At 38.7% G+C, this 134,340-nt stretch overlaps 5 protein-coding genes across 13 annotated transcripts; 3 read left to right on the top strand and 2 right to left on the bottom strand.

Moving 5' to 3' along the window:
• Positions 1 to 14,128: 14,128 nt before the first annotated feature.
• On the bottom strand, positions 14,129 to 15,779 carry cxcr4a (chemokine (C-X-C motif) receptor 4a). The gene is made up of 2 exons (XM_056750477.1): positions 15,686 to 15,779; positions 14,129 to 15,579 (listed from the first exon to the last, which is right to left on the bottom strand). Exons 1-2 carry the CDS (start codon positions 15,698 to 15,700, stop codon positions 14,512 to 14,514), a joined length of 1,083 nt encoding a protein of 360 aa, XP_056606455.1. The 5' UTR covers positions 15,701 to 15,779; the 3' UTR covers positions 14,129 to 14,511.
• An 8,688-nt stretch (positions 15,780 to 24,467) lies between these two features.
• On the top strand, positions 24,468 to 34,964 carry ical1 (islet cell autoantigen 1-like). 4 transcript variants are annotated; one of them, XM_056751266.1, is made up of 17 exons: positions 24,469 to 24,533; positions 25,369 to 25,410; positions 25,497 to 25,533; positions 25,614 to 25,785; positions 28,602 to 28,674; positions 28,935 to 29,058; positions 29,697 to 29,895; positions 30,270 to 30,395; positions 30,491 to 30,589; positions 30,668 to 30,753; positions 31,325 to 31,371; positions 31,475 to 31,543; positions 31,926 to 32,117; positions 32,486 to 32,752; positions 32,861 to 32,962; positions 33,454 to 33,570; positions 33,724 to 34,964. In XM_056751266.1, the coding sequence occupies exons 3-16, from the start codon at positions 25,520 to 25,522 to the stop codon at positions 33,567 to 33,569; spliced, it is 1,686 nt and encodes a 561-aa protein (XP_056607244.1). In that variant the 5' UTR covers positions 24,469 to 24,533; positions 25,369 to 25,410; positions 25,497 to 25,519; the 3' UTR covers position 33,570; positions 33,724 to 34,964. The 4 variants fall into 4 exon arrangements, with proteins under 4 accessions (XP_056607247.1, XP_056607244.1, XP_056607246.1 ...); XM_056751268.1 differs by lacking the exon at positions 24,469 to 24,533 and adding an exon at positions 24,544 to 24,957; XM_056751267.1 differs by lacking the exon at positions 24,469 to 24,533 and adding an exon at positions 24,964 to 25,101.
• Positions 34,965 to 35,081: 117 nt separating this feature from the next.
• On the bottom strand, positions 35,082 to 43,417 carry fam117ba (family with sequence similarity 117 member Ba). The gene is made up of 9 exons (XM_056751270.1): positions 43,285 to 43,417; positions 41,340 to 41,380; positions 40,155 to 40,302; positions 39,450 to 39,533; positions 39,194 to 39,304; positions 38,135 to 38,278; positions 37,813 to 38,044; positions 37,609 to 37,729; positions 35,082 to 36,634 (listed from the first exon to the last, which is right to left on the bottom strand). Exons 3-9 carry the CDS (start codon positions 40,173 to 40,175, stop codon positions 36,346 to 36,348), a joined length of 1,002 nt encoding a protein of 333 aa, XP_056607248.1. The 5' UTR covers positions 40,176 to 40,302; positions 41,340 to 41,380; positions 43,285 to 43,417; the 3' UTR covers positions 35,082 to 36,345.
• On the top strand, positions 42,784 to 57,710 carry bmpr2a (bone morphogenetic protein receptor, type II a (serine/threonine kinase)). Of its 2 annotated transcripts, none has more exons than XM_056751265.1 (13): positions 42,784 to 43,213; positions 47,950 to 48,150; positions 48,233 to 48,403; positions 48,742 to 48,834; positions 48,942 to 49,042; positions 49,842 to 50,069; positions 50,996 to 51,110; positions 53,036 to 53,193; positions 53,290 to 53,437; positions 53,520 to 53,656; positions 53,740 to 53,909; positions 54,150 to 55,267; positions 55,344 to 57,710. In XM_056751265.1, the coding sequence occupies exons 1-13, from the start codon at positions 43,138 to 43,140 to the stop codon at positions 55,598 to 55,600; spliced, it is 2,973 nt and encodes a 990-aa protein (XP_056607243.1). In that variant the 5' UTR covers positions 42,784 to 43,137; the 3' UTR covers positions 55,601 to 57,710. The 2 variants fall into 2 exon arrangements, with proteins under 2 accessions (XP_056607243.1, XP_056607242.1); XM_056751264.1 differs by having other exon boundaries at positions 53,033 to 53,193.
• Positions 57,711 to 58,115: 405 nt separating this feature from the next.
• dock9b (dedicator of cytokinesis 9b) lies at positions 58,116 to 133,163 on the top strand. 5 transcript variants are annotated; one of them, XM_056750437.1, is made up of 53 exons: positions 58,116 to 58,513; positions 86,448 to 86,564; positions 87,974 to 88,063; positions 90,468 to 90,550; positions 98,173 to 98,242; positions 100,068 to 100,163; positions 100,590 to 100,724; positions 104,329 to 104,503; positions 105,314 to 105,369; positions 106,121 to 106,195; positions 106,306 to 106,446; positions 106,648 to 106,854; positions 107,596 to 107,718; positions 108,013 to 108,095; positions 108,190 to 108,312; positions 108,552 to 108,631; positions 108,818 to 109,008; positions 109,200 to 109,265; positions 109,356 to 109,448; positions 109,575 to 109,686; positions 110,718 to 110,836; positions 111,612 to 111,698; positions 111,838 to 111,930; positions 112,049 to 112,164; positions 113,273 to 113,342; positions 113,434 to 113,559; positions 113,761 to 113,832; positions 113,922 to 114,068; positions 114,179 to 114,262; positions 114,407 to 114,518; positions 115,788 to 115,966; positions 116,078 to 116,185; positions 116,822 to 116,927; positions 117,011 to 117,141; positions 117,793 to 117,907; positions 119,406 to 119,472; positions 119,572 to 119,619; positions 122,464 to 122,531; positions 122,903 to 123,009; positions 123,086 to 123,223; positions 123,380 to 123,562; positions 123,635 to 123,748; positions 123,826 to 124,041; positions 124,714 to 124,771; positions 125,254 to 125,360; positions 126,700 to 126,822; positions 126,958 to 127,071; positions 129,001 to 129,147; positions 129,433 to 129,643; positions 130,880 to 131,070; positions 131,689 to 131,789; positions 131,883 to 132,021; positions 132,278 to 133,163. In XM_056750437.1, exons 1-53 carry the CDS (start codon positions 58,397 to 58,399, stop codon positions 132,401 to 132,403), a joined length of 6,156 nt encoding a protein of 2,051 aa, XP_056606415.1. In that variant the 5' UTR covers positions 58,116 to 58,396; the 3' UTR covers positions 132,404 to 133,163. The 5 variants fall into 5 exon arrangements, with proteins under 5 accessions (XP_056606415.1, XP_056606412.1, XP_056606411.1 ...); XM_056750434.1 differs by having other exon boundaries at positions 122,395 to 122,531; XM_056750433.1 differs by lacking the exon at positions 58,116 to 58,513 and adding an exon at positions 72,735 to 73,324.
• Positions 133,164 to 134,340: the final 1,177 nt, after the last annotated feature.

Genomic DNA, 134,340 nt, shown 5'->3' with positions numbered 1-134,340 from the left:
ATTAAATAAAAGCCCAACATAGAAACTCATTCAGGATTTTTGCAAATACTATGAAATGGGTAAATATGCTAGTTTTTAATGTAATTTATTTAATTTCGAATGAACTTTTATAGTAATAAAGTTTATATTTATGAAACATTTTTTAGTCACGTAATATTTTTAGTCATGTAAGATAAATTCCATAGTTATTCTAATACTTATAATAGTTTCGATTAGTGGACCAAAAACAATAAGTTATTTGTAAAACTTAAACCTCTGAACTTTTGCACATAAAATATTTATATATATTCTATAATGGCATTGATTATTACTGTGTCAAATGCAGATTTGTACATTTAACACCAGATGGCACTATTTGTATTTTGCATGTAAAGCGAGAGCTCTTTATGTGGACTGCAGATGGCGCCAGTGAGCGCAATAATATCACAACATGCGAGTGATAGCCTATACAAAATTAGCCAGCAACCATTTCTAACACTTGATCTCTGCACCAAAGTACTATCTTAAAGTCTGGCATATGGGATTTTTTTTTTTGATTACAAAACATCTCCCAGGATCTGGTTAAATCTACCTTTACTTTATCAAATCTAGCTGTGTCATAAGCAGTGTTGGGTAAGTTACTCTGAAAAAGTAATTAATTACTAGTTACTCATTACATATTCAATAGTGCAATTAGATTACTGTCCAAATTACTCTGTCCAAAAAGTATTTAGTTACTCATTACTAATTACTTTCTATATCCTACATCAACCTTGATTAGTTAAGTGATTCAAGGATAGACATGAAACGGCTTATTTAATTCATTCAAATAAATAATATTGTTAACCAAAGTATTACAAATGTGAGAATTATACATTAAAGCACAGATTTTCGAGTAAGACTTTTTTATGTCAATTACACTATTGCACATGCATATATTTCACAAAGTATTTAGTTTAATTACATCAAAAGTAACTGTAATTAAATTACAGAAAACATTTGAGTAATCCCTTACTTAATTAAATTACAGTAACTAATTACTTAGTAACTAGTTACACCCAACACTGGTCATAAGTAATCAATTGACCAATAACAAACACATTGTTGCATTATGCAGAGTAGTTTGAGTGTGTTTCCATGTAAATGTATCTGGAAATATAAATCAAGATTAACAATGAACGAACACTCGGTTTAGTCTTCAGTGCTATTAATAAAATCTATTAAAGGAAATTTGCTGTTGTTGTGATTCTGTCACTCTTTTTTTTATTAATACATTTTTTACCTCATGTAGCAGAATGGTTGAGTATTTGTACCTGGTCAAAGTCAAAAGGATGTTGGTTAGAAGAAAAACCACACTTGCCGAATGTCTAGTGCGAGTATAGTGTATGTAGGGCGTATGCTGAGTTGTGGTCTCAGTAAGAAGACGTCTTGTTTTGTGGTTCCCCTCATGGCGGTTGATTTCACTCAGTGGCGGCATTATTAAATGTTGAACTCACACTTTGATTGGTAAGTAGTTTGCAGACGTGCAGCTATACAAGAACATGACTTTCTAACTAAGAAAGATCTTAATCTACACTGTTTGATGTTTTTAAAACAGTGCACTTCTAAACAAACTGTTCACCCTGTGTTTGTGTGGGTGCACGTTGATTTCTATGGAAAGTGTGTTTGAAACCCAAACATGAGTTTGGAAATCTCTTCAAATCACTTGTGTTACTATGTTAAAGTAATAAACACACTGGTGCAGTGCCTCAAACCCTGCACACACCTGAGCCAGGTAGGTTGTTGTGGCAAACAGCACCGTCTAGACAGCTTTGTCTGCAGGGCGTCATCAAATCATCATGTTTTGTAACATTTGGCATGTACCAGTGCCTTCTTGCATATTTACGGTGAACAGTATGTACAGAAGATATTGCGTTAGTCAGTAGATTTATGTCTTTCACAATCACCCCCCCACGACGCCCTCGCACGACTTCATAGCTGCCAAAAAACTGATACTGTCTTTCTGGAGTAAACATGCTGATTGCAAGGTTTTTAAAGACCTGACCGATATAATTCTGAATGTCAAAGCAGAAGAGAATGTCTTAAAGTTTAAGAATCATGTGAGGATGTTGTTGAGAGTTGGTACAGCCTTAATCCGGTGTCGCCACCTCCTTATGACGTTAGCTACACAAAAGTTGCTTGTTTTCTAGGGTCACTATAGCGCTCTTGTGACTGCGTCTTAGAATTCAGTGTCTGTATCATCATAATGTTATTTATGATAGATGTCTCGTAGGCAAATTATTGAGTTATTACACCTCATCCTCACACAAAACAGTTAAAAGTGTAAATTAAATTAATCAAATTAAAATTCTGTCATGATTTATTCACCCTCATGTTGTTCAAAACCTGAATGTGACTCTCGAGGATATTTTGAGCAATGTCACAAAATGTGGTTTTGCGTCTAAACCATGGAACTCAAAGGGGTGTGATGTTGTTTAGTGACCAGCATTCTTCATAATATCTCCTTTTGTGTTCTGCTGGTACAAGAAAGTCATTCAGTGTTAAAACGACATGAGAATGTCATATTTTTGGGTGAACTATCCCTTGAACCTCATTAGAGTTAAATAAAAAACATTGTTAAATCGGGAATTACAGTATCAGTCAACCACAATTCAGTTTTATATGTTTACACAAAAGTTGTCAAACAAGTCGGTCCCCAGAAGTGTAGCTAAACTTGTAGACTGACACGACACAGCCTTAAGCTCCCTTCACCCAAAGAGAGAGAGAGAGAGTGAAAGAGCGCAGAAAAAGAGCGGGGTACAGATGTCAGAGGTGAAAGGTCAGCAAGGGAAGGTCACAGGAGCACTAAGAGCTCCTAAAGCCGTCAGAGGTCACACTAAACCTTTCGGTTAGAGTTTCCAAATCCATTGAGGATTTAATGGCGTTGGTTGCAAAAGTGAAAATCCCCTAAATCCAGATTTTCAGGTGTGTTTTTTAACAGGCTCCCATAATTACACCCACTATAAATACAAGTAGGGACCTGTGTGCAGCTAAAAACGTTTGCCATGCATGTTGGTGCAAAAGCGCACATTATTCGCACTTTAATCGAGGGAATATGTGTTTTTAAGCCTAGGCCTAAAATTACATCTGTTTGTGTCTGCATCTGTATGTCTCTCTCTCTCTTTCCCACCCCCTCCCCTTTGAATGGTTTGTGTTTGTTTAGAGCTGATTGTGGGAATCTTTGAGCGAGCTGCTCTCTTATTAGCACACAGTGAGAAAAAGAGTGTGGAGGAAGATCATTGTGTCTAACAGCAGGTGTGTGTTTGGATGAGCATTTCACACAACGTGGGATGATTCGGGCAATGTCGGTGCAGGCAGGGAGCCCAATTACTATCAACTCATGCTGTTCTCTGTTTCTCTCAGAGACAAGCACATGTATGTTCTTTAATCTTAACTAAGTCGGAATATTTTAGTAAAACTCCATCATAGCAGATAGTGACCCAACAATCTGCCTGGAAAAGCTTAAACATAACACAGTACACATATCTGTAGGTCCCAAAACTATTGAATATAAACGCTGTCTTCAGGTCTTATGATGGCGAAGGACCCTTTATAGTCCACCTATTAGGTCTCATACAGGTTTTGTCTTAAAACTCCCATGTGTTCAAAGGCATAGTTCACTCAAAAATGAAAATTCGGTCATGAATTACTCTCTAGTTGTTTCAAACAAAACAGTTCTTGGACCCCATTGACAACCATAGAAATATTACAATGATACTCAAAAGTGCAGAATAGTCTGCTGTCCTACATTCTTTAAAATATCTGCTTTTGTATTCAACAAAATAAAAAAGCAAGTCATTTTTCCTACTATGGTAGTCAATGAGGTCCAAGAACTGTTCATCAAAACAAAGAAATTTAGACCGACTAGAAACAAGTCGAAGGTGAGTAAACAATGACAGAATTTTCATTTTTGGGTGAACTATCCTTTTAAGATTCTGAACTTTCACATAACTTGTTCACCGTTTCGTTTTTGTTAACATGCATCTGATTTATTTCTGTTAAATTTATTGGTCCTTCTCAGGTGCATCGGGTGCACACGGACGTGTGATAATAGGTCCAGACTATGAAGGACTCTTTTTCCCACCATTGTTACACTTGACTCACAGGAAAGCTGGTTCTTCACAGCTAGGAAGTGTCAAGTCTTGCTCACGTAGCATTGAGCTTGACCATGAGACCGGCTGAAAGTGCATCATTCATAAATCATAAAACAAACCTTATATCACAATTGTCCGGCGTTCATAACATTTGGCTTTTAAAATCATCCTTCAAAGATATAAAACACTTGACTGAATGTATAACAGGAGAAAGACAAACAGAGCGATAAAGAGAATGTTTTCAATAAAACAAATCCTTTGAAAGTCTTTGAAAATCAAAGTGCTTGCTCCCTCATGTTAAAATCACAGAAGCGCACACGCTTTTCTCTCAGCTGTCTATCAGGATGTTGTTGGACTTTTGAGGACATCCTCCACACAGCTGAGATCGTGAGAAAATGAGCGATTGAATGAATGAACGGAGCCTTTGCTACAGTAGATCAGGGGCCGAATGCAAAAAGATGAGAGGACTTGACCTGGAAGGAAGCTATTATACAGAATAATCATATTGTGACTGACCTATTGTTAGATATTTCGCATCCTGCAAACAAGTAGCATGTGCGTGAGGTATTGTGTGTCTTCTGGCTTCCAAAACCGACTTGCATGGCACAGATGTGTGAGCATGTATTTGTTGATGTTGGTTTGTGTGCGTCAGTGTGTTTTGAAGTGTGTCAAGTGCTGTATCACAACAACATGTGTGTTGTCTGTAAGACGTCGCAACGTTCCTGAAACGAAGCGGAAAAGGTCGTTCCTGTTTTGTTGCAGAAGGAATTACAGTATAGTGTTTTATAAATAGAGAATGTTGTTTGTACTGTATCTGTATGGATATGGTCATTCTGTAAATCCTGGATGATACGTATTTGAATATGGGTCTATCTGAATATTCATTTGGGTATTGTATTAAGATGTTACACATTGCAACAGAGCCAGAATGCATTGCAATGAATAAAACCAACTCGTACCAGAAAACTTTATTTGTTTTGACTATATGTGCGGCGTCTATGTCGGCGCCTGTAGAACATCTTTGTTCCTCCAAGCGTTGTGTAATTTGCTGACAGAGGTGTCAGACAAGAGAGATAAATGCATAACATCATTTGATCTCTGGGACTCGATGACCTTTTGACACCTCACCTGTCCTCAGGTAAAGGAGGGAAAAATGCATCAAAGATCTCACCTGCACACACTGTGACATGCTTACGGCCACCTACACACACTTTGAACAGGATTCCATTGACACAAGCTGTAAAAAGTGTCCTGACAGGTCTCTCCCAGTCAGTACAGGTGTGATGGAATGCACTTAGAATTTGACTGTTGGATGAGATATGATGCGTGTGTGTGTGTGTTTACATCATCTCTTACAGAATTCTTTTGACTATCGGTGGAGCTAAGAGATGCAGTCAGACAGACAGACGGCGACATAAGGAGACGTGTCATGGAGCAAATACCAACACGTAAAGAATCTTCAATCTCTTCATAAAGGCATGTTGCATGAAACATAAACAACATTCTCACACCATCTATGCTGATTCGTTGTACGTGATTCCTTGATATTTAAATGAGATGATGTGCGACAGCCGACCACAGATCAAGTTACTGAACTTCATTGTGATTCATGGTATGTGATTAATTGGTCATGATTTATTGATATTATATAACATGTTTGTGTATGATTTTTATTCATTTATTATATGCTATGTAGATAACATTAATGAAACATATCGTAATCCCTGATGTTTTGGAACATATTTTATCCAAAATTTAGCAGGTAGATAAACAGATAGATTACCTGTTTGACAACACCATCTCTACAGTTAGGTGACAAGATCTGTTTAGATCGTTCTTTCCAAACTGTCTGTACACTTCAGTAACAAGTGCGTAAATTTATCAAGTCATTGATCTCTGTAGCTGACGCCTTAAGATTGTTTATAAGGAAATGAAAAAAAAAACTTGTTCAGCAGTGTTTTGATCCTGTGGAGGATTAGATACAGTACAATGCGTCATTCTCTTTGATATGATGAAAATTCTGCTGGCATGATTTCTGCACATGAAATGAGATTGAGAATTGTTTTCTCTGTGAATGGAATGGAAAAATACGGCACTTTAGTTTTTCAATATGTACAAAAAACAGGGCTGAGTACAGGAATACCATCAAATATTCTCCAGATATTTAAACTTGTATAGAATTTTACAGTTTTGTTTTTCAGAGTTTTCTCATATTTTTGAAATGGGGGAAAAAAAAATGCAATTCTGCAAAGTTGATCATGAAAAACATGTGATTTTATTTGATTAAAATGTTTACGTGTTTTTTGGCGCTCCCTCTGCCAAAATATTACTAAACCGTTTTTACGGGTAGTGCATATAATTTCATACTTCGTATTTTTATCTTATTTTCCAGAACAAATCTACAAATACCTAAATCAAGATACATTAACTTACACTTTTTGCTTAAAACAAGCGGAAAAATCTTCTATCGGGATAATACAAATAAACTTGAATAAACTTTATTAAAATACATTTTAAATTATGCTTTTCTTCTCACTCATTTGGCAGATATTTAGTTAATATTCCTTCAAATAAATGATTGACATATTTTGACTTTTGTACTGGAAAACAAGAACTTTTTATTTATATTTTACAGTGTAGTATTTGTGTTCATTTTAAGGACACCAGTAGCTCAACTGATAGATGGTGGTTGCAATGCCATGCATTCGAATCCCAGAGATTGCACGGGCTTATAAAATGTATACATTAAATGTAAATATGCACTCATAATGGTTAAAAAAATCGTAGTACTGGAGAAAATATTGCCTTATAATAAATAAGTTCAATTCTGACACTTGCAGCTATAGTGCTTGTTGCGTGCCTGGAAACCTGTAAACACAATGCCTCACTGATATCCCTTTCTGTAGAATAGGCCTTTGTTTGAGCGACGCAAACCAAACCGTAAACACAGGAATTACGAAACAATAAGCATCCTCTAACTGTAACCTCCTTCTGCCTGCTTGACGTGCCACCTTTCCATTTAGACAGCTGGCTTGAGGAGCTGAGAAGGGGGAGACCTCCATCTTTCAACCCTCTCCTCCGTTTACCATAGCACTATCCTTCCTTCTTCTCTTTCTTCTGCTAAGCCCTTTCTTCCACGACTACTCACGCGCTCAGCCTGTTTCGAGGGTGGACCGAAACAGGAAGCCTGAAAAAAAAACAAGGCGGAAAAAAAATCTCTGAGTAAACTTCCAGGTTCTATTTCTCCTTCTTCCTGGTGGGAAGTCTTTTCTGAAGCAGTGGGAAAATGCTTTTTAAACCTTCACTCAGCATCTCAATGCACCAATTCCTCTCAAGCTCTGCCCGCAAAACCATTGTGTTACACAGACGAAAGGGGAAATCGGGGGATGCATCTAAATACGATTTTCCTTTACTTTTCGATTCACTTTTGTGCTACGGTTGTGCACACACGTTTATCTTTGTAAACTGGGGTGGTTAGGAGTCAGAGGTGCAGAGATGATGTATTCTCCATGGTTGAATGACCTCGTAGGTTTATCATTTTGTTGTCATGGCATGCATACGTTTTGTGTGCGAGCTCCAGGCCTTTCTCAAAGGGAAGGTCAGATTTACAGCACAAATTGGATTTATGAGTGTTACAAGTTGAAGGCACTCCAACACGTCAGGCTAATTTGACACAGCGTCTTAGATAAGAGCTGCGGTGGACAGCACAGATGTCAAGAGGTTAATGACCTTCGTGTGAAAGCTCGCCAAAAGAAGTGTTTGCTTTGTCCATCTGCGCTATTAAAGTTTTATACATGTTTTGGTTGCTTCGATGTTAGATCTTCCAGACATGTTTCGATTCGGTCCAGTGAACTTTGAACCTCTGATGAGTCAAAGTGTGTTTTGTTAGTGAGGTTTGTGGTTATATATTAATGTTATCATCTAAATATGTTTCTGATTCAATCTAAAAATGTTGGACAAACCCAACCGATTTAATTTATACCGTTATAAATGAACCTGGGTTGTTTCAACCCACGGATGAGTCAAATATGGATATTTTTTATTTAATCCACTGTTGGGTTAAAAAGGGACAAACCCAACCGTAGTTTAAAAACAATCCAGCATTTTTTAGATTGCTGGTTAGTCAAGCTTATCAAACAGTAGCTGTGTTTCCAATAGCCGTCATTGCTCAAATTAAAAATGTGTCAAATTGAAACTACTACTTACTTCGCAAAAACTTCCATGAATCACAAAAACGTTTATAAACTCACAGGTGTATTTTCAGGCTATTTGATGATGGAGTATTTTGCAAATCTGCAATGGAAACAGTTTTGATGTATTTAGAGGTCACATGGTACAAAAGTCACATTATCGTTTCTAAAGATGGCGTGTAATTGTTGGACTAGATTTCTCTTTACATCTATGTTTCTCTTCATCGCAGTAGGTTGCAGTTAAACACCTCTAAAGTTGGTTCGCAACCGGCGATAAAACTTAAAGAAGAAGTATGGACAGAATGACCAAAGCCCTATAAAAAATAAAGCCTGCAGCCATTAGACAAAAAAGCGTAATGGCTAATGCTAACGCCCTGGCTTCAGCAGAACGCAGGAAGGGAGTCCGGATGCTAGTTTTTTTAATGGATGTCAATTGGTTTTGTTAGCCGTTACGGGTTCTCCAATTGGAAGTATTACGGACCCTCCCATCTCTATAATAAGAATATCTCTGGAATGAATTAACACAAGTAGAAAAAAAACCCTTTCAGTCATGTAACACTTTTTAAGAAAATACCATTACTTTGCAATATTTTTTAATCGGCGTTTAGAAACAAATCACATACGTTTTGCACAAATATGTAGTGAAAACTCGGCTAAGGTTTGAGAAAAACAGTCCGATCTCACGGTATGAGGTGGCTAATTCATATAAATACGTATCGTGTGAATCGTACAAAAACATTCAATTTAGAGATGCACTGATACTAAATGATATCTGCAGATGCAAGTTCTGAAGGTTAAACGAATATTTCTTAACTTTCTGAATGTTATTAATTAATATAATGACTATTAATATTGAACATCAAACTGGCAATGTTTCTTAAATGTTCTATATACAGAGCACAAATTCATTGCATTTGTGTCCATAGGATATATTTTCCCTGATCATTGGGTGTTTTTAAACTATCGCCTGTTAGCCGATAACGTAAAAAAATAGCTTTTATTGACCGATACCGATTATTGGCCGATATATCGGTGCATCTCTAATTCAACTGAGCAATAAATTGAACAAAAGCAGATCACATATGCGAATGAGAGCGTACAAATCCACATAAATAAGCCAGCTCGTAAAACATTCACGAATTGCTATGATCCTGTTGAGAAAACATATGAGACCTTAAAATTAAGCAGGGGTTGTATGCACATTGTTTCATAGCCAATGATATCATACTATTAAATCAAACTTGTTTATAGCCATTTCTCTCGGTTCATAACAGTGACAATAAATCAACTTTGCTTTGACAGATGTGTGATCTGACTAAAGGGGGTGGTTAAATTAAGTAGCCAATAACATTAGATGTGTGTAGACCCATAAGAGGAAGTGCGTATGTATGCGTGTTTTTGGCTATTCGCACAGGAGATGCCTATAATGTTAGAGAGACTGCAGGTGGAGGAAGCGACGAATGTAAGCGAGCCCGATGTTGTGGCAACAGGTGCCCAAGCACCTGCCCGTCTGTCATTACAGCGAGTGTGTGCACGTGTACGTATGTGTGTGTGTGTTCACTTGTGTGAATACAAGAGTGTAAGCCCTCTCACTTTATACAAGTTTCCCCTTATCAGCTTGACCGAAATTCTCTTCAGATCCTCTTTAAAAGCGTATAATATTTAATAATACAATACGATGTGAGACCATGAGAATAAAGATTAGATAACCACAGTGTTACACTTTAATTATTTATGAAGGAATTAATTGGTGCTCTAATGGTATAAGTGGAAGTCACTTTTCAAGGTCGGGTTAACATGTTATATGGAATAAGTCACGGGTTAAACTTGAACGCAAACAAACATGCGTGCACATCCATGTTCACCAGGTCTAATCCCATCATTCATCCACAGCCTTTTATAGGGGCAGCTGCCCTCCTTCAAAACTCACCCCCCCAAGATCATATTTCCAGAGAGTCTTGGGGCTCATGTTCATCTAGGAGTAAAGATTTGGATGCATAAGGACATAGTTTGGTCCTGCAAAAATACTACAGATGCTTTCAAAGAACAAGGCTAACGTTCTGCTTTTTTAATATTTGACAAAAACAAGAGTTAATCAAACCCAATCAGGATTCCAGTGTAAAGAAAAGGAAATTTGCCTAGTGATCTTGCGCCAACACAAATAGGGTGGGTGTGACGGCCTTTTAAAAAGATAACACTGATTGTCTCTATTGGCCACTGAAAACATTATTACGGTAAAAGCGTTTTTTTACCCTAAGAGTTGTTGTTTGTGACTGACTCGCCTTCAAGATGAAAACAGCATGATCGTTCAACAACAAACATCTATCTGTTTGCCATAGTAAAAGATATATCAAAATAAAGTGTACTCAAATTCACCATCAAAAGTAAACACAAGGAAAGAAAATATGAAAATCTGTTACATATTTAGTTATCTAGACAGTTTCATTGGGCTCATGCCCTTGACCCAAAGTTAATTTACGGTATGTGTTTCTTTATAATCCAACAATTGATTTACTATTTAATGTATTTTAATATTATTTCACATGAATATTCGATTGTTTTAAATTAAATTGAAACTACTCAACAGTTATTGATTGTTTGGGAAAGTCTACCGGAAGTTAAGTTTGGGTCACATAACATTAGTTTATGTTGTCGCCGCTGAAACCATAGGTACTTAAATGTATTTTTATTTATTAAATGGATAGTTAACCCTAAAAAAATCGTACATTTATTCATCCTCATGTGATTCAAACCTGTATATGAAACGTTTATACGGAACACAAAAGAAGATATTTTGAGAAATGTCTATGTTATTTAGAGTCCATTGGGGTCAATGTTGTTCGATTACCAACCTTCTTCAAAATACCTTTTTTCTGATATTCCGAAGAAAGACACTCATGCAGGTTTGGAATTGACATAAGAATGAGTAAATAATGAAGTGATTAAGAATTTTGAGTTTTTGGCGAACTTATGCAAAGAATGACCACCAAATATATCTTCACATTATCCATACATTTTATATAGGTTATGCTCAATGTGGAAAAGTGAACGATGCTGTTGCCAATCATCTATTGTCTGTATGTGTGGCATTGTTGTTATAGAGTGAAAAATGTGAAATGGGTTGAAGTCAGTCTCCACTAAGTATTTTCACAGCGGGGCTGGTGTCCCTGTGGGTTTGCAGCAGGAAACTGCCTTCCAAACAGCCACTTCCCCTAAAATAACACACACATTTATCCGTTTATCACACAACAGACTCTTGGGTGGTGAAGTGGGAAAGTATTGCAATATTCGCGAGTGTGTATTGGTATGGTAGAAGGTTTATATGTGTAATTCGAGAATATAATATCATAAATGTGTGTGATGACATTGTGTCCATGTGTGAGAATTAGCCGTATGAAATGTACTGTCCAACATGTGTTAAACCACTTACAGATACAGTAGCATTTGTTTGCTCACTGTCCAGGCCCCAGGAACTGTGATTCATTTGTAAATGATCTTGGTTTTACTGACCTCCGTGGCTCCAGTCCTTTTGGGTAAACATGCTAAGGTTTTGGGGGTCACCGGGGTTGTAAAGTGTCTATTTGCCCCGCTCGGGTCAATCCGGCAGGACCCGTGAGTGGCCGCTAATAGTCTCAGACATGATCTCCTTCCTGCGCTATGGATGTCAATAGCTTTACCCTCTAACCCTCGCCCTGCTCATAAGTGGAAAAACACATGCAGAGCTCTGAAACCTGGCCCTTGAATTTTGGGGACATTTTTTACTCTCTCAAAATTTGGGATTTAGGGAGCAAGGTAAATAAATATGCAGTTTTATCTCCACCCACATCTATACACAGAAATATAAATTGACTGCCAGTAGAGTGGGTTTAAAAGCAAAAAATGACCAGCTCTTAAGGAATGTTCACTGACCACTTACCTTTCTTGCGGCCCCCCGGGGAACAGATGCCTGATGGGACACTTAACGCTCTCAGACATGCAAATCTTTCACACTCAACATTAGAGCCCAATGCTGGTGCTCAACGGGCTCACCGGTCCCCGGTGTTAGTCCTTATTGTCCTTACGCGTGGATTTTGGTCTTCAATGGGTCGACCCTCACGCATTTCCACCTCTTAACGTGGGGGCCTGGGTAGCAGCTTTTGCAATGCAGAGGTCACGGACTCTTGTTTCCTATAGCTCTGCGCTGCTGTGCATTGCTGTAGTTCATTCTCTCTTCCTTGTAAAGACCTCCCGTGGTGTTCTTATGGCTCATCTTCATCCCATTTGAACTAAATGCTACTATCTTGCATAACAAGTGAGGTATGGATGTGTAAACATTGAAACGCAGAAGGGTTTAGAAGTAATCTAGTATCAAGCATGATTTGGGTTAGTGTAGAAAGGGGTATTGTATGTTTGCCTGTGTATTGTATGGCAATACAATCTATACAGTATGTAATTCAATGCACAATACATATAAGGCCAGTTGCTTTTTTTAGCTGCATAGTTTGATTTTTGTTCACTCTGTGTGAAATGTTCACACAAATGGGGGACTGACCTACCAAATACTGCTATTTACCATTAACTTTACACACACGTTTACTTGCTTATCTATCAAATAAGGACATTCTATGGATATATGGATTGTTTTTTACACAGCTAATTATAAACATTATACCCTAACCCATACTTTCACATCAAACAACTGTATTCCATTTTTCAATATTTTCGAACATTACAGAAAATATAAATGTGTATATACAGTATTAAGATATGTATATTACACACACATTTGCATTTTCTGTTATGTTGCATTACTGTGTTGTTAGTTTCACTGAAAGTGAAATTATCAGGTGTCTCACATTTTCTACTGAACTGCGTTTTACTGAAAATTTTACATGTATCCTCTCAACTCGAACATTAGGATTTTACCTAGACTTCCTTAGAGATAATTCACCCAAATTGTTTTTACTCGCCCTCATGTTATTCCAAACGTGTATGACTTTATTTTTTCTGCAGAACACCAAAGAAGACTTTTTGAAGAATGCTGGCAACCAAACGTTAAACCCAATTGACTTACTTTGTATAAACAAACCACTGAAACATTTCTCAAAATATCTTACTTTATGCTTGATAAAAGAAAGTCATAAACAGGATTTGAACGAAATGCGATTGAATAAATGATGACATTGTTTTATTATTGGTTATACTATCCCTTTAAGATGTCGCACTAAATCAATTTTCATGGTTTTATTCGTGTCATGCATAATGAGGTTGTATGACTCATACGGGGTATGTTTGTGACTGTTAACCCATGACATACACATGGCGACATTGTTATGGAACCACCTGAATAAACACAATCCCTTTGAATTGAATGGACATTTGTGGAAAAAATAACAAAACACCAAAGAAAGAGAGAGAGATCATAGAAAGATATGAAAGTTGAATGAAAACAAGACTTGATCATTCCCTACTGCAAAGTTTTGTTCATGGCTGAATGGATTCAGCAGCCTATTTCAGATTCTGCCGTGTGTTTTTGTGTGCATGATCGAACTGAGAATGTTTACATCTCAGGGAATCCCCATGTTAACTGTGTATGTGTCAGACGTGATATCCACATGGGGACCACATAATCGCGGTTCTATTTTACACTTCACATGCTTGGATAGGTTTTGATAAGCCTGCTTTACTACTCTAGTGGTTTCCCTGGAGTAAACGTGCTTTCCTTTTTGTCATATGTGCAGAGTGAAAGAATACAACTTTAATATTGGTTATTTGGAAACCCCATTGTGAAAAAAAAAAATTAAGAGAGGGTATGTGACAGACATGCATGCAAACAACCAAACAACGTAAAATCTTGAGTATTTATTGCAAAGACTTCACATAGCAAAAGCAGCTTTTCGGACTGAAATGGACTCAAATAAGCAGTAATTCAGGTGTCTGTCCTATCATGTAATAAATAATTGCAATGGTCTACATAAGTGCAGAAAAGAATCAGTAAAAAAGTTATATACATGCTATATACAGTGTACGTTTTGGACATTTCATGTTCTCCTCTTCTCCCTATGAAGAGATTTTACAGTAATACTGGAAGCAAAATTCATTATGTGATCCAAACTGCCAAACATATTTACATTCGAGCAATGTAGAATTTAGGCTCTGCCTAAAGCACACATGCGTTTTCATATCAACATCATAAAAAGTTCACTATCCAAGGCTTGCGAGCCCATGTGTTAACTAGATTGAAAGCTGGAAGATTCGGACTCTGTTGATACAGATGACATACCGCCTCTCTTCTTTGGCAGAATCTTCAGACTGGACCCCCGGCTTGGGGAGAGCGCGCTGCGGGCGCTTTTCTTGAACTTCACTCCGAGAAACGCGTACAGGATCGGGTTGAGACAGCAGTGAAAGTACGCCAGAGCCTCCGTCACGAAGATCCACTTCTGCAGCCCCTGCTCCAGCTCGCAGCTGTGAGGAATCACCTCCAACATCATCAAAGTGTCCAGCAGGATCCCTCCACAATACGGCAACCAGCAGATGAAAAAGCACAAGATCAGAACCACGGTGGTCTTGAGCGCTTTGCGCTTCTGCGTTCCCTTGGAGCCGCGCGACAGCTTGGAGATGATGATGCAGTAGCAGATGAGAATCACGAGCCCGGGCAGCACGAAGCCCACCAGGATGTGCTGAAAGCGGAAAATCGCCACCCATGTTTTGTAAGAGTCCTGCGGGTAGATTCGCTCGCAAAAGGTTTGGATGGAGCTCGACTCCGCCTTTGCGAACACCAGGTCGGGTACCGTGAGGAGCGCCGCGGGGAGCCACACGCCCACGTAAATGATGCGATTGGCCAGAAGTTTCCTCGGACCTTGGCTGTTCGTGGCCCGCACCACGGCGAGGTACCGGTCCAAACTGATAAAGGCGAGGATCAGCACGCTGCTGTATAAATTGACCGTGTAAATCATGTGCACGGTCACGCACATAAAACCACCGAAGCACCAGTCTTTGGCCGCGTCTACGGCCCAGAACGGCAGGGTGAGCACGAACAGAAGGTCCGCCACGGAGAGATGCAGACGGTACTTGTCCGTCATGGTTCTGGATTTTCTCTGGCAGCCCATCACCAAAACCACGAATCCGTTTCCGATTAAGCCCAAAACAAATATGATCCCGTACACGGTGGGAAGAAAGATCCGCTGGAAGTCGTGACTGACTTCCACGTCGCATGGGGCATCGAGGTTGGCTCCGATGTCCCCGGAGCCGAAGTCCGAGCTGTTATCGGATGATAAATCATCGTCGAAATAGATATGCTGCAAGAGAAGTAAATAGACAACATTAGAGACTATCAAACACATTTCTTAAAGATCAGCAAATCTGCGTAAACTTCACAAACATTGTGCGTAAATGTCGACTTACTTCGTAATATGCCATCTTTAAAACACCAATTTAAAGGCTTTCAGTCACTTGCAACTCCACGCTGACTTTCTCAACTCTTCTGTTTAGTGCGCGCAGAGGTTTTTAAATACCCCACGGGAGCCCTCGAGCTCCGCCCCCAACAACACGCGCGCTCGAGCGTCCGCTGCTTTCGCGCTCTGAACAGGTAGCTGCAGCTGGTCGTCTTCCGCAAAACACTCTTTTCCTGTTTACGTGTTTCTGAAATTTGACACAATCTATGAAAACCAGGCACCTTAAGTCTCTAAATTTTTAGTTTGAGATAACACGCATCAAAGTTTGACGAAAAGTTGAACTATCCCACATGTGTTTTTTTTCTTGTAGTAAAACCAAAGTAACCACAAATGGATTATGGTCTGACCACAGTAACCATTGTTTTTGTAGTAATACAAATGGTAATCATTCGCCAAAAATACGGTTTTACTCTAATAAAACATGCATGGTTTACTTATAAAGAATCTCTAATGGACAACATTACCACTCACAACTTCACAACTTAAAGTAACCGTTCATTCAAAAAGAATAACCTTCCAGTCATTTCAAACCTGTCTGACTTTATTTCTTCTGCAGAACACAAAATAAGACATTTATAAGAATGTTGGTAAACAAACAACATTGGACCCTGTTGACACAAAACCCCGTTTCTCAAAATATCTTTGTGCTTTGTGAAAGAAAGTCCTACGGGTTTGGAATGACATTGTGACAGATTTGATTTATTTTGTGAGACTTGTTCCTTTAAATCCATTATGCATTTCTGTTTAGTTTTACAAAAGCAAGGGGACAAACTCTGTGTTTAGTGGACTTTTCTTGAATGTTCACAGTGATGTTAAATTCCCAACAAAGTGTCTCACTCAATACAACCCTCAAAGCACTCAAACATGTCATTCAACCAGAGGCTTCAGTTCAGATTTTAAGATTACACAAACACTCACACATTTTTGGAAGTGTTAATCATACTTTGAGGTTTGTAAGTGAATAATAAACTCTCTTTCTTTATCAAAAAGTTCAATTTAATTTAAAAATAAGGAACTGTTTTTTAAGGACTCACATGCACTACACTGTATGTTAATCTCTTAAAATGCTCTGAGCTGTTTGTACTTTGCATATGTTGAATACCTTATTTTCACACGTATAAGGTGTTAATGATCAGATAAAATCAGAGACAGTGATCACAGGCCGTTCAGTTTTCCCATTGTTAAACACACACCAAACCACTTAAACTGCATTATGTATGTATGTACAGTATGTATAGGTGTGTGTTAGGGAGATTATTCCCATCTAATTTCTCTCTCCTAATGGCTTCTGTCATATATGCTAGTTAGACACAGATCTGTAGCATGGTCGGGACACCTGGCTGAAATGAGAGGTCAGATTTATGGATGTAGGGAGGAAGGGCAGTTCTCAAAGGGACAAAAACCCTTTGGCGATGTGTGTGTGTGTGTATGTGCTCCTTCCTTTGGGAGAACATGTGTTCTCACCTGCCCCCAGCCAACAGAGATGGGTTCCTGAGCTCAGCTTCTCAAACTGGCAGCGTGGTAAGGTGATCCGCTTGTGTGTGTGCTTGTGTGCCTTTTAGATCGGATTCTTTCAAATGGTTTGTAACCACAAAATCTGTTGTCTAAATAACAGGCATGATACTCTAGAGTAATATAATTGTACAAACAAAGTTCACTCTAAATTAAAATTCCGTTATTATTAATTCACCCTCATTCAAAACCATTATTTGGATCTCTCTTCTGTGGAACAAAAAATAAATATTTTGAGAAATGGTTTGTGTCCATACAATGCAAGTCAACAGGGTCCAGTGTTGTTCGGTTACCAGCGTTCTTTAAAATATCTTTCTTTGTGTTCTGCGAAAGAAAGAAACTAACAGAATTTTCATTTTTATAAACCTTGACATCATTAATCTCTCAGTTAGTATATAAAACCTCAAATCTCAATTATCACAGTTCATCAGAACTACCCCTTTTTTTTCATTCTCAGTTTTTCCATGGGTACACTGGCACCCTTTGTTTGTGTGTGTGTTCATATGTGGTTGTGTGAAAGTGTGTGGGCTGATGAAAGTAAGCTAGTGCAGGAAGAGCCTCTCTTTTATGTCTGCAGAAGTGTATATGAGAAGAGTGTGAGGCATAAGTGCAGTCACCACACTTTTGTCAGTATAGCAAATGAAATGATCATCCATAAATGTTTGATTTTCTCTTCCTGTGTGGGGCAACACAGCTTTGAATGCAATCAAAAGGAAGTTGATCGTTTGTATGATGACAGAGATTTGGAGACAGATGTGATTGTATTGAAAAAGGGAAGGAAAACTTAGAAAAATATGTTTTTTGGTGGTTCATCTTAAAAATGGTTGCCTTAAAATTGTAAGTTATTTTAACTAAGTTTACTCAAGTAATTTCTCATTGAGGTGACTAAACTAGTTGGGTTGTCTAATATTTTTAAGTTTAATTAACTCAAAATACTAAGACAACCAGGAAACTTATTTTTTTAAATTGAACCAACATGGTTTATAAAGTGAAAGAATAAATCAACTGAAAACATATTCAGATAAAAAAACTGGGTACAGTTTGCACACTTGGCAGTGCATTTTTTGTTCAGTGGACAAAAAGTGAATAAAAGTGCCATGCCAAAAACATAAATATATATTTCAATAACCATCTTTGAATGCAAAAATTATTTATGATCTATTATCAGTTACTCAAAACGGTAATTTTTTGCTTGCTGAATGCTGGTTGTCAAGTTCAGACACAATTTGCGTGATTTATTTCAATAATATATAGCGCTACTGTCCCTGAAACGTCATATTTTTTTGCCTTAAATCATTATTATTAGTCACCCTTTATTTTCGTCACTGGGTTATGCAAATATCTAACCAATTAAACAGTTTAAACATGATTACAGAGCAGAAAAAGTGAGTTTTTTTCCATTTCCTGAAAATCACAGACATCCAAGGTTTTGGAAGTACAGCAGCGATAGGATGTTTGACATAAGAAGCTGCATGCTAAATTGTTTATTTTTTAGAAGAAAACATTGCAATTCATTATATTTATTGTATACTTTTTAAAAAAACAAACAAAACAAAGCAAATCTGAATGGTTAACGTACCAAATGAGCTAGGACTACCAACGGTTCTCAATTAAAATAATATACTCTTTGTTTCCACAAACTAGGATTTATGTTTATTATTTAGTCTTTGTTTCAAACATAAACTGCTGCAAAATTACAATAAGTTTATTCTTGTGTGTGAATCAGTTAACTGCATTCAATGTGTAACTGATAGTTTTTTCAACAACAAAAAATCACAGACACACAGACACTGAAATATCCCTGCGACACATGGTTTCCTCCCTTCTCCACAGAGCATGACAATAGCCCTCAGGACAGGGCAGAGAGATTCTGATAAGAATACAATAGGTCTGATGATTCCAGATAAGAATTCTGCCTTTTCTGAGAATCATTAGGCTCACTTATGCGTGTGCGTATGTTTCTTTCCATACACGTTAATAACGATTAAAACAAAGATTCATTTAGTGCTGAAGGACAAGAGCTTGCTGGAGCTGAGCTATTCTTTACAGAGAGATTGTGCTCTTTTTGCATAGCTACCATGTAGCGCTATTGACGACACAGTGGTGCCTTGAAGTCTATACGCTGGCCACTAAAGTTCCAGCCTTAAGGCGACAGAGAACAAATCACTGCTTGGCCATCCCATTCATTGAGGTGAGCATGGGCAGGGGGAGAGAGAAAAGGTAGTATTAGGGTAAGAGGAGACACCTGTTTGAGTAGCCGACTGTCCATGCTCCTCTGTCTTTCATCCAGCTCGTCTGGTCATGGAGACAGGTGAAAAATCTGTTATGAAAAGAAACGGAGGCGGTGACAGCCTCTTATTAATTAAAAAGCCATTTGAGATGAATCAAAGACTACTTCACGCTGTATTGATTTATATGGAGTTACAAATCCAATTCAGGCACTAGTTATCAGTGAATGAGAGAGAGATTAATAGCACACAAAAGAGACATTTTGGAATCTTTCTTTTCTCTTTAATGTAATTGAATTTAAGTTGTTGTATTGAACAGATTTTTGTAGTGACATTCTATGTTTGTCTTCCCTTTCTGGTGGCTAGAAATCTGACTCTGAAACTAAATGCTGGAATTGTGTTAAAGGTCTTTGAGAGGATTAGATGGGCTGATCTGAGCACTGATATGGAACCCTCCTGTCTGTCCATTTGCATCCTTTGTTAAATGACATTCACTGCTCTGTGTGTATATGTGTAACTCGAGGGGGGGATATTTCATGCTAAATCGCTAGCACACTTTAGGTGCATACATCAATGAGTGCACATTCAGTGTTATGTCCTGGTGGGCAGAGGATTGGAAATACTCAAGTATTTTACTCTAAAGCACATTTTTATTTGTCTTAAATATATGATCTTCTACCTGTGTTTTTACTTCAAAACTTACTTACATTCTACTTCACTATTTTTAAATACATGCCTTTTTTACATTTAAAGGGATAGTTCACACAAAAATGAAAATTCTGTCTTGAATTACTCAACTTTAAGTTGTTCCAAACCAGTATACATTTCTTTGTTCTGTTGGACACAGAGAAAGATAATTAGTAGAATGTAAGCACTGACATTACACTGGGGCACTATTGAGTACCATTTAAAATGATTGTCAAATGTGCCCAGATTTCTTTTTTTTGCTAAATTCCTCAAAATATATAATTTTGGGTTTAACACAACAAAAAAATACATCCACAATTTTTTCTACTATGGTAGTAAATGGTGTCCCAGAAATGTCAGATGCTAACATTCTTCTAAATATTTTTCTTTGTGTTCAGCCAGACAAAGAAATTCATACAGGTTTGGATCAATTTGAGGGTGAGTAATCCATGACAAAAGGTTCATTTTTGGTTGAACTATCTGTTAATCCTTAAGTAGGTCTACGTTAACATATTACTCAAAAATGTTACTTGAGTAACAGGAAGAAAGTTTATTTTTTAATGTGCTTAAGTATTAAAGAAAAGGGAATGCGTTATAATGTAGTCAACTTTTTCCTAAATTTATTTGAAAACTGTTATTGAGTAGAGGTGAGCTAATTTCCTTAACAGACATTTGACTCGTTTTTGCCACATACATGCGGTTTGTCGGTTGTATCGCAGGGTCTCCTCCTATCTTTTCAGACATGTGCTTGGGTTATAGATCGAGTGCCACTCCCAATGTGAGTGATATTGAAAGCACCTAGTACAGTGAAGCAGTTTTCACCAGCGTGTCTGGAAAAAAATATGATGTGCTTTCGAAAGTGAAAAGCTGTCATGATTTTGATTTACAGTTGAAAGAAAAAGTATGTGAACCCTTTGGGCTTACTTGGATTTCTTCATATATTGGTCATAAAATGTGTTCTGATCTTCATCTAAGTCACAACAATAGAGAATCACAGTCTGCTTAAACTAATACCGCACAAACATTATTACGTTTTTATTGAACACAACATGTAAACATTCATAGTGCAGGGTGGAAAAAGTATGTGAACCTTTGGGTTTAATAACTGGTTGACCCTCCTTTGGCAGCAATAACCTCAACCAAACGTTTCCTATTGTTGCAGATCAGACCTGCACAACGGTGTTCAGCAATATTCTTGGGATGTCTGGTGTGAATCGCTCTCCTGAGGTCATGCCACAGCATCTCAATCGGGTTGAGGTCAGGACTCTGACTGGGCCACTCCAGAAGGCGTATTTTCTTCTGTTGAAGCCATTCTGTTGTTGATTTACTTCTATGCTTTGGGTCGTTGTCCTGTTGCATCGTCCATCCTCTGTTAAGCTTCAGTTGGCGGACAGATGGTCTTAAGTCTTCCTGCAAAATGTCTTGATAATTTTGGAATTCATTTTTCCATCGATGACAGTAATCCGTCCAGGGCCTGAGGCAGCAAAGCAGCCCCAAACCATGATGCCCCCTCCACCATATTTCACAGTTGGGATGAGGTTTTGATGTTGGTGTGCTGTGCCTTTTGTTCTCCACACATAGCGTTGTGTGTTCTTTCCAAACAACTCAATTTTGGTTTCATCTGTCCACAGAATGTTTTGCCAGTAGTGCTGTGGAACATCCAGGTGCTCTTTTGCAAACTTCAAACGTGCTGCAATGTTTTTTTTGGACAGCAGTGGCTTCCTCCGTGGTGTCCTCCCATGAAGTCCATTCTTGTTTAATGTTTTCCTTATTGTAGATTTGTCAACAAAAATGTTAGCATGTGCCAGAGATTTCTGTAAGTGTTTAGCTGACACTCTAGGATTCTTCTTCACCTCATTGAGCATTCTGCGCTGTGCTCTTGCAGTCATCTTTACAGGATGACCACGCCTAGGGAGTGTAGCAACAGTGCTGAACTTTCTCCATTTGTAGACAATCTGTCTTACCGTGGACACATGGACATCAAGGCTTTTAGATATACTTTTGTAGCCATTTCCAGCTTTATGTAAGTCAACAATTCTTGATCTTAGGTCTTCTGAGAGCTCTTTTGTGCGAGGCATGGTTCACATCAGACAACGCTTCTTCAGAACAGCAAACTCAAAACTGGTGTGTGTTTTTTATTGGACAGGCCAGCTTTAATCAACACATCCAATCTCATCACATTGATTGGACCCCAGGTTGGCTGACTCCTGGCTCCAATTAGCTCTTGGAGAAGTCATTAGCCTAGGGTTTCACATACTTTTTCCACCCTGCACTATGAATGTTTACATGTTGTGTTCAATAAAAACATGAAAACGTATAATGTTTGTGCGGTATTAGTTTAAGCAGACTGTGTTTCTCTATTGTTGTGACTTAGATGAAGATCAGAACACATTTTATGACCAATTTATGAAGAAATCCAAGTAAGCCCGAAGGGTACACATTTTTTTTTCAACTGTATTTGCACGAGTATCATCATAACCTTCCCAACTGGAATTCAAGATTTATAACAAATTTATACGTGTGCCATACCCCCAAAGGAAAAATATACTTTTTTGTTTTGAAGTGCACGTCTCGAGTTCACATCGAACACAACTCAAGACTGGCCCCCTGAAACAAGCTGAAGCTCCTCGCCATCAGCATCATAAAATTAACTTGGACTGAAGAGGTTCAGCTGATTCATTTATTATCTCCCACCAGACAATCTAATAACAAGTGAATACAGTATGACATACAATGGTCTGGCTGTGTGATTATATCCCCAATGTTAACACCATTAGCTGTTGTTCACTGCTAGGATGAGGAGAGGACCAAGTTGTCCATTGTTCTCAACAAATAGAAGCTAATTGAGAGAAAATAAATTGATTGAATAGAATGGTCCATTATAGAGCACACACGCATATTTAAATTGAACACATTCAGCCCGTTTGTGCACTTACTAGGTCTATTTTTTGAGGGGGAAGGGGTAGCAGGGGTTGGGGCAGTGTGTCTGTCCTCAATCCTATGTGCAGGGTCTGTAAGACTATACTAAACAGACGTTTGTTTGCTGTCCAGATGTGCACAAGCTTGTTGTTCACCTAAGTCTGGAGTCTGAGAACTAAGAGTTTACTGTTTGATGATTTGACTTTAATCTTGTCAGAATCAGTCAGCCTGTCTATCTGCCTGTCGTTTTTTTGTGCAGATTTTGCAGACGTTAATGCCACAAAGCTGAAGACAAGTGTCTTGTTGTTAAAGATTTGTGGTTGGCAGGGGTGTGGAGTTGGCATATGCCTGTCTATATATGAGTATGTCTGCATCTACTGTGTGTCTGGGTGTGGATGTAGCTGCATATGTGTGAGAAGGCTATGCATAATAGCAAGAGTACGAGTTTTGTATCAGTTTTTTTCTCTTTGATTTTGTGCGAAAAGGTACCATGCGAAACCACAGCTTCCTGATTTTTTACACACTTGTTTGTGTCTTAAGCTTAAGCTGTTGTGGAAGTATTTGTCATGCAGAAAGTCTTATGCTTTATGCAAAATCTGCTAATTAACAATTCACATAAAATCTTTAAATATTAAAACGTATTATAAATATATACAGAATATAAACTTTTTCTCTGTCTTTCACAGTCAAGTTTTTAGTCATGATATGGTAGAAGTCACACACATAAATCTTCTTGTTCCTGTTGTATAGTGTGGAAATTTTATGTGCAGAATTGGAGTTAATAAACAAATAAATTAATAACTAGATCATTTAATTAAATTTCCAATTTCAGTCGAGGCGCATTTTCCATGTGGCCTTCACGCCATCTAGTGGACAAATGCTTTCATTACTTCCGTTATTGAGGCTATTCTTTCAGCATAACTTGGCCGTCGGTTGTCTTTTCAAGGCCAACTCAACACTTGTATTTTGGAACTGATGGAATAAATACAAATATAAAGAACTATATTTTTGTAACAGTTTAATTTATATTTTTGCTTTATTTTGTGTGTTTTTTTTCGCGTCAGAAGCATCTCAATTTCAGAAATTATACTATTACAAACTATGTGTATTTACACTATTGCATTGAAGTACATTTTTCTGTTGTCTATTGTCTAATCTTTAATTGCATTCATTTTTTAGGAAACAAATAATCGAAACAATCGCGTTGTGTTTACCCAATTAAGCAAGAAAAAAGTAAACTACAAATAAAAATATGAGCACAAAATATATAAAATCTAAAATATCCCTATCTATTAACACCTTTCTATATTTAAAATATCTGCATTATGTGGCAAATAAACTCAGATAAATGTATCAGTCAGGACTGTTTGGCGCATGCGCCGTCGCGCTTTCTCATGTCACGGGAATGACGTGCGTGAACGTTCCCAGGGCTGCTGAAGGCAACGTCAGCGGGTAAGGAAATGCGATGCCCTATAACATTTCAATAATCTACACATTGCTATTTGATTAATGCGTCTGGAAAACTATAAGCACCGGTATATTGTCAGTTTTCACTTATGAACTGAAGTCGTGATGTCATTGTTTGTAGCGCAAGTTAGCGTTTAATAAGGTATTAATAGGAAGACGCAGCCCGAACTCGATGACTCCTTATCTTGTTTGGGATCCGGTAGCTGCTTTTTGGGGATAATTATGCGTTTATTTTCCTACAAAATCATGTATTTAGTATGCATACACAGTGGAACCCGTTCATTGCTAGAAAGTATCACCGATGTACCAAACAAATGCGAGCAAATGTAAGAAAAGCGAGCAGACTGGTTGCAACATTGTAACCGGAGCCCATGATGAGCTGGATGGGAGGAAGGTGCGATCCGAGCAGGTCAGCTCTGAATGAAAAATGACTTGTAAACAGCTGCGTTTGTGTGCTAAAGAAATGTCATTTCCACTGTATTTAGTTGCGAGCGCAACACCTCTTTAAATCGCGTAACACAAGAGTCTTAAAGCGCAATAGACATCAGGACAGGTGTGTGTTACAACCTTATTGTTTTTCTTAAGAATCGACTGCATAAAACGTTTGTTTGCTTTATATAGCCTGATATGTGTCATTGGAAACGGAAATGATTACTGAGAGAGTCATGGCATACAGACATCGTTCAGTTAACAGCTGTTACTAATGGACAAAACATATGGAAAGAATACAGAACTCCAAAGCTCAAATTCATCAGCTGTAAATTGGCTTTGTCTGTGAATATTCTAGTAATTTCTAATATGTTTTAATCATATTTTCCAGTTACTTCAGTGTCTGCTGAATGCATTCGCTAAATTTAGAAAAGTGAGTATTCAAGTTTTTCCTTTTGAATGTGTGGTTATGATTCATGTCAGAATGTCAAATTTGATTTCTTTCATTTTGCTCTACAGTTCTAAACCGAGCTCACCAAAACATGGACAGCTATGGGTTTGTATATTGACTTTGTTTCCAATCCTTACATTAGATTAAATCTGTACATATCTATAGATCACCCTTTGATCTCTCAGGTTCTCCAGCGATATGTTCAGCGGCAGAGCTGTTCTGGGGGAGGACAGCTCCGTCATGGCTCGAATGCAGAAGAAGTTCTGGAAAACCAAGCAAGTTTTGATCAAGGCCACAGGGAAAAAGGAAGATGAGCATGTGGTGGCTTCTGACGCAGATCTGGATGCCAAATTAGAGGTAGGAGCATATTTCTAAATCTCAGCTCTCTGTTTGAAAGGCTGTGTGACTGAATGATTAAAAGCAATGAAAATGTCTTTTATAGAAGTCTGTGAGCCAGGGAAAGACTGAGGAACAAACGAATGAGAGGGAGGGAGGTTAATGGAACATGAACTCATGATGATAGAGATGAGAGATGATGTCTGAGCTCTAGATGATGATGTGCTTTGATCAACGGTGCTTGATGTTACACCATTTTGACGGTCAGTCAAAATGGCTATAAGCATATCTGGAACCCCTATCTCTGCGTCTTTTTTTGATTTTAATTTAAGTTTATTGGCAAGACAACATCAGCATTTTTGGATATTATCAAAGTATTTTCAGCGTAGCCGCATTCAAAGAAAACAATGCTTCTTTATTACTTTAATTTCGATCTCTATCTTAAACAGTCTGGTTGTGCATTTCCTACATATCAGCATGTATATTTTCTTAACTAAGTCCAAATCAAATTGAGCCTGGATTCACACATGTAGTTATAGGCCTAGGGGAGCTCTTGTTTTTCCTGTTTGCGTTTGCTGACATTGGATTGGCCAATCTCTCTTTGGAGGGTTGGGTTTTGGCCAATAAATTGTGCAAAATGGCTCTGATCATAGTCGTATACTCCACATACGGCATTTTTGATTATTTAACATAAATTTAGAAAACCCTGAACTTTATTTAATACACAACATGAAATGCACCGATGACACAGAAACTCTTTAGTGGAAGCACCGTGTTTGGCTATATGTGTGAGCAATGTACATTATTCAACAGCTGAGGTTTTTTTTATTATTTGAAATCAAGATCTTATAAAAGACTGTGTCGACCACTCATACTTTGAGGAAGTGTTTGTTTACGTGTGCTCGTCTAATCTAGCCCTGCCTCGGGCTGTTACACTTAAGCATATCCTGGTTAACAGGCCATTAGACCGTTTCCTGACGGTGTGTATGTGTTTGAGAGCAGAGAACAGTCCTCGAAAGCCCCCCAGCGTGCTTGTCTATTGAGCAGATGTCTGAATTAGAACTGCCCTAAGTAGGTTGTTTACTTAAAAAAGCTATGTTTCCTGGTAGAGTAATGTACACAGATACCTAAGTCAGAATTTGCAGGTAAATCTGAATAAGCATCGAAAAGAAAACGTGCATAGCTGCTGCCTAATGATGAAGGGTGTAACTGTTGAATGTGTGTCAGGCGTGTAGTCGGTTAAACAGTAACCTGAAGGTCTCTCCTGCGAGGGTTACACCTACCTGGTGTGTAGCTCTGAATCTTTCCAATATTTCTGGTGAACAGAAATGTAACGTTGATGTAAACCGTGTTGATGTAATTTCAGAACATAGATTGTCTTATTTAGGCTCATTATTAAATGATTCCTGTTGTTGTGTTTGTCTCTCTGAAACTCTCTTTGTGAGGGAACACTTTGAAACAATTGACACATTGTGGTTATGCATACAGAGTTTCTCTTTCCAGGTAGAACACATGTACACACTCTTCCATTCCTATCACTCTAAAAGTGATACTTCACCCAAAAATGAAAATTCTGTCATCCTTTACTCCCATTTGAGTTGTTTTTAAATGTGTGTACATTTCTTTGTTTTATTGAACACAAGAAAAATATTTGGAACTACCATAGATGGAAAAAAACAATGGTAGTCAAGAGTGCCCCAGAACTGTTTGCTGTCCTACATTCTTCAAAATGTCTTCTTTGTGTTCAACAGAACCCAAAAAATGATAACGTAATTTGTCCTACTATGGTAGTCAACGGGTGTTGAGATCTGTTTGGTTATAAGCATTATTCCCAATATCTTTCTCTGTGTTCATCAGAACAAAGAAATGTATACAGATTTGAAACAACTCGAAGGTGAGTAAATGATGACAGAATTTTCATCTTTGGGTGAAGTATCACTTTAACAGCCTCAGTTGCCGTGACAGCGAGGCTTGCTACCAGGCTATTTTATGTGTTCTGACGTGTTGTCTGGGTTTGGAGATACGAGATTTGTGTGTGACTGACCGACTGTATGAGTGTATAAATGCTGAAGGCCATGAAAGACTCTGAGATTTGATCTGGTGAGCACTGAATGCTTTACAAAGGATCAGCCAGGCCTGCATGCTAGATTTTAGTTTGAAGCTTTTAGTCACTTTTTGCAAGCTTTTGTAAGAGGTCAGGTTTGCTTGTGGTAAATATAGAAAAGCTTTTGAGCACCGCAACAAAAAATGCTGGTACATGCTGTTAAGGGGCGTGGTTAATAGATTTTTCTCATAGGCTGAATTCTGTGTCAGACATGGCATTGTGGCCAAATATCTCTAATTTACTGTAATATATACCAGGTCCTTAGTCGGGGGACTGCACCAAAATTAGTGAAAAATAAGTATACCTATGTTTACCGTTCAGAATTTCTACTTGTCCAGATTATGTTACATGAATCGAAGCAGAGTAAATGCTGGATTTATTGGTAAATGTTTATAAGCAGGTGTGTTTGGTGTGTCCAGCATTGCGCAGACAAAACATAATATGACATCAGAGTACGTTGAAAGCGATTAAAGAAGAAAACGTCCCATGTGGTTTTAAATTGCTTTAAATTGTCGAATTTCGATCGTCCTGTACAGAGCTGCATAAAGTTCAATTCCAGAGATCATCTTTCTTCAAAAGTGGCATCAAAACAGCCAATTACATGACAGTTTTAGTCAGTGTTTGTCATTTTTTTGTGTGGATCATGCATCAGAACATGTTGGTAAAACTCAGTGTTTGCAAAACGTTTGAATGTGTGACAAAAAGATCACATCAGCGTCTTTCTTCTCTGCAGTTTTTTCGTTCAGTCCAGATCACCTGCACAGAACTTCTGAAAATGATTGAGAAATACCAGCAAAGAATCACACGTAAGTGAGGAACACGCTCTTCTACCCTCTATGTCTGCTTAAACAATACAAAGACTCTTGTTCGGCTTGTTTTGAATGAGATGGCATACGATTTCTTGTAGTTTCCATGGGTACAGATAGTGTAAGTTCAGCAGTCACTTATAAAGTTAAATATTTATATGAAGGTGTTTTACTAATGATGGAAATGAATATGGCTTGTTAAGCCAATGTTATTTCTTATGTTAATGATGCTGTTCTTGCTTGTGATCTTGTCTTTTCAGACCTCTCTCAGGAGGAGAATGAACTTGGGCTGTTCCTGCGCTTTCAAGCAGAACATGATAAAACAAAAGCAGGCAGTATGATGGACGCCACCAGTAAGGCCCTCTGCTGCTCCGCCAAGAAAAGGTTAGCACAAACACACATTAAAATAAGTATATTTAAATGATTTATTGTGATTATTGTAATTTTAGTTGCAAAGGTTGGCCTTATATTTGTGTAAGGTAATGCTTTAACAGTAATAATTTTTTTACAGGCATCTTATGTTTTATTGTTAAATTATGTGTTTTTCTTGCTAATTTATTATATTATTTTTGGTCAATATATTTGTATTATTGTCATTCTGTGGCAGATGGATTTATTAAAATTTGGATTTTACTCTGGCAACCAGTTTCCTGCACTATTCTAGTTTCAAATCTCCAATAGAATGCTGAAGTCTCTATCTTCACCACAATAACGTACTTTCAATGCAAATAAAAATGTCATGCATACTTATTTATTTGGTTAGTAGCCAAGTACTAAACACAATAAAGCCTGCAAAAAAAGATCGTGGAATAAACCCAGACAAGGTGATCAGGACATGTGTATGGAATGGGCTGTACAATGGTTGTCCTTTACCATTTAATGCGGAATGTTCTTCTAATACTAAATACCTTGGATGGAATATGTTTATAATTGCATGCTACATTAATCCTGCGGTTATTAATAATGAAGCTATTAACACCAGTGTTTTGTCACCCTGTTGTCACCCTGCCTGTCAAATCCAGACTGGCTTTGTGTCCCCCTCTCTATCGGATGGAACAGGAAGTGGAGACGTTCCGGAGGAGAGCCATCGCCGACACTCTGTTGACAGTGAGCCGGATGGAGAAGGCTCGGACCGAGTACCGCGGAGCTTTGCTCTGGATGAAGGATGTCTCGCAAGAACTGGACCCAGACACTTACAAACAACTGGAGAAATTCCGTAAGGTAATGTAACCGAAATCTAATGGAGGAGGAAGGGCATCTTTATAGGTCAACCTTCCCATCAACATTTAAAGCTCAAATTCACATTAGTTTAAGATTACTTTAATCATAAGTCATTTTTACAGGTATAAAGGATGTCCTTGAGCTATCATTTTAAAATTAGCTGCAGTTCACTTTTGAAAGAAATGAACGGTAAAATAAGTTCTATTTACTTTTCAACTTTTTACTTGTGTCTTATCAACATGCATATTGACAATATAAACTCCCAAAATCAGAGACCCTAAGCTTTAAATCCAAGTAGTCATGAGAAACGCATTGGAGACACATCCTAGATCTTAATATCAGGTGTAAACGGGGACTCTGTGTGTTTTGAACAGGTTCAGGCTCAAGTAAGAGGAACAAAAGTGCATTTCGAAAAGCTGAAAAACGATGTGTGTCAGAAAGTGGACATGCTGGGAGCCAGTCGCTGCAACATGCTATCACATTCTTTATGCACATACCAGGTATAACATTAGCAGATAGAACCGATAATAACATACATTTAATATTAATGTTAATTCTCCTTTACACTTACCTTTTTTTGGTTTATTTTCTTCAGACGACCCTCCTACAGTACTGGGAGAAGACCGCACATGTGATGTCTGGCATCCATGAAGCCTTCAAAGGATATGTGCCCTACCAGTTCACCACCCTTAAAGTGTGTGTTTGTATATGCCTGTCAGAAGATAAACAGATGATATTATACACATTGTATGTAATGAATGTCCGATTGCAGGAACTTAGGGACCCATTGGATCAGATTGCATCCGGACAGCCAGCAGAGGAGAGCAAAGAGGAGGACAACAATAAACATGCAGACAAGTGAGGATTTCTTTCTTCTTGAGGCCGTCACGTTTGCTTTTTGCTTTAAGATTTCTCATTCAGCCATGTCTTTTATTCACTGCAACCCTTCACTTCTCCTATCTGCTATGTTCAGACAAAAGGTCTTTCTGAAGGCTCTTATTTCTGATCTGTGAGTTTATCGCTGTACTCTAGTTCTATTACAAACTCCCCTTGTAAACAGGAAAGACCGCTTTGAGTTCCACTGTCATTTCCTGTTTGGGTACTAGTGCGAGATTAGACGTATTTTGTTTCTCCAATACCCTGTAATAAGGCCCACACCCTTTCCCTCAAAAACATCTCTTAAAGTCCCAGTGAAATAAAAAATTACAATGAAATATTGCAGCGTTTATTGTAAATCGTTTATCAATGTGGGTCATTCAATCGCAACTTCTGGTTCACGGGGACTTTAAGTGACATACCCTTTTGAGATTTTATTGAATGTGTTTTGTAATGCTAATCTGATACTGTGCGTGTCTAGGAAACATGCTTACGAAAGATTGCATGCATATAACTGTCAAATTAATTTGCTGTTTGTGTTTCTGGGTTGCAGTCTGGTGTCACTTGAAGATGAACAATTCGGTGAATCATCTGAGACCGGTATGTTAGGGAACACACCCACTGGAACAACGGGATTGTTGTTAGCCTCATTATTATTAAAATGCTAGTTATGAGAACATGTTTTGATCATTGTTGTTCACAGTTTCCACCCGTGCTTTGGATGGACAAAGCAGAGAGTCTGATAGTTCTTTGTGTGCCAGTCTGGACTCTGGTAAGATAGGTTTTATATATGTGTGTGTGTGCCCTAGGGCTTGTATCTGTGTTGCCGTCCAGAATAGTCAACAATGTAGAACTATAAATAACGAAGAAATATCTTCATTTTTAGTGCTTGTTTAGTCTTATTTGTAAGACAAATTATTCTTAAGACCCCAGTCGAAATTTTTTAAGCCCATTGATATATGACAGTAGTGGCCAAAGAAATGTTCCTCCTGGTGTCACAACTGAAGTTTTATGATGCTTAACTAGGTGCCACAGACCCAAAGAATCAAATAGAACTGTTTGACCAACCGTCTCTTTGTTTGCACCAATGTGTGTGACCGAATGTTTTTAAAACACCTGTTTGCATCTCTGATGTTGATCTCCATGTACTGCAGCTTTGAATGAACAGTTAGGCCCCATCAGTGAAGCTAGCGTGGACGATGAACTGCTACTCATGACCTCAGACCCTGCCCCCATAATGACCCTGACCCCTTCCCTCACTCCAACCCTGAACCCCGCCCTGCCTGCTCTCCAACCCCAAATACCTCAATGGGATTTAAACACTTCAGATGAGGGAAGGCAAGAAGGTTTGTCCAAAACACTACGACCTGGTATAAATTCCAAACCGGGCATCTCTTTAACGCCCACCGCTCCCTCCGTTCTTGCTCAAAATCAATCTGCTTTGGATGTGTTTAAACATCCTTTTCTGTCAGCCTTAACACAGCGGTGCAGTTTTTATGCTCATGATTCTGTCCAACTTCCAAATCTCCTCTGAACGTTAAACAATGTCTTCAAAATAAAGTGTGTATTCTTTATTCTTCATACTTGGTCTTTTTCAATCTTTTTGAGAGCCTTTGTTTGCTCGTTGTTTTATTCTCTCTGAAATACTGAATATTTATATTCTATTATTTGTGAAAACTTTTTTCCTTTTCCTTAACCTTTTTTGTGTTAACAGGCAGGGACCTGATGTCTGATGTTTTACACGCTGGAGAAGTGAAAGAAGAGGAAGGAGAGAGAGGCGATCTGTCATTCTTGCAGGATCTGCTCAGTCCTGGGGCTGCGGGGGGCGCTAGTGATTTCAGTAAGGCGTGGCAGGACGCTTTTGGCTGTTTCGAGGATCCTTCTGCTCCGGTCGCTGCCGCTTCACAGCAGACTGCAACAGCAAACACACACACTGGCTTCCTGCCATCTCATCTCCTGGACCACAGCCTCAGCACCACAGGTTTGCCAATTATTTTAGACCGCCCTCTAGTGGCAGGAGGAATAAAATGCAAAGCGTTGTTTCTCCTAATATGTGGCTCACTCTTACTAGTTTTTTACTGTTATTCAGGATGGGCAACACCCCCTATGTTTCAAGCCCCACCCCTTCAACCACCATCTAGTGGAGGACAAACTCATCCCACCCAGAATAGCCCAAACTCTTCTGTCAATGGTGCGAGTTTTAAGATTTTACTAAATGCCAGAGTTATTATAGTTTTGATTTTAGTTTTTATCAATATTTTAATTTAGCTTTTAGATTGTTTTCATGGTAATTCTAGCAACTTTGTTATATGCTTTATCAATCTTTTATTTAATTGTTTATTTTTGTATATAAGATTAATAATCAAAATAAAACATAAAATCATAATTTCAGTGCTTAAAACGTATTTCAGTTTATTTATTTGTTTATTTTTTCCCATTATTTTTTTTAGGTCAGTATTTGATTTGATTTAAAGAACAAAAATGCTTTTAAAGTTTAAATTTGAGTAAACTAAAATAACCTTGCTAATTACCTATAGACAAAGAATGTTGTTGTTGTAGATCAGTGTTGTTGTTGTAGTTGCTGTAACATTTGATATTCTGGTCTCAATTTGATAATTTCTGATGTCATAAATCCCTTGAACGTTTACTGTTTGTGTGTTGATTTGTGTAATGTGATGTCAGCCCCTAAGGGAAGCTCCAGGGATATGTCTGCGTGGTTCAACCTCTTCGCAGATCTAGACCCTCTGTCCAACCCCGACGCTATTGGACGCAGCGATGAGGAGCTTCTTAATGCCTGAGGTGTGTGTGACCTTTATTCCAAACGACAACATAGCACAGTCTCAAGTCAGACGTCAGGAATTATAACTGACAACTTTATTGTATAAGGCTCCCTTTTCTATGGAAGACCGTGTGAGCATCAACCATACTTTTTCCTGCTTTGATTTCCTTCAGTGAGCAAAGACGTGAAGTTGGAGCCCATCCAAAACAGTTCTGTGTCCATAAGAATGAAGGAAATGAGCGCATATCCCAAAACCTCTGTCTGGAGCTGGAACGCTACCTCTCCTAAACAAATCAACCTGAGCCAAGGACGGATCCAGAAATCTGAATCCAGTTATGGGAATATGTCTCTTCATTCTCGTTCTTACAGTGTGTGTGTGTTTTTTGTGTGAGTGACTCTACTGTATGTTTATTAATACACGGAAGGGAAAAACTTTGAAGACTTTACTATACATGTAAATCACTATATCTGAGTTTTGTTACATGGGAAAGTATCCTCATGAAGTGCATATCTGCAAAGGGAAATAAAGATTTGAAGGCTGTAAGTAGATCAAATGCGGGACCAAAAAAATAAAGTGTATACTTAATATCTCTCCTTTGTACAACAGGAAAGTTTTAAATGTCCAGATACAGGGTTACAGATTTATCACACGTTTTTTAATCATGAGATACCCAAAGTTCACATGCATCACAAATATTTATTTTTGGAGATACACTGGAGAGTTTAACTCTAATAATAAAACAGAATAAATTATTTATCACCATATCAAAAGTGTTACTATAAACTACATATGCAAGTTGTGCCATTAGTTAGGGAGGTGAAAAGGTGAGATTCTGAGATATGAGATTCTGTTTCACATCGAATTTTATCCTGATGTTCTCCACGATCACTGTGCTGAAACACTGGAGTGGATTTTGTGTGCCTGTGTTGTGTTTGTATCACATTTCTTTTTATTCCATTTTAGTGATCTAAAACTACGACAAATTTGGTCTTTTCTATTGCTTTGTATTAAAAACACAAATTGTCACTTGCACTAAATGGTCTCCGAGTAATATCTCGGATGGTTATAGAATGTATCTTGTCTTTTTGAATAGTAGACTTCAGAATCGAACACTGAAACATTTAGCAACATTTCATGTAGGAATATCACTCCGTATTCTATCTTTTATTATTCAATCTTTTCTTGTTTTAGGGACATTATTGTAACTCTGTTTTTGTACTTGTAAAAAAAAAAGAATGTACACTGCACCATTTAAAGCTGCTTTCTTCTGTTTATTTTATGCAAACGTTTTGTCTCTGTTAAATAAACAATGTACTTGTAAATTTTCATTGAAGGAAACTGGAAGTGGAAAGCCAGCGTCAGCAATGCTTTCGTACCCCATGAGTGGAAATAAATTTGAGTAAATTTCCGTAAGAGTTTGGGGTCTGTGTTGTTACTCCCATCATTTTTGCCACAAATCTGATTTAGGATACAGCTTAAAGGTTATTTCACAGAAAATAAAACAAATTATTAAACAGTCGAACTAAGATGTAAAACTGGTAGGCTAACAACTAAAAACAAATTTATTCAATTTTCTGTAAATGGTCTAATTTACACATTTTCAGTATTAAGGCAATAACATAGCCTACATTTTACGTTGGATTCCTTGTTTTCCTGGTTTCAAATGTGTTTTTACAGGAAGAAAGTTGGGTGACGTAACTGAATGACTAATATATCACAGTATAAAGATGCTACAGTTGAAATTCGTACATTTTCGGTCAAAGCCATGCTTATCTCTTATGTAGTTGCAATACAATCTCACGGGTATACGTAACTTTTTTACGAGGTTGCTAAATTCGTAAAATCTCGTTTGTACGCTTTAGTATGATTTGCTTTCGCAACCGTGACGTTAGGTTTAAGGGTGGAGCTAGGGGAGGGTCCCCAGTATTGATTTTTTCATAATAATCATATGTTTTTGTAAGATTAAGTTACCTCGTAAAATAGTCACGAATAAGCACCGTTTTTCTTTCCGCTTTTTGTTTTGCTTTTTTTAAGCATTTAAAACAAATATTTTGTTTACCAACACTTAGCTTTACCTCATTCTATTCAAATAACAGCATTGAGTCTTGAATAGAACCAATCGTATTGTAAGATTTTGTGTTACTGCATCATAGTATTCAGCAAAATTCCAAAATAACGTCTAAGTGCATGTCCAGTTTGTTCATGTAGGCTACCATCAAAATGTCCTGTTGCACCAGTAGATCACAGTAAGCACATATACAGGTTTATGTATATGGGGGGAGGGTTCTATACATTTAAGAGACGAACATAGACTTGGATGAAAAAGGACTTTAAGCAAATGGGATGGTGGGATTCAGGCACATTTGTTAGTCCTCCTCGAATTTGCTACAGCATCTCTGTACCTCCAGCACCATTCAAACTGAATGTTAACCATAAGCAAGCAAAAACTGCAATCTATATCCTTCATTTCACAACTAAATCAAATCGCATGTAGGTAAACAATGCATATGTACATAAGTAAATCCAAAAGGCTTCATGGTAAAATGTTATTAACTGCTGAGAAAGTAAAAAGCAGTGCAATGCGAAGATTTTTTGGCAATATACATTATACAACATCCTTAATCACATCCCTCCTAGAAGACGTAATCACCCTTGTTACCAAATGCGCTTCTTGTTCAAGTTTTAGATCGACATCTCTCTGAGTTGTTTGGATCACTGCATTTTTTAAAATGAAATCAACAAGACAGGAGTGGGAAATAAGTCCTTTCTGTTCACCATCTGGGATTTCAGGGCTTTAACCCTCTGGCTCCTCAAGGTGTCGGGGGAGACACGGCGACTGCCGTCCACGGGACAGGACGGTGCCCATGGAGGGGGACAGACTCCTGACCCCGACCCCACCTAGAGGCACCAATGAGGGGGAGATGCTACGATATCCCACTCCGCTACGGAAGTTCATCTCCTGGGTGGGCATCAGGGGCTTTAAGATGCTCACCAGGCAGAATGCGGAGCCGCTTTTGGGAATGAAGTTCACCTTGTTCCTGTCTGGGCAGAGATATTGAGGAATCTCGTGAAGAGGTCTTGGCCTAGAGGAGAAGAGGGAAACAGATAGATGATTAAAACTGGAAAAAGTGATGATAGATTTAAGCTGTGTCCTGGTTTACAACAGCTTGAGAAGTAGCTAGTTCACTACATTCCCAATTTATTTTTGCCTTTTTGTAACATTGACATAAACTGTAGAATGCTTGATTTTCTTTGACAAATATTTTTATTAAATATTATAAAAAATGAGTACATAAATACTCAGTGTGGAAAAGATCGTCTTAGCCCAATTGTTAAATATAAGACACAATTTGACAGGAAGCGGTTTTTATGTCATTTAACCATACCATGTGTAGGTAAGAACATAAATTAAATTTCCTCATTTATTTTTCTCTTGTAATGTTTCTTTATTTTTCTGGAATGATTAAAGGTATCTTGGTATAGCTATATATTGTTGTCATTGGTCATTTTATAATTCTTGTGGCAAATTTAATTTTCACAAACAAAGATTTCTTAAGAATAATTTTATATAATTATCATGTAAAGCAGAACATTTAATCAAATCACTAAGAAAAATTTACAATAAAAACAAAGATTTTTTCAAGAAATATGATGAGATCGTTCATGTTCTGTAAATTATATTGTTTTGTATCCTTTTTGTATCATTTTACTTTATTGTTCATTTTCACATAAATTACAACGTAATCTGCAATTTTATGCGATAGAGAGACAAAAGCTTTCAAATCTGTACATTTTCCCCCAATATGTTATTTTACATTATATAATATTTAAATTGTATTATTGTGTAAATTTGGTTTAAAAATGTATTATAACTGTACAAATCTGTATTATATGCAAACCATATTAAAAACAGATTAAAATGTTTACAAAGCTTTTAAAAGTTTCAGCATTTCTATTTGTCTGAAATATTTAAATCAAGCTCTATATTGTACTTTATTCATAGGAACTGTAGATTTTTATTGTTAATCCACAGAACATATACAGATTGTTTACTTACTGGTTTTCCTCAAAGGCTTTAATCCTCTCGCAACCCTCAGGAGGCTCCCGTTTGAACATGTAACTGTTATTGGGCTTTGGAGATGAAGCGTATTTGGGGAGAGGAGACCAAGGTCCGAAGTCTAAATCAGGAAGGAGGAGAATTTAGTAATGGGGGTAGCTGGATTGTGTGTTTTTCTGTGAAGATGATGTTTACGTGTCTCACCTCTTTCTCTGCTCTCATTGAGTGTGTCATCGTTTGGGAGCGGACTGTTTCCCACCGTGTCATTGAGGATGCTGAGGTACGATGGTGAGACGGAGTCAGCCCGGCTGCTGTTGTTGCTACGGTTACTGCCGAGCCCACCATTCGAGGGCGTCTGCGTGTCGATGCTGCGGGTGCTGCTGCTCCGCTGGGGGAGGGGAGGGGGGGCGCGGTGCCCATCTGGAACATCCTGTGGCTAAAACACACACACGCCGATGGTGAATCCATAAAACAAAGTATTTTCAATAGATCCCAATTAGAGACAATGTGGTTAATAAAGATTTACTATTATGATCTCATCCCGTTCCACAGTGTCCCGTATGATGATGCGTTCAATCTCCTGGTTGAGACCCTCTATGCTGTTTCGGAATCTGGGAGGTGTGGATTTGGAGATGGGGATTGGGATCAGGATGGTTTTGGGCATCTGAGACTGAGAGACCACCAGAGTAAAAACCAGAAGTTACAAAGCTGAATGTTTTCTAGTCCAATGCATATGTTTATGCCAATGCCGAATGAAACCAGATCTTGTAATCCTGTTAAAACATCTCCCACACACACACAGTAAACCCACACAAAACCCTTCATCGCCAGGAATCCAACATTCTGCCAGGATACGCTCCATCATTACACACAAATCAGAGAGCATTACTGTTAAGAACCCATTACTGCCAGGCTTGAGGGGACTTTTTGGAGATGGTGTATGATGTAAGTGCTCTTTCTCTTTTCTATTCTTCGTTTTGTTCTTATTGTCATCAGTCAAAACGAGTATGAGTTCCCTTAGCAAGTACAGAAAGAGAGTACTGACATTTAGCATGTGATGTGACCTCAAAAAATATTCATATAATTGTATGAATATAGTTGTTCTGCGAACACAATAAAAGATATTTGATTTTTTTTTCGAGTCGTTGGTTGCAAATTCGCGACCTCACCTATAAATAGCCTACCACAAAAATTTCCACGTTGCTCCTTTAATGTTAAAAACTACAACTTAATTTTCTCCAAAACAAGCCACGGACCTCAGGGACCGTCCTGTCCTACAATTTCATGTGTCAAAAAAGCCTCAAAATTGGGACAGACAGGAAAATGGGACGCTATTAAAATGCTCCAGATGTTCAGCCTACTTTAAAGGGATACTTCAACCAAAAATGAAAATTCTGTCATCATTTACTACCTACGAGTTTCTTCCGAATATATTTCATCAAAACAAAGACATTTATACAGATTTGGAACAACTGGAAGGTGAGTAAATGATGACAGCATTTTCATTTTGGGGTGAACTATCCCTATAATATTCACACAGGCACAATCGGCCTTCTGAAGCCTGCTGGGATGTGATGATGACTACCTGAGATTGGATGATGGCATGGTTGCCATTAAAGGGTGACTTGCGGTCTTTGTCACGGCGATGGCGGCTGCTGCGTTTGCTGCGCTGGAGCTGCTGCCGTAATTTGGCAATCTACAAGAAGCCAACAACGGTAAATAACATCAAAGGAAAAGAGAAAAACTCAACCAGAATCGATAAAGAGATGCTCTGTAGAACTTCTAGAATATGACGAGCCCGACCACTAAACCTTGTGCGAATGTTCTAAAACCTATCTCACCTCTTTAAGCTGGTCAGTGCTGCCGCATGAAGCCGATCGCTTATGAGAGCCTCTCCTCCGCTCATCTACCCAGGCCCTAGGGGTCTGATATTGAAAGAAAGAATAAGAAAGTGGAATTGTGTGTTTGAAATGAAAACGCTGATGAGAAACAACTTAAAATGATTTAAGATTTGTAATTTCTACACCACTAGAGTCACTAAAAACAAAATAAAATAATAAAAAATTATTTATAAATAATAATTGTTTTCAACAAGATTGCTCAAACAAACGCCCATTGCCAATGGTTGAGCAGAAGTTGTTGTGCCTGGCGAATCAGGTTGTGAGGTTTCTTCATTTCTTCATCAAAATTTTGAAATCTTTAGGTTAGTCTATGCTCACTCTATAAAACATAAAATCTATACTAGTATGCTTGTGTTCAATCAAAATGATTTCAAATTTAATTTGTAGGATTTTAAGTGTGTTTATCGTGAACTCGATAGAAATTGTTTTATTTTGTTTTATTATTTGAAATATGTGAAAAAAATGTCACATTACATAAATAGAGTGATATGTAAAATAACATGAAAACATGTAATTTACATTTTTTTTACAAAATAGTTATTTTATGGTAATTTTCTGGCTCCCCAGCTGACTTTCATATTTCTATTTTGAATAGTTTTTTTTACAGTGCACTTTTTGTAGTATAGATCAGCATATATTTCTCACCTGAGTTGCCTTGTCCCTCATTTAGAGGGTGTAGTGGGCGGAGCCGCCGTGCCGCTGCCAGGTCCTTGATAGGCCAGAACGTACAGGTGAGGTCAAGGGATGATCCCTTTGTTTCAGCTGGAGGAGGGGTTTTCGCAATGGAGAGTGACTAATGTAAAAAGAAACAGATAACAAAGTTGACAGATTACTGATCAATATTTTGATGATTAGATTGTATTATTTTAATCTTGTAGTATTTTTTCTTTCACTGCGAAAATGCTGACCAGCTGAGCCAGCATTTACGCCCCCCCCCCCCCCCGCTTTCTGTAAAATATTCATTATCTCCTGCCTCTCATCATAATCTCTTAATCCATGTGTGGCCTACGTTTTGTTTTAGCCTCTGTCCCATATTATCCATATCGTCCCCTCATCCTTCATTTTCACTGCTCTATTTTCACACGCATAAACAAACAAAAACTTAATTGTGGTCTCTGTGAAATGCAGTCTGCATTTTTTCAAATTTACACTATGTAAACATTTTGCATCTTCTTATTTATACATTCCATAATGCAAAAATGTTAATTCATATTAAGCCAAAGGCTACATCAAATGAATATTGTTCATAAAGCAATGTTGTTTACCCAATGCAGTGCCCCCTAAAGCCTGCTTTCAACCCTTGTGTTTGCCATGGCAACCAATCTTGAAAAGCCAAGATATTAATGCAATGCACAACACGCTGGCTTTCAGTCAAAACAATTGCGGTAATATTTTTTTATAAAATAATAATAATCACCAATGTGCTTACACACAGAATCACATTATCCAAAACAATATCACGTTTCTCGAATCAATAAAAACGGCCAAGCTTCATTTTGGTTCATATTTCCAATGCATAAATACTAATGTCACATATATGCCTCATAAATGCATTGCTCGATGACTGCAACAAATGCCCAGTCGCATTAAACGCTGGGCTCGGTGTGATATCTGCAGCACCGCACCCGCATGAAGGAATAACGAAAACAAGGCGACGACCATCATGCATCTCATCATGTGCTAATACACAGATCGCATCATCTACATTCTTCATAATCCACAACACATTCATCCATTCACTATATCTGATTGCAAAACAATATCCACAATAGAGCATAAAAAATGCATTGATAATAAACGCTAGTTAAATACATTCAGCTTGGTACCCACCGTTGACTGATGAGGGAAGGACGTCACACGCTTTCATGGTCCTATGAAATAAAAAGAAAAGGACAACAGTGCGTGATGAATCCAGCGCAATAACGTTAAGAAGGTCGTTTAAAAACCGGCTGGTTGTCGGTGGAGGGCGGCCGGTGTTGCTGGGTCAGAGAAACAGAATGAGGATGCGCAGAGGCGTTGCTATGGGCGTCGCTGAGCTGCTGGTGGTCGATGCGTAGCTGATCCTAGAGTTGCTGTAATACCGAGGCTTGCCAATGTATGAATAAATCCTTTGAAGGAGAAATGGTTCTATTCTGCTGGCAGATGGACGGAATATGGTCGGCACTGGTGTGGTTTTTGCGGGTGCACACGTGTCTTTGGGGAGGGGGTGATAAGGGTGCCCCTCGGTGGACAGCTGACGTTAGATGATGCGCGCTCCCTCTGCCAACCACTCTCAGTGGCTCAGTGACCGTGCTCGCGCACACCACACTACGTTACTGTTGCTGAGGCGCGTGGGGCTGTTTTTCCACCGCGTTTGCTGATGTGCTGCTCCACGACTACAGATAGGCGCTAAAACACTCAAATTAAAATTCAAAGGTAGGCTGTAAAGTAGGATGCTTCAAAGGAAATTGCTATATTTAATTTAGTTAAGTTAAATTCAAATTGATACCCAGCAGCGTAAGAAATCTGCGCTCTACGTGACACGTAAATCACAAAAGTGTAGCCTATTGGTTATAGGTTGAATTCCACACTAAATGTGATACTATAAAGATAAAATCATACGTTAAATAAAAAGTATTTAAACACACAATATTTGAGTTATTTTGTATAATGCATTTGTACTTTATTTATTTAGCAACATTGTAACAACACAGTGATGTTAACATTGGAACTTTGGAACATTCTTAAATAAATTCTACTTTTCAAGTTAATTGTTATTTAAAATAAATGTGATAAATGATCTGAATAGATCAAAAATTGATTGTATAGAAAACCAATAAAGAGTCTGTATTTATCATCCTGGTTCATCTCTAAAGCCTTTTTATATTGTAATTCTTCCAGTCTGCCGCGTGAGGGCGCTTCGTCTCTTTTCTCTTACAAATCAGCCCCCACATCGAACAATCGGATCGCCGAGACAATCTGACGACGAGGCGTGCCGCGTTTCCAGCCAGTGTCTGGTTCGCTGTAGCTTCCTCGACAGTCTTCGGCTTCCCGTCCCGGTGTTTGATGTGCGGTCGAAAAAACGCCGAAAAACGCAACACCACATTCCAGAAACGAAGATGAAAAGATAACGAACGCGAGGAAGAATATGACGACAAATAGACATTTTAACAGTCCGGAATCACGAAACGGATGTTTCCCTTTCCAGGATTTCGTGTTAACATCGAGGAGACGTGCCGTCTCGGGATGTCCGATCTAACTACGGGCGAAGTCGAATTTTCTGCGAATGTTTAAAGTGCGTCCTGAGGAACAAAGGAAAAGAGAACAAAGTTTGGTGTAGTCGTTAAATCTATTTATACAACAGCACACGTAGACTTTTCAGTCTTTCATGTGGATACAGTGGATGCTTTTGGGCGAAGAGCAAATGAATATTCACGCGAGGTCTTCACTATAGTTTTGGACTGTGATTTATACTGTCACTTAATCGCTTTAAAATGTTTAACAACTTGTTTAAGAGGCTTCTTTTCTAACATCGGTGTGATGCTCGATTCAAAACCAGTTTTTTTGCTCACTCACCACTAGACAATTATCAAATTTACACGTAAGAAACCTAATAATATAGACTTTGAAGAGGACACACTAAGTAAACATGGCAGATGAAGGCCGAATAACAATTCTCAACATTGGACTGTTTACCATGTTGGTCGTTCTTGGTCCAGTGGCTGGTAAGTAACAAAAACATAATTTTATTGAAACTTTAAAAACGACAGAATTGGTGTTAAATGTTGTTCCTCACCCCTTGTTACGGATAATTCATATCTTCTCAAATTGTAGGCGTGATTTAAAGCATTGTTTATGTGTCTCCCTGCCTCCCTCATCCATCAGGAACACTGTATTTCCTGTGAGTGTGTATGTGTGTGTACTGTGTTTGAGTGCGTGTGTACTCGGATTAGGAACACACTGGTGGGTGTATGTCAGCAGCAAGGGGTTAGACGTGACTATATCAAACAACGTTGCGTGTTTGTGAGCGTGTACAAACACATGTGTCTCCATATCTGTTTGTACCTCTGTGTCCATTATGTTTATGTGTGTGTGTTTGTTTGTGCTCTTGTTTGGCACCAGCCCCAGAGCTGCAGTGGAGCTACCGAGCATCACACAGATAAGATAAGATCCGACCCTGCTCGTGGTTCACGATCGGGTCAAATGAACAGCTAAACACCGATCTACTGTTAAGACGTGAAAATGAATTTCTCATTGTGTGGTTTGGAACATTAACGGACACATGGTGGCTCATAGATGGGCCTCCTCCACAGCTAACCCTGCAATATGACCATGAACCAGAGCCAAATCTCTGCTCAAATAGATATCTGAGCCTGAGGACAGTGCATTGCTCAACGGGGCTAAACACTCACATTGAATTCACTCTGTTTTTTTCTGCATTCTTGACTTGCAGAATTTTTACATCATAATCTGTGTGTGTGAACAGTTTCCTACACTATAATTCTATTGTGTGTTTCCTGAAATAGTCACCATTACATAGTGTGAAGCAGTCAGGATATCTGTGCAGGTTGTGCATCTGTACACAACCATACACTACACCCTGTATATTCCTAGCAGGACAGTCACATGTTGCCATAGAAACAGCCATGTTTCTTGACACAGTAAATTGTGAAGCATCAAAGAAGTTGTGTAGTTGTGATTTGATGAGTACTTTTTCTAGCATCAGATGTGTCACTGGATAACGGAGGAATTATCTTCATAGAGAAGGAAAGTTGCAATTCCTGCATTTAGAAGAACAAAAAAAAATTGATTGTAGACTATTATTTTCAAAAGTTTGGAAAATAGTCAAGGCACACAGTAAAAAAACAGCAATTTTACTGAATTTTACTGTCGTTTTTTAATAGATTTTCACGTACAATGTAAAAAAGGTAATTTTACAGAATTGTACTGTGATTCTTTACAGAGTTTTCACGTATAATGTAAAAAATCCTGTAATTTTACAAAATGTACATATTTTACATGTTTTTGAAGAACGACAGAAAAATACGAAATTTGCTAGAAAACTCAATTTGACAGTTTATGTTACAGTGTAGAAATCTTGGGTACTTCACCCAAAAATAAAAAATCATGACGTATCAACACAATGGAAGTCAATGGGGGCCAATGTTGGTTATCAACGTTTTTCAGAATATCTTTCATGTTCACCGAAGAAAGAAAGTCACACGGGCGGGTACTGTGCTGTGTTCCTTTTCTGGAAAATATGGGATGCTGGGTGACAAGTCGCCCCAAGCTACTGACTGTTATTCACCTCTGACTCATTCAACATCTGAACACGCATAAATATTTTTTAATTTTGTGCATGTTTTTAGTGTGCTCAAATAGTTAAGTATAGCATCTGAGTGAAAGAATGGATGTTGGACAGATTGTAATAAGGCTGGAAGCATTAGAGGGGAATCAGTATGTAGGTCGTGAGCCTGTTGCTGTGCTTCAGAAGTGGAGAATCATGAATTATACACTTCACTGAGTTGAATTTTGTTTGCTGTTGAGTTACTTATTTGCGTTTTTAATTTTATATAATTTTGGAGATTTATAATGAGGAGGGAGTATAAAGCTGGCATGGAGTTTAACAATACATCAATGCTCCATGGTTCTGCTGTGAACATTTTTAAGACGTTCTTTTCCCTTTTAGCAAGTTTTTCCCAGCTCATACTGTCAGAGACAGTCATCTTCAAAAACACATACACACATAGACACAAACACCCACACACAGTTTTCCTCCCCAAGGTGCTCTTCTCTTGCATACCAAGAAGGATGAATAGACCACATCCATTATCCCGATAAGTCAAGCTGCGTCTGAGGCTAAGCTTCCTATTGGCCGACTGCTCGTTAGGTTGATGTGTCCATTGTCAGAAACCACCATTGGCTGGTTCTGTACAGTTTATTCGATGTAGTTTTTGCTTCACTGAGCAGTGTGTATGCGTATTATTAATGTTTCTTAGTATGCTGTACATTAGGTAGTTCACTTGTTTTCTGATGTATTTAGGACGAGTGTGGGGAGTAACGCATTACATTACAACAGATCCTACAAAAGAATAGAAACAAAAAGAATGTAAGTAGAAAGAGGTTCTGCGTTTTACCCTGTCATTTGGCTATAAGTTGCATTACAGTGGTCTCTACCTCTACCATAATTCACCAGATGGCCGTTTGTCTACTTTTGCAATTCTGACAGCCATTGTTTGTTAAATTGTGCAATGAGCTTTCTCTGTGCCTCTTATATTTGGGCTCCATATATTTCACTTGTGTATTTAAAGTGATACTTCAACCAAAAATGAAAATTCTGTCATCATTAACTCTCCTTCGAGTTGTTCCAAATTTGTGTACATTTCTTTGTTCTGATGAACACAGGGAAATATATTTGGAGTAATGCTTATAACCAAACAGATCTCAACTCCCATTGACTGCCATTGTTGGGAAAATTACTTTATCGTTTTTTTTATTCTGTTGTTGAACACAAAAGAAGACATTTTTGAAGAATGTAGGACAGAAACAGTTCTGGGGCTCTTTTGACTACCATTGTTTTTTCCTACTATGCATACTAAAAATGCAATAGAACCATCACATAAATTCTACTGGATTTAATGGTTATGATTGGAATTTTATTGGTTGTAATAGAAACAAAAGCCTCTACTGGTAGGGTATGTGTTGGGTTCTGTTGACGAGACCAGTAGCCTGTTAACTGTCACCCGTTCCGTATACGGGACACCTAAGCTTGCGTCAATATTGTGCATATAATTTTTAATCGAATCATGACAAACTATATATCTTTGGAAAGGTCTAAGACTCTAGAATACAGATTTCTTTGGCGTTTTTTTAAATAATTTATGTAGGGAGAGTAATTGATTCTTTTTTATAAAGAGTGTGCTTAGATTTTTCGTTATCCTTTTGCGACCAGTATTTTTTTAATGTATTTTTTAATCAAAGAAATATAAAACTTTGTTTATTTATTTTTTACAATAAACCTAACAACATACCTTTAATTTTTTTGTCTGTGTGATTTTTTTTTGTGTAAAAATCAGCAACTTTCCTTTTTTCAAACGAGACCAACTGTAAGTCTGTATTCCAAAGAATTCACGAGTTACCGCCATTTAAGTTCCAACATGCTTTTTCATGTTAAGGCTCAAAAAGGGCTCCGACACTTAACAGGTGTCATACTCAAATAATGACCAAAATAGAAAAAGATATTTAATAAAACCTAATGGTTTTATTGGAAACCATTCGAATTTCTGTGGGGGGGGTTTCAGCAGAGTATTCATACCTTTGTGGTTATTTTGATAAAAGTTACTCAAAAGTAGAGTAACGCATTACAATTCAAAGACAGTAACCTTTTAACGTAACTAATTACTCTTAAATGACTGTCACTAGTAATTTATAATTTATTACATTTTTGAGGTAACTTCCCAACACTGTTTAGGACTTTTTGGGTGCCACTGTTTTAAATATTCCACCACCTGGTTAACTTTATGCCTTGACTGGTTCATTTCAATAATCCTTTACATTTTGTGAAGTACAAATATTCCTCGTAGTCCCACTATTAGTTGAAAGTTATAAAAAATGTGTGCACAATATGCATAAAATGTAATTACACATAAAATCTTAAAAATCTTTCTAGTTGTCATTCGAGTTCCTTATCGATAATTTGAAAAACATTATGATTATTAAAATATAAATATAACTTTTATATTTTAAAAATAAAATGTCTGAATACAGCAGTTACATTGCCATCTGCTTGTTTGCATACCTGTGTTGTTTACACATTGCAAAATGGTCTATAATGTGTTATCTTGTGGACGTGTATACAGTATATTCATACGGCCATATGTGTTTGCGTATGCAACTTTTTACATAAATCTGTTGGCAAAATGTAGGTTTACGGTAAAATGTGTCTTTCTAGTAACTGCTCGGTTTTGTCGCCATCTGAGAGTAGGCGGTACAATGTAAGAACACTGGTGGGAGACCAGTCTCTGTGGACATCACAGCAAAGAATGACCATGGACATAATCTTCTGAAGTAAAGCTCCCTCCTAAGATAAGCGATATCTGCATTCCTCTCAGAAACTATAAAGAACTGTTGAAAACATCACCTGCAGTTCTTGGCTGTCTGACCCTGCCTGTCAGTGAGATGCTTTGGGAATTTTGTTCTCACAAAACAACCGATGGTCACGTTGCAGTCACCACTCTCATAACTTCCTTGTTTTTCCTCCTGTGCTGTTGGACAGATCATGTCAAACACCGGTTGTATACATTGAGGATAGAGGGACAGGGATGAAGAACTGTGAATATTGTAAATATAGCTATTGCTAAAGGGCATTGAATTGAAAAGGATATTGTAATATGTAACACTGTCTGCTTTTGTGTAACTGTAGCTTTAATCCCCTTTTGTCTCTTGTAATCTTTCTCCGTAGCTGCTCAAATCGAGCGGAGGGAGTGCGCTTACACAAAAAATCAAGAGGCCCAGACAGAGCCATTTGGAGATAAATATGGAGACCTGGAGAAAGAATCCGAAGGAGGGACTATCTTTCATGAGAACGCTACGATCCGCTGTAATCACCAATGCTTTGGACTCTGGAAGGAAGAAAATAATGAATTCCAAATAGTGATGCAGGGTAATACACTCTAACACAAAAATAAAAACGCAAATAAATTACTAGTCTCTCACCATATCTCCGTGTCCTCAATTTAATACAGCTTGCTGGTCAGGAAGTGACAACCCCCCAGTGTGCGACAGCCGCTGCGTGGTGACTAACCAGCCACAAGTGGTCAACAATAAAACCTTTCGCTTCTGCTGTTGTAACAAAGATATGTGCAACATGAACTTCACCGATGACTTCCCGACACTCACCACCGCACAGCCTTCATGTGAGTGTCTGTGTAACAAAAAAACTTGACCATTCAATAATTTTATTTTTATTGTGTTGTCGCAATAAAACAATTTCAATGTTTTATGGGGATTTGAGATGTTTTTATACCGTACAAGCTGTGTTCAAACCTTTATGCATTTTGACATTTTCAAATCATCATTATTTGTTTGATTTAACAGCTGTTTTGACCAAAAATGTTTCAAAAGGTCACACTCACACAGTACATCCTTGTGGTCTTAACCCACTCTTGAAACTGATACTGTATATTTACATTATGAATATTTGTAAAAAGTTTACTTTCTGCACCACTCATGCAGTTTTTTTGACCCCTTCAAGATTCTCGCCGGCAGGTTGCAATAGTTGTCCCCTTAGCAACCGTCTTCATGTTTACCGTGCTTGTTGTTCTGCTTTTCTTCTACATCTTGAGAAGTGAGTTACCGTAGAGATTTTACATTACCTGCATAACATATTTATTATCTTGAGCACGTGTGGATTTATATGTCACTGTGTGTGTGTGTGTGTGTGTGCGCGCGCAGGGCCCGGTAAACACACTCTGCACAGTCTGGATGTGCTGGAGTCTGTGTTTTCCTCCCCATCTTTAGATCCTTTAGATCTGGACAACCTTAAATTTATGGAGGTACATGACACCAATCACAGCCTTTCTCTCTTATTTTCCTCATCTTATTTTTTGTAATGCAGACATTTCCTTTTTAAAGGCGCAGTTTGTAAAATCTGCCGCTAGAGGGCGCACCTTCAAAACAGAACAGGATGATGTAAAGTTATAATGTTTTACAAATGTTGCGTTTGACCACATCGTTTTATTTCATTATAATGAATTTGATGCATGAGATGTAATTCATCAAATTAATTTATTACTATTTTGTCAGATGATCTTATAACAATTACTGATTGTTGAGTAAATATACAAAAGACACTCTTGGTAAATAAAGGAAAAGACTTAACCTTTTACTGATCAATATAATAATCAATATTATGTCAGTAAAGGAATATAAACAGTTGCTCACCTGTCTAGTAAAACACATGCAAGATCAGCGTCTCTGTCTAGTTAAAATGTCTTTTTTACAACAGTACAGAATAATTGTGCTCCATAACGACTGCACAAAACAATATAGTTGAACAAAATATATAACACTGGCCTAGTGGCTTTTGGATATTTTTCAGAAAAAAGTTACAAACTGCACCTTTAAGTAAAAAATATATGGTATTACTGGGTTATATGAAATATGTCAGAATGTAGCAGAATATACAATACGCATCTAAATAATAACACAAGACAGATTGTTTCAGAAGTTCTCTTGATTCGTACATAGCAACAAAAAAATGCCTTACGTTGCATTCCCTTAACAAAAAAGAAATGCAAATAATGAAAAGCAATTGTGAAATATTACTGAATTCTATTTTGTTTTTCCTGACAGCTGATTGGCAGAGGTCGGTACGGCTCAGTGTATCGCGTTTTGCTGGATGAAAAATCGGTGGCGGTGAAAGTTTTCATCGCAGCTAACCGCCAGCAGTTTACCAACGAGAGGATGATTTATCACCAACTACTGAAGCACGAAAACGTAGCACGCTTCCTAGACAGCAAGGAACGCGTCAGCACAGAAGGGAGGAGGGAGTATCTTCTCCTGCTGGAGTTTTACCCTCACGTGAGTACCTCAAGAACACAAACCTTAAACGGCACAGGTGTATAACAATGTTAAATTTAGCTGGACAAAAGAAAATCCTACTCGATTCCGGTTTGCATTTGAAGAGTTAACTTGCCAAACAGATAAACAATTTTCTTTTCAAAAATCATGTTTTTATTGTAAAATTCAAGTTATATCAACTCCTCTTGGGTTGCTTTGATAATGTACTATTAACTCTAACAAATACAGCTAACTAACAGAGTAAAAACATGAGTTTTGAAAATGTAAGAAAACGGAATGATCTGTTTCTGCAAAGGAACTCTTTATTTATTTCTCACCTCTTGTTCCCGTTTTATTTCCCACAGTCGTTTTTCTCAACATCACACATTAGCTCCAAAAGTCTGTGCGCTGGCATTTATTTTGTGGTTATATTTAGAAATCTTAGAGATCTGCTCACAAGCGTGATTTGATCTCCAGATATTGAATAAACTCTCTCACTGTCTTCCTGTAATTGTCCTCTCCATTTTTTGTACCCTCTCCTCTTCTTTGCGTTTACGATCGGTGGCAGCTCAGCACAGTGTCCTCATTTAACCCTGCGTGTGTTTGGGCTCCCGTCGCATAAAGATTCACAAACAATTTTATGGAGGAAGAGAGATTATTGACTGAGCTGAGAATTATTTAATTATTCATAAACGTGGGCTTTCTGCCTGTACTTCCTGTGGACTAAACCCAGGTTGCCATGGCGACCGGTGGCATCCCCGTGGTAGTACTGTGGTAGGGCAGGAGTGTGCGATTTTTATCCTGTAACTCTGAGATACACAGCTTATATTTTTTTATTACTCTATGCTTTACCCCCTTTTACTCTATGTGTTTTTCTTTGGCGTTCCTCCCCGTATGTAGCAGTTGCTTTGCTCTGAAAGGAATACTCCCTCACTTGTTTTTCCCAGGGCTCTCTCTGCACGTATCTCAACGGGTGTACCGTGGACTGGCTGAGCTGCTGTCGATTGGCGCTTTCAGTCACCCGAGGCCTGGCGTACCTGCACACAGAGATAAGAAAAGGAGGTGAGACACGCATTTAATACACAAACGGTTCATCCACTCACATGAACATAAAGATGTTTTCTCTCTCGTGGCACACCAAACTAATATGATTTTCTTTCCATTATCTGTGGAACACAAAGGAAGATGTTTTAAAGAAGTGGTTCTCTTCCATGGAGAAAAAACATGAATGACTAGGGAACGTGTGACTAACTCGCTATTGAAAGTAATTAAAAGCATACATTTGTTTTTATCGACGTTTAAAAATTAGAATTAAGCATTTATGCTGATATTCGGGAAAAAGCTCTCCTGCTTGTGAGCTATTGCTTATATTTAAAAGAGTTAAAACCTAAACCCACATTACTTTAATTAAAACTCGTTCTAACTGGATTCTAATACACACAGTGGACGCGTGCACTCTCCAGGGTTGGTTTTGTTTAGTTTTGCATAGCAAGATCAACACATTTTTTACTTTAAATGGACTGGATTAATGAGTTGAATTGACAGACATGGTAAACAAATTTAGGTTAACTTACTAGTTTTTAATAACATTTAACATATTTAAACAATTTAACAATACCATTGTAACTGTGGGAATAACGTTGTGACTAAAAACATCCCCCCTAAAAAATGTACCCTTTGCCTAGAATTAGCAAAATTATAAACATAGCATTTTATCACCCAGTTTCTTGATATCTCGATCTATGAAGCTTTTTAAACAGTATTGAAATTATTTCAATCTATGCTGGACTACTATTTGCTGCTTTTGATTTATTATTTGGTCCAAATATTTTATTTAGTGCTGTAAAAACGATTAGTTGCGGTTGATCGTATGCAAAAAAAATGCTGTTTACATAATGTATGTGTACTGTCTATAATAATTATGTATTGATAAGTACACGCACATGCTTGTATAATTTTAAGAATAATTTATATATTTATGTATTAAATATTTATATATAATATAAATTATATATAACTAGAAAAATGTAATGTAAATATTTCTTCAATATGTATATGTGTGTATTTATATATACATAATTATATTATAATAATAATATTATGTAAACCAAGACTTTTATTTTGCATATGATTAGTCATTTGACAGTCCTATTTCAAAAATATATATTTTTGAAAAATAATAATTTAGTTTTCTAATGAAATAAATTAATATGGCACAATTATATTGTTTACAAAAGTCAATTCAAGCATTAAAATACCTTGAGACTTTTAAGATCATGAAATCATTTTTGTCAAGTGATCCTAAACTTTTGACCAGTAGTGTATAAAAATTTTACATTTGAGTTTAAATGCTTAATGGATCCCCGAGTCACACTATAGATGAAAATGTAGGTGTATTTTATATTTATATTCTGAGTTTGAGAAAACTATGTAGCAGACTCTTGAGGTTTAAATCTCACTAATTTTTATCTTTGTTTCCGTAAGAAAGGCACTGAAGCTGTTTGTTAGATGCTGTTAGTGTTGAAAAAAGTGCATGAAATTAAGAGAGCGCGAGAGAGAGAGAATCTTGCTAAAACTGGGTTTTGGAACAACACGGCTGGTTTCTAGCTGGTCATTAGCTGATTGGATGGTCCTTGTTCAAAACAACATGTGCGCAAGCCACGCCTGTGACCTTAACTGGGCTACGTGGCAGAAGAAATAATTATGAAGATTATTCATAATATGCTATTATATATTGAATATTGTTGTTTTTTATAATGTTGCTTTTATAAAAGCTGTAAAACACGGTTAATATGCTGGACAGCATATCATGTTGAGTTATTCTGTATTTTTGTTTCTTCCCTCACTAGTGTGTTCTAGCGCGCTCTAGTGGCTATTATAGTAATGGATATTATTCTGATTTTCTCTCTCCTCTGTTTATCTGTTTCTGTCATCTCCACCCTCCCTTCCATTTCCCTTACACTACCCCTTCCTCTAATTGTTAGAAGTTTATAAACCCGCCGTGTCCCACCGGGATCTTAACAGTAGGAATGTGCTAGTGAAGGCAGATGGTTCATGTGTGATCAGTGATTTCGGACTGGCCATGATTCTGACGGAAAAGAGACCGCCCGCTCAGGGAGACGTGGACAATTGCTCCATCAGTGAGGTCAGCAAACACAACTCACACAGGTCCAATTCAATGCATTCCAGCCCGGTGTTTCAGACGATGAGTTTCTTTTTAAATCTGTGATACGGTCTCTAGGCTGGTACGGTGCGCTACATGGCCCCAGAAGTGCTGGAAGGCTCTGTCAATCTGAGAGATTGCGAGACTGCATTGAAACAGGTGGACGTTTACACGCTGGGTCTGCTCTACTGGGAGACTTTTATGCGCTGCTCTGACCTCTTCCCAGGTTTGGGAAAACACGTACACATATGTACTGTACTTCCGTGTCTTAGCTGCCATTTTTTAAGTGCTTTCTCCTTTCACATCAGGTGAGACTGTGCCAGCGTTTCAGATGGCATTTCAGGCAGAAGCGGGAAACCACCCGACCATAGAGGACATGCAGGCGCTTGTGTCAAGAGAAAAAGAAAGACCCAAATTTCCAGAAGCCTGGAAAGAGAATAGCTTGGTTAGAAATGTGAACATAAACATACAGCTTATTAAACGGTAACGCATCTGTGATATATATGTGCGTTTGTGCTTGTAACGCAGACTGTCCGCTTACTGAAAGAGACGATGGAGGACTGCTGGGATCAGGATGCCGAAGCACGACTCACAGCTCAATGCGCGGAGCAGAGACTCTCCGAGCTGCTTTCTATTTGGGAACGAGAGAAATCGGCCAGCCCTGCTCTCAACCCAAACACTGCGCTATATAATCATAGGTAATATATAACCAATAAACACTACAGAGCTAAAGATAATTAATCCATTGTAATTAGATTGATTTCAACAATCCACAAATGAGAAAACAAACATTGAAATTGGGACCAACAAACATGCCTGAACACCACACATTTAAAACATTTAACATACAAAAAATATTCCGATTTTGTAACCAGAAGTTGTTGTGTATTTTTATGTATGTAACACTTGTTTGAATCTCATGAACTTTTATTTTCTAGAAACATCTCTACTGGACAGCAGACACCCGTGGGTTCCCACGCTGAATATTCATCCACACGCCCTGAAGACCATGACACCTTTGCCGACCCACCCTTAGTTGGAGGGTCTATTCCGGCAGAGAAGAACAGGAACTGCATCAACTACGAATGGCAGCAGGCCCAATTAAGGCATGCCGGAACGGAAACCTCCTCCGCCACTCCTGTTGCAGAGTCCTTCAATGCCAGTTATCCTCCACCAGGGGGCAGCATTGGTCCTCCCTGCATTCAGCTGACCCAGGAAGACCTAGAGATTCCCAAGCTGGACCCAAGCGAAGTCCAGAAGAACCTGCGGGAAAGCTCTGATGAGAGCCTGATGGAACATTCCCAGAAACAGTTCTGCTCTCCGGAAACGTTGACCTCACACAGCACGTTCTACCCCCTCATGAACATGGCTTCTGAAGTTTCAGGGTCGCAGGGTTCCAGCCGCAATGCCGACGGCCCTGAAACCATCTTACCCAAGCAGCAAAACGTCCCTAAGAGACCAAGTAGCCTGATCCTCCACTCGAAAACATCTTCGCTGCGGATGAAGTTTGGAAAACTTGGCAAATGCAATTTGAAGAAAGTCGAGATGGGCGTGGCCAAAGCCTGTGCGGTGAACCCGGCCAATGAGGCGCAGCCGATCCCGGTTGCCAACAATGATTCTGCAGCAAGGCCGAACAAAATTGTGTCCGGTTCGGCACCCGAGTCAACGTGTGAGGTGAGTTCAGATGACCTGACCTTCAGCCTCCTGACCACTAGCCCCGACGAACAAGAGCCTCTTCTGAGAAGAGAGGCGTGTCCCGACAACGCAAATAATAATAACAGCAATAACAACAATGGAGAGGGGGATGGAGATGCTGAGGATGAAGGGGAAGGAGGGGAGAGCAACGAGAATGTTGGTTCCACAGGTGTAGCTTCATCCGCATCTAACACGGAGGCTGTTGCACCAACTGATACCTGTCCTGCTTCGCCCACGGTTCCCCCACAGGCCCAGAGCCAACCCAAGATACACGGAGAGGCTCTGCTCAGACAGAACCGGGGGCGCAGACCCGAGAGGCCCAACTCGCTGGATCTGTCCTTCACCACACTGCCTTTACTGGGTGAGTATATAAAATATACTGTAAGTTATATCCATTAAACACAATTGAGCCTTAAAGAAAAGTTTGATTTTCCTAGGAGGCAGATCTGATGTGACGGAGGGATCGGCAGATAAAATCAAGAAGAGAGTGAAGACGCCTTACGCTCTCAAGAAGTGGCGTCCCAGCAGCTGGATTATCACCACGGAAACCCTGGATGCTGAAGTGAACAACAACAGTCGTCATGGAGGTCAGAATCAGGCCGGTACCAGCAGACCCAAATCAGCCTCAGATGTGTATTTAGGCGGTCGGGGAGGATCCCACTTTTCCACAGATCCCAATGATTGTGACTTTTGACCTCACTTTCATTTCATCAACATTGAGGATTTCTGAAGGCTGTGGAGAAGTATTTGCCCAGTCTTAAAGTTAGTCCCAGTAATAAGCACAGTATGAGTCTTTGTGGCTTTATAATGAAAAGAGCTATGCAGCCATCAGTGTCATGTTCGGTGATCTTTTGATGTGCATTTGTTTGTTTTTTGTTAATCACGTCTTTATTTTTTTGGTGCACTTTTTCTGAAAGAAAATTATAAATCAGATCCAAGATCAGATGGTTCATATGAGACCCTGTCTGGGAAAACCCAGCTCAAGTCATTTTTTTGTGAATTACGGTTTTCTACATAAAATCATTTTAAAAAATGTTAAAAGCACTCCGCAAAAATTTAACCTATATATCTTTATTATTGATTGAGGCAATTAAATCAATGTTAAGAAATCATACTCTGTACAAAATCATAAAATGTTTTGTAAATCTAATAATTAATTTCAGTAATATAATTTCAGTATTGTACATGAAAATGTAATGACTGTATATCAAATTCTATCATATTTTTTGATTTTATGAGACCTTGGATGTCCAAATTCACAATATTTCAGGAAATTGAAGAAAAAAACCCCACTGTGTTAAATAATGTGTTATCAAAGTTGACAAGAACTTTTAATCATTTTTATCGGTAAGATATTTGCAAAACCCAGTGACAAACATAAATAGTGGATAATAACAATTATCTATGGCAAAAACTTTAAATTACTGGTGTAATTTAAAAAATGTGGAGTAAACAAGAAACAAATATTACCCCTTTTCCTCATTTTATGACTATGACTCATAAAAACATATTTTTCAAAGACAGGGTCACATATGTAAAAATGGTGACTACTTTAATCTAAATGTAATAGAAAACTTCATCGGATTTCCAAAGTCATTGAAAAACTGGAAATATCAGGGAATTTTGAAATTGTGATTTCCGGGCCTGAAAAACATCGAGTAGATACAATACAATCTTTAAAAAGGAAATTCCCCAGTGATGCTCATTTCAAAATTATTGAATCTCCTAAAATTTGCTCCATGTTAGTACAATCTTTATAAAATACATTTAAAATTGATTGGAAGGTAATGTTAAGGATATAATGTTAAGAGAAGTGCAGTGTGGTATAACAAATCGGAATACATTTACTATCATCTTCCTATGAGCTTTTACATGTATGAAACCTTATTCACTGACGTTCCTGTGTGATTCTGCGGGCACAGCATCTAGTACTCAAATGCTATTGTGTGTGCGATAAACCATTTCATAAATACAGTAACATATTTCACTGTGGTGAAACAACATATCTCTCAGCATCAAATAAAAAAGAATAATAAGAAATGGTTTAACTCTACAAAGACCACTGACATAACCACAGACACTGAAGTCGCACTTTTCTGCTTTCTGTACAATTACAAGTTTACTCAGAGACAAAAGACAATGCTGCACTTGGTCTGGAACACTTGCTGTTCTGGATCACCCTGTTAATATGTCTGTATGACATGCTTTGGACCTGCTTGTTATTCACTTATTTTCTATGTTTCCGAATGATCTTGTGTTCCTCTGTCTTGTCTCAAGTTGTGTGAAAGGTTTTTGTGCTGCATGTCTGTTATGATTTTATGGGGATTGTCATGTGACCGTTTCAATCATTTGATGATAAAGCACAACACAAACGAGCTGCGTTTTACAAAGACATAGCAGCTTTGGTCTGACATCGAAAATTCTTGTATTTATGATCTGCTCTGACATGTAAGTAATAATTAAATGGACATTGTCATTTTAATCCTATAAGCAGTGTCCCGTATTATCCGCACGTGACTGCTGCATGTCTCGCATTCATCTTGTAGATCACAAGATATTTTCACCCGAGACCCTCTAATGTGTGCGTGTATATGCATTTGTATGTAAGTGAGTGTTATTGTGATGTTACTCTTCTGTGAACCCAATCATTGTAATCGTGTTGTGGTCAATCATTTTTTATCCCTTTGCTGAGACATTTTAAAAATTGTGATTTGTATAACAAGCTGCAGATTGTATTGTTATTTGCAAACTTGAATTAAATTATGCTTTGCATTTGCATAATTAAAAGATTTGACTATCATCAATTGGTGCAAACATTTGGAACTTCAATATGACTGTTTCACCACTAGACGGCGCACTGAAACTCGTTACACACGTCCATAAGAGGGCATGCTTTCTCATATATTTTATTCATATTATTTATGTCAAAATTATACCTGCTACATTATGATACGCTATCTATAAAGCGTACACAGTGTATGCTTCATAACTTTCAACACATGACAATGTTATGCTTTAAATACGCAGACACATACAACTATAAAGATTTCTAATGAAAAAAGGGCATGTTTTTAAAGTTCAGGACACCATGTGGTGCTTAACTGACCCTACCAGACCCTAAATATCTGCTGTTTAAACTGAAATGGGGTGTCGCTGTCTCAACGCGCACTCGCACTCGCACGCGCACGCAATCTGGCACGGAGCGGCTCGGGACTCCGGGGAACTGGCGCTCATGAACGTGAACGCGTTACCGTTACCAACCCTTTCTGTTTCGTGGAGCGGGAATCCGACGCTGCGAAAACAAACGCAGAAGTACGAAGTGCCGAAGATGATAGATGACCAATGTCACTGCATGATATTATATCACTGTGAGCACCGAGAATGCGTCGTCGCATCTTGTTGCGAAGAACAGGTCACAATTGAGGACTTCGTCGGAAGACTGCGCGTCACTATAGAAATGTGTCCGTAGACTTGGTTCAAATTCAACTCAATGGCGTTGTTAGCTCAGCCCGAGACGCGAAAGTTTACGCGCGGTCTGAGTAAACCCGGCACCGCGGCGGAGTTGCGCCAGAGCGTCTCTGAGGTGGTGCGCACTTCTGTATTAGTGGTGAGTGAGTGCATCTTTAAAGTTTGCTTGATTCAGGTGTGTCTTTTATCAGAGCTACCCACTTTGGTAATTGCTTTCAAATGTAATTTAACAGCATTATGACCTAAATAGTCAAATATAGGACAGGGTTAACTTATTAACGGGCTCAAAGGAGAGTTTCAAACTAAACCAGGGCATCACATATTTCACTTGACATCTCCTCATACATTTAGTGTCAGATTAAACAGCCTTACATAATATTATTCTGACAGATTCCTGCCACGTGTTATGCGTCCATCATTTCAGCCAAGCCTCTTTATGATGGATAGTTTTCCACCATTGGCGTGTCGATGATTTTGTGGTTGTTTTTGACCGTAGAAATGGGAAAAAAACTCTCTGCTGCTTAAATGACTATACCATCAGCGAACAGTTGAAATGTCACCTGCGTTACTTCATCTTTCAGAACAGAAGAAGGAGTCTCAGGAACTGTTAGAATGCTGCCTCTTCATTTGTTACCTTATATGAATGCAGAAAATTCTGGAACTAATGGGATGCTAAGATCCTTGACCTGTCTTATTCTCACATAATTCATTTGTTGCCTTACAAAGTAACACTTGGAAAGCACATAAAGTTTGCCATCCTCGCTGTGTGCAAAAAAAATGTCTCTTGTGCCAGAAACTCCATTTACGGGTCAAGGAATTCCATGATGGGTTATGCTATGTTGCTTTATATCTGGTTGTTCTTGGCTTCTTTTTGCACTTGGACGTATTGAAAGTGTTAAGAATTTGGGGCACCTTTAATGAAGAGTGCAGATTCATAGTAGGTTTATATTATGAATTTATTTCCATTGTGACTATATGCAAGCACTTAAGTGGGGTGTTCCATAAAACAAATGAACACTTTCTGCAGTTGTTACTCTCCAAGTCACAGCTATATGAGACTGTATTTAAATGCTGGTATATACATTTTCTACTGGAAGGAACTGCGGCAGTTTAGCAGATTTGTGGGTCAACCCACCAGGGCCCACTTTGTGGAGTGTTGGATCAGACAAGGATGTTTTTCAGTCCAGTGAGTATTACCATGGTTACTCACGGTTCAAGGATTAGACTTAAGCCTGGGGCATACTTCTTTTTTTACTTGCGAGCGCAGCCTTGACGCATGGGCATTACGGGAAATCGATGCTGCCAGGACACGGTTGCCACCTGCTGGTTAAACTAATTACTGCAAGAAATGGAATGCGCGTACGCAACTTGGGCATACTTTGTACACGAGGTAACAAAATGCCCTTTTGACTCATTTTGACTGTGAATTAGTGATGAAAACTTTAAGGACATGCTTTGATAATCAAATAAACAAATAAAATATACTCAGATGAAACAAATGATAGACAGTTCATATACTGTTTAGTAAACGTTTGATATGTTTGATACATACAGCACGTTTGACCTTGAGACATACTATCTCATACTATCATACCCATTATAATTTCAAATTTTGTCCACACTGGATGCGGTGTGACAAACTCATTAAGAACAAGCAGGTTGTCATGTTGCGTCTCGCCTGTCGCGTCCTGTGTAGACACGTTGGTAGCCTGTTTACTGTCACCCGTTCCGTATACGGGACACCTAAGTTTGCGTCAATATTTTGCATGTTATTTCTAATTGAATCATGACAAACTATATATCATTGGAAGATTTTTTTATTTTATTTATGTAGGGAGAGTAATTGATTATTTTTTATAAAGAGTGTGCTTAGATTTTTGTTATCCTTGTGCGACCCGTATTTTTTTATGTTTTTTTTTAATGTTTTTTTATTTATTTTTTACAATAGACCTTGAAACATACCTCGTGTGTGTCATTTTTTTTAGCAATAATAAGCTACTTTTCTTTTTTCAAACGAGTATTCCAAAGAATTCACGAGTTACCGCCATTTTAGTTCCAACATGCGTTTTTATGTGTAGGCTCAAAAAGGGCTCCGACATTTAACAGGTTAAGTTGTTCTAAAAATGTCAATTTCTTTTTGTTAATTTTGTTTTTGTTCAACCAGTTTTGTTCTGGGGCACTATTGACTGCAATAGTAGGAAAAAAAACAACTATGGTAGTTAAAAGTGCTCCAGAACTATTCGCCACATTCATCAAAATATCTTCTTGTAGGTTCATCAGAACATAGAAAAGATTAAGTTCTAAAACAAGCTGAGTGGAGTTAATGATGACAGAATATTTATTTTTGAGTGAACTATCCCTTTAAGTGAAATCTCATCTGAACATTATTCTTAATATATCACTTTAACAGAGTAAAGGGTTTTCAAGCTAATCTGCCCTTAAAACTAAATCCAAAGGATTTGTCTCTTCTGATGTTCACAGGTCGCTTGATCAAACAAATTTTCACATAAGGGGGCCGGCAGGGTCTTAATTTGAATTCTCAAAGAGCACACTTTTATATACACACCAATATGATCACTCTCGCGCAAACACATACTGCACAGATGAATGAGCAGACACACTACAAAAAATCTGAAAGTGATACACTTTCCCAGCTTCTCTTGTATGAACTGTTTAATAGACTACTTTCAGTTATTTGGCAGTACCTATTTTAGAAAAAACGACTTGTTAGCAAATATATAGTTAAAAGATCTGCACTGCAGTTTCTGATACACTGTGCGACAGGTTACTTGGTTAACACTATGGTTGTGGTGACATCAGCTCAGTGTGGAAGTGACCAGGGCCACGAATGTGCTTTTGGATCAATGTGAGTGTTACATTTCAATTAATGGCATAGCCCCCTCACCACCACATGCACACACACACACAAGCTACTGCGGGTCATTCATAGTGACAATTACACAGCGGTCCGTGTCTGTTTCCTTAATGACATCTCTGCACGTGTGTGTTTGTGTGTTGCGTAGCACATATCAAAGGCCCTGCCCAAGGTTTCTGTTACTCTCCCAGATGGGTTGCCGGTGTCCCAGCATACGTTAGATAGAACTCTCACTACAGCAGCTCATATTGCGTGGACTATAATCACATATAAGAAAGACAATTATTTTGTGTTTATGTGTATAATGTTTTATACTTTGGAAAATGTAGTACATTTATATCTTCGGTCATTTACCTAATACCACATAATCTTGGGCATACTATTTATTTCATGTTTTCTATTCAAAATTAAGTGTATTAACTGTATAACTGTCAATGTGTGTGTCATAATGTAGTTCACTGGCCTCATTGGTGTGGTTGCTTTAAATGAGTGTGTGTGTGTGTGTGTGTGTGTGTGAGGAGCAGGTGAGGCCTGCTGACTAGATATCTACAACCATTTATAATGGATGAGAGCAGCTTGGGTGTCTATTCTATTTTTAAACGCTCTTTGTCCTGTGGACTTGTTAAAGGACACTGAGAAGCTTCTGATCATGTGACCAACTCACTGCCAGAATGGTATAAACACTGAGGGCAGAGAGTTAGAGAGCGAGTTCTGATAAATGCAGTAACCAATGAACTTCTAGTGTTCTGACACAATATTGAGATCACCCAGCAATGCTTACATTTAAAGAATTGTTCAACCAAAATTCATAAATCTGTCAAGCTCCACAAAACTGCACTGAATAAAGCATGAAAATTAGGCTATTGTAAAAGTACAATCCAAGTTTTTCAAAGTACTCCAATACTATGTGAGGAGTATACGGACAGTGATAGGATATTATTACAAATATATTTGTTGGGGTTCACTTGTAAAACCTCATTGGATGTCAGGGATCTGTGTCTTGATCTTGTCATGTCTTTTGTTTTGAAGTTGTGTTTTGTAGTTCAGGTTACTGGTCTTTGTAGTCTTTTGTGTTACTAAGCCCTAATGTTCTGTGGCCTGGATCACGAAGGGAGGTGAAAAAACAGTGAGTTGCATTGTAAGTTTGAGAAAGATGCTACTGACTATATCAATACAGAATCAACTGAATTCAAATTATTATATAGGTTTACAATGAGACAATCATTACTTTAAAATGATTTATATATTAAAGTTTGTTTTTAAACAAAAATAGTTAATTAATTTAAATGCTTTGTTTAATATTAATGAATAGATATTCATTATCAACACATATAATAATTATATGAATGTGTTTTGAATTCTAATCAATAAATGTAAATATACAATACCAAAAACCCTCTAACGTCTTATCACTTAAAAAAAAATATTGAGAGATACGAGGGAGATGACTTGAAATACAGGTGAGGGGAGGTTATTTCTAAAGCACATGAGATCCCCAGATAATACTAATCTCGTGCGAATAGGGCTTTAGTTTCACTTACCGCATGCGGTTCGTGTGTGGTATCGTTTAGCGCTGGGACCGCTCCATCTATCAGTTTCAAACGATATCCAAATCCAGTATTATATCCACCATTAATACAACATCCATCACTGAATTGCCGTTTACAAAGAAACACACCTCGACTTCTTTCTCTAACGCAAGAGTAACGAGCAGCAGCTGCACACCCACAGCGCAACCAATCTTGACGCAGCGCAGCCAATCTTGATGGTAAGCTTGTCTTCCTCACTCGTCGGTTGACTCATGGATGGGCTATTTCTTTCTCCTTTTCCTGGAGAATTGAAGAAAAGTTGTTACGAAACAGATTTTCATGTAAGAAAAGAACTTTCTGGAACCTATACAAACACTGGGGGAGTGTATCCAGCACATGTCATATGTTCAACACGTTTTTTGACAAGTTGACCATGTTAAGCATGAGAAACATTGTAAATATGTCAGAATGCATGAAACACCATTTCATGGACCCTTTAAATCTCTGCCAAAAGACATGCAAATTACTTGATGTAATCTGTCATTGTGTTTGTCAATGCCACTGTTAGTTCCGCTGAGCTCTTAACTTGATTTACAGAGGAACCAGACTACCAACTATCAACCCATCAGGGAGAACATCAGCCCTGCCTTTCCGTTATTAAATCCTGCTACCGATGTAAGCAGCAGGCCAAGCTTGCTGTGTATTTTGCCTGTAGTGATATTGATGCTGTTTCCCTTGGCAGCAAAAGTAGGTCTCTGTTAAACTGTCTGGCTATTAAAAAGCTAAATAGATGCAGTTTTGCGATGGACTTATGTTCCAATGTTCCTTCAACTTTAAAATTGCCTTTGAATCAGAAGTGATATTGCAATAATAGGATGACAAGCTCCTTTTGGTTTGAGCTAGCAAACTTAAGGCTCGTTTCTATGGCAATGTGGCCATAATTTTAAAGTTGCAACCAATTACATCAATAACTACTCGGGAAGGAAACTCTGGAAAATGTCTCTTGCAGATACTTCAGCTAATGAATTTGCATTCTTCACGTCAAGAGATTAAAACCAAGCTTTTAAACCTTAAATAAACAGTTCTCTCAAATTTCTGTCATCATGTACTCAGACTTTCTTTCATGGAAGCCGCAAGGTGATATTTTTAAAATGAATATTGGTAAATCTGTTCAATTTAGTTTACCCGAAAATGAAAATTCATGAATTACTTGTTGTCTAAACTTGTATACATTTCTTTGTTCCGTTGAACACAAAGAAAGATATTTTAAAGAATAGCAACTGACAACTCTGAGGCACCATTGACCATAGTAGGATAAGTCGTCAATTTTTTTCATATCCGTTGAACACAAAAGAATATTCTTTTTAAGGAATTTAGGAAAGCAAACAGTTCTGGGGCATCTTTGACTACCACTAAAAATTGTTCTACTATGGTAGTCAATGGTTTCTCAGAATTGTCCGTTGCTAAGATTCTTGCAAATGTCTTTCTTTGTGTCCAACTAAACAAAGAAATTGATACAGGTTTGGAACATCTGGAAGGTGAGTAATTTATGACTGAATTTTCAATTTTGGGTAAACCGTCCCTTTAATAAAGGAAATCAGTCACGCTCCAATATAAAAAACTCCAAAAAGTTTCACGAAAGTGGTCCAAACAACCAATGTGTTAAATGATGACAGAACTTTTTTTAAACTTAATGTGAAATAATGGAGACATTCTCTTTCCAGAGAGAGACACATCCACACGCACACCACCACTGGAAAACCTATCAAGACCTTTTTTACTGTGGAAATTTGGACGTCCATGTTAAAAGTGAGGGAATGGAAATACTATTCAAAGATTCTCCATTTTTAGTTACTGCACTCATTTGTCCATTCTTTCTCTCAGTCTCTCTCTCATACACACTCTCACTAACCGATGTATATGAAGTGCTAATTAGATTTTCTTTTATGCTAAACTGGTAATAAAGGAAGAGGTATACAGTCATTTTGTGTAAAAACAAATATTTGTCTCTTAGTTCCACCTGCAGGCAGGGATGTGATACAATTTCATAGTTTCCTGGGACTCCACACCTTTGTGTTTTTGGATATCACCATATCACACTGGTTAATGTCCGACCATGATGCGAAGGTTGAAAACTTAAATTTGTTACAAATATGCAACAACCTGGTCTTTTAAATATCTTTCTGCAGAAAATCTACTCCATTGACTCATCATTGCAGAGGGCTCCTGGGCACAATATTTGCTGTAGCAGACATTACATAATACTCATCAATATTTCCGTCAAATGCCCTCAGGGACCATGTGTTAGATAGTAATGCTATGGAACTAATGGTAATATGTTGTACTCTAACATTACCATGGTTGTGCCATGGGACATATGCTGCACATGTCCAGAATAGCATGGCAAAACCATGGTACATTGTCCAAAACAGTGTAGTAATTTTAAGTCTTTTTCTTAAGGTCAAGTGTGTGAACCTTCAAAATGTAATACATTTTTCTGTTTTTCATGCCTTTGTTTCTGTTTCAAGATATAAAATTTGATTAACACACTGTATGCAGACTTGAATTTTGACGCTGACATGGAGAAATATAAAACATTGTGTCCCACAATTCTAGTCACCCGTCTAGATGATAAAAGGCAGCGCAGTTAGCTGCGAGGTGTCGGTTAGAATTTTTCCCTCTTGCAGTCTGTCCTCAGTCAGCTTTTTGAGAGAATAAAAGGCTTTGTTACATAAACCCAGCTGACTCATGACTGAGTGAGAAAGCAGACAGCTGAGAAAGAGATTTGATCTGAGACCTGTGAGCTTTGAAGCAGGTCTGTCTGACTCTGACCAGCAGGGCCATGTGTCTGGTTTGCATGAAGACTGTTTTTCTTCCAAAAAAAAATTGTGCTTCTTGAAATTATCATTTCTGCAGTAGCTTTACTTACCTCAACATCGATTAGCTGTAAATCATTTTAGCAGTTTTGCTTATAGGGGTCATATGGCGCAAATATGTGTTTTTCTGTATATGTATTAGACACTTAAAATTGCAAAAAATAACGTTTCGGAACAAAAGATGCATTCTTTCTAAAAGGGAATAATCACCAAACCTGCCTGAAACACTTTGTGTAACCCCACCCCCACAAATCAACGTCAGTTCGTGGTATGATTTGACCGCCCAAACGTTTATGCAAGTAAGGTGGACGTACCTGTCAGTAGAATTGGCTTGGAACCTTCGAAATATGGTGAGAGGCGTTACATTTCCGTCACACGCTTGCCGTATTCGACCAATCACTACGCACCGATTAACTGGCCAATCATAGAACATCTCGCTTTTCAGAGTGATGAGCTTTGTAAAAAATCTAAATGTTTCAGAGAGGCGGGGCAAAGAAGAGATACAAACATGCACGGTATGTGGACAATACAGCCTTTTTTAACCTTAAATCATGTATGCAGATTTCATTACATCTAAAACGAGCGATAATATTTGTTTTTTCCTTGTCATATGACCCCTTTAAATATTCTCATCTGGTCTGTTTATGCGACCAAATCTATAATGCTATACATGACTGTATCAGAAAGTCACATAGGTTTAAAATGACATGAGTGTGATGAATTTATGAAATCGTTTTCATTTTAGTGAACTATGTGGTGGTCGGGTGCTGTTTGGTTGGGTGGTCATCCAAATTATTAGTGTCTGGCATCCAATGCTTTTTATCAATTTCTTGGTTGAGTTGTTTGAATTAATTTTCCTGATATTGTGTTTCTATGGAATTGGGTTACTGTATCTTCAACGATTTTTGAGCAGAGAGCTTTTAAAGTTTAACGTCTAAACAGGAGTTTATGCAGGAGAGATCAAAGGGCAGTCCTGTTTCTACTGTTGTTTGGTTCCTCAGGGAGTTCAGTTTATTGTTATGGTATATGGTCTGTGTCTGGTGTTCTGTAAGTGATTGACTAATCTTTACTCTGGTGTATGCACACAATTATTTTCCAGTTTGAGAAGTGCTAGGTCAGCTTGCATCACAGGGAACTGCTTGTTCTGTGCCAGCACAGTCATTAAACCAGCCCTTGTTTTAATACTCCTTAAGTACTAAAAGTCAATCGTTTCTCATAATGCACTTTGTACTACACAGGACTGTAGAAACTGGAAATATCTAAGCCTGGCCCTATAGTGAGTTTTTGTGGTGAACTCAATTTACTATGTTTATTGTTTCTGTGTTGTCTCAATGTTTGCGATTGATCAATTGTTTGTCTTTTTAATGTTTTATAAAAAGCAACACTTGTTAAACAACTCTTTTAGCTGATTGTCCTAACCTTGTAAATCTCTTCTCATTTAATACTGTTGCTCCAGTATGTATTTTAAATTTTTCACAGTTCTAATGTACAGTTAGAAATTAAGGCCTGCATAGTTTTTTCTTTAATTTAATTTTATATTTATGCGGGTATAAAAATATCATTTCATTTACAGTTTCACTTTCATTTTTTTTAAAAGTGAGTTTTATTTAATTATGAATTTCATTTATGTTCATATTTTCCTTCACTACACAGTATATATTAGTCTAATTTTGCTGAAAATGGAAGGTTTGATACTCTCTTTCTGATGCAGTGCCCTGTTTCAGTGCTTGCCTGTTCTGAAGAGGATTTCCCATGATTAAAGGAGTGGATTATCTCTCAAACTGGCGCCCTATATTTCTATGCGCTTTGGGATTACAGTTAAATCAAGCAGCGGGTCATAGTTACACCAGCCATTGGGTCACCATTAAACCACCATTTGCTGAAGCTCTATAGTGTGTAACCTTTGGACCCTTTGCTATCCCATAATGCCATTGGAGCTGAGTGATCATCAGATGTGAAAAAAATGGCAGATAGTTAAGTGTAAGATTAAGATATGGGATGGCAGTGAAAGTCGTTCTTAAAAACATTACTGTAAATTGTGGGCTACTTGTTAAACAACAGCAAAGTAACGTTTTTTCACGAAGTCAAGTTATAAATTGTATGAAAAATTTACAGATTTAAATGAAAAGTTCCCCCAAAAAATACGCAGCCTCAAGTTGTTCCAAATCTGTATACATTTCTTTGTTCTGATGAGAAAGATATTTGGAAGAATGCTTGTAACTAAAGAGTTTTTGACCACCATTTACTACCGTAGATAGATTTCAATGTTCTGTTGTACACAAACAAAGATGTTTTGAAGAATGTTGGAACTTTTGACAGCCATTGTCATTTTCCTACTGTGGTTGTCAATGATGGCCAAGAACTGTTTGGTAACAAGCACATCTTTCTCTGTTTATACAGATTTGGAACAATTTGAGGGTGAGTCAATTTTTTGGGGGGTGAACTGTCCCTTTAAGACATTGTGTTGTTACGTTTAGCCTTGCCTTGCATATGAAGACATGAGAGTGTATTGATGTCAATACGTTCTGCATGTCCGCAATAAGAGATGAGGTTCTGAGAAATGAGCATCTGTGACTGATAAGCTTGAAGTGATTTTAGACTATCTTATAGAGATTGGAAATTGAATGGAAAATTATTCTTATTCTGATAATTGGAGAGTATTCTGAAATGCAAGATGACTTTGCAGCTCTCTCATGGTTAAGCGCTTAACTGACTAGCTCAGCCAAGCTTTGGTAAATGTGTGTTTGATTGACAGACATCATATGTGTGGATGTTTAGTGTGGAGTATATTTTTAATAAGTTTAATAGCATATCAATCATTTTACATTGAGAAGATTGTCAGCATCCTCCAATGGGTGGTTGGCCTGATATTTGCTTGTGTGAGTAAAGTGACATTACTTTATTACCACTTTATATCTGCATGAAGTGATGATTTTAGTTTGTGTGTGTGGCTTCTGTGTGAACCTGGTACTCTTAACTACTATAAAAAATGTTGTAATAAATCCCCAGAGGATGGTGTATATTGTTATGGTGGATTCTATTTGTAACTTAATTTTCAAATTAAAAGCAAAGGGACTTTTATATTTTATATGGGACCTTTATTACACATCATGAAAATGTATAGATAAATAAATGTATGTAATCATAAGGGCTTTTAAATGTAGAACCACTGCTATTAAAATGTTGGACCATAAAAACCTCTGGCGATACAACATAATTTTACAGGAATTCTTAGACTAAATGTATTATCTTTTTATTTGTGTTCATGGACATGATTTTTTTATTTAATGTATTTAAATAATATTTTTCAAATGTAGCCTATATAAGATTTTAACATATATATTGCAAATTTTCCACATCTCCAGCCCCGACTCCTTGTGTAGACTTTTTAAGCATCCAATTTTGGTTGTCCAGGATTATACACACGTTAGCATGAAGACATACTTTCCTGAGATTTGAGGTTTATTACATAACGTAATAGGTTACTTAGAACATTATATAGACATGAAATGTGTCCCAACCAAAAGGACAAAAGAGCCACAAGATTTTTGTTTACGTAGAGTATGACTCAAGAATTTTTCTGTTTTATTCTTTTCATGTCACCAACAACAATAAAACTGAAACTGGAAAATGTTCCAGTGCATCCCTTCTGCATTGTCCTTGTACTTTAGTAGATTTTCATGTCCATTCAATATTCTTCACAGTATTGGTTTCGAGAGGGTCTAGTCAACGCCTGAGGGTCCATGTGAGGAACAAAGCTAACACTGTCCTGTGTTCTGACGATTAGCACCCGGTTAGTGAAGTGCTAGTGAAGTGTGAGCATAACCAGAGTCTGTGGCTGCTAAACTTGAGCCAAACTCCTTACGTAACCTCTCCCCCACAGGGCCCTATGGGGTGATGTAGAATTCCCCAGTGCCCCGAGAAATGGACATTAAAAGTTTCTCTATAACTCTCATTTGTTCAGTGGAACACAAAATGAAAAGATGTTGGGCAGAATGTTTGACAGACAGCTGCAGTTCTCATTTACTTTCATTGAGCGTCAGCATTCTTCAGGAATTTACATCTCGAGCTCCACAGAAGAAAGTCGTATGGGTTTTAGTTTTCATTTTTAGATGAACTCTGAGATAAAATGTACAGTGGTTTTGAAGCATATATCATTAGTGTATGTGTAGCCTGAGAAAAGCAATGTTTATTTTAAGGCGTTTTGTTTTTTCGCCTGTAGGTGGCAGAAGAGCCCAGCTGTGCACACAGAAAGCTTTGTGACTATTGACTGTCTAAAACATTATTGATTTGAGCTAATTGTGTGCTGATTTTTTCAGCTTTCATTGTACTTTTAAGTACATTGAATCATTAATGTGCCTTTACATTCTGTTTTCTTTCCTCTTTGTATTCCCACGTTCTCTCTATACCACTTTTGCCTTTATTTTCTCTCACAAAACACCTGCTGTTTAATTATTCAACTTGCAGGCGAATTCTCTCATTTTTTTCTGGCATTGATTATTTCCATATGCGCGTACACTCTATGGATTTGCGCTTGTAAATGAACAGGTTTTTTCAGACTCATTTACAATATTGCATTATCTCTATGGCAACTGCACACGCTACATCACTTTTGGACGGATCTTCTTGGACCATCAGGCCTCTGACGTCAGTAACCCTACGACCCGGTTCAGCTCCGAAATCAAATCCAGATGCAAACCAAAACAATACGCACGAAACTCGGCACAAGCAGCCAAAATGGAGCTATTAAAATACAGACTCCGAGAAACAAATGTTAGAAATAGACTTTCAAAAGAATAAACTGGAATTAGATGAAAGCAGCAAAGATCACACTGTTATTATTCGGTTTAGGCGCAGAGTTTAAAAACATTGTGTAAAGTGTGTTTAAAACGGGAACTCGGATCTAAACTTTGACGTTTTTATTTTTATGAGGTCCGTTTTAGTCAACATACATTTTTTTAATTACAGCGGGATGGTTCACCCAAAAATTCTGTCATAATTTACTCACACATGTAAATCTGTATGACTTTCTTTCTCCTGCAAAACACAGAAGAAGATGTTTTAAAGAATGTTTTTGACTTCCACTGTATGGACAAAAAAACTGAGCAATTTCTCAAATTATATTATTTTGTGTTCCACAGAGGAAAGAGTCATATTCAGGATTTGAATGACATGAGGATGAATAAATGTTGACAGAATTTTTGGATGAACTATTATTTTATTTGTTGTTCTTCCCCAAAAACAGTACTGTGCATTTCCTCAGAAAATGTTTTATACAGCATTGATCTTATTTGACTAAATCAAATTTTGTTTTATGTGAAGTTAGAATGTTTAAAATCATTAAAGAAGGGGCTTTTTGAAAAATGGGGTCTTTTGATCTTTAACTGACATTCTGTCGTGTGTGTGTGGGTGTGTTATAGAGCGTTTGATGTTGAGGAGGGATGTGTCTGTTCTAAAAACATCCCCAGCTTGATGTTCATTAGGTTTATGCTCCCCGCAGTCGCTCCATTTTCAAAGAGACCCTCATAAGAATATGAAACCCCATACAGTGAGTGCATTAATCTTTGTTCATCTTCATATGAGTCTGAACCAACACATCCAATCAACTTATAAAAGTAGGCCGGTTCCATTTTGATGAGCTTACAAGTTGTGTGTCTCTATCTCTTAAAGGTTCAGTGCATGAAATTTAGCGGCGTCTAGTGGTGAGGTTGCAAATTGCAACTTACGCTCACTTGACCGCTTCATTTCGAAGCACTATGGCAGAACTATGTCGTCTCTTTTTTGCTTATTTGCTAAAGGAAATATCGTATAACGAATTGTGCTCTATTGAGTTTGTCCATTTAGGGATACTGTGGAAACAACATGACAATAAATGGCTCATTGTACGGCTGATAAAAAAACATAACGCTTCATTATTAAGAACTCCAAAAGAATGCCGAAAGAATCTCATTGGTGGAGGCACTTGACAATCACCATCAGTGTTAATGTTACTCAGCTTGCATACACCAGCATTAAACGCAAAGTGGCGGCTTTGATAAATCTGTTCTAAATATAATGTCATAATGTCTGGTGATTCAGAGCGGGTATTAACACAGTCTTAACATTGGTGAGCACAACATACTGCACAAGCTCTGTAATTTATTAATATTAGAAGGCATTGTGCTATCGAAGAGAAATACAGAACATTTACACTACGGTTACACACACTTGACGTAATGTCCTGTGATGTCTTGTTGTAGTAAGATAGGGACACGAGATGCGGTCACGTTTGTTTGAGACCTTGCAGCATGTCATCCTTGATATGTGAGTCATTGACTCTCTGAAGTAGGTGACTGTGTCAGCGCCTGATGAAATATTAACACACAGGGGCTTTTATGTGTGTTAATTTCATCTAAAATGTACTGTAAGGTCATTTGTCACAAGCTTGATGTGTGTAGTTGTGAATTTTTTTTATATTGTTTTATTTTTATACTGTATATTAGTTATCAAAGGATTAGTTCACCCTTCCCCAAAATTCTTTATTTATTCACCCTTGTGTCATTCCAGACCCGAATGAATTTCTCTCTCCTAGATAGATTCTCAAGCAGATTTTTTGAGTTGCTCCCAAAATGTTATAGACCACTTTTATAACACTTATATCGTATTTCCATTTCTGAAGCTTAAAAGCATCAGTCCTCATTCATGGTCATTATAAGTAAAGCAGCTATAACACTTTAAAAACGTTTGGATTTTTTTGGATTTGGAAAGACAAGTTTGAGTAAATAACGAAAGAAGTTATTTAATATAGGTGAATTATTTTAAATAAATGATTGATGAAGTGTAACATGTTTACATGTGTGTTATTGTTAACATGAATGGATGCTCAGATGTTTCTGTGCTGCAAGATATAGGCCAAGAAGCACAGAGACAGCAATGTTAAAAGGAGAACGAGAGAGATGGGGGCTGTAGAGGAAGCAGACAGTGAGCATGGCACGAGAGAGAGAGAGAGAGAGAGAGAGAGAGAGGGAGAGATCAGCAGATCAGCATCTCTAGGATGTGGAGAAGTCGACGCCCAGCACTGATTCTGAAAGCAGCTCACCACTCACTCCTTCAATTCTCAGCACTTCTCTCCCTCGTGTCCTCGATTCAACAGAGCAGAATCACTTTCTCGTGAAGGACATTTTATCCTTACAGTGCCCAGAGCTGTATCGTATAAAACATACACTTTTAGAAAGCTGCTTACTTTGAATCTCTCTCATTTGAATGGATGAAGTCAGTCTGCTGTCATCTTTGAAGAAGATTCCTCCTTTGCCTTCTGATGTAATCCTGGTTCAGGCCGGATGATTGAGTGATGTGTCCCAGGTCGGAGAGGTTTGTGGGGCTTAATATCTGAAAGCTGGGCTGGTTCTCACTGGACTTCGGACGGGTGCCTTAGAGAAAGAACTTCGAAAAGCCTACTGAAGGAGCCAACTTTGATCTGATCAAAGAAGAGTGTGCATATGTTTTTGGGACTGAGTGCGATGGGTTGCTCAGCGAGTGTAATCCTGTTCGAAGGACTGCGGCGTGTTCTGTACAGGAACTGTGGTTATGTGTGTAAACCAGAGCTGGAGGCTTCAGAAACGACAGAGGAGGAAGATTCACTCTGTCACAGAGAATCTCTGTCAATCACACCTGCAGTAACAGCATCATCGGTAATATTTATGCCTATTTTATTTTATTTTTTTATTTGTGCTCACCATCATTAGTGTTGTTTTAATTTTGCTATGGCAGTGGCATTTATATTTATTTCTCATGAATTGTTGAGCAGATTTGCAGACTTTCCTCTAGTATTACTCAGCACTCTGGGAAGTAGCAATGCACTAGGAAGGATTCTTCAAGCGTGTGTGTGTGTGTGTTTGGAAGTATGCCTGAAGGTTTATGTATTATGTATCTCATTTAAACTTGTGCAGTGGTTATTAAGTGTGCCTGGGCATTCCTTGATCAAAATAACAAGATGCAAAATAAACAGAGTATAATAGCATAGGGATAAGCAATATCACAAATTTGATATCGTAATCCAAATTTGGAGAATATTTTATATATACTTGATATTTTTACTTTTGCCCTAAAATAATTTTTAAAATCTGATTTTCTTTTGCATGATTTGGATAGAACAGTTAGTCTAAAACAATTTGGCTCAAGTAACACCTTTAATAGACAAACCTACTATAGTACATAGAAAATTACACACCATAATAAAAATGTATTATATTATTATTATTATTGTATTACTATTTATGTAAATGTATAATTATTATCAACATCGTTATTATTATTATTATTAATGTAGCAGTATGTTACTACTGTTACTTACTCGTATACAAGTTATGAGACCTAATTTAAATTCATATTTGTGCATAAAACATTATTTAAATTGCACATACATTTGAGATTTATTTTTCTGTTTTAATCAAACAGTTTGAGGTTGTATTAAAAAACTAAATGTAAATCAATCCAAAATATTTGCTTTCATTTTTCTGTCATGTCACCTACCACAAGGGGGAACCGCTGGGATAGATTATTAAAAATGTTAAAAAATACACACCTGGTGTATAACTACCTTTTATTAAATTGATACTTAATTAATCTTGCTTAAAGTGATGAAGACCTTACAATTTGTGGTATTATATTTATATTCTGTTCTCAGAAAACCAAACCATCATAATTTTATAGATTTTGCGTGTAGAGATGCAACAGTGTGAAATTTTCACATCACGATTATAGTGAACGCATCTATCAAGGTTTTCGGTATTATCGCGGTTTTGTTACAATGTGCTAGAAATATCCAAAAGGTTCTAATACAAGGTTTTACAGTGATGTGACTTGTTAAAAGCACTTTTGGTTGTCATAAACATCAAATAATTAACATGAATATTAATTCTGGCACAATGCGATCATTAGGTAAAGGTTTCTCTTGTTAAGGTTGAAAACAACCTTGAGTAAATCAGACATTCATTTAAGCGCAACACAAATCAGAAAATCATCTGTCTGCATGTGTCGTGAGTAATCGGGTGAAATATAGGATCCAAGAGAAACCTGCAGCCATAAGAGCGATTGCCAAAGGAACAGACTGAGTTGAATGGAGCTGTAAAATTCATCGTTCTGTCTAAAGAAATATGAAGGAAACGTGATTCAGTGTATCTATATTTTCCCCAATTTGCACATTTTTGGGCTAAAAGTCCTGTGATGTCAAATAAACGGGAGCAGACGAGGATGAATATGCATGTCTCATATCAATAACATTATTTTGTTTGTTTACTTTCCACGTTTGGACGTTTTTATCGTGGTTTATCACAAAAATGGTAATCGTTATCCCTAGTTGCATGCTGTCGCTATTTTGACAATGACGAGTTACATTTTGCGCTACTTGTGAGATATAAAGAGGGTAAAAATTCCTATTGGTGAAACCTTTCGCACATTCATAATTATCTTTGACAATATTCACAACTGTAATTTTATATTTTCTGTACAATTATCTCCAAAAAGATCTAGGGACTCTACTGCACAAAATAAGTTTTGAGTCTGATTTACTTTTCATTGGTCATTGAGCTGTTTTTTTGGCATCTCAAAAGATCAGAAAACTGTGAACTCATGTCACCCACTTGAGTGTAAAGACTCACTACTTAGCATGTTGAACATTTTCTTGCTAACTGTTAGAACTCTACAGCATTTTTCACAGGGAAAGAGACAAGATCCATCACTTTTGCACACATTTATCGACCCCACTGGTCCATCTCTAGCAAGCCTGCATAACTGCGGCCTGATTACTGGTTAGCCTTCCTTGTTCCATACTAAAGAAGACATTGGCTTTTCCAGATCACATATCACACATGCTTTTAATCTGAAGCACTCATCTCATCTCTAGATAATGTACTGCTCTCTCGTAGCCTCTGATTTCACTGAAGGGTGTGTCAAATTTAGAGTCTCTTCAGGTTGTCATCAGTGATATGCAGCACCAGCTGGCTGACGTTCAGCCCAGCTGTGAGACTCCCACTGTGGTTGGGTGTAGACAGTGAGGAAGGGGCTTCTGGTTTGTGGTCTCCACCCTGGCCTCCTGCCTTGACCCCCACTGGGAATTTTCCTACTTATTTCGTCAGAGTGAGATTATGCAACATACGCAAGATGTTATAGATCAGGGTGTGGTGAACAGGGTGTTTGTGCTTTGGTCATTGATGAGTTCATGAATTTGATCAATGCTGCTCATAAATATGATTTTATTGATTGCAATAAAGACAGCTAAATAATCATAAAATCCCTTTGAATTGCTTTACAACAATGTTTGTTAACAAATGCATCAGCTAACATGTTGTTCTAAAAGGTTAAAGCCAAGAGTGTGTACCGGGGGTCTCAAACACGTCGCTAACAAGATTACGCAAATCAGGTTTCATTTTTTTGTTGAAAATATGACTATATGCATATGTGCCACCTGTTGTCCAACAGTGGATTTACAATTTCATAATATCCGAAGTGTTGAGATTTATTAGCTTATGTAGAATTGTTATGGAGCAGATCACATATAATTTATCATTAGAACGCATCCTTTAATATATGATTTAAAGGCTGAAATTTTTTTTGGTCAAAACTTTATTTAAACATGTAGTACATGTCAGATAACATGTTATGAGTACTTTTGTTAGTGTAAAAGTAGGCCTGCCCTAACTTTTGTTTGGTTTGGACAGAAGACCTGGCGAGATGATTTGAGTGTGTGTATCACGTTTTTGCACATTTTAACAATTAACAGTATTGTATATCATCTCTCAGCCACATCTCTCTTTTGTTTAAAGCTCTAATGAAAAAAGGTTGGAGACCCCTGGTATAGACTCTTCCAATTTAGCCTAATCTCTCTGTCAGCTATTTCAGTTACAGTCCTATCTATTTGAATGATCCTAGACAAAAATCACAATTAAATAACATATTTCTGGTCGACAATTCACAGTTGTACCTAAACTGAAATCACGCTGAAAACATTTCTCAAATTCGCTACTGCGCATGTGCATCACTTGGCAAATGCTCCACAAGACTCTGTGTAGAGAGTCATCAGTCTGCATTGATCGATGATTGGCTCTTTTTACTGGAAGGCGGGAGTTCTTCCTCTAAAGCAGCCATATTGAGTGTGCATTCCCTCCATTCATACAATGGCAGTGGCGCATCTTGTTAAATGTACATTTTACATATAGTCATTTAGCAGACACCTTTATCCAAAGTGACTTTCAAATGATTGAAAAAATGGAAGCAATTTGAACAACATAAGGACAACAAATCAGTGGTGGTCTTGTAGGCCAGGAGCAGAGTCTTCAATTTGATGTGAGCGACTATAGGGAGCCAATGTAACTTAATGAAGAGAGGAGAGCTCTCTTCGGTTCATTGAAGACCACTCTTGCCGCTGCATGCTGAATCATCTGTAGAGGTTTGGTTGTGCAAGCTGGAAGTCCAGCCAGTAGCAATTGCAGTATTCCAGTCTGGACAGAACAAGAGCCTGGACTAGGACTTGCGTAGCATGCGGAAAGGTCTAATTTTCCTAATATTATAGAGGATGAATACACGACTGGGTGGTGCTGGCCACCTGATCTGTGAAATTAAGATGATTTCTGGGCGTTCTGAAGATGTAATGGTTGATGACCCCAGTTTAATGGAGAAGTTGTGATGAATCTTTGTGTCGGTCAGGATTACAAGCAGTTCTGTTTTTGCAAGGTTCAGCTGCAGGTGATGGTCCTGCATCCAGAGCAAAATGTCTGCTAGGCATGCTGAAATGCATAGAGAAGAAGTTGGATCGTCAGGCTGAAATGACAGGTGGAGTTGTGCATCATCCGCAAAGCAGTGATAGGAAAAGTAATTTTTCCGAATAACAGAGCCTAGGAATGTCATGTATACAGAAAATAGCAACGGACCAAGCACTGAGCCCTGAGGCACCCCTGTATCTAGATGTTGGGACTCAGAGACCTCACCTCTCCAGGATACTCTAAATGACCTACCTGTGAGGTAAGACCTGAACCACTGTAGCACCACTCCAGAGACACCCAAAGCCTAGAGGGTCGACAGGAGGATCTGTTGGTTAACGGTCTCAAAGGCACCAGACAGATCCAGTAGGATAAGTACAGATGAGTTAGAGGCAGCTCTTGCCAATCTCAGGGCTTCAAAAAAAGAGAGCAGCGCAGTCTGAGTGGACTGACCATTCTTGAAACCAGACTGGTTGCTATCCAGAAGGTTGTTCTGGGTGAGAAAGGATGAGAGCTGGTTACATACAACACGTTCAAGAGTTTTAGCAATGAAAGGGAGGAGAGATACCGTTCTGTCATTCTCAAACAGTGCAGGATTAAGAGTGGGTTTCTTCAGGAGCTGGGTGATACGAGCCTCTTTGAAGACAGTGGAAAATATACCAGTTCATCAGAACAAAGAAATTTATACAGATTTGGAACACCTCGAAGGTGAATAGATGACAGAATTTTCATTTTCATATCCGTTTAATGTCTTTTATCTTTGACTGTGCCTATTATGTTGCTTGTTCTGAAAGTAATCTTTGACCTTTAAGAGGTTTGCATGTGCGTTTATGTGCACAAAAGCTTTTGCTTAGTCTCTGAATATAAATGAATGCCAAGTGTAGGCAATTTTGGACTGTTGACCTTTTACTGTACGTATACGCCAGTGGAGAAGAGCAGCTAAGATGATCAGTTATTGTGTATCTGTGTGTTATGATTTCCGGAGGAGAGAACCCAAGTGTAGGCAAACACTGTGGTGGAGGGGTTAAACCGATATTTATTTACAAAAGACACTACAAATGGACAAAACCCACGATGGGGAAAACAAGACTGGATAAACTACAAACAAAACAAGAACACAGCCTAACTAAACTAGAAAATAAACACTGGTACAAACACAAAACTAGACTTACTAAAACTCGAGGAAACAGGAACTAGGTAGACAAGGTAACTCTTACAGTGAACAGTGAACAGTGAACAGCGTACAAGGAACAGAGCACAGTACAGCAACATCAAACAATCCAAGAGCCCAAGACAATAGACAAGAGGATGCTTCATAGGGAAACAAACACAGGATAATTGGCAAGGGAAAGGTTGGCTAATGGAAAGATAACAAGGAAACGAGACAGCGGGAGACACAGACAAGACATGAGAAAGCGCATGTCAGCCAATATATAAGCAAAACCATGTCTTTCTCAGCCTTGATGCCCGATGACTCCTGAGATAGGCACAGGCTCCCCGTGACCCGAGGTAGTTCGGATAAGCGGTAGAAAATGGAATGGAATGGAATGTCTTTCTCACACAAAACCCAAGGGCTATGCCATGACTCCGCTGCAAGAGAAGAATAACCATGACATGATAGCGGAATCATGACACTGTGTTTGTCTGATTCTGTTTTATGAATGTTCTTTGCAGAAAGTGAGTTATTTCTAATATTACTAGTACTATTTTATTCTTAAGAAAGAGCTCCATATGGGGTAAAAAAGAAAAACAGACACAGCATCACACACAACATCACCCAAATTCTGTATGACATCAAACAGTTTGCAAAACGTTGGCTTTGTCATTCTCTATCAAAGGCCACGTGAAATTGTCTAGTCCCTAGATATCTAGTCCCATTGTCTAGACCCATGAAACATTGGGCAGATTTGATCAAATTGGTAAATTCATACAAAATTCTATACATATCATGCACAATACATGTTTATTAAAATAAATAAAAATCGTCCATCTGTCTGTCTGTCCTGTAGCTCAACTACTATCCATTCTAACAAATAGGTGCTACATGATGCCATATACGTAGTAAAAAATCACAATCAAATTGTCTTTATGGTTTAAGCTTTTTTGACATTACTTCAACACATAGTAATTCAGCTTTTTAAACTTATTTTAAGTTACATCAACTTAATTTCAAGTTATATCAACTCACCACTGTCCAAAACTTAAAATAGTAAGTTGAAATGACTTGCAAAGCTAAGTTGATTGTACCTAAAGGGATACTCAATCCAAAAATGAAAATTCTGTCATAAATTACTCAACCTCAAGTAGTTGCAAACCTGTATACATTTCTTTGTTCTGTTGAACACAAAGAAAGATATTTAGAAGCATGTCAGCAACTGAGATTTCTGTAGTCAAATGTGCCCCAGAACTGCTTGTTTATCTCAATTCTTCAAAATATTGTGTTTATAACAATGAAAAATATGCAATATTTGGTTCTACTATGAAAATCGATGGTTCCCCATAAATCTCAGTTGCTTTCATTTTTCCTAATAACTTTTCCATATCTTTGTGTTCAACCAAACACATAAATGTATATGTGGTTTGGAACAACTTGACGGTAAGTAATTCATGATAGAATTTTTATTTTTGGGTGGACTGTCCATTTAAAACTGTGCACTAGCGAAGGCTTTTGGTTCCATATTGTATGGTTCAATAAAGAATCTTGAACTTCTATAAAACCTTTCAAAAACCTTTGACTGAATGGTTCTTTTGTGCCGTCGCTGTGAAGAACCTTCTGTAGTACATTTATTTTTAAGAGTGTAACATGGTTTGTAATAGTGTGTAAAATCTACTTTATAGCTAGAATCCACTACAAAGCTGTCAAATTTCGAAAACAAACGTACCCTCATCAATCTCTTGTGTAATACATTCATCTTTCTGCATCTGTAATAAAACTAATCTCTTTAGCAATTTTGTCATTCTTTTGGCAAAACCTGGTCACAAAAAGGGGGACTTTCCATTGCTTTCCATCTCTTCATTTATTCGTTTCACGTTCGTTCGTCTCGAGAGCTTTCGTCTGTTTTTCTCTGGCAGGTGAAGCAGACAGTTAAGATCTCTGTTTCAGCACAGAGGGAGGACAGATGAGTGTGACATAATACAATAACAATAGCGGACGCACAAATTCCCCCATACCAGAACAGCTGTGGGAAGGAGTGGTCTTTGCCTCTGACAAGAAAGAGAGGGAGAGAAAGAGAGCGGGAGGGTCTGAACTGATAAACACTTGAGAACTCCACATGCTAAAGTTCAGCAGCAGAGAAGAGTGAAACACCAGAAAGAGAGAGTCAGCTGGGAGGAAAGCAGAAAACAGGGAATCCCCTCGGGGTGCGCAGGCAAAAGCAGAACTCCAGTGATAGTTTGCATTTAAAGTACAGAAATAGATAGAGCCTGGTAGTAAGGTGACTTTAGGTTTAGCTCACGGTTCTTCTGAAGGAAGGGAGTCCTGGATCATGCAAGGCAGGGCTGGACGAGCCGCCCGTAAGGATGCAGTGTGTGACATTCCACAGCAGGGTAGGAGTCTGGGGGAGATGGAGGTAGAGGGGGAAACATCGGCAGCCATAGGGGTAAGTCATTTGAGGCACAAATAACAGTTTAGTATTGTGTATTTCTAAGCATAATTCTCATCTTATTTTTTTGTACAGTTATATGTTTTTGAGCTCACTTTGAGTTAATCTCATTATTCTCAATAGCAATTAATTTCTCTGATACAGTTTGTACTGTAAACATAACTTTTAGACTTCCAATCAATCTAAGTTACAGTCAGTACAAAAGGAGTAGTTTACTTCAGAATTTGCCAATGGAAAAGTGCATGGGGGCACATTTTGAAGTAAACTACTCCTTTAAGTCGTATAGTTTTTGCTCGACAGTAATGAGGATGTGATTATTTAACACAACCAGAACATGGGTGGGTGTGGATGAAAAAGTCGTCATGACAAAACGTCAATATTTCTATACTACATAAAAGTCTTAAACATAGGTTTCATGTCACTACGCAATATATAATCCTCTTATTTAGTTCTTATTTTTGAGTAAAATAATAACTGGTCATATTCTTGACAGTTTCGTGACATTAACCCAACAAGTAAAAACAAATTTACTTAGAGGATGCAAATGTGTATATGCAAATATCCGAGAGAGAGAGTACTTCCATCGTGAACTGTAGCACCTGTATTAATGCATAACCTCTTAAATAAATCTCAGCTCAATTTTTCAACGTTTTTTCCTTAAAAAATTCTTTTTTTTTAATTCCAGCATATAGTTGTGTGCATTTGTGTCTATACAACTGTGTGTGTTTATGTCTGTAGCAAATCAGACCAAGGGCTACAAAGATTTACAGTCTAGTTAAACAGCAAGGGACGTCTGCTCCCACCTTAAGATCCTCCCTCGACCTAAGAGGAGTGAAGCAGTTTAATGACATTCCCTTTCTTCTCTTCCTTTGCTCTTCCAGCTTGACATTTGGCACAACGCATTCTGCAGTCGTGCACACATGAACATGTGTGAGTGCAAATGAGTGTGCCAGAAGTGTCAGGATGCGCTTCCAGGGGCCCGTTTCAATAAGGAGGTTCAACCAACACAGTTAAAATGTGAGCTCTGAGTTGTTTAAAACCGAGATGCGAAACTTTGAGTTTGGGTTTCAGAACAGCGTATTCGAGTTAGTTCTATCAACTCTGTGTAGACTTACCTTGACTTAAGTGCACCACAACTATGACAAGCCATGATCAATGGAGCTCCGAAATTACGATTCACCATGGCACCGGCACCAAAAAAAGCAACATGGCGGCAGGAAGCGATTGAGAGCGAGGCACACTTCCCGCTCTGCATACAGTTGATCTACTAATGTGCTTTAATGTGTTAATGACTTAAGTTTAAATAGATAAAAAGATAAATGTACCAATAAACAAGCAAATTAATCAGTAAATGAATAAAACAACAGAAATAAATCTGAAATAATGAGTATTAATCGTGATGAGTCATCATGGTGTATGGGATACTTGTTAGTGTGTCAGACTCTTGTGTCAAATTTAGAGTGATCATCGGTATGAACCCTGCTCGCAACAGTTTTGGGAAGGAATGGCTGCACCTCTAAATTCATTGTTTATTACCTTTATCAATGCATTTGTCTGTATTTCTTTATTTCTTTATCCATGCACTTTATTTGCATACTTTATTAAGTCATTTCTTATCCTCCATAGAAAACGAACAATTGTGAGAAAATGTACGGGAAAAAAATCTGCTCGGATGTTATACACGGCCACGATGGCTGATGTTATTGATGTACGGATGGATGAGATATATTTTGATATGTCTAATTCACTGTGAGGACAAATGGTACAGATTTAATAAAAGTGCAAAGGGAAATGACATGATTCCACTCGGGTCCTAAATTCCTCTCCTGAAATCAAAGAGCATCCATATGAATTAATGCAGCCACATTACATACAGGATCCTGTATAAAAGCACATTTGACATTTTAGTCACTGAGATGGTCTCTGTGTGATCAAAATGTGTGCCATGAATGACTGTATTAATGAATGAATGAATGAGGTACACCACTTGCGCTTTAAAAAGGGGGAGGAGTTCGAGAGAAACTCTGGGTTTTCCAAAGAAAACCTGCTCCTGACCAGGTTAGGTTCACAGAGTAAGTTACTATGGTTACTGACTCTAAGTATAAGTTACCTCTCTTTTAGAAACGGGCTTGACTTACCCGGCTTTCTCTTGTTTGACATACCTACATTCTGAAACGAAAAACCCAGAGTTTCCCTTATTTCAGGGTTGATATACTCACAGTTTTCACTAAACCTCCTTTCTGAAATGGGCCCCAGATCTTCCAAATGTTGCACACACATACAAAAATGTTTGTTTGTGTGTGTGCGTGCGTGAATGTGTTGGCAAGTTCCTAATTAATCTCACACTGTATTCATTAAACAGTGTTGTTGGCTGTGCTGAGTGACCTAGCCTATAGGAATTGTGTTCTGGTTGGCTGTTTTGGTTTACAGATTATTTAACTTTTTTAAGTTACAGAAAGTTGAGGTCTGAATACTTCGTTCTGGTAGAAACTTACATCCTTTACATGTATGCATTTGGCTGAGGCTTTTATTCAAAGAGATTTACTATTTTTTTAGTCTGTTTTATTAGAATGTGTAGAAAACCTGTGATCTTGTTGTTGTTTACATCATGCTTTACTAGTTAAGGAAGGAAATATGATGATTCCGAGAGCACATGCAAATTTCTGCTGCTGGCTGGTTCTGGTGCTTTGGAGTGTCTGTTTGAGTTTGGAATTGTTTTCAGCAGTTTGTTTTCGTTACCCATATGACAAAACTTTTGATATTCAACTGGGTTTTTTAAAGAGTTTGTAACTAGAGATTTTTAAGGTTTATACTTTGGTTTAGTCCAACAACAAGTTTACATACATAGAAGGTGTAAAAACACAATTATTTTGTAATAAATAGGAAGTTATTCTTACATTCCTTCTTGACTTACTATCAAATGATTATTTCCGCGATTCATCTGTCTTATCCCCTCCTATACGTTAGCCTAGTCGTAGCCTGATGTGATTGGTCTACTGCGAATGAGGCTCAGGAGCTATAGTGTCTTAATATCAAACACGGCATGATCTCATGTTATATACTCTTTTTGTAAACTGTTTGGGAGCACAGACTTGATTGGTTGATTGATTGATAGATAGAGCTTCATGTGACGTCTATATTATTTGAACTTAGCTTGGAATGTATAGAAATGTAGCGCTGTAGATTCAGAGCGCATTCCTCAGCAGGGAGTCCCCATCAACACACGGGATAAGTGGAGTACGGCCAAGATTCTCTACATATGCTCATAGACACCCACACACACATGCGCAAGCATGCACGTGCACACACACATACACACACTGGTTTAAACCTGCAGTCTCAGTTATATTAAAAAATCAATTGAGCCTCCAAAGTTTCTTCTAAAATTCTAAAATCTAAATTATTTTTGATTGATTTTTGATTGCATGCTTGGGTATATAGGCAATCTGACTTTGTAACATTGTTGAGATTTATCATTGTTGTCAGGAGAAACGTAAAGAAAAACTATTTAAAAAAAGGTTGTATTGTTGAAACATTCAATGTTTGTTAATGGTAGTTATAATGTCAATAATATTTTTCTTTATTTGAGGCTAAACCTAATGTAAACAGGTACAATTTCTGATGTTACAGTAAAGTGTATAAGAAGTTTGGTGAAATGAAAAATAGCAAAGATGAATAAATACAGTAGAAGTGCTGTACATTTTTAGTTCATGTTAACTAATGAATTATTTTAACAAATACAATCTTTTTATAAAATGTTACTGAAAAACTTTCAATGTCTATTTACTCCCCTTTTTAATATTATTGCTGACTAGGAGAAACAATTGACATTGAACATTTTATGTTATAAATATTTTTACATGTTTTTGTGATTGTTCCGACAATTAAATAGTTTAGTTGATGAGAATATTTCTGTGAAATAATTTTTTTTGTATTCTAAAAGTATTCACTGACTCGGTTTATTTCATTTGATTGTCTGCTATGATGTTTTGTATATATCACGTGGCGTTGTATTGAATACCTCTATCTTCAGAACTAGGAATTAGGCTGGAGATTAACGTCACAATGTTAACCGTGTTTACACAGATATCTTGTAAACGTATAATGTTTTGTTTGTGTTTGCTTGCTTCTTTAAACACACTTGAGAGAGGCTGTGGCAAACAGCTTCATGAAAGTGTGTGTGTGTTGAACAGGAAACATAACCCCCCTGAGGGAACCATTCTGTTCATGGTATCAGAGTTCTGCCGCTCAGTTCTGTGTGTCCGTGTTAAGCTATGAAGTCACAATAGACATTGTAACAGAGACCTCCATTCCTCCATCTTTATTGGATGAGTCAGACAGTTGACACTGACCTTAGCCAATCATAATGTGGCTAATAGAAAGCCATGTGTGTGAACTGTGCCTGGTACAGTAAAACACAATACTCATTCACAACTCTCTCATGCCCTCTCTTTCTCTCTCTCTCTCTCTCTCTCTCTCTCATACTCATGAACAGAACAGATCTGTGAACAAAGGTTTGTCTTTGAATAATGAACACCGTCATCAAATCACAGAATATTGTCAGAAATTGTACCACAAATAAAATGTATTTGATTGACTAAAGGAGAATGCACCAGATACCTTTTGGGGCTTAAATGAACATAATGACTTAAAGGGAGATCAAACTTGACATCATATTTTCCTTGATCTTCTTTTGAGGTAAAACAGGTACAATGTACCTTTCAAAACTCTAATTTGACACCCCAGTCCTAAAACATTTATTTAAGCTGAAAGAGACCCACACTTATAAATCAAACTGTTTTGGCGTCTAGGTTTACTTCCTCAATAACTTTCTAAATATTTTTTGTAATAGTTTAATCTGTTACAGTACAGTTTTGTCATGGGTTTGATCCCTATGAATCATGCACATTCTTATAAAAAGTACACTGCACCCAAAGCACTACAAGTCGCTTTGTATAAAAGCTAATGCAAATGCTAAATAATGCTAATATAAATGTTTTTATCAGCACAAATTATGTATTATACAAAAATAGACACTCCATCCAGGGTGTATCCTGCCTTGATGCCCGATGACTCCTGAGATAGGCGCAGGCTCCCCGTGACCCGAGGTAGTTCGTATAAGCGGTAGAAAATGGAATGGAATGGAATGGAATACAAAAATAGACTAAATATAAATAAACGTTACATGCCAAAATATTGCTTTGTTTTAGAGGGAACAAAAATTGAATAAATAATGTTATATGACTACTATATGTTATAAGAACTATATGGCCCTCAAACTAAATTATTTTGGTCCTTAAATGATTTATTCATTTTAGAGATATAAAAGTAACAATGATTCCAGAAACCTTGGAAGTCACTCGTGACGGAGTTGATTTGAACCCCTATGGGTCAACATTTGATCTGTTCATCTCCTTTGCTCCTGCTGAATTTGTGTGTGTGTGTTTTGTCTCTAGATAAAACCAAAAGTGATTGAGCCACTGGATTATGAGAATGTTCTCGTCCAGAGAAAGACACAGATACTCAGTGATGTCCTCCGGGACATGCTGCAGTTTCCTATTGATGACTTTCAGGTAAGAACCCTCAGTTGTCTTCCTAACTATCTGTTTAACTTTAAAAATCGGACCATCTATTCCACCCAAAGTTCTTTATTCCATCTACTCCTTCCTCAATATTAAAATGTTGTTTCTGAGAATATTTCTGACTGCTGCATGAAGGTAACCTGCACATATGTTAGCTGTTGCAGTGCTCAATTGGGTGTGTTGAGTTTGTATTTGACATACACACACTTCTTACTGGTTAGACGTCTGTTCTCTGACGTCTTTATGCGAGCCAGATTTTCCATCACAACCATTACACAACCCCTATATAGCATTACTGTAACATTCTCTCAGGGGAACTCTCAAGATGTGCTTCTCTGAATTGAGCCATCCACTTGTTTTCGTTTATGAATGGGTGTGTGCTGGAGAGATCATTGTTCCGAACCAACAGTTTATGGAGAACAGAAACATAAAATAAGTGTTCTGAAAAAACGTCCAAAAACAAACATCAAATCAAATGTGTACATTTTTATGAAGATAATGTTAATATACAGTACAAAGTTGTAAAATAACATATATTGTATGCCGTCACAAGATATCCCAAGGGTGCTGTATACCACACACTGAAGTACTTTCTCTAACACACACCTGCACATTTTATAGGCTAACCAAAGCCCTGCTTCTTACATTTTGTTTCAAGTAATGATGTAAAAATATTTAAGAATTGTTTTCAGGATTTCAAATTAGGCACATTTTATTAATCCCCTAAATAGAAACCCCCCCTCACCAAAACACACACACAGGGCTATAGCTCCATCTCCATTGCCGGAAGCAACAGTGCATAACACACACTCTCTCATTCAACGCTTCAACTGTGTCTGGAGTCATGCCCAATTCAGTCATGCCTTCAATACCAACTTCGGAACCGAACGGCCCAAACTAGTTGGGGATGAGTTCCTGGAGATTATTTTGAAAGCATAGTTAGTTTATTTAAGTTTTTACAATGTGTATAAGAGACGCAACGAGCTCAGATCTCACTGGCTGTAAAGAGCAAATTCTAATGTAAAAAGAGCGGATGGTTTGCCTTTCATGCTACATATCTCAGGTCTCAGGTCCTATGAGCATACATGCATTTGTGTGTGTGCAGGATTAGGAAGGAACACTTGTGTTAATTTACAAAATACAGTGTGTCTTGGAAAGCACATCTGATCCTCTCTATAATGACAAATCCAGTAAACATGTCTGCCTTACCCAAATCCTAGTTTTAATCCACTTAAAAAAACTCCACTCAAATAAAATCCACTGCTTTTATTTGTAATTCAGGTTGATTTGTTTTGCTACAGGAAATGTTAAGATTAACATTAATAGTTTTGTCTAAATTACACTTTTCTAATGCTCACGTGTGTCTGATATCTGGAACACTTCCACATCCATCTGTGTAGATCTCCACTTTGAAGCGTCAGGGCAGAACTCTGTATACTTCATTACCAGATGGGGCAGAAAAGAGTGCCAGCAGCCTGTTCGTCCAGGAGGTAAGACTTTTACTAAACAATCTAAACCCATCAAACCATCTGATCCATATAAGACTTACTATTATATGAAACCAGAGTGATTTGTAATAGGACGGTAAAACAGATCAACATGAATTCAGCTGGGAATACAGTATGCACACATGTGTGTAAGAATGTTCATGTGTGTGCGTGAGGTCCGGGTCAGGATTGGGTTGTGTGGATATATGTCATGTGCATTGGGCGTCGTCAGCAGAGCGTGTAAAATGATACTTCCTCCCATTAAATAGCTCAATGACATCATCAAGGGCAGCTGGGCCAGATCCCGGCAGTTCTCCAGCTTTTTACAAATCAAAACATCTGCATGGACCGCGAGTCAAGTGCACACGCACTCTAAAGCAATACATGCTCTCAAGGATCGTTCTGTTAGACTTGGCAAACGAACTCTGGTGAATACCTTCAACACTGACTTTAGTGACGTAAAATATGTTTAATTGAAACATTGAGCAAACATTTGTCATGCTAGGACTAGAGCTAATGTCATTGTGTTTTCTGAGAGGAGTAATTAAATCTGATCCACACTGAAATGCAAACAAGATGAGCTGGCCAAGAACAGATTGTTTTGATCAGATTTGGCCATAAGTCATCAGTTGCTGGTGGGTTAGCTGTTTTTCTGTTTAATATTTTTTTGTTGCAGTTAGCAATAACGACATTTGTATAGTAAATGTATATTCAATGGATGTGTTTCTGAAGCCAAATGTCACTATAACCACTGCTCAAAATTTACAGATACAATGTGATGCTTGTGGGGCTAGTTCACCCAAAAATGAAAATATTTTTATAATTTACTCACTCTCATGAAAATCCAAACCTGTGTGACTTAGTTTCTTTTTCAGACACAAAAGAAGTCATTGGCCAAACAACATCGGTCCTAATTGACTTCCATTGTCATTGAGACAAAACAATATTTCTCAAAATATCTTATTTTGTGTTCCACCGGAAAAATTGTTATGTATAGGTTTTGAATGACATAAGTGGGAGACTGGTTAAAGCTAACCAGTCCTTTAAGCCCTAGATAAAAATTCACTCATAATTTACTATCGCAATGGCCCGGTTTCAGAGACACGGCTTAGTTTAAGCCAAGACTTTGCCTAAATTGAATTAAGATATTAAAGTCGCTTTTAAAGAAATACCTTAGAAGAATACATTACTGGTGTGCACCTTGAGATAAAACAATGGCACTGACATATTTTAAGATATTTCTGGGCAAGATATTATCAGTTAAAACAGCTCAGATTCATTTTAATCTGGAACAAGCTTTAAGCCTTGTCTATGAAACCGGGCCTATATGTCCTTATATGGAATTTAACATCATGAAGCTCCAAAATACACCGTACATCCATCCATCATGAAAGTCATTATTAAAATTATACTGACTTCAGTGGGTTAAAATAATATATTATTATAAAACAATATTTTGATGTAATTTAGTAAAATTAAATATGGCTTTATATCAGTAAATGTTTTTTTTTAATATTATTCTAGTCATGAGACACGTAAGAACCAGTAAGTTTGATGAGGTCATGTTTTTATTAAACATTTTGTGTTCAGCTGAAGAGAATAAGGTGCATTCATCTGGGACAGCATAAGGGTATATAAAGAGATCCTTTTTCCAATTTTGGGTAAACTATTCCTTAACGCATTAAAAGTAATATTTGGTGTATTATAAAAAATATTGTATATGTATTACATTATCTTAGAGCATCAGTTCACCCAAAAATCTGAATTCTGTCATCAATTTTGTACCCTTTTGAAGTTTTTTACTCTGTCTTTGAAGAAAACAAAATTCAGTGTATCACAAAAGGAGACATTCTGGAGAAGTCGAAAAACTGATTCATATGACCTGTGCACTATATTACTAAAATGAATCAGACCCAGTTATCCCTGTACCCATTCATTGTAATTGTATGGAAAATTATAAGCACTCCATTCTTTAAAAGTTAAACATCTTTTCTACAGAAAAACGAACATCATACAGGTTTAGATCAACATGAAAGTGAGCTCTCCACGTGGTGAAAATAAATTGTGACATTAATATTCATTTAGGTTGATCTATTTCTTTAAATCTACTGTGTCAACTAATCCTCTCTGTTAACCTCTCTTTCTTGTCTACTTTCTTTCATTAATTGGATTTAAAGTGAGAGAAGAACGCTGTTTTGTGTTTTGGAGGCATTTTGTTTTATCTAATCCTTTAAGACCTGCTGAGGACTGAACATGTGTCATGCTATCTAATTGTTTTAAAAAAAAGAAGCTGCCACAGAGGGCTATGGAAAACATGATTACTAGAAATGTATACACAGAGTGTGTACAGTCATGCATGTATATTTGTGTTGTCCTTCTTACGGTGTAGAGTTGTTTTCTTGCACAGTGCCTCAAGACCTACAACTCTGACTGGCACGTGGTGACCTACAAGTATGAGGATTATTCAGGAGACTTCCGCCAACTTCCAAAGTAAGGAGCATTACAACCCTAACAGTAGCATAAAGAGTAAATAATAGTGATAAATAAGCAAAAGAGAGAAAGAGAGAGAGAGAAAGATTTTAGGTTGAACAACAGCTGGTTTTCAAATGGTACTGTAGTCAAAAAGGTTGAGTTGTACTATAATGTATTAAAGGCCACAGTTCCAAAACCTGGTGTCCTGACACGCAGTCCTTACACCAAGGAAATAAAAAAGCTAAAAAATATATTTATTTTTTCACTTTTGAAAATATAGATAAAACAGCTGAATCATAATTATAAATATAGCAAACTCACAGATAAAAAATCAACTTATAAATATACTACAAACTTTTAAATATACCAATTATAAATATGTCATGAAAATTGATCTTAATTATGTCTAAGGGGCACTTTCTTCTCTATTTAAGCTATAAACTGCACATTTCGAATTGGTCACTTATAAGGTACTAGTGACATTTTTAATCGAGTTTCATATTAAATCATATTTTATATTTATATATATTATATGTTTGCAGACAACGTGCTTGTAGCTATAGAATCATGTTGAATTCCTTCTGGTCAAGACACAGTGTTAGACGGTAGCTGCAAATACAGTAAAGGCAGTAGATAGCATCACAGGTCACTAGATTTTGAAACAGAGCCAGGAGTCATTGTCTGGCCACAGTGTGTGTGTGTTCAAGAGAAAGAGATGCAACACTAATTTTATCAGTGTCCTTATCTTGCCCTGCCTCGGTGTTGACACTGACATCTTGCCTATTCAGGAAATAAGTCTCCATGCACACAACAAAGAGTCATTAGCACCTCTTTCCTACATCCTCCTACCTTTCCCCTTACTTCCTCTCTCCACTGTCAATCAGCACACAAATACTCCAACTGTTTAAGGACGAGACCACACCCACCCCTCTCAGACAAGTGTCTGTTAGACTTGAAGACCAGACTCGCTTCCTGTCTCCACTAGCTGAGGGAAAGGAATCATGTCTTAGCGGTCGATGGCTAATCACATTGTGGAGATGTGCAGGTGGTGTGACGTGTTTAGTAGAGGTCGCAGGATGATGATGGTGGAGTGTGCTGGATAAGCTAGGAATCATCATCATCGAGTATAAATAAACATCATAGCTCAGCTAATGCAGATTTCTTATGGTCTTGCGATCACACAAGCATTCCATCCAAGTTCTTTGGATGAAGTCCCAATAAAAGTTTTGTTATCCTTAAGGTTGACTATAAGCTTATGTTCTTAAAAACAAAGAGAAACGTCTTGGTTACGTATGTAACCTCAGTTCCCTGATGGAGGGAACGAGACGTTGTGTCGAGAACGACAGATGGGGGTTCGCCCTTGAGAACCAATCAACTCTGACTACTATAGAAAAGGCCAATGAAATTTGGCGAATGCAATTTGCATGCCGGGCTCCGCCCCCGGAAATCCGGTATAAAAGGAGGCCGGCGTGCAGCATTCACTTACCTTTGTTCTGAAGAGCCTGAGACCTCTCAAACTGCAGCAGAATACGATACGTGTTCGTGGCATAAGGGACACAACGTCTCGTTCCCTCCATCAGGGAACTGAGGTTACATACGTAACCAAGACGTTCCCTTTCTGTCGGTCTCTCGACGTTGTGTCGAGAACGACAGATGGGGTTGCCTATGGAAAACGCCACAACGCTGTATCGCGTCACAATCTCTAGCGAAGCGACGGTAACAAGCCTGGGCGTGTCATCTCGAAGCTTTCGTGAGACTGTAACCTTCCAGTGTGGTGGTCGGGGGGTTCCAGAGCTTTCTTGGAGAAAGATGGGTACAGCCCTGACCGGTAACTTTCACGGACGGGGCCTTAGCTCTCTATAGGCGAGAGGCCATCCAGATCAGTTTACACCGGGTAAGCGCGACTCTTAATCAGAGAAGCGCTACAGAGGCCACCTCCTACCCGTGGGGAGGAATATGGTGGATATAGGTATGGTCTCGTCCTTGGAGGAGAACGCATGGAACGTGCGGACTGAGTAGTTAACCGCGAGGTGGAGGCCCACCTGGGGAAGCTCATGGGTTACCAGGAGTGGGAACCATTCTCATGAGGATACATCAGACGGAACAGCCCACGGAGGGGGTGTTACAGACGTCCGGTAGCACTAGGTCCGGTTAGAGCTATCTGTGATAGCTCACATGGTATCCCGGCCTAAGGGGGAAGGCTGCTCTGCCCAGCCAGCCCCCAGGGGGTGCTTGTTTGGTGATGGATGGAATGCCTATTCTTAACCAGTGTCTGGGTAAGAAGGGAGGCTGGTGAGGTACCAGTTTCTTAGCGATGTGTTCGGGTAAGAAGAAAAGGTAAATAGCACACTGACCCAACCTGTTAGAGGGTGGAAAGGTGCTTTCGCAGGCATACGCCCCCCCGGATGCCAGTCCTACATGTCGCCACGCAGGACGTGGGCTGACACCGGGTTTACGCGAAGGTTGTTAACCCTTGCGAAGGTGTTTGGGCATAGCCCAACCCGCAGCTCTACAGATGTCTGCTAGAGAGGCGCTTCTGCCAGTGTCCAGGAGGTGGCTAAACTCCGTGTGGAGTGAGCCCTCACTGCCAATGGGCATGGGAGATTCTGAGATCGGAATGCCGTCGTAACGGCGTCCACGACCCAGTGCGCCAGCCTCTGTTTGGAGACAGCCTTCCCCTACTGCTGTCCTCCAACAGACACGGAGCTGGTCAGAGCTTCAGAGCTCTGCGTGCGGTCCAGTACGTACTGGACACAACACTAATCGGGTTGGGTCTTCCTCCCCTATGGGGAGCGCCTGCAAGTTCACCACTTGGCCCCGGAGGGAGTAGTGGGAACTTCTTGGGCACGCATCCGGGCCTGGGTCTCAAGATAACGTGAGAGTTTCCAGGGCCGAGTTTAAGGCAATCCAGGGACACGGAGGATGCTCGGTGGTCCCCTACCCTCTTGAAAGAAGTGAGCGCCGTCAGGAGGGCCGTCTTACTCCATGAGGAAGATCGGAACCTCCGAGGGGCTCTTTGGGGGGCCCTGAGGCTCCCCAGGACCACTTAGGGTCCCAAGAGGGTATGGAGCGGAGATGAGGCGGATTCCGCCCTCTCGCTGCTTAGGAACCTGGTGACCAGGTCGTGTTGCCCTAGAAACTTTCCACCGACTGAGTCGTGATGAGTGGCAATAGCGACTACATACACTTTCAGTGTGGAAGGGAGATGTTAGTCTCCAGTCTCGTGAGGAGGGGAACACAATCCTGATCAAGCACCTCAGTGGGTCTTTCTCGTTGAGAAAGACACCAGGACGAGAAGAGGCACCGTCTAGAGGCGTGTAACCGCCTAGTAGATGGGGCCCTAGCCTGGGTGATGGTCTCAGCCGTATAGGGGGAGTAGCCATCTTAGGATCTTCTCGTCCCGTCTAGAGACCAGACATGGGTGTTCCAGAGGTCTGATCTGGGATGCCAGAACGTGTCCTTCCCCTGAGAGAGCAGGTCCTCTGTCAGGGGAATGGTTCAGGGGGAGTCGCTGTCCAGAGCATCGGCTCTGAGGCCAAGTGCGGTTAGACCGGTGTGGTGTAACCAATAACACTTGGTGCTCCTGCTCCCTGACCTTGCACAGAGTCTGTACAAGAAGGCTCCTGGGGGGGGGAAGGTGTGCTTCCGCCCATCCCGCGGCCAGCTGTGCGCAAGGATATCCGTGCCGAGGGCAGGGACTATCAAGCGGGCAAATGGTGGTGTTACGGGAGGTGAACAGGTTTTACCTGGGCCTACCCGAACAGCCTCCAAATGAGCTGGACTGCACGGGGGTGGAGTCGCCACTCTCCACGAGGCATAAACTGGCGAGAAAGCACGTCGGCTGTCTAGTTCAGTTTGCCCGGGGTGTGTGGCCAGCAGGGAACGAGTCACCTGTTGACTCCACCGGAGGAGGTGTCGAGCAAGTTGTGTTTAGCTGCTGTGTGCGAACGCCACCCTGACGATCTGTATTCGCTACAGCTATAGTGCTGTCCTCGGAACAGCACGTGCATGTCTCGCACGAGAGGCCGTAGCCTGCTCAGTGCAAGTAGCATAGCCCACAACTCTTGGCAATTGATATGCCAGCGCAGGCGGGGGTTCGTCCAACACCCCACCTGCGTGCCCGTTGCACACTACACCGCACCCCTGCAGGGAGACTTCAGTCGTCACCACGACCTGCCTCATAACCTGCTCAGAGGGACCTGAGTCCGTCGAAAAAGTCATAAAGACTAGGGGTTATGGTGCGTCGGCAGCAGGGCGGCATCACCATGCGCCTGCTGCCGGTGTGCCACGCTCTCCTCGGAACTCGACTCTGAAACCAGTGTTGGAGCGGTGTCATGTGCATCAACTCGAGGGGTATTAGCCCGCGAGGACGCCATGTGTCCCAGGAGCCTCTGGATTGTTTCAGGGGGACCGCTGTCTGCCTAAAATGTTCATTTCAGACAGTTCAACACTGGTTGGGCACAACTGCGGACAGGTGTGCCGACATGGTGACAGAGCTGAGTTCCATACCGAGAAAGAGGATGCTCTGCACTGGGGAGAGCTTGCCCCTCTCTTGGTTGACCTGGAGTCCCAATCGACCTAGGTGCCGGAGCACCAGGTCCCTTTGTGTACATAACAGATCTCGCGAGTGTGCCAAGATAGGCCAGTCGCTGAGATAGTTTAGTACCCGCTCGCCTTCCTCCTCTCAGGGAGAAAGGGCGGTCAGGGACAGACCGAAAGGGAGGACTCTGTACTGATATGCCCGCCTCTCGCACGCGAACCGTGGGAACGGCCGGTGTCGAGGAGGATCGAGACATGAAAGTAAGCGTCCTTCAGGTCGATTGCCACGAACCAATCCTGACACCTCATAGATGTCAGGACGCGCCTCTGTGTGAGCACCCTGAATGGCAGCTTGTAAAGGTGCTCTGTTCAGGGTACGCAGCCTTTGGGGGCAACCCGCCGTCTTTCTTGGGAACGATGAAGTGCGGGTGGTGACCCACTGAACATCTTGGTTTTGAGGGACGAACTCGATGCCTGTTTTGCCAGAAGGGTGGTGACCTCTACCCGAAGTACGGAGGCGTCCCTGCCTCTGACAGAGGGAGAGATGATGCCCCGAAACTTGGGTGAGTCTCTGGCGAACTGGATCGAGTAACCAAGACGGACCGCCCTCATTAGCCAGCGAGACAGTGTGGGCAGCTCTCGAGCTCCCAGGGACTGTGACAGGGTGACCAAGGGGACGGTCTGCTTCATCATTCCCACGGGGGGTGGTTCGTCGGCTGGCGGAGCTAACCATGTCGCGGGGAGTCCCCGGAGGGAAGGTTTTTGCTCCGCCTGCTTATCTGCCTGGCGGGACAACGGCACGCACTGTCAGTTTGAGAGTGGTGACGGCTGTCGTATATGTGTACGACCTCACGCCTCGCCAGGGTGTGAGGTCGGTTCGCCGAGCACAGTCCAGTGGAGTGTGCGATCGGCTGCAAGTAAACCCGGGGAGAACAGAAAACTCAGTGAGTAAGTGGGCGCCAAGCCCTAACAAGGGCCCGGCTTTGGTGACGAGGCAGGAGTCGTCCCGTACCGACCGATCAGAGCCGTGGCTGTGAAGGTTCGGGCCCGATGTTGTTCTCCCTGGGGTCTTCCCGTCAGTGTCCCTTCTCGCGAGGAGGTTGCTGACGGGGTGGAGGTTTCCCCCTCGACCTCTGCTTCCGGGGTGCCGCCTGTGGGGGCACAGGAACCGGAGCCGATGTCGAAAGGGTCCTGGGTTGCAGGGAAGCAGACGTCACGTGAGATCTCGGAGGCCTGTAGGCGGCCGAGTCGCGGCGTGAAAAAAATGTGGTTAATTGCCACTGTCTGCTTCGCCGTCAAAAAACTGCTGAGCGCAGTCCTCGACGGTGTTACCAACAACCCACCCTGCGAGATGAGTGCATCAAGAAAGCGGACTTCCTTGCTGTCACTCTTCTGCACAAGGTATAGCCGGGGGTGTCTCTCCTGGACCACTACCGTGGACATCGTCCGACCCAGGGCCCGTGCCGCCGCCTTAGTCGCCCGTAGAGCGCTGTCAGCGGCGGCACGGAGATCCTGCATTATACCCGGGTCGGCCTTACCCTCGTGGAGCCCTCTCAACGCCCTGGCCTGGCGGACCTGCAGGATGGCCAAGGCATAGAGAGAGGAGGCAGCCTGGCCCGCAACATCGCAAGCCTTCGACACCAGTGATGCCGAAGTCTTACGTGCTTTGGACGGTAGGAGTGGTCGATCCCCCCCCAGGTGGTAGCCGTCCGCGGCACAGGTGCACCGCAGGCGGACGTTCCACCCGGGGGATCTCGACGCAGTCCTTGGCTGCCTCACCATCGAGGGAAGTAAGGGAGCCGGAGCTGGTTTCACTGGAACGGTCCGTGAGAGGAGCGTTCCAAGTTTTACACAGCTCCTCATGCACCTCCGGGAAAAACATGGCACCCGGGGTGGGCGCGGTTTGCACCGCGCACCGACCTCGGGAACCACGCATCCCCGGGTTAGCACGGATGACATCACTTCTGCTTCCTCCTGAACTCGACCGCTGGGGGTGGAGTTTGGATTCGGCAGAGTCGGATGCCAGTCTCCCTCCGATGCTGCGAGCGACATCTCATCTACGTCACACATCGTTTCCGAGTGTGTGCGTGAGGATCCGGACGGTATGCCACCGCCGGTTGGGGAACGTTCAGAAGAGCGAATCGGGGTGCGATCGGCCCGTGAGCACTTGGCTGGCGGGTTTACGTTCGCAGAGTTCCCCGTATCACTAACGCTGCTAACGTGGGTGGTCATCGGGGCCGTAGCCACAGATGTCACAGCCCGGGTAGCAGACGAAATGGTGGCTGGTTCCCGTAGGAAGACAGCCACCCGTGACCGCAACTTCTGAATGACAATCTGCCCGCAGTGCAGGCAGATGTGTCAACGAACGCTGCTTCAGTGTGCTGGACGCCCAGACACCTAATGCAGCGATCGTGTCCATCCCCCTCCTCGATGAGGGTGCCGCACCCAAGAGAACAGCGGGACATGCCGCGCTGGAGAATGCTCAGTCAGTCCTGAAAAGGACTTTTAGAAAAAATCTCTAACACCTCCGGAACCGCCGAGACGCCCAGGGGAAGGTCGCTGCAGAAAGGGACGATCCGCTGTAACACGTCGTAGCACCAGCGTGTAGTTGTAGAGGATTGAATCCTGAGTTGTACTCATGAGCGATGGCTCTGAAGAACAAAAGGTAAGTGAATGCTGCACGCCGGCCTCCTTTTATACCGGATTTCCGGGGGCGGAGCCCGGCATGCAAATTGCATTCGCCAAATTTCATTGGCCTTTTCTATAGTAGTCAGAGTTGATTGGTTCTCAAGGGCGAACCCCCATCTGTCGTTCTCGACACAACGTCGAGAGACCGACAGAAAGGGAAATTCACTTTAGCATCCATTTAATAATTTGAAGCGTTCAGCTTCTCAAATACTTTTAGTGACATCATTCTCCACTTAAACTTCTATAGAAATCTGGAAGCTGTGCCTGATATCATCCACTTCTTCATATATTTACATATTGGTTTAGACGGAACTTACATTCTAAACAGCACTGATGAGTACAAGAGGAGACAAACACAACATGTTACAGTCTATTTGTCTTGTTTACCTCACACGTGTTGTGTTGATTTACAGTAAAGTTCCTCGGCCAGAGAAGCTAGCCAGTCACGTGTTTGAGGTGGACGAAGATGCAGATAAGGAGGAGGTGAGGACAGTTCTCATAAGACCTCACTGTGTGTCTGTAAATATGCTGTTATCATTATGTGGTGATTTTTGTGTCAAAAATGCACTGTGTTGTTATAACATAGACATAGGCCGATTCATAAAAAAAAATTGCATGACCTTTTCATAGTTCTTGTACAATTCTGCGGCGCTAATTGTGGTGGACATGTTTATTGTCATGTAGCATCAATGATTTCGTGTTTATTTAGCTCAAGTGAATTTTGAGCTTATATCATTAATTACGATTAAGTACGCAAATAACACTGTACAAATTTTCACATATTTAAAGACATATTTTCCAATTGTTACAGTCTGAAAATTTTAGAAATTTCTGGGGAAGATGGGATGAAGCGATGAGGGGTGACTACGTATAGAGCTTGGTTTGTGACGACAGTATTAGTCATTAAATAAGATCAAATTTACACTTCTGAAGTTTTGGACGACTCTTTTATAGTAACTGTCATGTTAAACTGTTGTTTTGAGCTCAATGTTATGCCAGTACCTTGTAATTTCTGCATGCAAGTAATAATATTGAAATGTAGAAATGTGTGAAAGTATGTTTTCTTTTTTTTGCGAGTACCGTCAACAGTAAAAAAATAAGTGACTTTTGTATTCAGCTAGTTAAACTTTATAAAGAAACAGTAAAAAATGTAATCCAAGTTTTTACATGGTCTCGGTAAATATTAAAGACATGTTATAATTTCATGTAATGTTCTTTGGACGCGTTTATGTAGAAAACATTCAGAACAAATGACTAACCGGGTAGGTTTGGGGAGGATAATGTGGTTCTGGTTTCTTAGTCACCCTGACTCTTCACATATCAAACTGACTTTACTTTATCCAGTTCCGCTTACTATTATAATTTCATTTACACAGGATGGGCAGGTGAAAGCATTGAATATGCATTGTAAACAAAATACCATACAGAGTAATGAGAATGAGATCGATAACTGAAATATTATATTACAAATAAAAAAAACAACGTGTATGACATATAGAAAAAAGTCAAATTAGATTTTTTGGGGGAGGCTGGGTTGAAGCTTTTGAGCGCATTAGTCACCACATATCGTTCACAAAGAGGAGGAGGACCTGTCATAGTTATGTGGTAATATTTCGTATTGTGTCAAATCAAGTGCATTGTAATTAACATTTAATGCAATTATTGACCACCTCGTTATTGAATATTCAGAGTCAAGAGGTTTGTTTGAAGGAGTTATTAAAAAGAGACTTGTGTGGTGTTGCTTATTAACTGTGCTTGAGTATAGAAACAGGCAATGAAAATGATATTCAACATTGCCTATTGCAACACATGTGATTTCTCTCTCGCTTCTCCACCTTCACACTGGCCTATCGAGCAGAATAAATAAATGATAAGGAACTTACAGCTCATTAGTAATGCGTTTGTGCCTGCGGGACTACATTAGCCTTAGAGAAAGAGCAGACACAGGACTCCGCTGTGTCCGGGCTATATGATCCCCTGATTGGGTTTCACCTAGATTTCCCAGAATTCCATCACAGAGTCTGCCGCTTTGTCTGAGCTCTCTGTCAGGAACGGAGTTTGTTTGTTTAGTTTTAAAGCGGCTCCCCATTGAGACGAGGGAGAACATGAATAATTGAGAGGGTCAGGTGAAAATGGACTTCATGTTGAAACAAGGAGGAAGGCGTCCAGGGGCTCTAGTGTGGGAAATGATGCTGGATATCAACGTGTTTTTGTTTGGGCTTAAAGAAACAGAAAAAAATCACACTTTGTGTGCTTATGTTTGTGTGGCTCTGGGTGGCATGTTTTATCCCTCCCTTGTTTTCTGCAGGATGCTGCCTCATTAGGCTCTCAAAAAGGGGGCGTGTCCAAGCATGGCTGGCTGCACAAGGCAAACATGAACAGTGCCATCAGTGTAACAATGAGGGTGAGTTAGCACGAGTCAACACGTTGGTATCCCGTTAGCCATTGTAATGATGTTGAAGATTTTGTATTAAAGATTATACTTTATTGGCTGGGTTCGAATAGAATGCTTACTTAATACTATAACTATTATGCTACATTGTTATCACACGACCATGAATTTTTATATTATCCACATTATAACAACATGTTGGCTGATTCTTTATAAATTTGTCTTGAGCCGGTTGGGTTGCAGTACAAACCCTTGACCCTTAGCTTGGCCCTTAGAGCCAGACAGGAAGTGGGACCTTACCAGTTCAGTCCATTTTCCCATGGTCCCCTTCCTCTAGGTGTTATTTTTAGAACAGTCACAAGATTAGCATCTTAACATAGCGAATCTGAACGTTTCATGCAACGCTCATTGCGTCTCTTTCTTTCTCTTTGCCAATAGTCTTTTAAGAGAAGGTATTTCCACTTGACCCAGCTGGGTGATGGATCATACAACTTGAATTTCTACAAAGATGAGAAAATATCCAAAGAACCCAAAGGAACCATCTTCCTGGACTCCTGCATGGGTGTTGTCCAGGTGACTATCGGAACATTCCACTTTGTCTCATAGTTGAATCGACACCAAAGTTTTGTGTGAACATGATCAGTCTACATTGGTTCATCTATGAAAAAGGGTCATAACCAAAAGGTCAATGACACATTGCAAAATGACATCTCCTCATACTTGTTTATAAGCTGAACCTCTCAGTGTTCTTTATCTTGAACTGAAGCTGGAACATTCCTTAAAGAGGGAGTTCTTAAGGATGTTCTAGCTTCATTTTGAGCAAAGGTCTGTTGAGAACATGCGTGTTCCAATGTTGATTATGACAAAAATATATATTTTTGTCATATCACTTAAGGAAACTCTTGCACATAAAGGGGTTTAAAAAAATGACATGAGAACATTCTGATTTGGATTATATCTTTTGTTGGCACTTACAGTATAACCCTATTTAAAATCGTAAAATCTATATTGTTTAAGTCTACGTAATTTTACACCGCATATTTTATGTATTATAACTTTACGTTCACACCGCCGGTGTCGAGAGCGTCAAAAATTGTCTCTGGCGCTCTGATGTAGACCAAAATTACACGGCTGCGTTCTCTGGAATCCTCTCAAGTGGTGGACATCTGCGTTCCGATTGGTTGCCGCCGAACCGCGTCATAGCTCATTACCATAAAGTTGACCTGATTTCAACTCTCCTCGATGCCCTCAACGGCCAAGACGCACCGCCGCTCCCTGCCAGTTCACATTTATAATGAATGACTTCCGGCCATTTTGACGCTCTCGCCGGCGGAGGTGTGAACACACAGCAATACTTTTTGCTTGCATTAAAAGTACCTTTTGTTATAATTTGTCCACCCTCATGTTGTTCAAAATCTGTACAAATGCTTTCCTCTGACAGTGGTTCTCAAACTTCTTTGCTTAAGAAGTTGATTTTTTCAAGCCAAGTACCCCTTGACCAGACAGCAACATTTTGCATTAAAATACAGTGAAATGAGAGTCAGACAGTTATTATATCTGATGCCCCCGAGCAGGTTTATTGCTTATAAACATTTCTGTATGTAGCTTTATGCAACTATGTTAATCTCTTAAGTATTAGGCAAAACAGTTAAAGGTAAATCAGTGTTTTTCAGTTCAGGAAAATCAACATTTCTTTAACATTTAACCACAACCTCTCCTAACTTGTATTATTTCGCACCCAGACACTGCTCCTGATTCTGGGTCAGGGTCTCAAAAATAACTCTTATAAATTGAAATGCGTTTTAAATGTATGAATTATTTTTTTATGCATATTTGTGTAGTCCTCATTTCATATAACAATACTATTACCATAATTTATTGACTTATTGATTTTCATTATTTATTCCTAAATTTCAGTTTCTCTCACGTACCCCTGAAGTACCCCTGCAGTACCGCTGGGGGTACGCGTACCCCCATTTGGGAACCACTGCTCTATGAAACACAAAACTATGTAATTTTGAGAAATATCATAGTGAATTTGTATCCTTACAATGCAAGTCGATGGGGACAAATGTTGTTTGGTTACCAAGATTTTTCAAAATGTCTTATTTTGTGAATTTTGTGAATGACATGAGGGTGAGTAAATGATGAATGAATTTTAATTTTTAGTTGAACTTTCCCTTTAATATAGTTCTGTCAAAAAATGTTTGAAAATGTTCTGTTCTGGGCAAGACACACAGCAAACAGCTATAACCCCCCTTAGAGTAAACAGAACAACAAATATCATTAGTTCCTAAGGACAAGAGGGCGTGTAAATGATGACAGAATTTTCATTTTGAAGGAGAACTACTCCTTTAATGACAAATACAGTCAAGAAGAATTCTGGGTAGTAAGGTCATCATCACCTTTGGTGGTTTGCATGAAACGTGAATTTTAAAATGACTTTTAAAGATCTATCCACTAGAGAATATGCAGTCAACATTACCAATGCTGTAGAGTTTAATTTGTATTGAACCTGGAACATTTCTTTGAGGTTCATGAGGGCACCTGAAGAATAGATGCTTTGTTTTGCGTATTTACCGCAGCAGCAAATAGTTTATAGAAAGAGGCTGTGTCTTTAATAACATCCTCATGAAGTTCTTCCTTTGTCTGGTCTAGAGGGAATATCAATGTTTGAACCTTTAGTTCCTCGGAATGGTGCTGCTCAGAGTTGCAAAGAAAGATAAAAAGAGAGAGATGATAAGTCCAGTCCAATTCACCCATGGTTTCTCTCAGGGTCAAATATTTCCACTTTCTCCTGTGGTGCACTTGGTGTGGGTGTGTGTGAAAGCAAGTGTGATAGACATTCTTCAATTCACCAGCCCTCCTGAAAGAATAACTTATTCCTGTGGTATGCACACCCTGCTTTGTCTTTTGTCGACATCTGTTTTTGTACATTTTGTCTGTTTTCCACATTTCAGACAGGAGAGAAACAGCAAAACGTAATTTCTAGATCCAAAGCATAAACATTTCAACAGGTGCTCATGCACTGCAGCCAGTCGTCTGGGTATAAATTACTTTCTGCTTCTGTAGATACTATTCATTGTCCAGATTAATAGCAGATTAAATTTGATATCAATTTAAACTGTCTGAAATCATTGTAAATCTGGTGATCTCAAATCGTCTCCAATAGGTAAGAAATTTGCAAAAGAGAATTTCCATTCCATTGTTCTTGATAAAATTAAATGGAGAAGACTGCAAAAAACCTGTAATTTTACAGAATTGTATTTTTTACAGATTTTTCACGTATAATGTCAGAAAATTTTGCCCCAGCTGCCAGAAAATATCAGATTTTTTACAGTGTAGGCCAATTACAGCATATGGGTGTGACATTTTTTGTCAAATCTTGAAATATAAATTCTAAGAGAATGTATTTATGACCAATATGTTGAATCATTTGTTTATATTGTACTTAACCCCTGATGCTAGTTTAGACATCAGAAAAATATCAATCGAAACACCAGTTTTATACTTAAGAAGAGGCAAATATGCCTGCGTTATGGGTGTGACAAAAAGTGACACGTTATTGAGGGACAACATACTTTGTCGGACTTTTGTGAATTTAAATGTCCAAACAAGAAGCAGTATTACCCAACGAATGGAGAAGGGAATAATTTATGTCATAGGAAGTGAAATGGTTACTATATAAAAAAATTGTGTGCCTTATGAGGAGTATGAACCTTTATGGATTCGATGATCTGCAATGGACAGTTTTTCCTACCTGAACACGGAAAATATGCTTTAAAAACTTAAGACTTTACATGGGTACTTAAACCACTAAATATTGAAACCTTTAGAAAAACATATTTTTTTATCTTAAGGTTGACATTTGCATGCATTGCCAATACAGTAAGTCTTGTAAGCTAAAGTTTAAAACAAAAAAAGTAAAAGAAAATACTTTGTAGAGCTCTTACAAACTATACTCAGATGACCATAATGCCAAATACCAGATCAAACATTTTAATATGAACTCAAACATGTCATCATCTATATTAAAAGTCTGACCCACTCCTTATATATCAACAATTACCTCAGTGATTATTTTTCTTCTCCAAAATCATTTTAACAGAAACAGAAAAATTGAATAAAATGTCGGAATAGAAATCTTCTCTTCTTCTGTTACTCTGTGTGTGTGCAGAACAGCAAGGTGCGTCGTTTCGCGTTCGAGCTGAAGATGCAGGATAAAAGCACTTATCTTCTGGCTGCTGACAGCGAGGGAGAGATGGATGACTGGATCAGTACCCTCAACAAGATCCTACACAGCAGCTTTGAGATCGCCATGCAGGAGAGGAGGAACGGAGAGCTCCACGATGGTGCGTTTGTGTCATTAACAGTCTGTTTGCGTATTATTGCCATTGCACAGATGTGACAGGTGTGTGTGTTCGGCCATGTAACATGGGTGGAGTTGACCGTTGCGCTCTTGTCTTACGTCTGTATGTGTGTGTTCTGTCGAAAGACCACCCGCTCTTTAAAACATCTTATATTCAATCTCTCCACACTCAACAACCATGAACTGACTCACACACAGCCTAACATAAACACACACTTTGCTACACTTAACACCTCCTAAACCCTTAGGATTTCACGTGGGAGAAAAGGTTGGGAGTCTTTATTTATATTTGATAAGTTTCGAGAGAGACAGCACATTCCTTTCTCTTCCCCGTGTGAAACAACAAACACATGCCAGCCAATCAGAAAGCAGATCCAAACAGTCAATCCCTTATGTGTAACAGACATAAATGTTATCTATAAATATGCATCTTGTTAAGTAGAGATACAGGATGAGTTCACACTATATAGAGTATAACAGGAGTAAAGTACGTAAGATTTTTGCATTGCATGTGATTAAAATCTCACAGATTTGCATTGAAAGAGGAACTCAGGCTAAATGAATGTACTAGCATTGGATAGAGGACTGTTTTTGGTCTGGGATAGTAAACAATCACACAAACAAAACGCTGCATGTTTCTACCCCATACAGTACCAATTTGATAAAAGCACCTAACAACAGCATAGCAACACCCTAACAACCATCTACAGAAAAGCATCACTTTCTATTGTGTAACACTCGATTCGCCGACTTTAACAGTTTTAATTCGACATATGTGTTTTCTGTCATACAGAGGATGAGCTGGGGAAGACAGACACTGTACCAGGGAATTTTCAGGACAGTTTCCAGGTAAACACACACACACACGACTGGTTTACTATCTCCGTGGGGACAGTCCACTGTCCTTAATGTTTTTAATACTGTACAAACTGTATATTTTATCCTCTAACCCTAAACCTAAAGATCAAAGAAAACGTTTTACTCTTTTAGATTTAAAAAAATAATGTTCTGTACGATTAATAAGCTTTATTGCCCATTGGGACCTCAATTTTGGTCCCCATGGTGACACGAGTCCCCATGTGTTGGTCTGCATTCAGGTTGCGATGATGTCCACGCGCGCACACACACACACACACACACACACACACACACACACTCAATTAGCAGATTGTCCAAACAATCATCTACAGTTTCACAGATGAGTACAGTTTGTGTGTGTGTGAAGGACAGCTGAATGAATGGTAAAGACCGCTCCTCAGCTCTTATGTCTTGATTGTAGTATGATCTCAACGCTGGCGTCCTCGCTGTCTGCCCTTTCTCAACACATCCACAGATTTTTCCACACACACTCACACAACCTCAGCTAAGGTTTTCCGACCATTCGACACTAAACCACCCACTCTTACTAAAAGATGCACACACATACATTTGTGGTTTTTTGCTTTCTCTCTATCTCTCCTACCCGAAATCTGCTGTCTAGACCATCTTCCTCTCTTGGATATTTATTTAACCCTTCGCTTTAACACCGCAATATTCTGCATTCTGATCTCAAAATACTGAAACAGATACACACAAATGAACTCGGTTTTCTTTCATTTAGAGTGCAAGAGACATTGAGACCAAAATGAGAAGTGAGACTCGTCTCAAGCTCTTCACTCTGGATCCTGACACACAGGTGAGCCAGTTGCAACAAACACACAGTTTATAGTCACATGATAAACTGCTGTTTTTGAGCTTTGAAATAGTAATGTGTAATAAGTTTGTCTGTGTTTGCTTGGCATGCAGAGACTGGATCTGTCTGGCATCGAGCCTGACGTGAAGCAGTTCGAGGAGAAGTTTGGGAAGAGAGTTTTGGTCAACTGTAATGATCTTTCCTTCAACCTTCAGAGCTGCGTGGCGGAGAATGAGGAGGGACCTACTACAAATGTAAGATTGAAACACACAACCGCACACATGCATTTGCAGTTCTTCTATTGTCTTAGAGCTGATCACTTGTTAGTTGAGTTGAGTGTAATGCTTAATAAGACTTTCTCTAGCGCCAGTTTAATGGGCACACACAAATATGAATTGTAGACACTTTTTGTTTGTTCTATAAAAGGTTTCTGCAGCTTTCATTGTGTTCTTCAGGTGGAGCCCTTCTTCGTGGTCCTTTCCCTGTTTGACGTGCAGAACAGCCGAAAAATATCTGCAGATTTTCACGTGGATCTGAACAATCCACTGGTCCGATCCATGATCCTTCCACCTAGCGCGCAGATGAATGGAGGTGTGGACCAACTTCATGGAGAAACACTGCTCTCTGAACTGCCAGAGAAGGAGCTGCAGTACCCTAGAAAAGTAAGATTTAAAAAAAGAAAAAAGCTGCCAGACAGATGGAAAAATAGAACAAACGGATATTTGCTGGTACACTTGACTCTAGTATGTACAATGTGAAGAACAGACAGGGGGCATATTTGTAAAATATTTTTTTTATTGCCTCCTCAGGTAAGATTAAACCATCTTAATATGATGTGTATCGTACAAAACACTAAATGGGCCAAACAATTCACTTCAAAGTTGTTTATTGTACAAAATGATTTGGCAAAAAGACAAACTATATTTCAGGGAATATGGAGTACATTTAAATAATTCACAATTATTTTTTTCCTGTTTTCATGATATAAAGCATACATATTGACTCCGATATTTTTTTATTAAAAAAATAAATATAAAAATATATTATAAATATAATAAATCTTATAATTGATTTATTGCTATAACAATAATACATATTTATACACAAAAAAATTGCAGAAGCTCTTATGTGCTAATATTTTGCAGTCATTCTCCTGGGCCATGACTCAATAAGCTTTGCGCAGGTGTTTTGTGTAATTTTTGTTACCAATCCTCCCAAAATTTCCCCAATACTGATCTTCAGTTACAGTTTTATTCAACTATGCAACATGAATAAAAAGCTTTAAATACATCTTTAATAATATATTAAATAAAATGCCAAGACATAATTATTTCCTTAGATGGATTTCACTTTTGGCCTGGACTGTAGATCAACATAACAAAAGTGACATGTTTATGTTTCAGGGTGTCTTCTCTGTAACGTGTCCACACCCTGACATCTTTCTGGTCGCACGGATCGAGAAAGTTCTGCAGGGAGGCATCACCCACTGTGCCGAGCCCTACATGAAGAACTCCGACTCCAGCAAGGCAATGTGCCCAACATACATACACACACACAACCAAATCAAATGACCCTAATCAGAATAATCAAAACAATATCTGGTTATGGCATGGATAAAGAAATGCATTATCAGAGTTTTGAATCTGTAAATTCGCAGACACATCTTACTTTGACCTCTGCTATATCCTTCCAAAAACTACACTGCGATACCAACCCAAAGTTCGCACATCATCCAGGAACATACTGTCTGCCCAGTTCTCTGTTAATAAAGCATCTCTTGAGAGCTTCTGGAGAACATTGTGCATGGTTTTTTTCCACAGGTTGCTCAGAAGGTCCTAAAGAATGCCAAGCTGGCCTGCAGCAGACTGGGCCAGTACAGGATGCCTTTCGCATGGGCGGCCCGGTGAGCCAGAACCGCCTGGAACCATCGTTCTTGTCTGTGTGTGTGTGTGTTTACTGTCCATCTCAATATTTAATCTTTCTGTTCTGTTCCACAGGCCTGTGTTCAAAGACGCCTCAGGAGCTCTGGATAAAAGCGCTCGCTTCTCTCCCCTTTACCGGCAGGATGGTAATAAACTCTCCGAAGAGGATCTCTTCAAACTGCTGGCAGATTTTAGGAAGTTAGTATTCAGCTCATATCATCACCGAGGTGTTAACCTTCTTTTTTAAAGCAGTTTTAGAAAAATAAGCTGTCTGTTGAAAAAATGGATTTTAAATGGGAATGTTTTCCAAAACTAATGTTCTCCTGCAGTGTTTTTGCAGCTGTAGGAATGTGTTTGTTAAACCTCCCATAGGGACAGTCTTTAAACCTCTTGCAGTTCTACATTATCAAACTGTATCAAAAAAAATCTATCCACAGACCTGAGAAGATGTCCAAGCTACCTGTCATCTTGGGTAACGTGGATGTGACCATTGATAATGTCCCTCCTGATATGGCTAGTAAGTATTGAAGAGCTTAACTTGACTCAAGCATCTCACTAAACATTCTAAGGAAAATATTATTGTCCTGTTTTTTTTCCTTCATTTGCTCAAATTCGCATCCCATCTTTGCGTGCCATGAATACTTTGCTGTGATTGGTCGACTGAGACCTTGAGGTCACTAAATCTCTTCTCGCCGTTGGCTAGATTGTGTGACCCCATCCTATATCCCGGTTAGACCCTTTGAGAACAACGGGCAGAGCGATGGTTTCCTGATGGAGATGGAAGAGTTTGTTCCCTGTATTGCCAAGTGCTCTCAGCCCTTCACCACATACAACAATCATCTCTACGTCTATCCCAAGCACCTTAAATATGACAACCAGAAGTCGTTCGCCAAGGTACCGTACCATCGTCAGCTTAAACCTACATGCATTGTATCTCTTGACCAAAGGTTCTGGCGTACTGTCCAGATGGCCAGTTTAATATAGACTCTGTTAACACCAGCTGATCATGAGACCTGCACTTAGAGATCGCACTCCAAGTAGTGTTCTGGCTCACTGGCTTTCTGCGTTTCTCTTACATGACTCAGGCGAGGAACATTGCGGTGTGCGTGGAATTCAGAGAGTCAGATGAAGAGAATGCTCAACCTCTGAAGGTACATTTTTCCCCAGATATCGATTTTTTATAGACAGTATATTCTACATATTTAGCCCTGTAATAGAATTACACCTGTTTCCCTGCGTAGTGTATCTATGGTCGTCCAGGAGGTCCTCTCTTCACCAAACATGCCTACGCAGCGGTTTTGCACCACCAACAGAATCCAGAGTTTTATGATGAGGTAATGAGATGCTGTTTAAAAATAAATAAAATCAAATTACATAAATGTAAATCAAAACATACAGTTATGGATTTCATATACATTGTTTCATGTGATGTGACATTGTTGTATGTGTGTGTACTGCAGATTAAAATCGAGTTGCCCACACAGCTCCATGAGAAGCATCATCTGCTCTTTACTTTTTACCACATCAGCTGTGACAGCAGCACAAAGAAACGGGATGTAGTGGAGACCCCAGGTACTGTTCTTCTGCAAGGCATGCTGGGTAATGGGGCTGCTAAGCCATGGGCTAAGGATTGTGCTGGACACATCTGTCTGCAAAAGGTTCTAGTGCTCTGGAAGCCCCGTGTTTACATTAAAGGAGAAATTCACTTTCAAAATTAAAACTGTTATCATTTACACACCCTCTTGTCATTGGAGAATACCTGAATGACTGTCTTTCTTCTGCACATCACAAACGAAGAGATTTTGAAACGCACATTCCCCCATTCACTTTAAATGTAAATGATTTCAAATCACGATCATTGGAGTTTACTTTAGGACCCAGGACAAAGCGGCATAACATCTGCGCTCATAGCAGCGATAGCAGAAGAAATAAACTGAACAGAGTTTCAAACTCATCATATCACATCATTTAATGGAAAATGAATAGAAAAGATGGATCTGTATAAAGAAATATGAAGTGTGTCAGTATATCTACATTTCCACAAATGTGCAGATTTTGGGATTAAAGTCCTGTTAACACAAACTCAAGGGAGCAGATGTGAATAATTTATTAAAAAATTATGTCTCACGTTATTTTGTTTTACGAATGTCAAAACTCCTGACTCCTGATTTACTCTCTTGACATAATTGAACAAAACCCACGTTTCATGCTGCATCTATGTTCATCTCTTTATAACTTTGTTTGATACTGGACAGGGTTTTTCAAGCCGTAACACACGGTTTATCCATAATTAAAATATGATGCTGTAATACTAACAGTTGGACGTTTTTATCACTATAAACCAATAAACCGGTAATAGTTACATCCCCAATTGTAACCAATGCAAGTGAATGGGGGGCTATCAACAAAATATCTTCTTTAGTGTTCTGCGGAAGAAAGCCACAAGAGGGTGCGTAAATGATGACAGAATTTTCATTTTGAAGATGAACTATTCCTTAAAACTGAATGGTTATTTTTTATTGACAAGAAATTATTTATACATTTAAATGTCTAAATGTGTTGAAGGTCTTCTATATTACACATGGTCTCAATCTCTCTTTCAGTGGGCTCAGCCTGGCTTCCTCTGCTTAAAGATGGACGTGTTGTTATGAGTGAGCAAAACATCTCTGTGGCAGCCAACTTACCAAATGGTTACCTCAGCTGCCAGGAGGGTGTAAGCAAGGTACAGCACTGTAAATCCACAGTCATAACAAAAACATGCCCTCCTTGACAAATATCTCGCCCATTTGCTGACCATATGTTATCTGCCCATTTAATGTGTGACTTAAATGATGCATGTGTGGTCTAGTCTGCTTTTTGAATACACCTGCATTTCATTATTACGGATGTTTTGACTTGAGTGTAAGTGGATCTTATTGCATTCTATTAGATTTTTACATATGTGTCCGTTGGTAAATTGTGTATTTTTACAGGTAGCTTTTTTATATCTTAAGAAATGTTAATAGTGGTCTAGCTGTCAAATGAGACATTGACATGCAGTATTAGTTTAAAGCTATAAAATTACTGTGGAGAGTATACTATAGCTTTAATAATTTAGTTTTGGGAAAATGTATTAATAAATGTTTGCGTTCATATTGAGATCTCAGATTTTTTTTGACAGATTAAGATATTGTTGAAACAACATATACGTTTATTTGTACAAATCTACTGCTCAATATTTCCAGGTAATATTGTGTTGCTTAACAAAGATACATTTTTTTGTGTGTCTATAAGCAAAAGTGAGCCGAGTTTAAGAAAGAGTTAAAATCTGTTTTGAAACCCTGGTGTATTGCAACCATAATCCTTCCTTTCTCAGGAGGAGAGGCAGAGAAATAGGAAATTGATCTTCATGTTTACTCTCATTGCTGTCTACCCGAAACATTAACTTCGAGACATTATGGACATTTGGGATATATTTTGGTTGGAATAGATTTTTGAAACATGATGTTTGTTTACAGCACTCCAGCCCTGAGATAAAATGGGTGGATGGAGGACGTCCTCTGTTCAAATTTTCCACACATCTGGTCTCTACCATCTACACTCAGGTACAACTCTACACCTATCTACATCCTTATGTTGATCTTATTAATATCAGTAAAGTAAAATTCAGCCAAATACAGATTATAAATTCTTTTTATTCTGGTCCCAAACTTGAATTCAAATACCAATTCTAAATCTCTTCAGGATCAGCACCTGCACAACTTCTTCCATCATTTTCAAAGTAGTCAGTCTGTAACTCCACATCCAGCTGAGGGTGAACTTGTGAAATACCTCAAGGTGAGAAGGTTCTACTTCTAATCAGAATTCCTCATGTTTTCCAATCCACCGGTGATTGTTGGTCTCCAAAAATGATTATGATATACCCAATGACATGACATTACCCATAATTCCGCAGAGTCTTCATGCCATGGAAGGTCATGTGATGATCAAATTCTTGCCGACTATTTTAAACCAGCTGGTTCATGTTCTGACAAGCACCAGTAATGAAGATGTGGCTGTTAACACCACCAGGTGAGAAACAAATAAACAGACTCCTTTTGTGCAATTTTTACTTCTGCGTCGACCCTACACCGTAGCCTTCGCAGAGACGCGTACCCTACGCCGTAGCCTTCGCAGAGACGCGTACCCTTCACCGTAGCCTTCACAGAGACGCGTACCCTACGCCGTAGCCTGACGCAACTTCTCCAAAAATGTAACAGCGCGTCAATGCGACGCAGACTGCAAGCGCTGTAATTGGTCTGCTTGATCCCATCCCATCAGGACAAACAACTCCACGATAGCATCAGGTTCACTCAATATTTACATTCATTTGGCAGACAATTTTATCCAAAGCGGTTTATAAGTAGGATAGAATATAAACATTTTGTCCACAGGCTAAACAGTACCGTTAGTTTACAAGACCATGCTACTAGGAGGATTAAAGCTGGAGTAAGCAAGGGAGAGAATGAATTACAAGATTTTTATTTTAGACGCAGACAGACAGTTATTGGTAAGTGAAATAAATGCGGAAGAGGTATGTTTTGAGAGTTTTTTTGAAAGTTGCAAAAGATGCTGCAGTTGGGGTGGATGCTGACAGTTCATTTCACCACAGGGGAACCGATTGAGTAAAGGTTTTCGAATGCGATTTGGTGCCTTGCTGTGATGGAACAACCAGGCATCGCTCATTTTCAGACCGAAGAAAACTAGACGCGATGCGCATTCTGGATCATTTGCATGGTTTGACTGCATAGGCCGGTGTTGTGCCGAATGTTAACCCCCTGCCAGATTACGACTCCCCTCATTGACTCCCCAACATCACCCCCAGGTTCCTTGCAGACTTGGTGATGCATCTAAATAAATTACGTGCATTTCTGTATTTAACAACTCAAGCTGCAAAAGGGACTGTTTACTTGCCGATATCTTCTTCTTCGGCTCTTGTCTTGGTTACACAAACAACACGCCTCTGGACACTGACGCCTAGTGACCATTCCCTGTCGACGCAGACAACGGCACACAAGTATAAACGAAAACCGGCGCGTCGCCTACAGCGTAGAGGCAACGGCGTAGGACTGACTCAGAGGAAAACATCCTCATTTAAGGCTCACATACTCATATTTTCCCTATTTCTTCTCACTTGCAGGGTCATGGTCCACATTGTTGCCCAGTGCCACGAGGAGGGTCTAGAGCACTATCTTAGATCATATGTTAAAGTAAATAAAGTTGTAGCAAAAACGTTTTATTTCAGAATAAAATTGAGCAACATCGGCTAAATGTTAATCTTGTTATCTTTGGTTTTTCTAGTATGTATTTAAAACGGAGTCCTACTCAACTAATAATGGTAAAACAGTGCATGAAGAGTTGGCCAAGGCTATGACTTCCATCTTAAAGCCTTCGACTGACTTCTTAACCAGCAACAAGCTTCTCAAGGTACTATGAATTCTTTTTTGGATAAGGGTTTACTCCTCAGTTGAGAATCCTATCATTCTCTAAATAATCCCGAGAAAAAAAACCTGAATGTGTCTGATGATGAATTAAAAGAAACCTATTGGCTTTGTGATTTTGAAGTCATTCTTTAAAGATAAAGATTCCAATTCCCAACTGAAAAATACTGATGTTGTGTTTTTGCAGTATTCGTGGTATTTTTTTGAAGCCTTGGTAAAGTCGATGGCTCAATACCTGATGGAGAGCGGCAAAGTGAAGGTCAGGATCATTCCATAATTCTTTAATCTCTGTAGATACATTTGTCTGAGCTGTGTACAGACCGCAGATGTGTTTTTTTATACGTGTAGCTGTCCAGGAACCAGCGGTTTACGGCATCATTCCATCATGGTGTGGAGACGTTGGTGAATATGCTGATGCCCCACATCACACATAAGTATAAGGACAATTTGGACGCTGCCCGAAATGCCAACCACAGCCTGGCTGTCTTCATAAAGGTACAATGCGGAGCCAAGCTGATTCAATCCTCTGATTAAAAATATTGAGGAGTATTTGATCATTTGATTTGGATTTCATTTATGAACTTTTATTGACTTCTCACTTTCAGCGCTGTTTTACCTTTATGGATCGAGGATTCGTCTTTAAACAGATAAACAATTACATCACCTGTTTTGTGCCTGGAGATCCCAAGGTACACATTTATAATAAATACAACCTTAATTTGAAATATAGTGTACATTTTAGTATAAATAAAGTAAATAGGAGACCTAAGATTAGACCTAATTTTGCAAAGGTTGTATAATTTTTCTATCAGTAATGTCTTTCTGTCCTGCAGACGCTGTATGAGTTTAAGTTTGAATTCCTGCGGGTGGTGTGTAACCACGAACATTACGTCCCCCTCAACCTGCCCATGCCTTTTGGAAAGGGCCGTATTCAGAGGTTCCAAGGTAAACATAAAGCTTCTTCAAGACCCTGTTATTGGAATTATTTAAGAATTTCTCCGCTGTCTTTCTCCAAAGGTTAAGCTGTTCATCAGGAGAATTCAATTTAGTTGAATTTGTAGAAATCTTCTTTCGTCTCAATTGCCTCTGTCCTTCAGGCTTTCTGTACCGATTGCTCATGTATGTCGTCCGCTGTGCTACTCTCTTTCTTTCTTCTGCTGTCTTTCTCTCTTTCTGCCTGAAAGCGTTTCTGTCTCATAATAAGGAGGCTCATGCCAGATGTGTAGGTGAGCAGTCTTGCTTGCCCCGTTTTCTCAGCAATTTTTGTGTCTGGTCTTAAACGGATAGTTCACCCAAAAATGAAAATTCTGTCATCATTTACTCACCTTCCAGTTGTTACAAATCTGTAAACATTTCTTTGTTCTGATGAACACAGAGAAAGATATTTGGAAGAATGCTTATAACAAAACAGATCTTGCTCCCATTGACTCCCATAGTAGGAATGTAGAACAGCAAACCGTTCTGGAGCACTTTTGACTACCATTGTGTTTTTCATCAGAACAAAGAACAAAGAAATTTATACAGATTTGGAACAACTGGAAGGTGAGTAAATGATGAAAGAATTTTCATTTTTGGGTGAAGTATCCCTTTAATAAATGACACGGCGCGTTGACCGTATCATCTGTGTCTATAGCCTTGTTCCATTTTCCTAGTGTGAGAGAGTCACTTGTACATGTAAACTAGTTAATTTATTAGTCTAGATGATCAATGATTGTTTTTTTTGTTTGACTCATCTTTCTGGACATCGTCTCACTGTATTCACTTGTGTATGTATTTAGTTTCATTGTGACTTACTTTTAGATTTAAGTCATTCTGTTATATAGAACTGCAGGGAAGTTTTGTTTAAGACATCATTTAAAACATTTTTCCCAAAAATGCTCTAAATATTTGTGCAGAAAATTTCGGTCACGGTTTATTTTAAGGTCCAATTCTCGCTATTAACAAAACAATAACTACGACCTTTGCCTCAATGAACTCCTTATTTGTTCATTATTAATAGATAGTTAGGTAGTTGTTAGGTTTAGGTATTGGGTAGGATTAGGGATGTAGAATATGGTCATGCAGAATATGTACTTTATAGGTACAGCCAATATGCTAATTATAAGCATTATAATAGGTAACTAGTTAATAGTGAGAATTTGTCCATAGCTGGAGACTGAATGCTATATCTATGGCATCTGTAATGGCTTCCCGTCTCTTCCCGTCGTCTTGCAGATCTGCAGTTGGACTACTCCCTGACTGACGATTTCTGCAGGAATCACTTCCTAGTGGGCTTGCTGTTAAGGGAAGTATGTGGAGCCCTTCAGGAGTTTGGAGAAATCCATCAGATCGCCATTCAAGTGCTGAAGAGTCTGATGATAAAACACGCTTTTGATGACCGCTATGCCTCAAAGGTGGGCTATTTTAATGCAATGCATAATTTTAATACAAGTCAAAGATAACGCTGTATTTCTGTATTTATTTTAAATCATAGATACCTAACCTGTGTATGTGTGATTGTTTAGAGCCAACAAGCTCGGATGGCGACACTCTATCTGCCTTTGTTCGGGTTGCTACAGGAGAATGTTCACAGACTAAATGTGAGAGACACATCTCAATATAGCACCAACCAGGTGAATAATGCTTTTTGGTATTCGGTCATTTTATCATCAGCATTGTTATTATGACCTAAGATGCCAGCAGGTGGGCCGGGTGGGTTTAAATATATAGAATGACTAACTGATGTGTATAATGTCTCTCAATTAGTGTTTCACCCATGAAACAACATACAGATAGTAATGAAGATATTGATTGTTTTTTTACTTAATATGTTAGGGATGTCTTCATTATTTAATATAGGTTTGAACTAGGTTTTTTAAACAATTAATCGCATTCAGAATAAAACTAATATATACAAAATAAATATGCATAGTACACAGACTGTATATTATGTACACACAAACTTTTTTTCTGGATGTGATAAATCTCGATTAATTTGCACAAATCTTCAAAACAAATAATTGCAGCAATTGTTTAAATGGTTGTTTTTCACCAGCAAATCGGAGTAAAAACATAACGTTCATGTTCATTTTTGTTAAACTCAGTTTTATTTGAGTGTTGATAATAAAATAACTTCCATTTTCTAATTCATTAAATAAGCTCTATTTTAAGTAAAATTATTAAATTAAATAAGAAGTCTAAAATAATACTTAATAATAAAAAGTGTTCATGATGGAGACACGAAAAGATGGCTTTTTACATCTGTTTAGAACGGGCGAGATGACCCCAGCATCTCCACGGCAACCCCCCAGAAGCCTGTTGGTAACCTTGACAACAGCCTTCATAAAGATGTGTTCGGGGTCATCTCAGGCACTGGTAAGTGATTGGTTTACATTTCATATTTTTATCTGTACATGATTTTATGAATGAGTTATGATACGAGTTCTTTCTGTGTGCAGCTTCTCCTCACACCTCCACGCCCAACATCGGCTCTGTGCGCCACGCTGATTCTCGAGGCTCTCTGGTGAGCACTGACTCAGGAAACAGCCTCCCTGAGAAGACCAGCGAGAAAAACGTCTCTCTGGATAAGGTAGAGCAGATACTGAACTCATGTCAATGTTTCCCAAAAAAAAAAAAATGCATTTGCCTTGTACAGTTCTAATCCTAACAATATTAATAGTACCGGAAACTATTGTAAATGTGTGTTTCAAGTTCAATTTTTATAAATGTAGCTGTAAAAATATAAATAATGGTTTCCCTTATCATAAGTAACTGTTATCATCCTCACCCCTGACCTCTTAGCCGAAAGAGAGGTTCACACGTAGACACACCCTCACTGTGTTTCCCCTCCCCCCTGAACGGGAGGACCCCGCCCCCCTCAGCCGTGCAGCCAAACGTGTCACGATGGATTTTTCACTGCTCTCAAGCCCCGCCCTCCACGACTACAACACTAACCCAATTACTGACACCATACAAGTACACCACTAGAGTGTCCCCTTCTGGGGAGTTAACCTGCGTGTGTGCTTTCATCTTTATTCTTTGGACATCATTTCATGTATATGCATGTCTTTCTTGCATGGGTTCACTTTCGCTATAAAATGACAAACTGAAAAAAACAAACAAAAAAAACCTCTTTTGCCATTCGATGGCAAGGCTTTGACGGTCTTCCATCTGCTGTGATGTGTTCATTGGTATATATTTTATTATGTGACTCTAATAAGTGTATGTTTGTGTATGACAGACCCAGTCCGCCTCTGCTCTGGGCAGCTCTATGCTACGCTGTGATAAATTGGATAGAGAAGAAATCAAAAACCTGCTCTTGTGTTTCCTCCATGTCTTAAAGAGCATGTCCGAAGGTAAGCACACAACCATGGAGCAGGTATCTCAAACTATGAGCACTTTGGGCCTTTTTGGAAATGAACCTGACAAACCCCTTAGTATGTTTTTTTACACATTGGAATTGTCCAGTAGTGGGTAAATATGGAAACATCTTTATTTATCACCCGCTCACATTTCCAGCACATCTTAAGTTTTGTATTTAAGTTATTAACATTTAACAGCAATTGCTTAACTCGTGCAAATGATGGTGTTGGAAATTGCACGGCCAGTATTTTTAGAACTCCGCTTCGCGTCGGGTGGTTCTTCGATTAGAATGCAATGTTACTATTGCAATTTTCTGTACGTTGACGAAAACCTGTACATTGATGAAGCCCAGGGATGGATTACTTACCGGGCCAGTGGGGCCAGTACCCAGGGGCCCCTGACTACCATGAGCCCGACGGGGCCTTGAGCTTCAAGTTTGCACCATCCAGTTTGATACAGAGAACCCAACAACAATGAAAACAAATGAGTATATTTGTTTAATATATGGGTCCCCTCAGCCTATACAAGGCCTCTGTGGATACCCTGTAAAAAATGCTTTTGTGTTAAATTAACTTATTAAATTAAATTAAACTTATTAAAAGTTAATAATAATTCAACTACAGCACATTTAGATTGCATTTTCGGAATCTTTTGCTTGATGATCTGATGTTAACAGATATGTGTCACAAGGGCATTATATGGTGAATTTTTTATTTTTATTTATGTAATGCAAATTACATAATTTACATGTGTAAATATATGTTTGATAGTAAATTAAAGAAATGTGTTTCATCAACCTTAATTTGCTCCATTATTGATTTTTCGCTGTGTAGCTAAAAGTAAGATTTTTTTTCGTATTTGGCTCTCGTTTGTACGGTGTCTCTGAATTGTTAGGCCACTCAAAATGCTTGCAACGGATGCGAAAACGCAGAAAATCGAACCTGGTCCGAATTTCTTTATGACGGACGAAAATATTGGAGGCAGTGTGTAAATGTGATTGACACAACGTGAAGTCGTATTTGTTTTTTAACGTGCGGAAATTTCGGATGCAAATTTCGGAATCAATGTTCAATGGCTTTTGACTTCTATAACCCCTGTACAGATTATTTTTAACGTAGCGCAGGCATTTGATGCAGAGCAAGAACAGTTTAAATATTCATTATCTTCTTAACTTTCACTTTCTATAATGTGGGAGGGGGGCCCTTGGACGTAACTGGCCCCGGGGCCTTTGAAGTCCTAATCCATCCCTGATGAAGCTGTAGTGTGTTTGTGTGTCACATTTATTTTAATCGGATGTTTATACTAGTAATACTAACTGTAAAAATGAATGTCCATTAAACATGTGAGAAGTAGCAAAAAAGATGTATAGTGTATAATAAACAGTCCAGTACTTTTTTAACATGCAATGTTTAATTCAATAAAAATCTAATCCACGTAACTGATACATTTGATCACCTTTGATAAATGATTTTATCACATTTGATTTCACAGACGCCTTATTTACATACTGGAATAAAGCCACAACCTCTGAACTGATGGACTTCTTCACATTACTAGAGTAAGTCATGCAATGCAGTACTAATCACATCAGAGTATCAAAGTACCTGTAACTCAATACTGATCACTCACTTTATCTCTCTCTCTTTTTCACACACAGAGTGTGTCTGCATCAGTTCAGGTATATGGGCAAGAGATTCATTGCCAGGTAACAATATTTAGCTTTTTTCCTTATTTTGGGTTGTTGGGCTATTGATTGGTGAATAGTAGACAATGTTGCAGGAACACAGGAAACATCAGTAATTGTATTGTTGTTTACTTGGATATGAAAAAACAAGTACGCACAACTGCTTATGTGTGTATATGTTTTATTGGCTGAAATGCGGGCGAGGGTTCAGTTAGTCAGTGATGCTGTAGCATCCTGGCACCCCTGAACAGGGTAAGAGCTGTGTGCGAGTGTGTAAGTGTCTGTTACTAACAGCATGCTCACTTATTATTTCCACTAGTTGAACTAACTCACTCATTGCTTTGTGTGTGTGCGTAACCGAAACATTTCAACGGTATGACTTTTTGATCAAAGAGCAGGAGGACAAGGCTGTGTAGTTTGTTGAGTTATTAATGACCTGCATCTTTGATGTCCATTAAAAACAAGAACTACAGTCTTAATGTGCTAACATCATCACATCTCCCGCCAGGCACGCTGGAATGAGTTGTAACCCAAGCCTCTCCAGGTTTAAGTCCACTTAACCTTAGTCAGCTTATATGACAATATAAACATTTAGTGTGTCGCATTTTAGTATGGCCTGGTACTAGACTGCATTAATTGGGGAGGGGTGGCAATAGCATATTCTGGTTGGGCAGATCTATAAGTTTATTGCATGCAGAATTTTTTTATTTAACTGTGAATAAATTGACAGATCATTATTAAGTAGACAGCTTAAATAAGTATTAAGTAATTTATAAGTATATATTTTTTTATTTAATTTGTATTGTCAGCTGAATATTGGATATGCCCCCCTTAGACCCGGCCCTGGACTCAATCTCCATATTAATTGATACATTACAAAGGTCAAAACTTGATATTGTATCTCACTCCCAAATATGTGTGTAACTGTAGCGACATCGGCATAGATTCTGCCTTTTGCATGTTTGGACATCATCTTAACCCAACTGTCTATGGTAACCCATCTCTACACTTCGTCCGCTGCCACTGTCTCCTGCTGTCTGGTCAACATGAAACCAGTCATATGACTACAACAACATCTATAACACCTTAAAGTCAGAGTAAAGTGACATTGAAATATGTGTTTTGAGTTTGTCACACAACAGAAAAGTGTGTTATTAACCACCCTGCCAAATTTGAATGGAGAAAAAAACATCCAAGTAAATAAAATAAGTTATCAAAATCTTGGAAAAACAAGCAGGTCTTGTTGTGGTTACAAATAGCAATCGGCAATGTTCACAGATAGCATTTGTGCATGGAGGCAGCTTAGAGAGACATGGCTTCATAGGCAGCTTTACGGAAGTCTATTTGAATTATAAACAGAGTGCGTCTTTGCCATATCCAATCACATATTTAAAAACAACAATACTAGTTTATGCAATCAAAAGGTATTGAAAGTGAAAACTTACATTTATACAAAATTATGCTCCAACAGGCGTTTCAGCCTCCATTTATTTTTTTATCGACTAATAACATTCCCCACATGTTGATATGGAAACGACAAGTCTCCGTCTTTGGTTAGCTGTGAAAAGTTTTTTTCAGAAAAGTAGAACTTTTTTCAAACTCAAAAGATGCAGGAAAAGAAGCTGATGTTTTAAAAAAGCGATCAGGACTTTTTTGAAAACATGATTTAAAACCGACGCTAGTAGCTTAAAAAAGGAAGTCGAGTGTGAACACAGACAACATTGTCTATTTGTAGTGGTTCTGTCTTGAGCTGATAAGGTAGATGCTGAGATTGCTGATAGCGAACCAACCGGGGGGATTATCTGCTTGTTCTCGTCTCGAAATTTGTTCATTGAACATCATTCACTGAAGCACTTCGTGATCACGTGCAGTGATCCTCCTTCCGTTCATGTCGGCGTTCCCATTTGTGTGTTATTTGGCGAGAGATTTGTTTAGTTGAGCAGATTGAGAGCCTGAAAGCTTGTGTGAAAAGCTTACAACCCTGAGCATTTGATTGAGCAGACACCTGACGCTAGGCACTCTAGTGAAAGGGGAGGGGCCATGCATGCTCTGACAATCCATTGCGTCATCGATCCCCTGTTTAAGCCCCGCCCAAAAAAATCCTGAATAGAGAATAGGTTAAAACCATTTAATGGTTTAACTCCACAATTCAGTACTAATTACTTCTGAGTCGTTGTAATGTGCTTCAGCAATTCATTTCTAACACCTTTAATGTCTTTAGAAACAATTCTCAGAATTCTCTTTACCCGGACTTTAACATTATTTACACTAAAGTGTACACAATGTATAGCTTACTGCATGAATAACCTGATAAGATCTTTCACAAACTTTGTTTAACACCATCAAAAGTAAGATGAGAGGACACTCTACTACAAATTATATACTACTGTATGTATTATTTTATAAGGCACATAGTGTAAGACATCTCCATGAATACAGGTGATGTAATGTAACATATTCAATGTAAAAAATAAAAATTATACTTTCAACAAATATGTTTAAAATTATGTAAAAAAAATAAAGACACAAAAGTAGCCTGGAAAAATATATATTTTACTTTTAATGGTTCATTCTATCAAAATCCATCACTCATTTTACATTCGTAATTCATTTATTATTAAACACTTTCGGTTTTGACAGTTGTGTCATATTGTTTCTGTGTCTATACATGTCTGTATAAAGTCTGCTGTATAGTCCAATATCATATCAACCGGTGAAACATAAACAAAAAAGTACCTAATTTATATATGATTTACAGCTCAGTTGAAGTCTAAAAATAGCTTTGTTTTTCCTCAGAAGCCAGGAGGGGGTGGGGTTTATGGTTCCGGACAGGAAGTCGTTGACTCTTCCTGTGTCTCGTAACAGAGGGAGCGTCATACACACACGCTTACACCAGCTGGGCAACCTGGAGAATGCACACACTTTCAACCACAGTAAGACATTATCACATGAACGCACTCATGTTCAATGGACAAAAGTGATGTCCAGATTTGGAGGTCTTTGTTCTTTACTACAATACATTATTAAACAAATTTGGCATGCATCTTACATAGTTGTGCTTGGAATGTAAACAGAACCTCGGCTTTAAAAGAATTTCAGCTTTGGCAAAAATTACACAACACAAACACAACACTTAAGTAGTCAAGGCCTACAAATGGCTACAAAATTTAACAGTGATGGATCAATTCGGTATAGATATCATCCAACTAGCGACAGTTGCAATACTCAGTAGAAATAAAAATAATCAGTTCTGGTCTGTTTAGTTATTAACTTATACAATAATTTCCCTCTATTTCTCCTTCAGCGTATTGTCATGGTGATGCTGACGCGTGTCTCCTGGAGGCTAACGTCTCAACGGAGGTCTGTTTGACAGTGCTGGACACACTCAGTGTCTTCATCATGGGCTTTAAGGTAGAAATGCCTGTTTTAAGTGCAAAGAAAGAAAATCTTGTCCTGATGTAATTCCAAACAAATCTCTTTCCCACAGACGCAGCTGTGTGCCGATATGGGCCATAACCCGCTGATGAAGAAGGTTTTCCAAGTGCATCTCTGTTTTCTTCAGATCCCCCAATCAGAGACGGCGCTGAAACAGGTCTTCACCTCTCTGCGTACCTTCATCTATAAGGTAAACACTGTTTCACATTTATGAAACATGAAATGGGAGAATTTATGATCAACAGTGAGAATATGTATGTTTTGTCAAATTGACCTATTGGTTTATGAAGGTAGTTTGGTGCTGCACTAAATGTCAAGTAACAAGCATCATTGTTCTCTTTATCAGTTTCCCTGTACGTTTTTTGACGGACGGGCAGATATGTGTGCCTGTCTGTGTTATGAGATCCTGAAGTGCTGTAATTCCAAACTGAGCTCCATACGGAGTGATGCGGCCCATCTGCTGTATTTCCTCATGAAGAGCAACTTTGAGTACAGCGGCAGGAAATCATTCGTCCGCACACACCTGCAGGTAGCAGAGGAAAAAAGTCATATTGACCTCATAGATACAATATAGAATATTATATATCAACACTTTTCTCAGGTAGTGATTGCAGTCAGTCAGCTGATCGCTGATGTCATCGGGATCGGTGGCACGCGCTTTCAGCAGTCGCTGTCCATCATCAACAACTGCGCCAACAGCGACAAAAGCATAAAGGTAATAACATTTTTCTTTGAGACATTTGCTAAAAACACAAATTTATTGTATGATGACAACTTCTCTCTTCCGACCAGCACACTGCTTTTCCCTCGGACGTGAAGGACCTGACCAAGCGGATCCGCACGGTGCTGATGGCCACCGAGCAGATGAAGGAACACGAGAAAGACCCGGAGATGTTGGTGGACCTGCAGTACAGCCTGGCCAAATCCTACACCAGCACTCCTGAACTGCGCAAAACCTGGCTGGACAGCATGGCCAAGATCCATGTGAAGAACGGAGATCTGTCTGAGGCAAGATGGCCAATGAATCTCTAACGCAATTCTCTATAGGTTTAAGGGATATTATAGAACCTTTATGTAAAGAATAGCAAAACCTGTTACATATATTTGAAGAGCTCTTTTCCAAAACGGTATTAATCCATTTGAATAGTTTTCATAAAAATGACATTTTTTTACCTAGACCCATAATTTTTGTTAATATTCAATTTATCCTGTTAAAATGGTTTGTTGGCTCTGTCTGAACATGTTAAACAATGATTGTTTAATGAAACAACAATAGTGTCGAATTGTCTCAAAACACTAATAATTCATCCTTTTTTTCCTTTTTTAAAAACAAATAAATAACAGCCAAATAAAATAAATAGTAACAAACTAAATTGTAAAATAAAATAAATATTTTCTATTTCACTTTTCAATATTGTCAACCACATAAAACATATAATTTAAAAATAACTCGCATACAAATACCACTAACGAGACAAACTTTTTTTTTATTTGGCGTTTAATATGTTTGGAAAAGAGCTCTTCTTTTGTTAACTTCATAATTTACCCTATTTAAATATTAAGTATTTTGAAAATGGTTAAGCAATGTGTTCAGAAGTATTTAGCTTGTTAGCTTATAAAATTAAAGCTAATTGGAGGATAATGAGGACTAATCTTTGCCTTAATGTGGTTGTTTTTTAGGCTGCAATGTGTTATGTGCATGTGGCAGCGCTGGTGGCCGAGTACCTAAAGAGGAAAGGTAAGGATTCACTAGGGGGTGCAATAGGGTTTGTCCCTTTACTCATATTAGAACTCATTCTTGTATATACTTTAACAAAATAATTCATCAAACCTTTTATTTGTGGGGCTGTTATTTTTATTTTTCATCTGCAGAGCTAATAAAATATCTAGTACTTTTCTACATAGAACCTTAGCTTGGCTGATTTCTCAAATATAGGTTTATTGTGCATTTATGTGTGGCATTCAGGTGAAAGGTGATTTAACATGTTTTACCATCCAAGCACACACACACGTAATGTGGCGTTCTTTGTAATTGACCTTGACAAAAGTGATAACAGCACATTCCTGGGGCCAGGAAAAGAAGACATGCATGCACATTCACACATACACACTTATTTGTTATGCAACATTAATATCAATTACATGGCTTTTAATTAAGAACTGCAAAGACTTTCTCGAAAATGAATCTTTTTCTTTTGACGCACTATATGTTTATTGCAGGAATGTTCCGTCAGGGCTGTACCGCGTTTCGTGTGATCACACCCAACATTGATGAGGAGGCGGCCATGATGGAGGATGTGGGGATGCAAGACGTTCACTTTAATGAGGTTCCACACAGCTTGCTCTTGACTACACCCACTGTCACATATGCCACACCCACAGCACATTGAGCCACGCCCCCTTACCTTACCATCCTTTAATAATGACGTCAATACGCACTTGAATAAATTAAAAACAACCGTTAAACCTGTTGAACAATGTCTGTAATAACCTGTGGCAGAAAGTGTTCTGTCTAATCTTATCAGTATTAATAGCTCCTCTTAAGTGGGTGTGTTAGTAAAGTATGTCCAGATAATAAACCACGAGTGCAGAGAGTCCCTTATCACTATGAATAAACAGTTTTTACATTAAATCAGCAGTGTAAACATCTAATTTTACAGATTTTTTCAGAAATTAGATTTTATTTCACTGAAATTTTACATACATTTTTTAAATGCTGTAAAAATGGTTCAATTACTGAAATAAAATTTGAATTTGGGTGTAAAATATCATAAAAAACATTTTACATTCTACTTTTTTTCTGGCACCTCAGCTGCCTGAATATTACCATTTTTTGCAGGTACTTTTATTTTTGAATGCAATTATTTATTGCATTTTTGTTCAGTGAACCTGCTTTTTGATTTTATTTTGAGTAACATGCAGAATAAACAGACCCAGAAGGAATCTGCTGATGTTTGTTTTTGCTTTTAATTTTTTTAGGGAAATTTGCTAAATTGCGCCAGAATTCAAACATGATAAAAGTCACACAGATTGTAAATGATGTATTAGGGCGATCACAATATCAGATTTATCAGATTTACAACTGTTCATGGCTGCTTGAGGAATTCATGATAATGAGATCATTTTGTGATATTTCTTTTTCAAAAACATTTTAATAGTGCTATCAGTGCTTTTCGTCTTTAATAAAAAAAATCTCTTGATTTAAACAATGAATCGTACTCCAAATACAGATGTAGGGAGATTGTGAGAGAGTTTGTTTACATTGTGACTCAAATCATCTCTTGCTTAATTTTTTTTATATTATCATATGCGTAGAAATAAAATAATATTAATAATCATGGTTATTAATATCACGGTTATTGCCGATTCTTGTTTTTGCATCATTGCTTAATACTTAGCTTCTATTGTTTGTAAGTAGCTTTGGATAAAAGCATCTGCTTAATGTACTTTGGGATTTGTTTAAATCTATATATCTAGCCAAAGTAGTAGCAATAATAACAGTGACATGGCATTAGCATTAGCATGAACCACTAACTACATAAAATCCCTGAAATGAGTAGTTTTGACCATGACGTTTTTGTGGTGTGGCTAGTCATTTGCATCATGAACACACATGGGGGTTTGTGTGCATGTACAGTAATAATATGTGTGTGTGTCTGTCTGCAGGAGGTGCTGATGGAGTTGTTGGAAGCCTGCGCTGATGGATTATGGAAAGCTGAACGTTACGAACTCATTGCAGACATCTACAAACTCATCATCCCGATTTATGAACAACGCAGAGACTTTGAGGTGCGCACACACACAGTTTACTTGTGTATCTCTATGTCTCAATGCAATTTTAACATTTACCAGAACTACTGTATGTATGCGTTAATAGTGTCCTCATTTACAAAGGTTGAATATAGTTTTTGTGTTTTTGTGTAGAAACTGGCCCACCTGTATGACACGTTACATCGCGCCTACACTAAAGTGATGGAAGTGATGCATTCTGGGAAGAGGCTGCTTGGGACCTTCTTCAGAGTGGCGTTTTTTGGCCAGGTAAGACTTTATAATCGTTTTTAAGAGTCCAGCTGACACCAATAGTTTGATTTAGGATTTAGACCTACAGTCTAAAATACTCCGGCAATTTTTTCTAAAGGGGTCTTATCATGACAAATTAAATATTCCTTTTATCCTGTTAGATAAAAGAGTTCAATGTGCCATGAAAATATGTATTAACAATATATTAACTCAAAACTAAAAATCAATTTTTATCCTTGTATTACTGACATTGTATGCAAAACATTAACATAACGGCGTCCACATTTACACATCGATGACACTTATTTAATGTTCAGAATCTTGCCCCGCCCCTTCATGATGATGTTATATCATCCCAAAACGGCATTACACTGGTAAATGCCAGATAAACTATAAAAAACTCATAATAAATGAAATTAGTAGAAATTAGATTTGCCTTTTATGAAACAGTTCTTGGAAGAGAGGTCAGGAAGTGTAGTAGAAGAGAGAAGGGGGTGGGGTTGAGAAACCTCCCCGAAGCGCAACTGCGCCACATGTTGGAGAACTGCCCTCAAATCCATCGGCTCTGACAAATTACAACAGATTTTGAATTGAAATATATTATAGTTAGGCCTCAGGAAGGAAAAATGTATTCCCTTAACGATAAGTCCCCTTTAAGATTTTTAATTTAAAAACAGATCCCTGGAAAATGGATGTATAAAGAAGCATTTGTATATATGCGCATGCTAATCTAACCTGCATGAGTTTTGTTCAAAGCATGTCCAAAGCATTGTGGGTCTCAGTTAATCAATCTTTTCTGCTCTCTTTTCTGTCCAAAGGCTGCGGTAAGTTTTGTTTTAAACAGTGTATGTCTGTTTTACCATTGACATAGTCAGGCGAGGCCTCGCCGTGTGACCATAATGGTCTCGCTAAATCACCGCTTGATTCGCCAGCATGCATAATGTCTTTAGTCGGGAAATTGAGGTCATGTTCCTCCGTGTGCTTCTAACATCCTACTGTCCATCAATCTGTAAACACATAACGCATCTCCTCATCTGTACATCCCGTCATTTACTTCAGCCTGATGGAGATAGGTAGCTCTGTATGTCTTTGTTTAATATGGAAGCCATTTTTAAATGGGTTTTGGCCATAAAAATGAGCTAGGCAACACTTAGCGAGCTCTTTCGCTATACGCCGTGTCCATAAACCTTTCAGAAGCCGTGTGATTTTATGGCTTTAGATGTTTTAACATGAGAACAAAAGCTTGGTGAAAGCTTTGGGTGCTGACATCTCCACATCTATATTTCTAAACAGAACAAACAGAGAGATTATTAAAAGATTGGAGTATAAGGATAGTGAAAAAATTCATCTCTTGTTGGTCTCAGGGTTAGGATTTCGTAATGAGCTCTAAGAGCACAACGTTTGCTTTGATATTCTTGATGTTTAGGAGGTTCATAACTTTTCATTTCCGCCTGTGTGATATTGAGGTTTGTTGATTTCTAAGATTAAAAGCTGTTTTTGTTTGTTGTACGTGCATTGAATACTATAGGCAATATATCCATCGAGTATGTGCAATACTACATTAAAAAAAAGTTAATACAGAAATATAACTAGAATTAACCTCCAGACCATTCTTAAAGGGATAGTTCACCCAAAAAATCAAATTTGCCTTCATTTACTCACCCTGGAGTTGTTCCAAATCTTAATAATTCTTTATTCTGATGAACACAGAGAAAGATCTTTGGAAGAATTCTTGTAGCCTAACAGTTTTTGGCCTCATTCACTACCAAATGACAATGGCAGTAAAAAGTGCCCCAGAACTGTTTTCCTACATTCTTCAAATCTTATTTTGTGTTCAACAGAACAAACAAATCTACAAATATTTTTTTCCTACAGTGAAATGGTGGCCAAGAACTGTTTGGTTACATTCTCACACAGATTGTGACCGAGAATGTGCTTCTGTTTCAGGGATTCTTTGAAGATGAGGATGGAAAGGAATACATCTATAAAGAACCAAAGTTTACTCCTCTCTCTGAGATCTCCCAACGCCTCCTCAAACTTTATTCGGACAAGTTTGGCCAAGAAAATGTCAAAATGATCCAGGACTCTGGCAGGGTGAGCAGACACATTTGAATCAGAAAGCACAAGCAACGGTGTCTATACAGTTTAAACAAACATGTAGAAAGATTAGTACACACATTAACTGTGCACACACAAAGAGATTTACGTCATAAATGAGATCCAGTAAAATTCTTTTCACTCAAGTCTTCATGATAATTCAGTGACACCTTCATCCTACTTTTTCCAAGAATTGTGTTTATTTATATAAATGTATTTATCTAGATTTTTCTGCTCTACGTCCATCCATGTAGACCATAATCGTCTCCCCATGTGCCTCAGGTGAACCCTAAAGACCTGGAGGCAAAGTTTGCCTACATTCAGGTGACGCACGTGACCCCGTACCTGGAGGAAAAAGAGCTGGAGGAGAGAAAGACTGACTTTGAGAGGAGCCATAACATCCGCCGGTTTGTGTTCGAAACACCATTTACAGAGTCGGGCAAGAGGCACGGTGAGGTCGAGGAACAGTGCAAACGCAGGACGGTCCTTACTAGTGAGTGGATTTGTATTTGTATCGAAACACAACATATAAAACAGAAATTGTGAAAAACATAAATACATAAAGCTCTCAGCTGTTTTATAAAGTTTTTTGAGATGTTATAATTCATGAATGTGCTATGAAATTTGTTTATTATTGTTACACATGGGTTCAACATTGTTATAATGTTGTTCTCAGACCTGTTCTCTGTCTCATCTTTGAAAGATACATCCCTCCAAAAATGAAAATTCTGTCATGCTTTACTCACCTTCGAGTTGTTCCAAATCTGTATACATTTAATTGTTCTGATGAAAACAGAAAGATATTTGGAAGAATGTTCATAACCAGACAGATTTTGCTCCCCATTGACTCCCATAGTAGGAAAAATTAATTTTTTTTGTTCTGTTGCACACAAAAGAAGATATTTTGAAGAATGTAGGACAGCAAACAGTTCTGGGGCACTTTTGACTACCATTGTTTTATTTCCTACTATGGTAGTCAATGGGGGGCAAAATCTATCTTGTTATAAGCATTCTTCCAAATATCTTTCTCTCTTTTCATCAGAACAAACTAATTTATACAGATTTGGAACAACTCGAAGGTGAGTAAAGCATGACAGAATTTTCATTTTTGGAGGGATGTATCCCTTTAACTGTCACGTGCTTGTGGTTAATAAATCAATAACTTCATTACACCGTATAAACCAGTATAACAGGGAGTCATTCTTGAGTGCACAAAAAGTAAATATGATTATATTAGTCACATTTACACAATAAAACCAATAGAACATGTATTACTGTACATCTTACACAGTATAGATGTACACAGAGTAAAGCTCATCATGTGTGTGTAATCTGTACACAGGGTGATAACATTTTAATGAACAAATGTTCTTGGCTTCTCAATTATCTTTCACAATTACATTTCAGTCTATTGTGCATTTCCGGCATAAATACAAAATGAACCTTGAACTGCAGTGATGTGCAACAATTTATCAAAATTGACCATAGACTAGTAGTAACACACTAGTTAATCCATGTTCTGTATCCTCTGATGTATGCTCAGGTTAGGTCTGGCCATTAAGAGCTTTTTCCTCTAAATGCAAACTCGTGCATGTTAAACATTTATGCTAATTATTGCATAATGATATATCATCTGTGAAAGTGTTTGTGTTTCTGACCGAATGTATCTCTGAACGCATCTGTCCAGCGCAATCATTTTACGTTATTGACTTTCTCATTTGTGTTTCAGCCACTCACTGTTTCCCGTACGTCAAGAAGAGAATAGCGGTGATGTATCAGCACCACACGGACCTGAGTCCCATCGAGGTGGCCATAGACGAGATGAGCGGGAAAGTGGCGGAACTACGCGCTCTCTGCGCAACAACTGAGGTCGACATGATCCGACTCCAACTTAAACTACAGGGGAGCATCAGTGTACAGGTGTGTGTCATGCATACAATATGAACAGACTGAAATAACCTACAGGAGGCAACATTTTTGGCCAATATTAGAATTAGAATTCGGTTGAAATTTGCATGTCAAAGTTCACCAGACTTGAAATCCATGTACAGAGAAAAGTCTCTAAAAATGTATGATTTAAAGGTCAAGTGTGCAATTTTTTTCGAGGATTTATTATCAGAAATGAAATGTAATATACTTAACTTTGAGGTGTATACAGACCTTACATAATGAAGCGTTATGTTTTTATTACCTCAGAATGAGCTATTTCTATCTACATACGCCGCGGGTCCCCTTACATGTAATTCACCATGTTGTTTCTACAGAAGCCCTAAATGGACAAACTGCTCTACAGAGCGCATTTCGTTAATACATTATCTCCTTTGGCAAAGAAACTAAAATGTGACGACACCTTAGTTCTGTTTCATCCGCCGTAGTGCTTCGAAATGAAGGGGTGAAGTGAGCCATTGATTGCAGATCGCAACCTCACCACTAGATGTCACTAAATTTCATACACCTGTCCTTTTTAATACCCATGAAACCTAATGACTCATTTAATACATCTAATCGTTTTTTTTCTGTACATATCTTTCACTTCAGGTCAATGCTGGACCACTTACATATGCCAGAACGTTTCTTGATGATGCCTGCGCCAAGAAATACCCAGATAACAAAGTCAAACAGCTGAAAGAAGTCTTCAGGTATATAAATGGTGTCTGCCTTTATTTGCAAAAGCAAATCAGAGCCCAAGAATGTATTTTCTCTAAATATGTGTGTTGGGTTTGTGCATGCAGGCAGTTTGTGGAAGCGTGCGGACAGGCGCTGGCTGTAAATGAAAGGCTGATCAAGGAGGACCAGCAAGAATATCACGATGAGATGAAAGCCAGTTACAGAGATCTGACCAGAGAGCTTTCCCACATCATGCATGAACAGGTCAGGACTATGAACACACACGCACACAGACACACACACGCGTTCATTGAAGACATTTGTTCCATGTTTACAGACACCCCGTAATAACTTCAAATGTGTGCTTTTTTTGTTTTAATCTTCATGACAATCCCTCTCTCTCTTTTTTGTGCTGGCCTTTGTAGATCGGATGGTAATGCAGCTTTCAATTTATCTCATCTCTTAAAGAGTATAAATCAACATCCAAATGTCAGTTTTAAATGTTTTTCCTCTTTAACAGATTTCTGCAGTGTACGGCGGGACCAAGAGCGCTTTGTCTGATTCACTGCACATTTTCAATGCCATCAGTGGCACGCCCAGCGGCTCCACCCTGCATGGCATAACTAGCTCCGCCTCCTCCGTGTGACCTCTCACCCCTGGCCTTAAACCTCTGAACGGACCCACAGCTAGAGCGAACACATAATGCATAAAGACACAAAACGCAGAGAGAACAAAGAATAAATGGGATTTAATTGTCATCTGTTATATTTCTTGAACAAGATGTTCACACATTCCCATCAGTCGGCATCCAGGACATCGGGATCGAGCTGGTGTGTCTTGCGCCTGGAATGGCTAAAACCCTCACGTGGCTTGAACGATTGAAAGAAGGCATTTTTTATTCACGTTTCCTGTGGAGACTTTGGCAAACAGAAATATTTCAGCATTAAGAATCAGCCTTTTTACTTTCACATTCCTTATTTTTCTAGCAGGAAGCTTGAGCTCTACTGTACAAAATACCCACGATCACCTGAGCCACTCGAAGTTCTGAAACATCCCATACAACCACTTTTCCTTGTTTTTGTTTTTTTCATAGAGATGTTAAAAGCCAAGAAACTAGTGCTGTTTCTTTGTAGGAGAGTGCAATAATTCTTTCTTCGTCCTGCTTCTGTTTTCTCAAGATCTCTTGCCAAAGGGGGAGGGCTGGATGTGAAATGTATACAGTATGGACGTAAGAGACGAACACAAGGATTTTTATAACCTTTCTGTAATGTTTGTTTTAATGTAAATTGTTTTATATCAGGGTATATTAGATATGGGGGGTTATTTTTATTTAAAATAATGTTACCATTCTGTAAAGATATCAAAGTCCCCAAATCTCTAAATAAAATGTATTATACTGTAGTTTACTTGGATCTTTTATGAGTGTCGAGTCTAAACGCGCTGACATGCACTTCAGCTTTGATTTGTTCATCAGTCTCATATAAATCGCAGCTCCTCTTGAACATTTTTTATGTGTTTATTACAGCACACTTTATCATTTCCTTCTCAATCCAAGATCCTTATAAAGTTCATTATAAATTGATTGTTTTTCCTCATATGTAAAAATTTTACAGTCTCTTTAATCTTTGGTTTATGACCTACTGCAGTGTTCAGATTATGAGGCCTTTAGACACATTTCCAGTATCAATTGGTAGGCATTAATCTTGTCATAAATCATCTCTGTCATATTTAAAGCACTCCCCATGTTGTTTACAGAGATCATTTGGATAAAGCACTGCCTTTTTTCCCCTTCATTTTGTGCATTCTGAATAAAACATGCTGACTGGAATTTACGCTCTCATTGTCCTGTCAATCTGCCCCCTCTCCTTTCTAAACCATTCTATGGTATCTGAGCGGGTTGGGGCAGTTTGTTTACGTCTCTCTTGCTCTCTTTGTCAATTCCATCAAATCAAACCATCAAATCTCCAAATGCCAGTCATCTCATGTGAGTGTCGATATTCATGTTTTGGCCTCTTTTGGTGTACGGAGTTGACGAAAGTCATTTCAATACATGTGCATCACAGCTGACAATGACATTGTGGTTTGAAAGGGTCATTGACATCAACATCACATCTGTCTGATAATGTTGTCATAACTGTAGAGATGCTGTGGCAGGTGTCTGTGTAACGGGGTTGTATCTAAACCTATCTTGAAAAGGTTTGTGAAGGATCATGTTGTGTGCTGGGAGTGTTTCGATGTGCAAGTTTGCAGAGCTATTGAGAGTCATGTGAAAGGAGTTAATAATAATATTAAATAAGCCTTCACTATCTGTGTCATGCTTAATAGAGTATTGTTAAGTATTTTGCTTGATACTTTTCCTAACAGAGATCTGTTTATACTTAAACAGCCCAAAGTGTTTAAAAAAGGAAAATATTTTTGGTAATTTGAAAATATTTCATATTTTGTATTAATCTAAATAAAATAAAATAAATACAAAATTAATTTAATAACATTTATTGTACTTAATTTATACATATTATTTTATAATTATTAGATTATATCTGGCTATATGATAAAAATATACGTTTATCACTTTCCCAAACA

This window comes from Triplophysa dalaica, chromosome 6, assembly GCF_015846415.1.
Source record: "Triplophysa dalaica isolate WHDGS20190420 chromosome 6, ASM1584641v1, whole genome shotgun sequence".
NCBI classification, from domain to species: Eukaryota; Metazoa; Chordata; class Actinopteri; order Cypriniformes; family Nemacheilidae; genus Triplophysa; species Triplophysa dalaica.
The sequence above is the reverse complement of the archived record's forward strand: the minus strand, read 5'-3'. Positions and strand labels throughout refer to the sequence as shown.

Bases quoted from the DNA above. Each gene is read 5' to 3' on its own strand.
- ical1 (XM_056751266.1), top strand. The intron at 28,675-28,934 runs GTAAGTGAGGAA...TTGTCTTTTCAG, and splicing joins ATACCAGCAAAGAATCACAC to ACCTCTCTCAGGAGGAGAAT. The intron at 30,590-30,667 runs GTGTGTGTTTGT...GTCCGATTGCAG, and splicing joins ACCAGTTCACCACCCTTAAA to GAACTTAGGGACCCATTGGA.
- fam117ba (XM_056751270.1), bottom strand. From the start codon at position 40,175: ATGAGGGACAAGGCAACTCAG. The intron at 37,730-37,812 runs GTGAGACACGTA...TTCCTGATTTAG, and splicing joins CAATGAGAGCAGAGAAAGAG to ACTTCGGACCTTGGTCTCCT. The intron at 36,635-37,608 runs GTAAGTAAACAA...CTTCTCCTCTAG, and splicing joins AAAGCCTTTGAGGAAAACCA to GCCAAGACCTCTTCACGAGA.
- bmpr2a (XM_056751264.1), top strand. From the start codon at position 43,138: ATGGCAGATGAAGGCCGAATAACAATTCTCAACATTGGACTGTTTACC. The intron at 48,404-48,741 runs GTGAGTGTCTGT...GACCCCTTCAAG, and splicing joins CACCACCGCACAGCCTTCAT to ATTCTCGCCGGCAGGTTGCA. The intron at 53,657-53,739 runs GTTAGAAATGTG...CTTGTAACGCAG, and splicing joins CCTGGAAAGAGAATAGCTTG to ACTGTCCGCTTACTGAAAGA.
- dock9b (XM_056750432.1), top strand. From the start codon at position 73,133: ATGTTTTTGGGACTGAGTGCGATGGGTTGCTCAGCGAGTGTAATCCTG. The intron at 125,361-126,699 runs GTTCCACACAGC...GTCTGTCTGCAG, and splicing joins AAGACGTTCACTTTAATGAG to GAGGTGCTGATGGAGTTGTT. The intron at 127,072-129,000 runs GTAAGACTTTAT...CTTCTGTTTCAG, and splicing joins GAGTGGCGTTTTTTGGCCAG to GGATTCTTTGAAGATGAGGA.